Source organism: Dipodomys spectabilis, unplaced genomic scaffold, assembly GCF_019054845.1.
Source record: "Dipodomys spectabilis isolate Male_0828 unplaced genomic scaffold, ASM1905484v1 ptg000148l, whole genome shotgun sequence".
NCBI classification, from domain to species: domain Eukaryota; kingdom Metazoa; phylum Chordata; class Mammalia; order Rodentia; family Heteromyidae; genus Dipodomys; species Dipodomys spectabilis.
In genome coordinates, this window is record NW_024870825.1 from 288,960 (window position 1) to 433,138 (window position 144,179).

The window sequence follows — 144,179 nt, forward strand, 5'->3', positions numbered from 1 at the left end:
AATACCAAGCTGTTTTGATTACTATGGCTTTATAGTAGAGTTTGAAATTTGGTATTGATATTCCTCCAGCAGTATTCTTTCCGTTGAGGAGTGTTTTTGCTATTCGGGGTCTTTTATTGTTCCATATGAATTTTTGGATTGCCTCTTCTATTTCCTTGAAGAATGAGGGTGGAATTTTGATAGGTATTGCGTTGAATTTGTAGATAGCCTTGGGCAGTATTGCCATTTTCACGATGTTAATCTTTCCAATCCAGGAGCATGGGAGGTTTTGCCATTTTTTAAGTTCTGTGTTGATTTCCTTTTTCAAGATTTTAAAGTTTTCATCATAGAGGTCCTTCACTTCTTTAGTTAAGTTAATTCCTAGGTATTTTATTTTTTGTGAGGCTATTACAAATGGAGTTGCTTTCCTAATTTCAGCCACACTTTTCTCATTGTTGGCATACAGAAAAGCCATTGATTTTTGGGGGTTAATTTTATAACCTGCTACTTTGCCAAAGTTTTGAATCAGCTTGAGTAATTTGGGAGTGGAGTCTATGGGATTCTTTAAATACAAGATCATGTCATCTGCAAAGAGGGAGAGTTTTATTTCTTCTTTCCCTATTTGGATCCCCTTTATGTCTGCATCTTGTCTTATTGCTGTAGCTAGGCATTCTAATACTAGATTGAAGAGAAGTGGAGAGAGTGGGCATCCTTGTCTTGTTCCTGAGTTAAGAGGAAATGGCTTTAGTTTTTCACCATTGAGTATAATGCTGGCTGTAGGTTTGTCATATACAGCCTTTATTGTATTGAGGAATGTTCCATGGATTCCTAATTTTTCCAAAACCTTCATCATAAAGGGGTGTTGGATCTTGTCAAATGCTTTTTCTGCGTCTATTGAGATAACCATGTGGTTCTTATTCTTGCTCCTGTTGATGTGATGAATAATATTAATTGATTTGCGTATATTGAACCAGCTTTGCATCCCTGAAATGAATCCTGTTTGATCGTGGTGTATGATTTTTTGGATGAATTGTTGAAGTCGATTGGCCAAAATTTTGTTGAGAAGTTTCGCATCAATGTTCATCAAAGAAATGGGTCTATAGTTCTCTTTCTTTGATGAGTCCCTACCTGGTTTTGGGATGAGGGTTATGATGGCTTCATAGAATGTGTTCGGTAGTGAGCTTTCTCTTTCAATTTCATTGAAGAGTTGGAGGAGAATTGGTGTGAGCTCTGCTTTGAAGGCCTTGTAAAATTCCGCTGTAAAACCATCTGGTCCTGGACTTTTCTTAGCTGGGAGGTCTCTTATTGCTGTTTCTATTTCAATGCTTGATATGGGCCTGTTAAGATAGTTTACCTCATCTTGGTTTAGTTTTGGCATGTCAATATTTGCTAGGAAGAGGTCCATTTCTGTCAAGTTCTCAAACTTATTAGCATAAAGTTTTGAGAAGTATTCCCTTATAATGTTCTGAATCTTGCTTGTTTCCGTGGTGATGTTTCCATTCTCATCTCTGAGTTTATTAATTTGGGTGTGTTCTCTTCTTTTTCTGATAAGATTTGCTAAGGGTCTGTCAATTTTGTTAAGTTTTTCGAAGAACCAACTCTTTGTTTTGTTGATTCTTTCTATAGTTTTTTTGGATTCTAATTCATTTAATTCTGATTTAATTTTGATTATTTCTTTCCGTCTACTGGATTGGGGTTTATCTTGCTGCTCTTTTTCAAGGAGGTTTAGATGTGTCATTAAATTGTTAGTTTCAGATCTCTCCAATTTGTTGATGTAGGAGCTCAGAGCTATAAACTTGCCTCTGAGTACTGCCTTTGCTGTGTCCCAGAGGAGCTGGTATTTTGTGTGTTCATTTATGTTGAATAGCATGAACATTTGAATTTCCTTTCTAATCTCTTCCATGACCCACTCATGATTCAGCAGTGTGTTGTTCAGCCTCCATGTGATACCGGACTTTCTTTGGTGGCTTTTGGTGTTGAGTTCTATCTTTATTCCCTTGTGGTCAGAGAGAATGCAAGGTATAACTTCAATGTTTCTGAATTTAGACAAGTTTGCTTTGTGGCCTAAAATGTGGTCTATTTTAGAAAACGTTCCATGTGCTGCTGAGAAAAACGTGTATTCTGATGCTGCTGGGTGAAATGTTCGGTAAATGTCTGTTAAGTCTAGTTGATCTATGCAGCTGTTTAGATCTGCGGTTTCTCTGTTGAGTTTTTGCCGAGTTGATCTATCTAGTGGGGAGAGTGGTGTGTTAAAATCCCCAACGATTAATGTCTTTGGATCTATATGGGATTTGAGGGAAAGTAGTGTTTCTTTGATAAATTTGGGTGCTCCATTGTTTGGCGAATAGATATTTAGAATTGTAATATCCTCCTGAAGGAGAGATCCTTTAATTAGTATGTAGCGACCTTCTTTATCTCTTTTCATGAATTTTAATTTGAAGTCTATTTTATCTGATATTAGGATTGCAACTCCCGCCTGTTTATGCGGTCCGTTTGCTTGGTAGATTTTGTTCCAGCCTTTAACATTGAAAATGTGTTTGTTTTTATGGGCAAGATGTGACTCCTGCAGGCAGCAGATAGAAGGGTCTTGTTTTTTAATCCAACTAGACAGTCTATGTCGCTTAATTGGAGAGTTCAGTCCGTTAACATTAAGAGATAGGACTGAGAGGTATTTGGGAGTTCCTGCCATGTTATCTACCTTCTTGGGGGCTGCGAAAACTGGGTTCTTCCTATGGTTCTTGGATTCTCAGTTTGGGTGCAGTTTCTTGGCCTTTATTGCGGTCTTGTTGGTTTTCTATGTGTAGGACATCTTTAAGAATCTTTTGTAGGGCTGGTTTGGTGGAGATGTATTGTTTCAATTTTTCTTTGCTATGGAAGGTTTTTATTTGGCCTTCAGTTATGAAGGAGAGTTTAGCTGGGTACAGTATTCTTGGTTGATAGTTGTTTGTTTTTAGGGCATGGCATACATCATTCCAGGCTCTTCTTGCTTTGATTGTCTCTGCTGAGAAATCTGAGGTGATTCTAATTGGTTTCCCTTTATAAGTGATTACCCTTTTCTCCCTGACAGCTTTAAGGATCTTTTCCTTGTTCTGAGTTGATCCTGTGTGGATTATAATGTGACGGTGGGATGTCCTATTCTGGTCTGGTCTATTTGGGGTTCTAAAGGCTTCTTGTATCTGGACAGGCCTATCTTTTTGCATGTTTGGGAAGTTCTCTGCTAGGATCCTGTTAAACAGATTTCCTAGACCATTAACTTCTGTTTCTAGGTGTTCCTCTACACCCATTATCCTTAGATTAGGCCTTCTGATGGTGTCTTCCAGGTGTTGGATAGATCTATCATATTTCTTGGACTTGTCTTGGATGGTTGTATGTTCTTTCTCTATAATATCTAGGCTGTCTTCAATCCCTGAGATTCGATCTTCTGCATGGTCTAACCTGCTGTCAAGACTCTCTACTTTGTTTTTTATCTCTTTTCCTTCTAGTTGGTCAGCTTTGATGGCTTCAAGTTCTTTGTTGAAGCTCTGTTTTAGGTCTTGTATGAATTTCTTTACTTCCTTAATTTGGTGTTCAGTGTTTGTCCTCAAATCACTTAGTTGATTGGTTATGGTTTCTTTGGGCTCCCATTCCTTCTGTTGGGTTCCATTCAGCATTCCCTTTGTGGTCTCCCTGACTTCCTTCAGCTCTTTGTTAATGGATTCCATGAATGCCTTTAGTGATCTTTGTGTGTTCTCTACCTGGTCTCTCAATTCCTGTATTACTCTTTGATTAGCTTCCTCCCGTTCGTGGGATTCCTGCAGATCTCTTTGAGTGTTCTCAGCCTGCTCACGCCATTCCTCCCTTTCTCTTTGAGTATTCTCAAGTTGTTCACGCAAATCCTGTATCAGTTTTTGAGTAGCTTCCTCACGCTTATGATATTCCTGTATAAACTTCTGGGATGCCTCCTCTCTCTCCCTATCACGCTCATACAGAGTCCTTTGTACGTTGTCAAACTTTTCATTTATCATGTTTGCCACCAGTGTTTGTAGAGCTGTTTGGGAACTCTCCTCTGGATTATTCATTATCTGTTCTAACCCCTGATTATCAGGATTGGGAATTGAGATACCCGAATTTGCCATTTTTCTTGTGTTTTTCCGGCTTACTCTGCCCATTTGAGATGAAGATAGCACCAGTTTTGTGCTAGAACACTATCTTAAGGCAACCATCAACCAAAGTTTGCATTTGTACAGTCAATAGTCTACAGATACAATCTAGTTCAACAGATACATCTATTCGACATCAAACAACTATATGTTAAAGAACTTCGAACCGCAGAGAAGAATTTGGAAAGCCAGAAATTATTAGGGTTAGGAAGAGATGTGGGTAAAAAATAGGAATAGATTGGTGTGGGGAGGCACAGGGAGAGTTAACTATGTCCTAATCACAATGCAGGAAATAGGTTGGGTAGGATGTAAGTAGAGAGAGAGAGAAAAAGAATAAGGGAAAGGGGAATGAAAAGAGACCAGAAAAAAAATAGAAACGTAAAAATTAATGTTATTTTAGAGATTAAAAGACCATCTATTTATAGAGGAATATGAATATGTTGAGAGAAAGGGAGGGACATAGAGGAGATGAGAAAAACTTTAAAAAAATGCTTAAAATATTGTATAGGTATAAAGTACTGCTATTAGTGAATTTAAGTCTCAGAGGTTTTGAATTGAGTAATAAGTTTGTGGATTAAGTGTGTACACAATGGGGGATAGGGTCTACTGGTTAACTACGGGTTTATCTGAGGATGTGCAGGACAAGAGTTAAGTCACATAAAGATGAACAAAGAGGAAAAGATGGAAAGGATAGGAAAGTGAGAAGAAAAGATCAGAAGTTCAGTAGAGCTAGAAAAAAAAACAAAAAGATAATTAAGAATGAAAGAAAAAGAGAAAGAAGACAAGAAAAGAAAAGAAAACACACATTCACGTATTCCTAAAATAAAAATTATAAGAGGAGAAAAAAAAAAGTTAATGGAAAACAATTATTTTTTCAGAAGAGGCAAAAATTAAAGATTAATAAAAGTTTTAGAAAAGCAAAAAAAAAATTTTATATATATATAAGGTAACAAAAAATGAAAAAAAACAAAACAAGAAAAAGAAAAAAAGAAAAGAAGAAGAAGAAATAAAAAAGTTCTTTGATTTTTTTTTTTTTTTTTTTTTGGGAGGGGTGGGAAGTGTCCTGTATCTCCCTTTTGTCTGTAACCAGAGTCTGGTTGGAGTCTCTGGTCAGCTTGAGGTCCTGTGGCTTGATTGGTTTCTTAAGTCAGTTTGTTGGAACAGGCAGGAAAATGCTCTGCTTTACCCAAGATTTTGAGATCCCCCTCCCAGGTTAGTTTACTGGGAGGGTGATCTGCTTTGAGAATCACAAAAGAGGGGGATGCAGTGATGAGGCTAGGTTCTGGGTAGAGTTGAGGCCTTTCAACGAACAGTAGCTTTTCCCTGGGGCTATTTTGTGAAAAAAAACTCACAGCACCCAGCCTGGAGCCATTCTCAGGGTTTCTGTTTTTCAATTGATTGTGGTGGCTGCTAGAGGGAGGGGCAGCCTCTGGCTCTGGCCACCCAGCGAGGAGAGCCACTCCAGTGGCTGGTGCCTGAGCTGGGCGACCCCTCCCTGGATGGAACTGAGTCTGTGAGGTCACCTTGCCGCCAAGTTCCTGTGACCTGCCAAATGACTAGCTCTATTCCAAGGCCTGAGCTGGAGCTAGCCGCTCCTCCGAGCTTTGTCGGTATCCAAGATGGAGATCACCGGTGCTGGGGGGGGAGGGGTGGCCTTCCCTCCTCTGCTCCCAGAGGAGTGAGGAAGTGGGGCTTCTACTCACGCGGAGTCTTGGATCTCGGGTCGTCTCTGGTCTGCAAAGTGCAGGATGAAGTTGTCCGCTCCTTGTCGGTTCTTGCTGGTGTTGAGTAGAATCCGCTCGTCCGCTGCGTCTGGCTCCTTCGTCCCGGACTGCGTCTCAGGTATGCCTCCGCGGCGGTGGTCGCCGCTGCGACCCTGCCGCCGCAGCGGCAGCTGCTCAGATGTGTCTGCTTGGCTTCCCCTCTCTTGACTAACTCTCTGTCCTGTGATGGCACACTTGGTGTGATTCTCTGGCTTGGGACTGTTCACTGGAACTCTGAAACTGTTTTCTATGCAAGAGCTTGTTCAGATTCCAGCTTCTCCTCCGCCATCTTCCCGGAACTCCGGGGCTTTGTTTTTAAATCACTTCCTAGTGCCTCCCATATTAGCCACATTTTATGTACCTTGTGTGACATACACTCAGATTATACGTAGGATCCTGTGTGTGTGTGTGTGTGTGTGTGTGTGTGTGTGTATGTGTTGGTACTGTAGCTAGAAATCAAGGCCTTTTGCTCTCACTTTTTTTGTTGTTGTTCAAGGCTAGCACTCTACTACTTGAGCCATACCTCCACTTCTAGCTTTTTGGAGATAAGAGTCTTGGCTTTTTCTACCAGGGCTGGCTTCAAACTGCGATCCTCAGATCTCACCCTTGCGAGCAGCTAGGGTGAATGCCTGGCCATATTCAATACTGTATCAAGTTGTAGACAGCAGGCTCCAGTGTAGGACACCTATTCCCAGTTTGATTTTTACCAGCACAGTGAACTTATACCCAGACTGGCTGATGTTTTGCTCATCTGCAAATCATGGGAGCCAGTGCTGCAGGGTTACCTGAAGGTCAAGCAAGGAGACGTGCTCACACTCCTCCCAGGTTGGAGCTTGCTGCTCACAGTGGTCTCTGGCTTCACCTTCCACAGCGGGGCTGCACTGCACTGCACTGTGTCTGTGGATATGCTAATCACCTTTCCTCCCTCGGCTTCCAGTCCACTCATAACGTCAGCAATTGCCTGCAAGGAGCACAGGTCAGAGTTCACAAATGCACCAGGAAGCAGGCGAAAGGGCATAGGAGAATGGACAAGGCTTTTTTTTTTCTTTTCATAACAAGTCCTTGTTGGCTAGGTGGCAAGCAAACAGGCACTCCCTTCCCACCCCATGTCCCAGTGGGCTCTTGGCCCGCGCCACACCAAGCTACACCTCCAGCCCCAGAAACAGGCACTTTGACCCACTCCAAGTGGGAATGAGACTTAGTAAAAACAATCTGGGCTAGGCACCAATGGCTCACACCTGTAATCTTTGCTATGCAGTAGGCTGAGATCTGAGGATCACGGTTAGAAACCAGGCAGGAAAGTCCTGAGACTTTCATCTCCAACCATCTACCAAAAACAAAGACTTGGCACTGTGGCTTAGGTGGAAGAGTGCTATAGCCTTGAGCAGAAAAGCTCAGAGACAGTGCCCAGGCCCTGTTAAAAGTCCCAGGACCAGAATACACACACACACTTGGGACAACTTGCTAACCAACTGTAAATCAACACATCAATCTTATTTTGCATTAAATAATAGAAAATAAAAAGTAAAGCTGGAGCCAGGTACAGTGGTTCACATCTGTAACCCTACCTACTCAGGAGGCTGAGATCTGAGGATCACAATTTGAAGCCAGACCATACAGAAAAGTTTATGAGACCCATCTCCACTTAGCCACCAAAAAACTAGAAGTAGAAGTATGGTTCAAGTAGTAGAGTACCAGACTTGAGTTAAAAAGCTAAAGGACAGCACCCAGGTCCTGAGTTCAAACCCTGGTACCAATACACACACACACACACACACACACACACACACACACACACGCACGCACGCACGCACGCACGCACACAATTAAATAAAAAAACCACGTTTATATTTATACCACAATTTACATAGATAAAGTAGGAGAAGATAACTAGTAAATGACCATCAGAAGCTATCTTAAGTGAGGGGAAGTTTCTCCTTTGTATTTTCCTGTGTAACAAGTCTGAATTTGCCTATAAGAATTTAATATTACTACTATTGTGTTTGCAAAAAATGAAATCTGTTCATAGCAGAGGATGGCTAGCTAGGTACATCTGGCAGTGCTCCATGCCCTTGCCCGGTTCCACTGTGTAAAGTCGGCCTCGGAGCCAGGAGGGCACTGCCCCTGCCCGCCCCGCCAGCCCTCCCGGCCCCTGCCAGCCCCACTCACTTGCCACGTGCTGACCTGGCAGCCCTACCAGCTGTGTGGCAGCAGGTTCCCGGTGGCTGCTCAGCTGGAACTCCTCAGGACAAACAGGCCTCTGGCTGCGACGACCTCTGAAGATGACCCTCATTGACAGAAACCTCAAAATGTGGAGGAAATAGCTGGTGGCCCACGCCCATCACCCTTGTTACTTAGGAGATCTCTGATCTCTGGAGGGTCACAGGTTGAAGCTAGCCTAATCAGAAGAGTCCTTAAGACTCTTATCTACAATTAGTCAGAAATCCAAAATGGAGCTGTGGCTCAAGTGATAGAGCATCAATCTTGAGTGAAAAAGCTAAGGGAAATCATCACGGCCAGGAGTACAAGACCCATGACAAGCAAAGTGGGAAAATAATGTTGAGGAAAATACCATGCCGCATCACTCCTCAGGCCTTCTGGATCTCGCAGGAGCTGGACCTGGGGCACTGCGAAGGGACCCTGCAGGTGCAGCTGCCTCCTGCAACCTGACCCCAAAAGTGTTTAGAACTTTTGCTCCACTGGCTATGTCAAGTTGGCCCTAGCCCCCTCTATCACCTTGGCGCTTCCTCTGTGGAAAACCAGAACGTCTCATTTCTTTCATGCAAGATGCCTGCCCATGGCAAAGGCAGATCCTGATAAGCCTGGAGAAGGGGGCAGGGGAACCAGTCTCTCGTCTCTGACACTTCCTAGTTATGTGGCGTTAGCCTATGGCTTCACTTCTCTGAGTCTAGCTTTCCCTATTTATAAAACATGGAAACAAGCATAGCTGCATCATAGGGTTGAATATGACATTGTTGTTTGGTGCTGGTATTGGGACTAGAACTCAGGGACTTGTGCTCTTACCTGGCCTTTTTGTTCAAGACTCTATCATTTGAGCCACCTTCACTTACAGCTTTTTGCTTATTAATTGTAGATAAGAGTCTCACAGACTTTCCTGCCCTGGCTGGCTTTAAACTGTAATCCTTAGATCTCAGCCTCCTGAGTAGCTAGGATTACAGGTGTAAGCCGCCAGTGCCTGGCACCTTGAAGATGTTAGTGCTCTGTCTCACATCAAGGAATGCCCAGGGACTGCTACTTATGTATTGATCCTCATGTCCTGTCACTCTCCAAATGGTGGTGACTGAGAGCCTGGACTTCTAGGACTGGGAGTAGATTGATGGTAAGGCACTTGTCTATCACATGCCTAAGGCCCTTGGTTCAAGTCCAGGAATACAAAAAAAATACTAACCTGGTTGTGGTGGTGCACACTTATAATTCACCACTTGGAGGCTGAGGCAGGAAGATGATGAATTCTACACTACTCTACCTGTTCGCTTATAAGGCATGTGAGTTGTAACAACCATCTTCAGTCCCTCCCCGAGCATTCCGAGGGAGAACGGGGCTCCCAACCCAGGCGTCTGCATCTCTTCCTGTGGCACGAATGCTCCTGCCCTCATCCACCTCCTTCTCACTCTTCTGGAGTCTTTCCCGGCCCAGGCCTCTCATTAGTCCAATTAATAAGCTGTTGCTGTCATTGTGGTTCAGTCCCTGTGCATAGACCTGGTGCTGGGGACGCAATGGGGAGGGGCTACCCTATCTGCCAGGGTGGGGACACAGGGACCAGGGCTGGCAGCAGAAACCTCCTGGCTCAGGTCTCCTGGGACCTCATCAGGATGGTCAGCAAGAGCTTCATTAGACTAAGCAAGAGCCTGTCCATTTGGCAGGACACCAGGGTCCTGCTCAGGGACAGGATGGCTCAGGATCAGAGATAACGGCCAGCCTTAGGCTCTGGCCTGGTTCCATGTTCAGGTCGAGCCTTCAGCTCCCTTGAGAGCATGCAGGCAGGCACGCATGCACGTATACAAGCTAGTTCCCTGGGCTTTCAGTCAGCCAAAGTGTTTGTGGGTGCATTCCTGTCCTTGAAGGCTGGCGAGCAAGGCGAGGTCACAGAGCCCAGAAACGCACGAGTGCTCCTGCTGATTGCTGAGAAAAAATGAACTCGGAGGTTCCCAAGAGCCTAGAAAGCCATCACAGGTCTGAGGGCCTTCCCTCCCATCCCAGAGAGGGGGAACAAGAGAGCCATGCATCAGCAAGAGTGAGGCCTTTCCTTTTTGTCTGCTGACACCTGACTCCTATCTGCTTCCTGCCAACTACCTAGAATTATGAGCTTCTGTGCTGGCAGCAGCCCCAAAGAGAACGTGAAAGAAGAAGGCCAAGTTGTTTCATTGCTGTTGGGGTTCTGTGTGTGTGTGTGTGTGTGTGTGTGTGTGTGTGTGTGTGTGTGTGTGTGTGTATGTGTGTGTTGCGCACTTGGGCTAATTCCCTAGGGCCTCCTATACTTGCTTGACATTTTTGCTCAAGGCTGACACTCTACCACCTTAGCCACAGCTCCACTACTAGATTTTTGACAGCTCATTGGAGATAAGTCTCATAGACTTTCCTGCTTGGGATGGCTTCAAATCTCGATCCTCAGATCTCAGCCTCCTGAATAGTGAGAGATAGGAGTGTGAGACCCTTGGACCTGGCCTTATCATGAAGTTTTGTTCTTCTCGGAGGCCTATCTGCCAATATTGATTTCTTTCCTTATTGAGACAACCTACAGCACATTCCTTTTCTCTCTCCCCCTTTCTTTTCTTCCGCATCTCAATCTCATTTCCCCTCTCTCTCCACAAAGGCCACAGTAGTTTTGAACTTGATGTTGACAATTCTGCGCATGTTTTCACTGCCTAGTATTTGTTTTTGCAAACTTTGAACTTTGTGTACTTTGGACACAATGTACCTATTTTTGGCAGTTTCCCTTTTCCATTAAACATTGAGATTTATGTTTGGTGCTTCTCTTGATGAACATTAGGCTGCTTCGGATTCCCTCCCTTCCTCCCTCCTTCCTTCCACCTTCCTTCTTTCCCAGGATTGTTTTGGCACTTTATGGTATTGATGTATTTTTTATTTTAGTATATTAAGATTTTATCAAGCAAACATCGAAGCTCAGAGTGTTAGCTTTGAGATAACTTATGAAGAGAAATAGTTTCTTGTCTTAGAGTTTTACCTTTCAGTCTATGGTGGGATAGTACCCCTGTGTTGGGTCTGTGGTAGCACTCCACAGCAGGAGTGCTTGGGGGCACACACTTGCTCCTCTCCTTGCCCCAGTGATTTGTAGAGCCCAAGCCCCATCTACCAATAGTGCTGACAGCTGGTGACTGAGTGAGCACTGAGGACATTCCAGATCCAAACTACAGACTTTACATTTCTTCTGAGAAACTACAAACTACAGAGTTTAGGTTTCTTATTTTTCTTATGCTGGGTATGGGACTTGAACTCAGGGCATGGGTGCTATACCTGAGATTTTTGTTCTCAAGGATGGTGTTGTACAGTCTGAGGCACTCCTCCACTCAGCCTTTTGGTGGTTAATTGGAGATAAGAGTCTCAGACTGTCTCCTGCTCTGGTTGGCTTAAAACCTCTTCATTCACATCTCAGCCTCTTGAGTAGCTGGGGGTCCAGGCATCAGCCCCTTGGGCCTGGCTGTGTGTTCACACTGTGGCACTGTGTGGTGCTGGGCAGGGTTGGATCAGCACTTTCCCATGGTTCTCCCTCTCTGAGTCATGGCTACACATACCTCTGGTTTAATGGAGATTGGGGTGTTGTCACGTACAGTGTTCTAAGGAGCAGAGCTCGGTTCTTGGGACGCAGAGGCTGGGACCGGGAACTCGCCATGCTCTTCCTGCATGCTCGCTTTGCACACGGGGGTTTTCTTCGGAGTACAGTGTGAGTTGGAAGTCCTCTTAAAGTTTAAGTGAGACTCTCGGGCTCCCCGCCGGCCACGGTCCTCGGAGCCAGGACCTAGCACAGGCTGTTCTCTTCCTGTTACAGTCCTGCTCGTGACCCGGGCGGCCTGGGCCTCCCGCCTGGGCCTCCCTGCTGCCCCAGCCTCCCACCTGGGCCTTCCCACTGCCTCGGCCTCCCGCCTGGGCCTCCCCGCTGCCCCAGCCTCCCACCTGGGCCTCCCTGCTGCCCCGGCCTCCCCGCTGCCCGGGCGGGGCTGGAGTCGAACACCCCCCTGCACAATACACAGGTGCTCTATGAGAAGTCGTAGTGTACTGCAGGAGAGTGAGCCGCTGCTGCGGCTTTAGGTCTTCCGTGCTGCTCCAGGATGAGGCGAGGTATGAGGTGTAAGTTGAGGTGTGAGGCGGGTCCACATGGCTCCGCCATGACGTGTAAGGTGAGGTGTGAGGTGTGCGTTGAGGTATAAAATATCAGGTGTGAGTCATGAGGTGTGAGTTGAGGTGTGAGTCAAGGTGTGAGGTGTGAGTCATGAGGTGTGAGCTGTCAGGTGAGCTGAGGTGCGAAATGAGGTGTGAGTTGAGGTGTGAGGTATGAGTCAAGGTATGAGTCGAGGTGAGGTGTGAGTTGAGGTGAGGTGTGAGGCAGCTCACACATCTTGGGCGTGAGGCGTGAGGAGGATCTGACGTGCGCAGGGAAGCAACGCCCCCGGCAGGGCGGGGAGGCAAATTTGAACTCTCTCCTTCCACAAAAGGCGGGTGCTGGGCGCTCGGTGCTGCCCGCAGCCGGAGGGAAGAGGCATCTGCCCTATGGTTCCGCAGTCCCCGTCCTCCCCGGGGGCCCTGCAAACTGTGGCCGAGAGCAGCTGCGGGCTGGAAGCTCGGAAGGCGCCGCCGCCAAGCCCCTTCCTCGAGGCGCCCAGGGGACACAGTGCGGCCCGCAGCTCAAGGCCCGCAGCCCGCCAAGCGCCGCCCGCCTCGCTGGTTTTCCTCCCGAGAGGCCACGGCGCCCCCCGGCGGCGGCAGCGCCGCACGGCCCCGCCTAGCGCCAAGTCCCGGGCTCCAGAGTCAAGCAGAGGAGTTTGGCCCTGGCTTTCCCCCCCCCTTCGAGGGCGGGACCCGATGCCGCCCCGCCTCAGCCTCCGCCCCGCCCCCGCAGCGTTCCTCGCGCAATCTCGTCAGGGGCGCTGATTGGCTGGCGCTCTGCGTGAGGGCGCTGCGTCGCGGGGCGGGGCGCGCGCGCGGCGTCCGTGGGGCCTGAGTGAGTCCCGGTGGCCCCCCCTTCACTCGCCGCCGCGCCTCGCCCGCCTCCCGCCTTCCACCCGAGCGTCTGGGCCTTAGGGTCAGCGGCCGCCTGGCTTCCGGCGGAGCTGCCCGGGGGAAGGCAGCGCCGCCCGGCGGCACTCCGTGTGGGGAAGATGGCGCCGGGGCCCCCGGGCGTCGGTGCGGAGACGCTCCCCTCGCGGCTCCTGCTCCTCGCCCAGGCGCTGCTCCTGCTGCCCGCCGCCCGCGCTGGGCCCTGCCCCGCGCCCTGCGCCTGCCGCCCGCCGCTGCTGGACTGCAGCCGCCGGAGGCCGCCCGCGGCCGGCTGGGGTGCGCTGGCGGGCGCGCTGCCCCCCGGCGCTGCCGGCCTGTGAGTAACGGGAAGCTGGACGGGGGCGGGGGGGGGGAGCGGGGAGCGGGACGGGAGGAGGGGGGACGGAGAGTGGGACGGGGGGGCGGGGAGGGGCGGGGACGGGAGGGGAGAAGACTGGGGGGGACGGAAGGGGGGGCGGTAATGTGTCCTCTCTGGTCAGGACGGAACTGGCCTGAGGGCATGGTTCTCCGCCGGAGGTCGCTGTCCACACGCTGCTGGTTCATTGTTGGGTACTGGGCGAGAGCCCATGTCAGAGCTCCTGGGAACTTTGGTGAAGACCGAGCCTGGTTTCCTGGACCCAGGAGCTTCAGATCGGGCAGTGGCTTGGGTTATCTCCACATGTCTTTTTGAGGTACCAGCACCGTTCTTTCTTTGGGGTGCCCGTCCTGTCAACGCAATGACAGCCTCTCTAGTCTGTTGTTGGTGGGTGTGTGTTCTGCTGCCATCTGGGGTACCCAGCGTCGTGAACGTGGACCCTGAGACTCCTCACCAGATTGGGACATCTCTGTGAGTAGCATTCATAAGCTGATTCAGAAACCACAATAAGAAAGGAATTATTTCCAGAATCACTGAGGCTTTGATAATTCCTAGTGCCTTTCCACGTAGTGAGGACAGAAAATCCCTCTCTTGTGTTTACAGTGTGAGCACCAGCATGGTGGCTGGGTGAACCTGTGCCCAGTCTTCCTGGACCAGGTCAGGTCAGGCAGTGCTGTGGAGTGCTCCTTGCTCTGAGTCAGCCCAGTCCACCTGGACCAGGTCAGGCAGTGCTGTGGAGTGCTCCTTGTTCTGAGTCAGCCCAGTCTGTCTGGACCAGGTCAGGTCAGGCAGTGCTCTGGAGTGCTCCTTGCTCTGAGTCAGCCCAGTCTGTCTGGACCAGGTCAGGTCAGGCAGTGCTCTGGAGTGCTCCTTGCTCTGAGTCAGCCCAGTACACCTGGACCAGGTCAAGCAGTGCTGTGGAGTGCACCTTGCTCTGAGCCCAGTCTGTCTGGACCAGGTCAGGTCAGGCAGTGCTGTAGAGTGCTCCTTGCTCTGAGTCAGCTCAGTGCCTGGACCAGGTCAGGTCAGGCAGTGCTGTGGAGTGCTCCTTGTTCTGAGTCAGCTCAGTGTGCCTGGACCAGGTCAGGTCAGGCAGTGCTGTGGAGGGTACCTTGCTTTGTGTCAGCCCATTCCACCTGGACCAGGTCAGGCAGTGCTGTGGAGTGCTTCTTGCTCTGAGTCAGCCCCAGTCTGTCTGGACCAGGTCAGGTCAGGCCATGCTGTGTAGCGCTCCTTGCTGAGTCAGCCCATAGGGTTGTTAAATACTTGGAACTATGGGAACTCCCAGCAACCAACACACAGTTAGTTACTTTTCTGCCACTAACTGAGCAACGTGTTTATTAATTGACTTGTAATAGAGTCATCTCTGAAAAAAAGTCACCACTGAAAAGAATATCTTAGGGTGTAATTAAAATTTGTTTCATTGGAAATAAAATATAAATAGAAGATCTGTATTGTAGAGGTTAGGAAATATTGACATATTTACAAAGAGATTAGCATAGCTAGGAAAGGAAGCTATCTCACATTCATTGAAAAGCTAAGTATTGTAGAAAATATAGAATTCAGTGTCATAGTTTCTGCTGTTTTATAACATGTGTCTGGTTCTCAGATTACAAAATGCGTATCCTTGTGCACTGAGTGTAGTCTGACATACATGTAGCATAGTATCTCAGTTTTACATTCTTGAAACAGCTACCTGGTGATAACCGAATAAGTCTGGCTCAGGTCTGAATACAAATTGGCTTCTTGTAAATGTGATTGAAAGACATTTGGCTTACTTTTTAAACTAGCTTCACCGGGGATGGGATGTAACTCAGTGTTAATCTACTGAAGATGTCCAGGCCCTGGATTTGATTCCCAGCACTGAAAAGGAAAAAGAAGAAAAGACCCTCCACTGGTCATAAGACAGTGATTTGAAATGATTTTATATGAGATGCATTTATTTTGTGTTTCATTTTTGTTTAACCAAACAAATTATCCAGAGCAAGTGATACTCAGAAATTTTGCTTCCTTCTTGAAACAAGGTCTTGTAACGGGGCTGGCCTCTGACTCACTGTCTTTCTGCTTCAGGCTCTTGAGACCTGGAATTAGAGAATGGCCTAGCTCAACATGGAGACATTTTAACCATCTGATAGTGAAATTAACATTTTCAGCTGAAATGAAATGCTTTGGAGGATGTTCTGGTATGGACATGTAACAAACAGAAGTGCTGGGAGCAGAGGCTGAAATGGTGACAAGACTCCCTCACCAAGCACTCACACAGATGGAAGTTTATTATGAGCTGGACAACTTACAAATACTGAAAGATAGGATTATGTTGTCTTAAATTGAGACATGAGATATTATTTAGCAATTACTTTCCACTCTAAAACCACCAAGTATGTGTAGGTTCTTTTTTGTAATTTTGCATTTTAAACACGTGATACACTGTATAATCAAACTCGTTTGTTCAAACTTAAGCTCATTGAAATTATTGTCAACAAAATTTGTTAATCCTTCTTTTCAGTGCTACAGTTGAAACATGGGGCTTTTTTGCATGTGAAACAACCATTATATCACAGAGCCCAGCTCTGTTTATTTCAAACCTATTTAGATACTTACTGTCATTTTGCTCCTCTCCATGAGAAACTCCAAAATACTATTTGGTCATTCAGAACCTAAATGGCCCCCCTTGAATGAGAGCTCTGCATTATGTTGTTCTAATTCTGCATGGCATTGGAGACCCAAGAGTATTAGTCAGTATTTTGCTTTTTAATTTTGTGGTTCCAAGGATTGAACTCGGACCTTGTGCTTGCCAGGCTACTGGCTAGTCGTGTAGCCTTTTTCTGTTTTCCAGATAGGGTCTTGCTGTATGCCTGGCGTGGCCTGGCCTGCAGCCCTACTAGTGTTTACTCTTTCTGTTGTCTGTTTTATGGGGTTTGGCCAATGGATACTGACACATACCCATGTGTATAGTTTACAGGTTTATTCCACTGTCCTAAAAATCCATGATTTCTCCAGAGCAGTGGCTTATGCCTATAATACTAGGTACTTGGGAAGTGGAGATTGGGAGGATTACTGTTCAAAACCAACCTGGCAAATGTTAGACACCATCTCATCTGGATGTACTTGCTGGTTTGTGCCTGCTATCTCAGCCCCTTGGCCAGCATAAATGCAATTTATTGTTCAAGCCATTTGGGGCAAAATATTTTCAAAAATAGTTAAAACATGGCCCAAGTGGTAGAACACCAATCCAGCCAGCATGAGGCCCTGAGTTCAAATCCCTGTATTACAAGAAAAGTCCTCTGTGTCTAACCTACACCCCCTCCCCAATCCCTGGCAACCACTGATCTTCTCTACTGCCCACATTTAGCTCTGCCTTTCTCAGAACGCTGTGGGTGTGACTGTGATGTGTCCCCGGCTCAGAGCGCTGCGTGGTGGGACTGTGACATGTCTGCAGCTCAGAACGCTGTGTGGTGTAACTATGACTTGTCCCTAGCTCAGAATTCTGTGTGGGTAACTGTGACGTGTTCCCGGCTCAGAACGCTGTGTGGTGTGACTGTGACATGTCCCCGGCTCAGAGCTCTGCATGGTGTGATTGTGACGTGTCCCTGGCTTAGAATGCTGTGTGGTGTGACTGTGATGTGTCCCCAGCTCAGAGCACTATGTGGTACAACTGTGACGTGTCCCCGGCTCAGAATGTCATGCGGAGTGACTGTGACATGTTCCCAGCTCAGAATGCTGTGTGGTATGACTGTGATGTGTTCCCAGCTCAGTACGCTGTGAGGTGTGACTGTGACATGTCCCCGGCTCAGAGCTCTGCATGGTGTGACTGTGACATGTCCCCGGCTCAGAGCGCTGTGTGGTGTGACTGTGATATGTCCCCAGCTCAGAGCGCTGCGTGGTGTGACTGTGACGTGTCTCCAGCTCAGAACGCTGTGTGGTATGACTGTGATGTGTCCCTGGCTCAGAGTGCTGCGTGGTGTGACTGTGACGTTTCTCTAGCGTTTCAGTTGATTCCCAGTTCAGTGGTAGGACATAGGTGGATGGGCTCTAGGTCCTGACTGTATCTTGGGTTCTCTCCCCCATCTCTTTGTCCTTCCAGACCTTTATCTTGTAGTACAAGTTAGTTTCCCCAGAGGGGTTTCTTCAAGAGGTTTCCCCACTTTTATACAAGGAATCCCAGTCCACTGCCTCTTGTCTCTCTCCCCTCCCTCTTCCATCTTATTGTTCTGTTTTTATTGACTGAATTCATCCTCACTGTTAACTCTCCCCCTTACTGGGGTCAGCCCTTCCACAACACATCTGAGCCTGGTGTGTGTGTGTGTGTGTGTGTGTGTGTGTGTGTGTGTGTGTGTGTGTGTGTGTGTGTGTGTGTGTGTGTGTGTGTGTGTGTGTGTGTGTGTGTGTGTGTGTGTGTGTGTGTGTGTGTGTGTGTGTGTGTGTGTGTGTTCCCTTGGTACTGGGTTTTCTTGGTCTTGTTCACCGTGTAGCCCAGGCTGCCTGTCTTCCTGCCTCCATATCCTAAGTGCTAGTACTACAAGCCTGTACCACTGTGCCCGTTAACTTGTTTCACCAAATAAAAATGTTAGAAGTCCTTTTCCCAAACATTTCTTGTCATATTCATTTCATGATAGTATCAAAAAATTAAGAATCATGACTAATTAGAATTAGGACAATCCTGTGTGTTTAAAAATGTCACTAGTCTTGTAGTCTCTTTTTGTTTTCCAGATAGGGTCTTGCTCTATGCCTGAGCTGGCCTCGACTGCAGCCCTCTGGGCATTTACTTGTGATCTTGTCCTTATTTTCATTTCACTATAGACTGCTGATAACTTAGGGATTTGGAACCATGAGTCCTAGATTAGTTGCAGTGTATTACATGTGTAGTTTCTGTGTTGTAGTCTTCACACTCTTAGAACGTTAACATTCACTGAGTAACTCTGGGGAAGTCCTTCCAGTCACGAATGACTTTTGAACTTCACCTCTGGCTGTCTCAGGCTGTCAGTGACATTGACAGGACACCTTCATTGTTCACATGGGGAAAGATGCTGTGATAAAGCAAAAACTGTACAACTTTGCCTATATTTTCTATTTCCTTCTCTATTAAACTTTCTGTTGCTGTGACATAGATGTGACAGGAGTAACTTGTGGTTGGAAGGATTTACTTTCTATTTTCTGGCAGTATTGGGGTTTAGACTAAGAGCCTCAAGCTTGCTTGCCTTTTCAACTTGCTTACAGCTCGTGCTCTGCCAACTGAGCCATGCCTCCAGCCCTGCTATGTCTGGTTAATTGGAGATGAGAATTTCACAGACCTTTCTCTCTGTGCTGGCTTAGAATCATAAGCCTTTGAATCTTAGCCTCTTGAGTATTGTAGTTGTGAGCCACCAGCACCTAGTGAAGGCATTTTGCTCATGGTTTCAGAGGTTTCAATCCATTGTAGTAAGGTGAATGTGGAACAGGGTGGCTCACTTCTTGATGGCTAGGAAGCAGAGAGGAGAAGGAGGAGGTGAAGGGGAGGGATAAGGAAGGGGAGGGAGGGAAGGAGGAAGAAAGTAGGGATAGAGAAAGAATGGTTGGGCCCCTACCCTAAGGGCTAGTACTTCCCACATTCAGGAAAGGGCTTAGTGCCTTGGTTATTCTCTGGGAACACTGACACACCCACCAATGTCCTCAGTCCAGTCAGATTGACAAGACTAACCATCATACCCTTCCCAAAGGGACAGGATACTTGCAGTATCCTTCCCTATACATGTAATGCTAGTGAACACTGAAATATTCTTTGGAAAGCATTCTTAGTTTTAGAATGGTAATATAGAGTGGGGCTTGATTTGAAGACCTTTTACAAAACAGTGAATTTCTGGGCATGGTGTCAGGAGCCTGTAATCTCAGCTACTTGGGAGGTGAAGATAAAGGAAGATAAAAGCAGGAGAACTGGGGAATGGCTCAGGCAGTAGGACACTTGCCTAGCAAGGGCACGGAGCCCTAAGTTCAGTCCCTAATACTTCACGGCAAAGACACGTTCCTTTAAAGCTAGTAGGATTTTAGTGCCGAGTATCTAACCTAGGTCCTTATATATTACCACAGTCCTTGCCCAGTGAAATGCATGCCAGTCTACCAGTCTACCAGTATGGCTTGTTACATTTACCTTGGATTTCATTGTTTAAATCTTGTTTTAGAAAACAAAAACCTTACCCGGTGTATACCCGCATACAGCTTACCAGGTGAGATCAGGTACGGGATTTTCTTCTTGTGGCATGTGTTCGTGTTCAAAGGTTGGGGAATTTGGAGCATTTTGTTTTTTGAGGTAAGGGATGTTGGACCTCTATTTAAAAATCTTCCCTGGTGATATTCATGTGCAGCAGTAGTAAGGAACCACAGTAAATAGCTGGTGTGATTCACCATGCACTTATTGTGTGAGTCTTGTGTGAATCTTGGGCTCAGCCCTGAGCCTCTCTCCAACCCCAGTGTTGTTGTTTCTTGAACGTTATTTTAGAAGATTGGTGTGCTTTGCTCAATTCTTTAAGGTTCTTTTATACTTTGGAGAACCGATACATGTGCGCACACACGGCTCAGTGTCCTAATTATGCTTTGTTGTATAAATATTTCCATTTTTCAGTATACAACATATCTAATCAACATAAGTCATTAAATATACTAAGATAGTCTTGTGGATTCCTAGTGCTTGAAAATGCATTTTTTTCACCCTAGGTCCAAGCCATTTTATATGCTTTATTCTTTTAATTTCTAGCCTAATGAAAAACTGGAGAAAAGATCACACCATCTTAGCCAAAAGATAGAGAAGTAGTTGTCTTAATCACATTATGTTAAGAGCTTAGCAGCAGGTTTGTTGTTGTTGTTGTTGTTGTTGTTGTTGTTGTTGTTGTTGTTTGTGGGTCATAGGGCTTGAAGTCTGGGCCTGGGCGCTGTCCCTGCTCTTCAGCTCAAGGTGAGTGCTCTACCTCTTGAGCCACAGCACCACTTCTGGTTTTATATTGGTTTATTGGAGATCAGAGTCTCACAGACTTTTCTGCCAGGGCTGGCTTTGAACCTCGATACTCAGATGTTAACCTCCCGAGTAGCTAGGATTACAGGCGTGAGCCACTGGCACCCGGCAGCAGTAGTATTTTTAAGGAGTGCTTTGAGGCCCTAGTGGATGGTGTTTTCAGTAGCAGTGCTCATGTAGCTTGCTTAAGCCCTGCATTCAGTCCCCAGCACTGTGAAGAAAACAGACTTGGAGTTAATACTTTCACCATATTTTCTTTCATGATTCATTTATTCTATATTCCAATTGTGAAAAATGTTAGAGTGTGTAAATGATGCAAATAAGGAAATTTAAGTAGTTTTACCTCATCAATATTATTTTGAACTCAGCATTTATACTTGTAGGTGAGTGCGGTACTACTTAAGCTACACTTCTAGCTCTGGTGTGTGTTCTTTACTTTTGCTTGTATTGCCCTTTTCCAGTCTAGAAGTAAGACTATATTATTTTTCACAACTGCCAGAACAGCTAGTGGTAATAAACAGCTTTACAGCTATACCATAAACAGTACAACACTGGTGAAGTGTGATATAAATACATATATAGCAAAACACTCCTTGTTTCTTTTACATATTTTGTATTTTTTTACATGTGTATGTATAGTAATGTATATATTTCCAAATCACTTTGATAACTAACTTGCTTCTGTAATCAAAACCCTGATAGGTTGTAACAGGAGCAGCATAGCTAACTGTGAGCCTAAGTGTGCTGGTATGAGGAGATACTAAACTTGGTGCCAGATTAAACTATGGAAAATCTTGGATTGCTTTTTTTTTTTTTCCTGTTGGTTGTGGGGCTTGAACTCTGGGCCCAGGTGCTATCCCTCAGCTCTTCAGCTCAAGGCTAGCGCTCTGCCACTTGAGCTACAGTGCCACTTCTGGTTTTCTGGTGGTTTATTGGGGATAAGAGTCTCACGGCCTTTCCTGCCCGGGCTGGCTTTGAACCGTGATCCTCAGATCTCAGCCTCCTGAGTAGCTAGTATTACAGGCGGAAGCCACCAGCCTACATCGCTTTTAAAAAAAAATTTTAACTTTAAATTTTATTGTCAAGGGTGATGTACATAGGAGTTACAGTTACATAGTAGGTAGTGAGTACATTTCTTGTCAAACATTGATACCCCCTCTCGTTCCCCCCCCCCCCCCAGTCAAGTTGTACAGATCATTTTCAACATATTGTCTTGTGAGAATACTGTTGTATTGGTTCCCCCTTTGTCCTTTCTCTAATTCAAGTAAACATATGAACAGCATCTTGGATCACCTTAATAATGAGAAATTCAGCGTATGCTTGGCTTTGTAAATAGACCTCTGCCAACATTGAAAATAATAAGATACATTATTTTAATGTCCATCTGCTTCTAAAAATCTTTATAATAACAGTTCTAGATAGTTTGTGTAGTAACCCTAAATAGTTGATACAAAGAAAAGTATTCACTAAGATGGAAAATGTCATATTCTGTATATTTCCACATATAAGCTATGGCATTTGTTCTATTATTTCCAAACCTTTTTTTTTTTACACAAGGACTCACTGTGTAGTCCAGCAACCCTAGAACTCATTGTGCTGTAGTGTTGTGCTGTAATGTAGCAAGCCTAGAATTTATATTGTAGTCCAGCAAGCCTAGAACTCGTATGCTGTAGTCCAGCAAGCCTAGATCATTGTGCTGTAGTCCAGCAAGCCTAGAACTCACTGTAGTCCAGCAAACCTAGTACTCATTGTGCTGTAGTGCAGCAAGCCTAGAACTCGTTGTACTATAGTGCAGCAAACCTAGAACTCATTGTGCTGTAGTGCAGCAAGCCTAGAACTCGTTGTACTATAGTGCAGCAAACCTAGAACTCATTGTGCTGTAGTGCAGCAAGCCTAGAACTCGTTGTACTATAGTGCAGCAAACCTAGAACTCATTGTGCTGTAGTGCAGCAAGCCTAAAACTCAATGTGCTGTAGTCCAGCAAGCCTAGAACTCATGTGTTGCACAGATTGGCTTCAAACTAATGATCCTCCTGCCTCAGTCTCCCAAGCGCTAAGGTTAGTATTTTGTCCTATCCTTCTATTTTAAAAAGGAAGGAGAGGCAAATACTAAAAATGTGGATGGGAGATAGGGGACTGTTCAAGTGGTTGAGTGCCTGCCTCAACTGATTTCAAGCTTAAATACTACCAAAAAACAACAATGACAGAAGAAGTCAGGCAGCGGTGGCTCACACCTGAAATCCTAATTACTCAGAAAGCTGAGACCTGGAGGATCAAGATTTGAGCCATCCTGAACTCCAACTACTCAGCAAGAAGCTGGACTTGGAGGCCTGGCTCAGGTGGTAGAGTGTAAGCAAACCAACCAGAGCAAGTACAAGGCCCTGAGGGCGGGCCTTGGAACTGGCAAATTTTTAAAAAGGAAAGATGAAAGGGTTATTTTCTATGGTTTGGTACTGCTGGTCACTAAAAGTTTAGCTCTGTTGATTTGAGATTGGAGCGGTGAGACGCAGGCCTGTAATTGTAGAACTCAGGAAGACTGTGGATCATGAGTTTGAGGTCAGCCTGGACTACACAGTGAAATGCTGCATCAAAAACCAATACAACACTGAAACAAAAGTATTACAAAAAAGAAAGTGGCATTTATTTCTGCCTAAATCTAGTGTATTTGCATTTTCTACCTAATAAAATATAAATTACTGAGAGGAAGAGCAATGACCATGTAGGCTCTGGCCACTGTGATAGCCCCAATTGGTCATTTTATGGTATTATTCTGGAACATTGTATGAGAAGAATCCTTCTTCCTTCCCTTTTTTTGTTTTGTTTTGTTTGTTTTGTTTTGTCTTCTATTGTAAAGCAGTACTAGATTGAACTCAGGGCTCTAGCCCTGTGGGAGGAATATTAATCTGAGAAAAATAAATGAGAATCTTATTTCCCAGTACATAGTGGTAGATTTTTTTTTTAATGGTATGTTTAGTTCTAAATAACCTATCGTACTAAACTATTGTAGTGGTGGTACAGAGTTACTAAAGGTAGTCAGGTCACAAGTTCCAGGGGTTTTTTCGTGTGTTTGTGTTTTGTTTTGTTTTTTTGCCAGCCGTGTTGTTTGAATTTGGCTCTGGTGCTGACTGTTCCTACTATTTGAGCCACAGCGCCACTTCCAGCTTTTTTTCTGAGTCGTTTATTGGAGATAAGAGTCTCACAGACTTTTCTGCCCAGGTTGGCTTGGAACCAAGATCCTCAGATCTCAGCCTCCTGAGCAGCTAGGATGACCGGTGTGAGCCCTGGGTGCAGGCTCCAGTTAATTTTATACTAGGAAGTGGATTAAACCTGCAAGCAGTAGATAAGTGCCCAGAAAAGGAGGTGGTGCCAGACCCCATCCAACTTCAAATCCTGTATTACATTCTGTGCTTATCATCTTATTTGTGTTTTAACTTTTTTTGATCAGTCATGGGGCTTGAACTCAGGGTCTGGGTGCTGTCCCTGAGCTCTTCAGCTCAAGGCGAGCACTCTACCACTTGAGCCACACCGCCACTCGTGGTTAATTGCAGGTAAGAGTCTCACAGATGTTCCTGCCCAGACTGGCTTTGAACTGTGATCCTCAGATCTCAGCCTCCTGAGTAGCTAGGATGACAGGTGTGAATCACTGGAGCCCAGTTCTTTTAACTCTTAGAGCAGTCCATTAAGGCTAGTACTGATATTCTCATTTCACAGTGAAAGGGACTGAAATACCCAATAAATTAAGTAACTTGCCCAAGATTCCTAACCTGAGCATGGAAAGCTCAGATTCTTTAATGTAGTTATAGAATTCTTCACATTTTGTTGCTACATCACAGAATGAAATATTATTGTATTTTCAATCATTAAAAAACTAAGGAAACAAAATGGGTGAAAAAGCATGCCGCTAATTCTTTTATATATTTATTTTTAGTGCTGGTCCTGGGGCTTGAACTTGGGTTGGGCTCTTTCCTTGAGGTTTTTTGTTTGTTTTGTTTTGTTTTTGTTTTTGCTCAGGGCTAGCTCTCTATCATTTGAGCCAGTTCCACTTAGGGCTTTTTGCTGGTTTATTGGAGGTCAGAGTTTCAGACTTTGCTGCTCTCATGGCTTTGAACTGCAATCCTTAGATCTCAGCCTTCTGATTAGCTACAAATACAGGCCAACTGGCTCCTGACATGTCTCTAATTCTTGAAATGAGTGCTTCCATCTTCCAGCCACCTCCAGTGTTTTGGATTCATAGAAAGGGTACTGTGAATGTAAACAAGTACAAATAAAGGAGAGAAAGTTTAATTTGAAATAGCATAATGCTTCATGCTACCATAGAATCTTTTTTATCCTGCATATTTACCCAATACGTCCAGTTATCTTTAGCTTAACCATAAAGCAAAAAGGAACCATTTATTTGTAGAGGAGACTCAATCTCATTTACTCCTTATTCAGACAGTGCTAATAGGCACTGGGTTTCTGAGCCTGACACAATTTCAGGGTGTGTGTGTGTGGTGGGGCGGGGGGCAAGGGGGGGTAAGTAGGCCATTACAGGCAGGAAGGCTAACAGTTCTAAAATGTGGGAGAGCTTTTAGTGCAAAGCTGTTAGTGGCAAAAGAAGAGCCAATCTATCAAACAAACAGTATTTTAAGAGTTGTTTTCAAAGTTTTGTGCTTAGTTCATTATACCTCAGGAATACTCAGATCATGCATGTTAAATCACAGCACGGTAATGGATTAGAGTAGTAACCCTGAAGATTATTTTCAAAACTAAATTGTCCTAGGTATATTCTGATAAGACAGGAGTTAGTCACAAAAGATAGAATTATGCTAGATAAGGAAGTGAAGGATGTCATACCCCAAATATTAGATTTTGGGGTGTGTTACTAGAGATTGAACCTAAGGTCTCATGCATGCCAGGCAAGTACTGTATCATTGAGCTACACCTCTAGCCTTGTAAATTTTTTTATACAGGTTGTCTTGAACTTTGATCCTCCTTCAGTCTTTTGCAGAGGTGGGATTACTAAGTGGTAACCAGTAATTATTTGGCTACTTGTGTTTTCTTATCTTTAACTTTTGTAAAGATTCCTTTTATCAAAGGCTTTATTATTGAAGTTGTTTGTCATTTAAATACTTCAGTGGGCAGAATAAAAGCCTGCCTGTCCCCTGGACTTCTTTGCAGTTAGGTGCAGAACTTGGGTTCCTCCCCATAGTGTATACTCTATAAATAATTTACACTCCATGGTACTACATAAGTACATTAATGGCACCTCTGGCTCCACATGATATTCAGAACTTCAATAATTCATCATTTGTTACAGCTGCATCCTCAGCCTAAGTGGAGGTAGACTTTACAGCATGGTGATATAAGGCCTTCTCTGAGACCTTTACCATCCAGTCGTGTCCATTAACACTTAGAGATTCATAGCGTTAGAAAATAAAGAAAAGGTACCACTATAAGGTAAGTAAGTACCTCTCAACAGCAGAGGAAGACTAATTTTGTCATCTGCTTAGGTAAACTAAATGGAATTAATGCTTGGACATAATAAAAACAAGAGAGGCTTCTGAATGTTTTGTTGGGTGTAGATTTTTGGCTGTTCCTAGGTGCTGTCTCTGAGCTGCTTTTTGCACAAAGCTAGGGCTTTACCATTTGAGCTCCATTTCAGGCTTTTTGGGTAGTTTAGTGGAGATAAATGTCCATAGGCTTTCCTGTCTGAGCTGGCTTTGAACTGTGGTCCTCGCATCTCAGCCTCCTCAGTCAATAAGATTATAGGCCTGAGTTACCAGTGCCTGCTTGTTTTGTTTTGTTGGGGTTTTTTTGGTGACAGCGTCTTACTGTATAGCCTAAGCCAGCCTCTTCACTCAAGTGCTGGAGTCACAAGTATGTAGGTGAAGAGCGGCTCCAAGTTTTAAAAACCGATACAAACTTTTTTCCCCAGTGTGTGTAAAGGAGTGGTTCCCTTGGGGCCTTGTGCAGGCCCACAATGTTCTGCCTCTGCATTGTACCCTCAGCGTATCCAGTGGGTTTTCTGTTTGATATTGGAAATCTTCACATTTTCATTTTCTTCTGTTTTTAGAGTACTTTTAGGAAAAGAAATGTGGTGTCTGCATGTAGTCCCAGCTGTTCAGAAGGCTGAGGCAGAAAGTTTTTGTTTTTTGTTTTTTTTGTTTTATTGGTTGTGGGGCTTGAACTCTGGGCCTGGGCGCTGTGCCTCAGCTCTTCAACTCAAGGCTAGAGCTCTACCACTTGAGCTGCAACACCACTTCCGGTTTTCTGCTGGTTCATTGGAGATAAGAATTTCATAGACTTTACTGCCCGAGCTGGCTTTGAACCGCGATCCTCAGATCTCAACCTCCTGAATAGTTAGGATTACAGGTGTGAGCCACCAGCTCCGGGAAGTGGCGCTGTAGCTCAAGTGGTAGAGCACTAGCCTTGAGCTGAAGAGCTGAGGGACAGTGCTCAGGCCCAGAGTTCAAGCCCCACGACCGACAAAAAAAAGAAAAACACCGGCTGAAAGATTTGAGTACTCAAGTTCAAGACCAGTCTGGATAACATGATGAGACACATATCTCAAGGGGGAAAAGAAACAAGAAAGTCATGAGTATGGAAAATGAAAGCATGTGTGTACTCCTGTAAGCGCACATGTCATGCGATTCACTTCCAAAATGAAACAAAAATATAGAAGTTTGCCAGGTGCCAGGTGGCTCACACCTGTATTCGTAGCTACTAAAATCTGAGATCTGAGGATCACAGTTCAAAGCCAGACTGGGCAGGAAAGTCCTTGAGACTCTTACCTTCAGTTAACCACCAAAAAGTCTAGATGGAACTGTGACTCATAGAGCACTAATCTTGAGCAAAAAAGCTAAGAGACAGCACCTGTGCCTGAGTTCAAGTGCCAGATTCAGTGCACACACATTAATTTATACATTTCCAGTGAACAGAAAAAAACAAGTTTCTGTTGAGTTTCTTGAATTTTGGAATAATTACAGGTAGATGTTGTTTTTAGGGAAAAAGAAAAAGATTACTGGTAGATGATGTTTGAAGTCCTACCACTCAGCATAGTGAATTTCACATCGTCTATCATATTTCCAGTAAATTGGTCTGGTGATCATGTAATCTGGTTAGACACCTACTTTTTCAGGCATCTCTACTGCTGTATGCTGGAAGCTTTCTGTGGTAGTACAGTGTTGGGATTATATTCAGTTGACTAGTGATGTCTCTTCATCTCATCCTGGTAGGCTGGTTCAGAAGGTTCTGTGGGGTTGTGAGCTTGAGCCGTTTGCCACAGCCTGTGTGTCTTTATTTATTTATTTATTTAGGGTCCAGTGGTGGGGCCTGAACTCTGGGCCTGAGTGCTGTCCCTCAGCTCTTCAGCTCAAGGCTAGTGCTCTACCACTTGAGCCACAGCACCACTTCCGGCTTTTTTTTTTTCTTTTTGCTTATTTGGTGCTGAGGAATCAAACCCAGGGCCTCAGGCATGTAAGGCAAGCGCTCTACCACTGAGCCACCTTCCCAGCCTCAGCCTGTGTGTCTTTAAAACTCGAGGCTCAGCCGTCATAGCTGCATCAAACTACCCTTTCCTCCAGAGGAGAGATTCTGTTGTTTTCACTAATGCTGGCTACAAAGTTGTTCATACCATGTGTCTTGTCAATAGAGCTTATTTTATTGCTTTAATACTAATTATCTGGTTGTGGTTATCAGTGTTGAGCGATGCCCACAGGAAAGAACTCTGTGAGGGTCACACTTGTAGGATTTAGGGAAGGTGTTCTGAGGCCTCTTAGATTAATGTGAACACCCCCACTCTAGGAGGAGGGGATGTTACAGTGTTCATAGCCACAGGATGTAGAATTACAGCATACCATGTCAAGCCTGCTGCCCAGCTGCTTATTTGTCATGGGAAATCTGTGACTTCAAGTAGAACAGTTGCTGTTTTTTTTTTTTTTCCCCGTGGTGGTACCTAGGCTTGAACTCAGCCTTCTGCTCTTGCTCTGCTTTTCCATTCTTAGCTGGTACTCTACTACTTGAATCACAACTTCAGTTCACCTTTTTGCTGGTTAATTGGAGGTAGAGTCTCATGGACTTTATTGACTTCAAACTTTGATCCTTAGAACTTAGCCTTCTGAGTAGGCAGGCCTAAAAACAGCAACAAAACTATATTCACTTGATTGAAATCAGGAGTTTGTTGTTTAGTAGCAAATATAAATTGGATTAAAGCATCTAAATATAAGATTTTTGTTGTTGATGCTGAGTAATTGAACCCAACACACTTTTTTTTTCTTTTTCTTCTTTCTTTGTCAGTTCTGAGGTTTGAACTCAGGGCCTGGGTATTGTCCCTGAGCTCTTACACTCAAGGCTATCACTACCACTTTGAGCTATAACACCACTTCCAGTTTTATGGTGGTTAATTGGAAATAAGAGTCTCACAGACTTTTCTTGCCCAGGCTGGCTTTGAACTATGATCCTCAGATCTCAGCCTCCTGAGTATCTAGGATTACAGACGTGAGCCACCAGTGCCTAGTGGCACATTCTTTATTGCTGGGTAACACTCCCAGCCTAAATACACTTTCATTAATTTTTTTCCAGTGCTGGAGATTGAGCCCAGGGCCTCATGCTTGCTAGGCAAGTACACTACCATTTGAGCTGTGCCCCACTACGTGGAATGAATTAATATCTTTAAATTTTTTATTATTATTAAGGTGATGTATATGTCAGGTAATGAGTACATTTCTTTTTGGACAATGTCACCCCTTCACTGTCTCCCATTTTAATGTAGGGCCTACTGAGTACTGAATTCATATCCTTACCTGTTTCCCAACACAGACCTTCATTCTGATACTTCATGCCAGATACCTTGTAATGAAAGTCCTAGAACAGTTGTGGGAAAGCAATGGCATAACATCACCTTAGTTACTCCATGGTGTTAATTAAGCCCTAAATGAAAGTGATGCATGGGCTGGGAAGGTGGCTCAGTGGTAGAGTGCTTGCCTTGCATGCATGAGGCCCTGGGTTCCATTCCTCAGCACCACTTAAGTAAAAAGAAAAAAGCCGGAAGTGGCACTGTGGCTCAAGTGGTAGAGCACTAGCCTTGAGCTGAAGAGCTGAGGGACAGCGCCCAGGCCCAGAGTTCAGGCCCCATGACCGGACCCCCCCCCCAAAAAAAAAAAAAGATAAATAAAAGTGACGCAGTTTACAGATGGGCAGGCATACATCTAGCTGAGAGCAAATTGCTGTGCTGTGATTCAGACATCAAAACAGCTTGTGTCTTTGGTGCCTGTGGCTGCACAGGGAGCTACATTAGTCTAAGATGTGTCTCCACTGTGTGCCTTCTGCTAGCCATATTGTATAGCATGTGTGGGTTGGGTTCTCCCTCAGCTTATAGGTGCCAGGAACCAGGTGAATTCCATGACCTACTTGGGTGAAATATCCTTGCTGGAGGTGAGGTGGCATTAGCATTTTGAACTTATGGCTTCCTGACTTGCGGTTGTGTGACTTTGGATTGACAAGCTACTGATCTCTGCATGTTTCTTAAAGTGAAGATTATAAAAGCATTTGCCTTACAAAGTAGTTGTGTGAATTAAGCTAGTTAATTATAATGTGAGAAGAAGACTGCATGTTACTTAATAAATGTTATTCACCTGTGGTCATCATTACCATAATTTGAGATGAGAGGAATTTCCCTCTCGTGAATCTAGATAGTTATTTTTAGGGTAACCACATCCCTGTAGTCAGATCCTTTCTCTTTTTTCCACCAATACTCTAACTCAGTACCTGACACTTTTTGCTCATTAGCTGGTGCTCTACCACCTGAATCATACCTCCAACCCCTCCAGTTTTTTTATTGAGATAGGTTGGTCTGGAACTTGTATCCTTCTTGGTTCCATTTTCTCTTGAGTGCTGGGATTAAAAGTATGCACTACTATACTAAGCTTCAATTTTTTTTTTTTTTTTTTTTTGTCAGTCATGGGGCCTGAACTCTGGGCCTGGGTGCTGTCTCTCTACCACTTGAGCCACAGTGCCACTTCTGGTTTTCTAGTGGTTAATTGGAGATAAGAATCTCACAGATGTTCCTGCCTGGGCTGGCTTTGAATCTCCATCTTGAGACCCCATCCTCTTGAATAGCTAGGATTACAAGTGTGACCCTCCAGTGCCTGGCTCTTAAACTTTAAAAAAAAAAATTGAACCTTGTTGACGAAAACATAAAAATTAAAAAAATAATGCATGTATTTTGAAACCCAGATAAGTTTTTTATTGTTGTTGGTCGTGGGGCTTGGAGCTGTCCTGGAACTCTTTTACTCAGGGCTAGCTGCTCTACCACTTTGAGCACTGCTTCCAGTTTTTGAATGGTTAATTAGAGATAATAGTCTCAATAGTCTCACAGGGACTTTTCTGCACCGGCTAACTTCTAACTGTGATCCTCAGATCTCAGCCTCCTGAGTTGCCAGTATTTACAGGCATGAGCCGGCTGCCTCCGGTTCCAGATACATTTCTATTCGTAAACATTTCAATCTGTACTACACAAACTCTCTCTCTCTCTCTTTCTCTCTCTTTCCCTCTCTCCCTCTCTCTCTCTCTCTCTCTTTCTCTCTTTCTCTCTCTCTCTCTCTCTCTCTGAGCCACCAGTGCCTGGCACAAGCTCATATTTAATAAGACTTTTATGCCTATTTTAGTTTAGTTGCTTTTTAAAAATTTCTTTCTATTTGTGTAATTAGGGATCAAACCCAGATTCTGGCACATACTAGGGAAGACCTCTCACTAAGCTAAATCACCAGACTATTATTTTTCCTTTAAGTTTGCTCTCAACACTAAATTAGAATGATTTTCTTTCCTTCAGGGATTTGAGTCATAATCGATTGTCTAATTGGAATATCAGCTTGGAGTCACAAACACTGCAGGAAGTGTAAGTTATTTTATGTACTTAATGTTAAATTCTTTGAAGTGATTTAATTATGAATTTGAGTATATTTTATCTAGAGATGCTGTCAAATGAATTTCTTTAATGTAGTTACATAGTTTGTTTTTCATTATTCATTGTTTTAATGTAGTTACATAGTCTGTCTTTCCTTATTCACTGTTAACATTTTCACAGGTTAAAGCATGTTCCCCTCAGTCTCATCCCTTCTATCACTCTCTCTTTCCCTTCCCAAACACTTCCAATGAGTTTCAGTGTTCTACTTTCGTACCTGCTCACAACCTAACTAGTTACTCCTCCACCACTCTGTTTACCCGCTTACCCATGAGGGAAACTGGTTAATTATATTACTTCGAAACCTAAACTGTTGTCTTTGTTTCTTATTATACACTGAAGGTATTGAGTTGGTGACTTCAGGATACAAATTGTATAGAAATATTCTGCTTCTCTGAAACCAGAAATAAAATTTCTTCCCTCTTGGGAATAAGTTTTTTTTTTATTATTTTGTCATAGTTTCAAGCTAATGAAACTGTATGGTATAAACTTTTTAAATGTTGTGATAAATTGTCTAAAATAGTAGCATCATATCTAAAGTTATTTGTAAGAAAGCGAGTATTTGGGTTATTACTTGAGAATGTGGTGGTTGATAGAATCAATTTCCCTCTTGGCTGAGGTTTTTCCTTTAATTAAATGTAATGTATAATTTGGGAAGGAATTTTTCTGTATCTTTTCTCCCCTCTTCCCCACCTCTTTTTATTGTTGTTGTTCCAGTCTTGGGGCTTGAACTGAGGGCCTAGGCACTGTCTGAGCTTATTTTGCTCAAAGCTAGTGCTCTATCACTTGAGCCACACAGCTTTTCTCCTGGCTATTTTTAGAAGTGTATTGGAGGTAGTCTCACAGACTTTCCTGCCTGTGCTGGCTTCAAACCACAGTCTTCAGATCAGCTAGGATTATAGGCATGAGCCGCTGGTGCCTGACATTTTTCTCTTTCTTTTTTTTTTTGGTTGGCCTGGCTTTTGAACTCTGGGCCTGGGCACGGTCCCTCAGCTCTTCAGCTCAAGGCTAGTGCTCTACCACTTGAGCCACAGCACCACTTCTGGTTTTCTCTCAAAGAGTTCCCTGCCTGGGATGGCTTTGAACTGCAATTCTCAGATCTCACCCTCCTGAGTAGCTAGGATTACAGGCGTGAGCCACCAGCACCTGGCATTTCTTTTCTTTTTGAGTCAGTGTCTAACCATATAGTTCCAGCTAGACTTCAGATCCTCCTGCATCAGCCTACAGAATGCTTATTTTATAAAATATTAACAGTAAGCCGGGAGCTGGTGGCTCACACCTGTAATCCTAGCTACTCAAGAGGCTGAGATCTGAGGATTGTGGTTCAAAGCCAACCCAGGCAGGAAAGCCCATGAGACGCTTATCTCCAATTAACAACCAGAAAACCGGAAGTGGCGCTGTGGCTCAAGTGGTATAGTGCTCGCCTTGAGCTGAAGAGGTGAGGGACAGCACCCAGGCCCAGAGTTAAAGCCCCATGACCAACAGAAAAAAAAAAATTAACAGTATCAGTTATTGTGTTGTGATGTTCTCCAGGATGCAACTGTTGATAGACTGCTTTTCTCTTTATACCCTCAGAACTCTGAGTTGTTTTTAATTTTTAAGATTTTGTTTTTAAATTTTGATTTCACACATTGCATATGGGGGGGGGGGGCCCTTAGGACGTTTCCACATGTGGAACCAGTGTGTCCTGATCAGCCTCATCCCCTGCCACTCCCCCTGTTCCACTCCTCCTTTTAAAAGGATAACTTCTTTGAGTCCTGTTGTCCCTGTATTATTTTCTCTCTGGCACCAAATATACTGCTTTTACTTTCTTATAAACTGAATACACAGCTGAAAGAATGGACAGTGAGGAAAGGCCTCCCTGGGGAGATTTGTTGCATGACTTTGTAACTTCAACTCGTTTCTTATAAACCATTTATTTCTGGTTTCTTTTCTGATTTTGAGTTTGTTGGTGATTACAAACCAGGTTAATGAAATGTGACTTAGATTTGTTCCTGAAACCTTTGAAACAGTGTGTTGAAAGGGTAGCTAAGAATAAGCATATCATGCATACCGTAATAAAATTACTCATAGGTTCTGTCTCTGCATGGATGAGTTAATTCCTCCTGTGTTCCTCAGCAGCCTTCTTAACTTTAAATAGCTTTCAAGAGTGTATGTTACAACTACTTGAAGACAATAAAAATGTGTGTGTGTGTGTGTAGAGAGAGAGATCTGGGTGGGCTTAATTATACTTTAAGGACTCAATTTATAAATGCACGTTTTCAGAGAACTTTGCTGATACTAAAATTATTTAATGTGAAATATTTTTAGCCTTCCTAATATTTTAATAACCAGTATTATTAAAACATTTCTTATTAAATTGTATAATTTCTAGATAAATAACATTTTTATCTTAGTCAAACCCCAAGTCATAGACCTTTTCAAATTTGGCTCCTACCTAAATAATATATATTAGGCAGAAACCAGAATTTGAGAGGCAGAAAGCATTTCTTTTATTAAGCTTTTAAGTCTCTTTCTCTTTTCATAGGAAAATGAATTATAATGAACTAACTGAAATTCCATATTTTGGAGAACCAACAACTAATATTACTCTACTTTCATTGTAAGTAATTAAGATTTCAGATCTCTTGTTTAAATTCTGAATAGATACAGGATTTTTTTCTTTGTTTTTTAAAAAGTACCCATTCTGTTGATCAGAGTTACTTAATGACCTGTGGCCTATGGCGAATCACTGGTAACAGCTTTACTATAATATTTGTTTTGTAGAGTTCATAACTTAATCCCACAAATAAATGCAGAGGCATTCCAGTTTTACCCTGCTCTTGAGAGTTTAGACCTCAGTTCCAATATAATATCAGAAATCAAGACATCTTCCTTCCCTCGAATGCAGCTTAAGTACTTGTAAGTAAAATGAGTTTAATTTATTTAAATTTTTTTATTTTTTAAAAGTTTGATTGTGAAGGTGATGTACAGAGGGGTTATAGTAATATAAGTAAGGTAATGAAAAGAAATGTGCTCAGAATTTTAAGTACTTTTTTATTACTCATTGGTACCTAATTTCCCTCAAATGTCTTATTTATTTGTGATTTTGGTATTCGTGTAGTAAACCAGCCCAGGACTGGGTCATTGGATTACTGGTCTCCCACCTTCCTTCCAGAAGAAAGAGTACACTGGTTAGAAAACATTGATAGGCATCCAGAGCAAACTTTGAGGTCCAGTTCTGGATTTTTTTTTTTTTTAAAGAATAGCAGCTTTTCTAATTGGTTTGTGGTGCTGAGGATCGAGCCCAGGGCCTTGCAAATGCTGGGCAAGCACTCTACCTCACCTCCATACTTCCAGCCCTAATCAGCAGTTCTATAAAAGGTAAATAGGAATGATTGAATTATTTAATAAACAGTAACTTGCCCTGTATAATAATGATGATAGTTAGCATTTATGCTAGTGTTTTCTGGTTCATAAAGCCTATTCACTAGTCAGACACCAGTGGCTTATGCCTGTAATCCTAGTTATTCAAGAGGCTGAGACCTGAGGATCACTGTCTAAGCCAGCATGGGCAGGTGAGATTCTTTTCTCTCTACTACCAAAAGCCAAAAGAGGAGCTGAGGCTCAAGGCACCAGCTTTGAGTGAAAAAGCTTAGGCACTGGGTTCAAGCACCAGTACTGGCACACACACACAAAGTAAGTGAAAGAACTTAAAACACAAAGAAAGCCTATTTACACGTAATCCTACATAACAACCTACATAAAGTAGTATCATACTTTTTCAGTTCTGGGGATTGAAGCCAATGCCTTATATATTTTAGGGAAGCACTCTACTACTGAGCCACACTCCCAGACTTGTCATACTAATTTTGTAAATAAAGAAAAAAAGCAATTAACTGATGTGTAAAGTTGTATATAGTAAAGTGATAGAGCCAGAGCTCAATTACAGACTTTGAGCAGCTTTTTAGTAGTGTAAATTTTACCTAAAGCTTTTTCTTTTGTGTTATTTTGTTCATTTTAGGAATCTGAGTAATAATAGAATAACCACTTTGGAGGCTGGTTGCTTTGATAATTTATCAAGTTCCTTATTAGTGGTAAAGTTAAATAGGAACCGGATTAGCATGATTCCACCTAAGATCTTCAAGCTGCCCCACCTCCAGTTCTTGTGAGTAACTAAATAATGGATTGTCAGGAGACAGCTTTTCCTTTCACTTGTCTCTTGCTTCTCACTTATTGTTAGAGCATTTCAGTAAACCAATTTTCTGACTAGAATTGTTTTATTTAAGGGAACTTAAAAGAAACCGGATTAAAATTGTGGAAGGTCTTACATTCCAAGGGCTTGATTCCTTAAGATCTTTGAAAATGCAGCGCAATGGAATTAGCAAACTTAAGGATGGAGCATTTTTTGGTTTGAATAACATGGAAGAACTGTAAGTACTGAACACTAAAATAGAGGGTTATCAGGAATAGAGTCTGCCTGGGACCTTTCAGTGCTAAATGTCTAGAATGGCTGCTTAATTAATACAAAGGTACATTAGTTCTCTATTCTCTGTTGTGAAATAAGTATATGTAAAACTTTTTTTTAGTGATGGAGAGTCAACTTAGGGTTTCACAATGCTAAGCACACACTCTACCACACACTACCTGGTTTTTACATAAAGCTTCCAAATTTTGTTAGCTTATTTATTTATTTATTTAGTACAGTCATGGGGCTTGAACTCTGGGCCTGGGCACTGTCCCCTTCAGCTCAAGATGAGCGCTCACCACTTGAGCCACAGTGTCACTTCCAGCCTTTTCTGTTCATGTGGTGCTGAGGAATTGAACCCAAGGCCTCAGGCATGTGAGGCAAGCACTCTACCACTGAACTACCTTCCCAGCCTGCTAATTGATATTTTTATCATTGTTCTTAGAAACTTCTCATGTAGAGCTTGGTGCTATAATCCTAGTTACTCAGGAGGCTGAGATCTGAAGATCACAATTGGAAGCCAGCCTGGCAGAAAAGTCCATGAGGTTCTTATTTCTAGTTAACCACCAAAAAGCCAGAAGTGGAGCTGTGGCTCAAATGGTAGAGAACTAGCTTTGCACAAAAAAAACTCAGGGACAGCATCCAGGCCCTAGGACGGCACCAAAAAACCAAATCAAGACTTTCAAAAAACTTGTCATATAAAAAGTTTATATCCCGGGCTGGGAAGATGGCTCAGTGGTAGAGCGCTTGCCTTGCATGCCTGAGGCCCTGGGTTCGATTCCTCAGCACCACATAAGCAAAAAGAAAAAAGCCGGAGTGGCGCTGTGGCTCAAGTGGTAGAGCGCTAGCCTTGAGCTGAAGAGCTGAGGGACAGCGCCCAGGCCCAGAGTTCAGGCCCCACGTCCGGACCCCAAAAAAAAAAAAAAAAAAAAAAAAAAAGTTTATATCCCTAATGATTTGACTGGTGAAAACTATCTGAAATTATCTGGAACAGGAATGCTATACCACTTTAGCATGCTGGTTTTGTAGCATTGATACTTTTTCATCTCTAGCAATAAATCTTAAATAGAACTGAATGTGTTACTTGGGTTGATCAAAAGTACATGAGGATTTAAAATTATATTTGCACTGGGCACTGGTGGCTCACGCCTATAATCCCAGCTATTTAGGAGGCTGAGAGCTGAAGATGCAGTTTGAAGCCAGCCTGGGCAGAAAAGTCCATGAGACTCTTATCTCCAATAAACTACTCAGTTAAAAAAAAAAAAAAAAGCCAAAAGTGGCTCTGTGACTCAAATTGTAGAGCACTAGCCTTGAGCACAAAGAGGCTCCAGGACAGCACAGGCCCTCAGTTCAAGCCCCAGGACTAGTAAAAAAATTGATTTTGCTCTCAAAATGCCTTGTTTTTACTTATTTCCATTTTCTAATTTTACAGAGAACTGGAACACAATAACCTTACTGGAGTGAACAAAGGTTGGCTGTATGGCTTGAGAATGTTACAACAGTTATATGTGAGCCAGAATGCTATTGAAAGAATCAGCCCTGACGCATGGGAGTTCTGCCAAAGACTGTCTGAGCTGTACGTGTTGGGTGACATTTCAGTGGAGGGCCTGTTAAGTGTGGGGTGGCATCACTGGAGGTTGTGGACTAGAACAGGTTGAATTAAATAGCTCTCATGGCCATAAAGACATCTAACATCTGTCTTTCCTTGAAGCTTATTGGAAGCTAAACTCCCCATGATGATATAGGAAAAATTGTAAGTTGAGCCAAAATATAGCACCTTATTTACCTTCCATATTTCTTGTTTTTAGAGATTTGTCCTATAACCAGCTGGCCCGTCTTGAAGAGTCTGCCTTTGTGGGTCTGAGCTTACTGGAGAGATTGAATTTGGGAGACAACAGAGTCACTCACATTGCAGACGGTGCATTTAGGTTTCTTTCTAATCTTCAGACACTGTAAGTACATTTTAAAAAACAAGTAAAAGCTGGGTGCCAGTGGCTTATGCCAGTAATCCCTAGCTACTCAGGAGGCTGAGATCTGAGGATTGAGTTTTGAAGCCAGCTCAGGCAGAAAAATCCATGAGACTTATCTCCAATTAACCACCAAAAAAGTCACATGTGGCTCTGTGGCTCAAGTGGTAGAGTGCTATCCTTGAGCAAGGAAGCTTAGGCCCTGAGTTCAAGCCCCAGAACCAAGTACACACACACACTCTCACACACACACTGAAATAAAGCAAATTAAAACCAGTAATCAGTCTTCAGATTTATGTATTCTGCTATTCTCAGCCCTGTGCCACATGGCAAGACTGTTGTGTCTGTTCCATAAGTTTTACACCTATAGTAGGCCGTGAGTATGTACTTGAAGTTAATCATATGAACATTAAAACTGGTTACTGTTACTAGTTTGCTACATGACTATGTTTGTGGTTTTTAGGGAGAGAGAAGGGAAGGGAGTTGAGATCCAACCCAGGGGCTGTGTGTGCCAGGCAAGCATTCTATTTGCTCCCAGACACCAGCATATTATTGCCTTTTCATATTAGTAGGATAAGGTCTGAGGGGTTAATTTGCATGATGTTTGGACCAGAATTAGAACCCAGATCAGTTTTATAGCTTTTTACAGGCATTATTTTCTTTGTTTCTTCATCCATGAAAGAAGAAATGCAGAAACATCCATATGAACATGGTTGTAAAACTAAATTTCAACTCTAAAATCTGGTGGTTCCATAAAAGCCGAATATTTTGTTTTTGATTATGAAGTGGAATTTTAATGAAATGTAGTCCTTTCAAACAGCAAAATAAGAGAAAACAAGATAGTAGATATTGTAGGTTTTATTTTTCTAAGACAGATTCTTGCTGATCTTGAACTCCTGTCTCTCCGCCTCTTGAGTATTGGAATTACAGTCTTGTACAACCATGCTTGGCTAAATTTGCAAATGTGTTTACTGGACAAGCAGTGCTGGTGATACATAATTGCCTTGTGCCTGGTAGGCATGTGGGTTGCCACTGACCTACAACCCTGGTGTGAATTTGTAGGTTCTGATCAGTTCTTTGCTAGGAGACTTTGTGGCCCTCAGAATTGGAATCATACGTGGTTTCAGAAAACTGCTAGGCTTCCAGGTTTGGGACCTAACCATCAATGAGCTGCATAAGTCTTTGTTTTCTGTTTTGTTTGGTGGTGCTAGCGAATGAATCTGGGTCTTTGGACAGTCACTGAAGCCAGAGCTCTCTCTAGTTTTGTCCACAGCCAGGTATCAGTCTGAGTGACTCCCCTCCTCTCCTCTTCTTTCTGTAACATCCTTCAGATTTGGCCTTGAAGACTAAGGTGATTTCTCCTCCCCTTTCCTGTATCAGAACTGAAACTAGATTAGTACAAACTTAGAAACATATTAGATTCAGATTGGCCTTTTGACACTTCTGAGAATGTCAAACAAACAGTTTTACTTTCAGTATATTATCACTTACAGAGTTAAAGTTTAGGAAAGTAATTAAGGAAGTAACCATCTAGTGTCACTGAAGTAGTTAAGGTAGTATAAAGATTAAATCTGACTTATTCTGTGTGGCAGTATTGGAGTTTCACCTGGTTTCATCTACCTCTTGAACCCTACCTCTAGTCTGGAGAGTTGAGCCACTGGTGGTTTCAGTGTTTATTCCTTAGTAAAATGAAATGCTTTGTTAGCTTTTCACTTCAAGTGAAGATGGCTAAGGAAGAGAGAGATCACCTGTAAGTCACATAACTTTATGCTTGCAGGTTTTTTTGTTTTGTTTTTCCAATACCAGAGTTTGAACCTAGTAGGGTCCATGCTTGCTTGGCTGGTGCTTTACCACTTGAGAACCATCCTCTCTAATTAGCCAGTTCCGCTTTATCTGGTTAAGTAGAGAGGATATCTTAAGAACTTTTCTGTCCAAGCTAGCTTTAAACCTTCAAACTTAGATCTCAGCTCCTGAGTAGAAATATAGACCTGAGCTATGGCGTCCAGTTAACTGTGTATGTCTTACAAATCAGTTTTTTGCTTCCTTAGGAAGCTACAAAGATATGTACTGTGTTTGTGTGTGTGTGTGTGTGTGTGTGTGTGTGTATGTGTATGTGTCTGTGTCTGTATGTGTGTGTGTCCTGGGGCTTGAACTCAGGGCCTATGAGCTATCCCTGAGCTTTTTTACTCAAAGCTAACACTCTTAACATTTGAGCCACAGCTCCACTTCTGGCTTTTTGGTAGTTAATTGGAGGTGGACTTTATAGTCTTTGCTGGCTGTGAATCTGGATCCTCACATCTTAGCCTTCTTAGGTATGAGCCACCGGCACCTGGTTCAGTGCTTAGCATGCATTCTTTCTTCCTTAGAGGCATGGAAATGGCTCTTGAACTGCAAAGTTCAGTAATGCTTTTTGTCAGTCATCTTAAGTTTGAGGTCCAGTAGGGAAGCTTGAGTTACCCAGAAATCTCATGATTCTGAAATTGGGTTTGTAAGCAATATTTGCTCTGTCTTCCTTTTTGCAAGTCCCTATTTATAATTTTTTATATGTTCACATAGTTAGCTGCTGTTAGCTAGGAAGATTAATACTATTATCAGATTGCTTAATTTATTTATTAAGGTTAGCTTAATGCTTCTGAGAACATCGTCCTTTGCATGTTTATTACAAATTTTCCTTTAGAAGGCCAGACTGAATCATTATCATCAGTTGTTTTTTATTAGCAAACATGAGCTCTATACAAGGGGATTTCACTGACATTTCCTTGCCAGTATTCAGTCAATCTCACTCTGTCACTTGCCCTTACCCTCTTCCTAGAACAATTTCAGCAGTTTTCCTGGTTCTGTTTTCATGTATAATCTACTTTACCAAAAAGGTAAAGTAGATTGGGCTATTAGCCCAACCCCTCCTTGCTAGTACCTCCCCCACCAATAGAGCCTGTTTTTCTTTCCCTCCCCATCAACTGCCTAAGAATCAACAATTTTTAGTGAGGTTCTTTATGCTGTTTTAATATACAGTTTTAGTTTCTCAGAATTATTCACACAATTATTTACCTTCTGCTTTTATTTTCCCTTTCTTCTCTTAAGTAGTCCCTTAGACTATGTATATTGTGTGTACATCGTGTGTGTGTGTGTGTGTGTGTGTGTGTGTGTGTGTGTGTGTTTTCACGTAATCATTAATAACTGTTAAGAATGTGGGTCAGAATTAGCACAAGCCCCATGGCATTGCCAGTCCAGGGTGTGAGGGTCATATTGATCAACATAACCTGATTTTCTATGACTTTATTTTTAGAGACTTAAGAAACAATGAAATTTCATGGGCCATTGAAGATGCTAGTGAAGCCTTTGCAGGACTCACAAGTCTCACTGAATTGTACGTATTCGTTATACTTGAGTATGTCTGCAAAGATATATTTTCAGGAACCAGTTGTAAATGTGATTAGATTGTGTTTATTTGATACAGTTAGAAAGTCTGAGCCTTATGATCTATCTCCTAAAGGCAGGAGCTTTGTTTTTTTTAATCAATGGTGTGTCATTATTGGTTGTTAGTGGGCTCTTCTTTAAAAAAAAATTGATAAAGCATTCTTACAGACCCTTAAAGAGAGGTTAAGCAGCTAAAATCTTTTCATTCAATTAAAAGAGGTGTACTCATACTGTAGTTAACTAATAGTGTATTGAATTGTGTGATATTGATGAGTATGTGTCTAGTGAAGAATCTCTCATGTAGCACTTTAAATCCTCATAAGAATTTCTCTAAAGTCTCACACTTGTCTGAATTTATTTGATCTCTTGTTAAGAAATGGTTGCCCAACTAGCATAGGCAAACCACAGGTTTATTAGTGGTCACTTTAGTGTCAGTGTGCTTTATCGACTGACATCTTTTTTATTCTAGGCAGGTACTCTACCACTGAAACCATGCCATGCCCAGAGCCTTGTTTTTGTTTCATTACAGTAAGATCCAGACTCTCTCTCAAAAAAAAAAAAAATAAGCTGGACATTGCTAGTTCATGCCTGCAATCCTAGCTATGCAGGAGGCTCAGATCTGAGGGTTGCAGTTCAAAGCCAGCCTGGGCAGGGAAGTCCATGAGACTCTTACCTCCAGTAAACCACTCAGAAAAAAAAAAAAACGGGACTGGTGCTGTGGCTCAAGTGGTAGAGTGTTAGCCTTGAGCAAAAGAATCTCACAAACAGTACCCAGGCCCTGAGTTCAAGGCCCAGGACCGGCAAAAAATAAAAAATTAAAACAGGCCATTGTGGTTTGAAGCCAGTCTGAACAGATAAAAAGTCCCTTGAGACTCTTGTCTCCAATTAACCCACAAAATGTTAGACTGTAGCACATTGGTAGATGACCATCTATATGCATGAAAGCTAAACAAAAGCCAAGGCCTTAGTTCAAGCCCTGGTACTGCACATGTGCGTGAACACATGCATACACACACACACACACACACACAAGCTAGTAAGAACCAATTTAGTAGGAACCAGATCTCATTGAGCACCTAGTTAAGACCAAGCCCTGGTACTGCACATGTGCGTGAACACATGCCTATACACACACACACACACACACACACACAAGCTAGTAAGAACCAATGTAGTAGGAACCAGATCTGATTGAGCATCTAATTAAGACCAAGAAATGGATCTTACTGACATCTTAATAGAAGCCTTTATTCTGGTTTTGCATAGATTCACAAATTCATAGCATTCTTTTTTTTTTTTTTTTTTTTTGTCAGTCATGGGGCCTGAACTCTGGGCCTGGGCACTGTCCCTCAGCTCTTCAGCTCAAGGCTAGAGCTCTACCACTTGAGCCATAGCACCACTTCCGGCTTTTTCTGCTTATGTGGTGCTAAGCAATTGAACCCAGGACTTCATGCATGCAAGACAAGCACTCTACCACTGAGCCACCTTCCCAGCTCCAAATTCATAACATCCTTAAAATGTATATTCTTACTAAACTGTACACATTAAATGTTTGTAATGTTTTATCAATTTCACCCAAGTAAGGCTGTTAAAAAAGACACACACAGCATGAACACTTATTTTTACTTTATAAGTAAATATTTAATGGGTTATATTTTATTTCAGAATCTTACAAGGAAATCAGATTAAGTCAATTACAGAGAAAGCATTTCTTGGCCTTGAGTCCCTTGAACATTTGTAAGTATTTTGCATATATCTGTTGACTGTATAAATCACCTTTGCTGTTAGCAGAGGTTGTTACAAGTATGTAAAGTGTATAACTTAAAATTTTTTTTCTATTTTTAAGTAGTTGTACAAAGAGGTTACAGTTACGTAAGTCAGGTTTATGACAATGTTTCTTGGTTACTGTTACCCCTTCTTTGTTCTACCCTGCATCCCCTCCACCCCAGCTGTCAAGTTACAAGGTTGTTTTTACATAATGTACATTAATGTAATGACGTACTCTTCCTCCACTCATGTCCCCCATTGCCCTCCCCCAAACATGTTTATATAACTTAATTGTAGAAATGGTGACTCATAATTTTTCATTTCTGTCATTTCAGAGATTTGAACAACAATGCTATTATGTCTATCCAAGAAAGTGCTTTTTCTCAGACTCCCTTGAAAGAACTGTAAGTGACTAATGGTGTTTGGGTTGGTTTGGTTTCGTTAAAACATTTTTTTCTATGTTCGTGCTTGTGTTTCCAGTAATGTGTAGTTCAGGCCGAAGGAGAAAAACATGTTATTAATTAGTTATTTTAGTGGAGGAATGTAGTTTAGAAACGTGTCACAAGATATTTTTGTATTATTTTTCCTAGACTTTAATTGTAAGGGTGCAACTTAATGCAATTTAATTTTGTCCCTTTTTTTTTGGCCAATAAGGAAATTATATGAACTCAGTTTAGGCTGAGAAGGTAGCTCAGTGGTAAAGTGCTTGCCTAGCATGCATGAAGCCTTGAGTTTGATTCCTCAGCACCATCTAAACAGAAATATTGAAAAGCTGGTGCTTATGATTGGGAAAGCTTAGAAAGCACCAGATTCAGTTCTTTTTCCCCCTTTGTCCCTATTATCTCAGAAACACATGTCCCCAATTCTTGCCCTTTGTGTGGGTTAAAATGAAGATATTATTAGTTTAGTTTTGTTCTCTAGTTTGTGACTTGGATGACTCAGGACTTTCTGTATAATTATCAAATAATACTTTCAAATTACTAAAATGATCAAAGCTGATAAGTAAAAATAGCATTTCATATCTCTGTGTATGATTTTTTTTTTCTTTTTTGGTGTTGTGCTAGGGGTTGAATTCAGGACCTGAGTGCTGTCCTTAGCTTTTTCTCTCAAGGCTCTTGAGCTACACTTCCATCTCCAGCTTTTTGCTGGTTAATTGGAGATCTTGGTCTCATGGACTTTTCTGCTCAGGCTGACTTCCAGCCACAATTTTCAGAGTTCAGTTTCTTGAGTAGATAGAATTACATGTGTGAGCCATTGGTGCTCAGCTTGTTTCTCAGCTTTTTTCACTCAAGGTGTGCTCTACCACTGGAGCCACACAGCTTTATGTCTGGCTTTTAGCTGGTTAAAGATAAGAGTCACATGGACTTTCCTGCCTGGGCTGGCTTTGAACCTCAATTCTTGTATCTCAGGCTCCTGATTAGCTAGGATTACAGGTGTGATCACTGGGGCCTGACCTTTTTTTTTTTAAGTTTGAAGGTTTTGAGCACTGAGACTTACATACAGTTGAGTAACTATAAGCACTGAGACTTACATACAGTTGAGTAACTATAAAACTTGAAATGTTGTGGAAACCATCATTAAACCAAGGATGGTGACCTCTGCCTATAATCCTAGCTATTTGGGAAGCAGAGATGGAGGACTGAGGCTGGAGGCCAGCCTCGGCATAAAAACGTGTAAGATTCCATCTCTGCCAAGGGCTGGTGTTGTGGCACACTCCTGTTACCCCACTGCAGGGGAAGCACAGTGTCGGGCACAATGACCTGGGCCTGTGGTTCCCAGCCACACAGGACAACACAGGTGGGAGAACCACAGCCAGGGGCCCCACCCAAAAACAAGTCAGAAGGGGCTGGAGGTGTGGGTAAGGGCAGAGTGCAGGCCACAACGTAGTGTTTTCATTTCCAGTTCAATCCCCAGCACCAAACCTCTTCCAAAAAAACTAACTGGAGAAACGTAAGTGTCACAAGATATTTTTGTATTATTTTTCCTAGACTTTAATTGTAAGGGCGCAACTTAATGCAATTTAATTTTGCCCCTTTTTTTTTGGCCAATAAGGAAATTATATGAACTCAGTTTAGGCTGAGAAGGTGGCTCAGTGGTAAAGTGCTTGCCTAGCATGCATGAAGCCCTGAGTTTGATTCCTCAGCACCATCTAAACAGAAAAAGCCGGAGTGGTACTGTAGCTCAAGTGGTAGAGCACTAACCTTGAGCAAAAGAAGCTCAGGGACAGTGCCCAGGTCCTGAGTTCAAGCCCCAGGGCTGGCAAAAACAAAAAACAAAAAAACACAGTTAAGCATAGTTTAGAATAGTTGCTGAAGGAAAATACGTGGTTTCAATCTCTAGAGATTCATTTGGAAATTGTGAAAAAGATTCTTTCCTTGACCAAACTTTAATCAGGCTTTTGAATTCCTGCCTTTTTTTTTTTCTCCCTCAAATCAGCTTTATCTTGTCAAACCAGTTTAACAAGAGTCCTTCCAGTGGGACCATTTGGTTAATTTCAGCTGTTCTTGTGGTGTGATCTGGTTCTTCCTCTACCATTCTCCAAGTGATACTTGATCACTAGCCTGTCTTCAACAAGAATTGTGTTAGGTTGATTATATCTGCTTCCTAGTACTTTGCCATCTACTAACTCTCACATGCCCATTGGCTGACGGTTTAGACCAGTTTAAGGTTGAGATCAGTTTTCTCAGCTCCCTCTTGAAATCCCATTGCAGTGGTCTCTATATGTGAAGAGATCGCCTTAAAATCTGCCTTACCATGCTTTAACAAGTGTCATTGAGTAACTTTTTCTTTAACAGTCATGGTGGTATAAGATTCATCATTGGACCCCCAGACCTCTCACCCAGGACTCCAAAGTATGCACCTTTGAAGACTTTGTCTTCATTCCTGAATGATTGATTGGGGATCCAATGGTGAGTCTGACTGGTAGAACCATAGCCTTGGACAAAAGTCCATTGGAGCTGGTAAGGAGAGATTTTGATTCTGAGTAGTTTCTGAAGCTCCCAGAGTTCTTTTTGCCAAGCTGTGGGAGCCTTCTTTCTGGCATCTCCTTCCTTTGACTTCCTTGGCTAAAAATGTTTCCTGGTCCTCTGTAAGGCCCTCTGCTTTCTCTGTGATCTGAATTTCCTCCTCTTCTATCCACTAACGCTGATTTCTTATTAGAACTTTAATGGCCTCTGTGGAAAGTCTCCCAGCTGTTGGGGAGATTTTATCATTTTCCTCTGACTGGCACATAACAATAACCTTCGCTTCCCGTTGTTACTCCTCCTTCCTCCTCATACTCACCACTTTTCATCCTCCCTTCAGGTCCCTTAGATCCTTTCATGTATCTTGTCCCTCTGCAAATACCTATCTCCAAGTTCTCTGCCTTTCATCCTTTCCCTTGCAAGTGATCTTGCAATCACTTGAAAGGCAGGCCCTCTAACGTAGGCTTTCCTAGGACTCAGAGACCCCTAGAGGCTGGGAAGCAAACACATCCAGAGGAAGTAGTCTGAATACTTTATCTAACCTTAGTGTTCTTGGATGTCTCTTCAGGCTCCATTTTATATATATATATATATATATATCACAGCAAAAGAAATGTGGACCAGGGAAATGTTCCACGATCCCCCAATGTATGCCTTAAATTGTGGGTAGTGTCAGACTGAATATATACAATTTATTTTCTCCTACTATACCCTTGCAGCCTCAAGTAGAAGAGTTAATCCGTCCTTCCACATTCCGTGCTCTGCAGCACTGTTGAATTGAGTAAAATGAGGGTTACTTGAACACAAGCAGGCACTCCTGCAGTAGTTGATCTGATAGCCAGGATGGCCACTAAGTGATATGCCAGTGGACAGCATAGATGGAGGGAGCGCATGAGAGTTTGTCACACTAAGATAGCAACATTCCATGTCATATTTTGAGTTCCATTGCCCGTAGATAACTGAACGGTAAAAAGCAAAAACCATGAATAAAAAGAGGACTAGGATTTTGGAAAATAGGTTGTTTTCTCCATTTTTTGACAGAATTAATTTGGATAAATGATGGCACAAATAGTTTATATTACTGTCTTACTAATGAATATCTAAAGTTTTAGAGTAAAAGTTATAAATTCTCTTACATCTGCTGATATGGTAATGTATATTTGTGTGTGTGTGTATGTGTGTGTGTGTGTGTGTGTGTGTGTGTGTGTGTGTGTGTGTGTGTATGTGTGTGTGTGTGTATTATGAATGTAATACTTTTCTACCTCTATGTGATACTGCCAAATTAACTTACAAAATTCTTTAGAAGCAGTTCTGTTAAAATTATTTTAGAGGGGCTGGGAAGGTGGCTCAGTGGTAGAGCACTTGCCTTGCATGCCTGAGGCCCTGGGTTTGATTCCCCAGCACCACATAAGCAAAAAGAAAAAAGCCGGAAGTGGCGCTATGGCTCAAGTGGTAGAGCGATAGCCTTGAGCTGAAGAGCTGAAGGACAAGCGCCCAGGCCCAGAGTTTAGGCCCCATGACCGGACCCCAAAAAAAAATTATTTTAGAGACAAATGAGCACAAATATAGTTTAAATAATCCCAGATATATAGAAATTACACTATGTAGTGCCTTTCAAATACCTATGACTTGGTTAAGTCTTTCATAAATAAATTGTTGGTTTAATAAAAACAGCATGCCTTCAGAATTGTCAACATTAACTATAATGCAGATATACAATTTTTTTCTGCCTAAATTTACTGGTCAGCCTTATTATTGCTCCTAAATATTTAAGATTATAAAACTAAATCCAGCAGAAGTACAAAACATACCAAAAAAAAAATTCCTTGATGTATGTTAGGTATAACAGGAAAAGAAAACTATATGTTTAACTTTTCAGGTTTCCTTTTTGCGGGGGAGGGAGGTGGGTAGGAGTTCAGCTATGTAAGTCAGGACAGTGCTCAACTCTTGATCCTTTTGCTTCATCCTCCTGTGTTTGGATTTCAGGTGTGTACCTCCAAGTCTGGGTTTGTCAGGTCATTGATTACTTAAGAGTACTGAGTCTTTCCAATATTAAAATAAGTAAGTTGTTTTTACTTTAGTTAAATGGGTTATCATTATCCATAATACTGTTCAGTCAGCTGTGTAAACCTTTAAATCTTCTTAGCAAATTTCCTAAATCAAATTTAATATTGTCTTATTTTTGTTGTGCTGGGGCTTGAACTATGGCCTTGTGCTCTTGCTTGGCTTTTTCTATTCAAGACTGGTGTTCTACCACTTGAGCCAGTTTTTTGCTAGTTAATTGGAGATAAGAGTTCCAGGAGTTTTCTGCCTGGGCTGACTATAAATCTCAATATTGCAGCCTCCTGAGTAGCTAGGATTACAGGCTTAAGTCTTCAGCCCCTACCTTATATTGTACTTACTTCAAGTTAACGTGGAGATTACCCAGCTGACTCATATCAATTTGTCTTTTCTTTTATGGTGTTGGGTCCAAACCCGAGGGCCTGCTTTGCATGTGCTAGGCAAGCCTTCGACCACTGAGCAGCACCCCAGCCCTTGGTTTTCTGAGGCAGTCCTCCTATGTCATAGGAGTGATTCTCTGGCCTTAGCCTTCTGAGTAGCTGGAACTGCAAGTATATGTCATGGGTCCTGGCTTTTCCTGGGAAAAAATTAAGAATTAATTTCTTTAAAAAAAGAGAATTAGTTTCTTACCCTGTAAAAAGATATAACTTAATAGGTTTACTTGGTATATTATGTGGTAAATATTTATGTGATAAACTTAGAAGACAAAGGCTGGAAGATCTTGAGTTTGAGGCCAGCCTGGGCTACTTTCAAAAGTGATGCTAAGCTGGACACCGGTGGCTAACGCCTGTAATCCTAGCTACTTAGAGGCTGAGATCTGAGGATCGCAGTTCAAAGCCAGCTCGGGCAGGAAAGTCCATGAGACTCTTAATTCCAATTAACCACCAGAAAACCAGAAGTTGAGCTGTGACTCAAAGTGGTAAAGTGCAATCTTTTTGAGCAAGAGCTCAGGGACAGTGCCCAGGCCCAGAGTTCAAGTCCACATCTGGCAAAAAAAAAAGATGCTAAATGTTAGGTTATATTTATATTATGTATGATTGCAAGTATTTGAGAAGTTATGTCAAGTTAATAGAAATTTGTCAACTGCTGTTCATGAGAAATCTGTCATGGTGCTACCAGTCATAATTTTGGTATATTGCATACCACAAAGTGACTACTTACCAGGTAAACTCATCAGATCTTTGAACGATGACCATTCTAAGTACTTTGGTATTTGCAATTACTGTTTTAGCCTCATGATTTCTTCAAAGCTTTGCAAACAGTTAACAGTCCCAAAGTACTTCATTTTCAGAGGTTCATGGAATAGACCTGAGTCTGCTCGACTCTAATGAAGGAACTGGTTTAATTATAAAACTGTGAGCTAGGGACCAAGCAGAACAAGAATTAGTCAGTGAGGTTCAATGAACCAGTGAAGGGTAATCACAGCTCTTGGTTTGGAAGAGTCCTGGTTCTTTTCAGATTTAAAGAATTCCTTTCTGGGGCTGGGAAGGTGGCTCAGTGTTAGAGCGCTTGCCTTGCATGCATGAGGCCCTGGGTTGGATTCCTCAGCACCACATAAGCAAAAAGAAAAAAGCCAGAAGTAGCGCTGTGGCTCAAGTGGTAGAGTGCTAGCCTTGAGCTGAATAGCTAAGGGACAGCGTCCAGGCCCAGAGTTCAGGCCCCATGACCAGACCCCCCCCCCCCCCCCAAAAAAAAAAAAAAAGAATTCCTTTCTGTTTTCTCTTAAGCTGTCTGTAACTTACAGTAGTTTAACAAAGTATACCCTTTAGTGACCAAAATTAAACAGTTTCCCCCCTTTCTTAAGTCTTCAGTTACCCAGAAACCTTTTTTTTTTTCATAGCAGTATAGTTGCTTCCATAAATTTACTATTAGGAGTACTATTAGGACACAATGGTTGTATTGCCAAGACTGACTGGAAAGTCATATTTGAGAAGAATGTATAAAATCTGATGCAATCAAATAGTTTTAAGGAACTGAGGTTGACTTTAAGGCACCCTTAAAAACTGATCTGATACCTTATTTTAGGTTTCTTGGCTTTTGCCTGTCAAGTGTTAGTCCCAGAAACTTGAAAGTATTTGGGGACTTTTTATTTTCAGTTTGTTGTACTCTTTGGAAACAAAGTTAATTTTTATTACTTTCAGGAGCTCCCAAGAGTGAAAATACAAGGGAAAATATTGTTTCTTGGTTATAAGACAATCTAGCTTCATTTTCTATGCCTTTGCCTATTTGGGGGCTCCATAAGGATTTCCAAAAATTTACAGTTCTGAAGATGAAGACTGATGGACAGTTCCTGGATTGCCTTCTTAGTCAGGAGAGGCTTCTAAAAGTAACTTCTTTAAAAAGATGGTTTTTTGTAAAATTATTCAAGGCAAATTCAAAAAGATTTCTGGCCCATTACTATTATTACTATACTTAAGTAAATCAAATCTTTTTTTTTCTATTAAACTTTAGAACTAGATGAGGATTTTGATCATGTGAGTTATAATGTTCCCCAAATTATTTTCAATCTCTGCATCTAAGTGGACAGGACATTTAAGAGTCACAGAGAGAAAACACTGATTTTTCAAATGTTTTGTATGCCTATTATAGACCTCAGTATTTCAGTAGTTCTTAGATTAAGTTTAGAACACATTGCGACAGGGCTGAATTGCTTTTAGTATTGATAAGTAATTTGAAAATGATTATGTAGTTTCTGCAACAAAGATCTCTCAGTGCACCAAACTACATTATTAGCTTTTGACCAACTTTTCAGAAGTTAAAACCTCAGAAATTTAAAGGATGATACAACAAATACCTTATGCCCCAGTTAACCAATTATTAGCTATTAGCCTTTGGCCAAATGTGTATTTCCTTTTCTCACCTTTGCTGTGTCCACCACAGGAACATATGTGTATCTCTATATAGTTGGTTTTGTTTTGTTTTGTTGCTGGCCATTTAAAAGTTGTGGACATAAAACTTCACCTTTAAGTATCTCAGTGTGTTTCCTAAGAATGGGCATTTTTCTCTATAACCATATCACCATTATTACACCTAAGGAAATTAAAATCGATAAAATAATAGCTAACATACTGCCTATTCTCAAATTTTTCCAGTCAAAAGAAAGAAATGCCATTTAGATACTTTGTTTCCCGTCAAGAATCATGCAGCTAACCTGGTGCCAGTGGCTCACATGGGTCATACTAGCTACTCAGAAGGCTGAGATCTGAGAATCGCGGTTCAAAGCCAGCCCAGGCAGGAAAGTCCATGAGACTCTTTATCTCCAGTAAATCTCCAGAAAACCAGAAGTAGCCCTGTGGCTCAAGTGGTAGAATGCTTGCCTTGAACTGAAGAGCTGTGAGCAATCAGGCCCAGAGTTCAAGCCCCATGACTAATTTTAAAAAAAGAACCATGCATCTGAGCTGGGCAGTAACACACAACTGGAATTACGAGCAGCATGGGAGCCATAGTGATACCCTATCTTCAACAAACAGACATCCCAACTATGTATTTCATAGTATTTGCTTGTAAGAGTTCTCTAGCCATCCTTAAATAGTTCCCTTACTCCTGTATACCCCTTTTTTGATGTCTTTTGTGACATAAGACATTTTTGAAGAATCAAAGCTAACAGTCTGCGTTGTCTTCTTATGGTTAGATTAACATTTTTGGCAAGAAAAATGTGTGAATGTATAGCAAGGTTTCAGTGCTGAGGAAAGTTACTTCTCCTTTTTTCTTCTCTGCAGTGTTCTGAACACAAGCAGCCTGCTCTGTGATTGTCATTTGAAATGGTTGCTTCCTTGGCTAGTTGACAACAACTTCCACCATTCTGTAAATGTGAGGTGTGCACACCCAGAATGGCTCTCTGGGCAGAACATACTGAAAGTGGACCTGAAAGACTTTGTCTGTGGTTTGTATTTTTATTTTAAAATTTTGTGTATTATAGATTATTTGCTTAGCTTTTTTTTTTTTTTTTTTTGGTGATTTGCACTTGCTAGGCAAAATGTTCTACCTCTTAAGCCTTACCTTTATCCCTCACTTAACTATCTTAATAAAATGTGAAGAGAAAAGTAATGAAAACACCTCAAATATTCTCAGCATCCATGGGTGTTTCTGTATTATAGTTCAAACCATGTATCAGTGATTACTTTTCTTTATGGTCACAGGTTAAATTTTGTATCTTTGACTTAATGCTCTATAAACAGGTTTTTCTCGTGATGATCATTTTAAGCAGGCTGAATGTTGGCCTTTTACTTTCTGAGGATTGCTAACTTTATCATAAGTGCCCAGTAGCAGGAGTCCTGTATCCATAACTATAATTGTATGTGGGTGTGGGTGTGTGGGCACGTGTATATGTGCACACACATGCTGCTACTGGAGTTTGAACTCAGGGTCACGTGCTCTTGCTTCACTTTTCACCCACAGCTATCACTGTTACACCATTTGAGTTACTCCTCCAGTCCAGCATTTTGTTGGTTAATTGGAAATAGACTCTCATGGACTTTTCTGCATGGACTGGCTTTGACCAGAACCTGGTGGGGGTTTTTTGTTTGTTTGTTTTTGGGTCCGGTTGTGGGGCCTGAACTCGGCCTGGGTGCTATCCCTCAGCTCTTCAGCTCAAGGCTAGCGCTCTACCACTTGAGCCACACCACTTCCGGCTATTTTCTTTTTGCTTATATGGTGCTGAGGAATCCAACCCAGGGCCTCATGCATGTAAGGCAAGCGCTCTACCACTGAGCCACCTTCCCAGCCCCATGAAGGGAAAGTTTTTGGGTTTTTTGTTTTGTTTTGTTGGTCATGGAGCTTGAACTCTGGCACTGGGTGCTGTATACACCTGGTGTTTTTTTTTTAGGTTTTAAAAAATTGTTATTATAAAGGTAATATACAGAGGGGTTAGTTTAATAAGTCAAGTAATGAGTACATTTCCTTTTGGACAATGTCTCCCCTTCCCTGCTGTCTAGTTTTTCCCTCTAGTCCTTGTTCACAAGTTCATTTTTAACATAGTATCTACTGAGTACCACTGCTATATTTGTTCACCCTGTGTCCTTCCATTTCTGTGTCTCCCTTACCTCTCCCCCTAAGTCAGATAAACAAACATACAAAACAAAAAGAGGAAAGAAAAACCTCTTGTTTCCATTTCCTGGAATTGCCTGGTGATTTTTTTTAAAGTATTTTTAAAGCTGGGTACTGGTGGCTCATGCATGTAATCCTACCTACTCAGGCAGCTGAGATCTGAGGATCATGGTTTGAAGCCAGCCCAGGCAGGAAAGTCCATTGAGACTCTTTTTTTTTGCTGGCCATGAGGCCTGAACTCTGGACCTGGGCGCTGTTTCTCAGCTCTTCAGCTCAAGGCTAGCACTCTACCACTGGAACCACAGCTCCACTTCCGGCTTTTTCTGTTTATGTGGTGCTGAGGAATGGAACCCAGGGCCTCATGCTTGCAAGGCATGCACTCTACCGCTGAGCTACCTTCCCAGCCCCTCCATTGAGACTCTTACCTTCAGTTATCTACCAAAAAAGCCAGAAGTGGAGTTGTGGCTCATGTGGTAGAGTACTAGCTTTGAGCACATTTTCAAAAAGCTCAGAGACATTGTCAAGGCCCTGAGTTCAAGCCCCAGGACCAACACTTTTATAAAAAAGCATTTTTAGTAGATCTTGAAAAGTGCCACTAGGAATTTTTAAGTACCACCAGTAATGCTGTAATGCACTTGTATAACCATGTACTAATTCGTGTATTTTGTATTTGTTGTTAATATGAAGGAGTTGTAGAGAGCATGTTTTGTAAGACTAGAATGGGAGAGTTTTGGGGGAGGTTATGGGAGTCATGGACAAAGGTGGCTTTTGTTCTAGCACTTAACCTTTTAGGAACATATCTAAACTGCTGATACTTAAATGTCCTTTCAAGTGTAGTGTGTGATGACTGATTCTTAGCTTTATGTAGTACAGTTGTCCCTCAGTATCCACAGAAGGCTGGTTCCAGGACCCTCTATGGATACCAGACCTCACAGATGCTCAGGTTTCTTATATAAAGAATGTTGTATTATAGATAACCCATGTACATTCTCCTGGATACTTAGGTTATGTCTAGGTTGCTTATAATCTCAGTGTAAATGCTATATAAGTAGTTGTTAAACCATGCTGCTTGGGGCTGGAAGGTGGCTCAGTGGTAGAGTGCTCTCCAATTAACTACTCAAAAACCAGAAGTGGTGCTGTGGCCCAAGGATAGAGTGCTAGCCTCAAGCCAAAGAAGCTCAGGACAGCGCCCAGGACCAGAGTTCAAGCCCCATGACCCACTCTACCCACCCACCCCCCCCCCCCCCCAAAAAAAAGCATTCTAAGCAAGACAGCAGTGAGGACAGTAGGGAAAAAAAGCTGCATCTTAAGATTAGGTTCTGCCTCAATGCAGTGTCTTGAAGCAAGCTGTTTGACTTTTCTGGACTTTAAACAAGGGCATTAGACTCTACTTCTAGTATATCTTTCTGCTTCAATATGCTACTCACTATATAAACAGAATTTATAGTTTTACAGTCTTTACAGTTGAACATAAAGCAAAAGTAAGTCCCTGACCTGGCTGCCTGTTGGGGTTTTCTCTCAGATGATTTTCTCAAGCCACAGATAAGAACGCATCCCGAAACCACAGTCGCCCTAAGGGGCGTTAACGTGACGCTGACCTGTGCCGCAGTGAGCAGCAGCGACTCACCCATGTCTGTTATGTGGCGCAAGGACGGTGAGATCCTGTGTGATGCGGACGTGGAGAATTTTGTGCGCTATCAGCAGCAAGCTGGGGAAGCTCTGGAGTACACCAGCGTCTTGCATCTTCTTGGGGTGAACTTCACAGAGGAAGGAAGATACCAGTGCATTGTTACTAATCACTTTGGCTCCAATTACTCTCAGAAAGCTAAACTGACTATAAATGGTAAGGAGTTAGATTGATTTTTTTTTCTTGACTTTAGAAGGGTTTTTCATGTCCAGTTTTTAAATTTCTTGATCAAGAAAATTTTGAGGAAGAATCTTAATGTCTTGACAAAGACTGAGGTGTGATTTTGGGATTTAGCTGATTTACCCTCAAGTAAATGGATCTTTGGTTGAAGGATACAGTCCATTGCCCTAGGAAATGAGTTAATTCCACTTGATCTGTGCTTTTGAAATTTTCAGTTTTCTCTCCAAAACCTGTGAAAACTATGAAATTCATTTCTAATGCTGTTCACAGAGATTCTACTGTCTGAGAATACTTAAGATATTTCTGGGTCCAGTGGTCATTATTATTTTCTCAAATGTAGCTACATAGTCTTTTTTTTCTGTCTGAGACTGGGACTCAAACTTGGTAGCTGACACTTTAACTCATTGGTTGGCACTCCACCACCTAAACCACGTATTCAGTCCCCATAGGATCATTTCTTTTTTTTTGGGGGGGGGGGTCCGGTCGTGGGGCTTGAACTCTGGGCCTGGGCGCTGTCCCTTAGCTCTTCAGCTCAAGGCTAGCAATCTACCACTTGAGCCACAGCACCACTTCCGGATTATTTTCTTTTTGTTTATGTGGTGCTGAGGAATCGAACCCAGGGCCTCATGCATGCAAGGCAAGCGCTCTACCACTGAGCCACCTTCCCAGCCCGAGTACATTTCTTATCAAGCATTGTAGCCTCCTCTGTTTCCCTTCCCATCCCATCCTCCCCCTGCCCCCTACCCAATTCTCCCCCCCCCCCCCCCCCCACCAAAGTAGTAAAGTTCGTTTTTCCACATAACGACTTGTACATCTCATTGTTGCAATGGATCCACCTGTAAGGATCATTTCTTAAATGAGGAGTCTTTTTGCTGAAACCAAAAAATCCTCTTCAAAATTATCTGATTTCTTTTGCCTATCAGATTATATAAATACATTTTAGACTTTGTGCAGCCAAAAGTTATACTTCCATCTTGCTGCTTTGTTTTTGAATGTTTTTAAAGCATAACAAAATTAAAAATATGGAGTTCTCTTGACAACTGTTGCTAGTTTAGAAAGTATTGTTGGGTTCTTAAGTGAGGGAGTATATAGGGAATTTAGGGCCAGGTGCTGGTGGCTCATGCCTGTAATCCTAGCTACTCAGGAGGCTGAAATCTGAGGATCATGGTTCAAAGCCAGCCTGGGCAAGAAAGTCCATGAGACTCTTTATCTCTAATGAATCACCAGAAAACTAAGAGTAGCTCTTTGACTCATAGTGGTAGAGTGCCAGCCTTGGTCAAAAGAGCTCAAGGACAGAGCTTGGGCCCCAAGGTCAAGCCCCACAACCAACATCAACAACAAAAAAGTAAAGCTGTCTTCACTATCAATCCAGAGAGCATGTCTTCGCAATAGAATGGGACGTCACAGTAGTTGCTGTTTTGCCTATTGGATTCCTCTGTCTGTCTGTCTGTCTCTCTTGCCCCCTACCTACTTTCTCTTGATCTTCTTTTTTTTTTCGGAACAGAGATGCCAACTTTTCTGAAGATGCCAATGGATTTAACTATTCGCACTGGTGCCATGGCCAGACTAGAATGTGCTGCCGAGGGACACCCTGCCCCTCAGATCTCCTGGCAGAAGGATGGTGGTACTGACTTCCCTGCAGCCCGAGAAAGACGCATGCACGTCATGCCTGAGGACGATGTTTTCTTCATTGCCAATGTGAAGATAGAAGACATGGGCATCTACAGCTGTATGGCACAGAACATAGCAGGAGGCCTCTCAGCCAATGCCTCGCTGACAGTGTTAGGTGCGTTCCCTGCTCTGTTTGGGCTTTTGAGAACTACTCTTGGGCTTAAAATTAAAACACAGTTTTGAGATTTTGGTTGTGATTCTTACCTTCTTAATTTTGTCATTAACACGATTCTCTCTGCTTTGGAAGTTAGTGAGTCAGATAACTTAAACCTAGGAGATGTTATAGGTCAGTTACAGATCTTTGCCCAGAATTCAGATCTCTTGATCACTTTATCTTTTAAGTCTCCATTTACAAGATTTCTACTTCATTTGTTTTTTTTTTCTATTCAATGAGTTTACTTTTTTTTTTCTGAGAAGTATCCTAATCATTTTACAGTGCTTTGTAGAGAACCTAGGAAAACTATTTTTCCTAGTTAAATAATTTAATATTTAAAAACCTGTCTTCTGATTAGATTTTTCTGTTTCCCCTTCAGTGTGCTTGTCAGAATCTTATGTTCTGTTAAAATGTCTTGTCTTTGCTTTCTTTTCTTTCTTTCTTTCCTTCCAGTTTATTTTTGAGTGGTTAATTGGAGATAAGAGTCTCCTGTCTGCCCTGCTTGGGAACTGTCCTGTCAAGGCTGGCTTCCACCCCAAATCCTCAGATCTCAGCCTCCTGAGTAGCTAGGAGTACAGGCAGGAGACTGGCGCCTAGCCATTTTTTTCAAGCTAAAATATCTTACGTCCTCCCTCCCTGCCTCCCTCCCTCCATCCCTGCCTTCCTCCCTCCCTCCCTGCCTTCCTCCCTCTCTCTCCCTCCCTCCTTCTCTCCCTCCCTTCCTTCCTTCTTTTCTTCCCTCCCTCTCTCCCTCCTTTCCTCCCTCCCTCTCTGCTTGCTTGCTTGCTTGCTTGCTTCTTGTCTCTCTCACTCTTATTAAAATTATTTTCTTGGAACTCATATCCAAGGCAAATTCTGCTTATCGATTCTTTATTTCCCTAGATGCCAGGGGTTTTGCTTTATTATTTTGTTAAAGTTTGTTACTCAAATTGTGGAGGCAGTTTAATTCTAGCCTAGGCTACTTAACAAGATCCTGACTAAAAAAGGACAGCACCATCAAATGTTTGCTAGGAGCACAGCTCAGGTGATAGATCATTTCCCTAGCATGCATAAGGCCTTGGGGAAAAAGGCTTGTTATTTAAAAATGTTACAAAAAATTAAGTCTCTCAAAAACCATTCAAGATTTTAAACATATTCTGTCTATTGCATTTAATATTGTAGTATATAAAGTCTTCATAAAAATACCATGTAGCTACTATCATAGTCATTTTTCTGGTAGATTTTCACATTTCCTTTTTTTTTTTTTTTTGTCGGTCATGGGGCTTGAACTCTGGGCCTGGGCGCTGTCCCTCAGCTCTTCAGCTCAAGGCGAGCGCTCTACCACTTGAGCTACAGCGCCACTTCCGGTTTTCTGGTGGTTTATTGGAGATAGGAGTCTCACGGTCTCTCCTGCCCTGGCTGGCTTTGAACCGCCATCCTCAGATCTCAGCCTCCTGAGTAGCTAGGATTACAGGCGTGAGCCACCAGCGCCCGGCTCACATTTCCTTTTTAAAAATTTATTGAGTTACTAAATTATTGAGACAAGATTTATGGTTTTGTTTTGTTTACACAGTGCTGGGAATCATGAACAAAGCCTTATTTATCTTGGGCAAATGTTGTACCATTAAAATGTACTTGCAGCCCCAGATTTAGATATTTTTTTTGCTTTTTGAGGGAGTGTACTGGGGATTGAACCCAGGATCTCATGCATGCTATGCAAGTATTCTGCTACAGCTCTGAGATCCTCATCCTTTTTCACTTTGGTTTTAGACAGGATCTTGGTTAGTTGTCAAGACTGTTTTAGCCTCATGTGTGTCTGGGATTACAGGTGTGGATATCCAACTCAGATGTAGATTGTGGGGCCTGAACTTTGGGCCTGGGTGCTGTCCCTCAGCTCTTCATTCAGCTCAAGGCTAGTGCTCTACCACTTGAGCCACAATGTCACTTTCGGCTTTTATTCTGCTTGTGTGGTGCTGAGGAATAGAACCCAGGGCCTCATGCATGAGGGGCAAGCACTCTACCACTGAGCCACCTTCCCAGCCCTTTTTTGAGACTTTTTAAAAATGAAATATTAACTCCTAATTGTCCCATGAGTATACAGAACTGCACATACCACCACACCTTCAGCAATGTCATTCAGTAGGATTTCAAGAATAAAGTTGTCTTAAGTTGATTTGTTTTGCTTCCTTCCTTCCTCTTAGAAACACCTTCATTCATTCGTCCTCTGGAGGATAAAACAGTGACCCGAGGTGAGACAGCGGTGTTACAGTGCATAGCTGGAGGGAGCCCGGCCCCTCGCCTCAACTGGACGAAAGACGATGGGCCACTGCTGGTCACCGAACGACACTTCTTTGCCGCGGCCAACCAACTTCTCATCATTGTAGACGCTGGGCAAGAGGACGCTGGGAAATATACCTGCATTATGTCTAACACCCTTGGGACAGAACGCGGCCATATTTACCTAAATGTCATTTCGTCCCTCAATTGTGACTCTTCTCAGAACAGCCTTGGGCATGAAGATGATGGCTGGACCACAGTTGGCATTGTCATCATTGTTGTGGTGTGCTGCGTGGTGGGCACCTCCGTGATCTGGGTCATTGTTATTTACCACATGAGGAGGAAGAACGAAGACTATAGCATCACAAACACAGGTGAGTAGTGCCCAGTGGCCACCTTTGGCTTGAACTGGGGTCCTGTGGTGCAGTGTCTCATGACATCTCAGGGGGTTTCCTGGTAAAATGTTCACTTCCTTGATATGACAGAACCTCTTTGGGGGAGTAATTTTAAAACTTTGCAAACCCCTTCCCTCTCCCAAAAAATGTGTTTATAAATGTGCTATAAATTCATCTTTTTTAGTGCATGTGGTTCAGTCCCATCATACTTTTGCTATAAGGAACAGTGTTCTCCCTAAGATGAGAAGATACCCAGCAAGATAGATTGAGAAAGTGACTGGAGGTCAGGTTTTAGTTTTTCCCTTTTTTGGGGTCAGGGTGGGGGATTCGGCGTGGGGAGGTGTGTGGGTCTGCACATGCTAGGCAAGCATATGCCATGATGCTAAACCCAGCCCTCACTGTACTTCTAAAGTGAAACTTGAAGACAAAGTCTAGTAAAATCTAGTCTTAGAAAAAGTATAAAGAACTATTGGGGTCTCAAGTCTGTACCTTTTCCTGGCCAAATACAAATTTGTAAAATTGTCTTTTTCATGTTGGCTTCAACTGCCTAACTTTGAGACTAAATGATGTCTTTTCCAGAGGAACTCAATCTGCCTGCAGACATTCCCAGCTACTTGTCCTCCCAAGGAACACTGTCGGAACCCCAGGAAGGCTACAGCAGCTCTGAGGCTGGCAGTCACCAGCAGCTCATGCCTCCTGCCAATGGGTTTGTACATAAAAGCACTGACGGTAAGGATTTTCTAGTTCGTTACAGTTTCACCCTATTCCATTGTATTTCTCAGTGTGTACTTTCTCCATTAACCTATGCCAGTATTTTTACAGTGAGAGACCTAGTGAAAAATACCTAGCCTCACGCAAAATAGATGCAAATTTGACTAAAGTCTTAAGAAAACGATATAGTAAGGAGAAGTACATGATTTGTTATAGATTGAATACAGAGCCAAAGCTCCTAAATCTCTCTTAGGGAAGGAAGGGGAGGGTCTAGGAATTATTTTCAAAAATCTCTTCTTTTTTAGGATATAAGCATCCTTAAGATCATATCTAAGGGACATTTAATTCCCCTGCTGATAAGTAGCTATGTAAAGTTTTTTTTTCTTTTTTTTTAAATACTTTTTTATTGTAAAAATACTGTACAGAGAGGTTACAGTTACATGAGTAAGGTAATGAGTACATTTCCTGTCAAGCATTGTTGCCCTGCCTTTGTTTTTCCCCTATTATCCCTTCCCTCCCCAATCTCCCCAACTTCTCCCTCCCCACCACCAAAGTTGTAAAGTTCATTTTCAACATAGTATTAGACTTTTATTTTTTGTGCACAGCTGGTGTTTGAACTCAAGGGTTCTTGTTTTCCTGGAGCTTTTTCACTTAAGGCTGGGATTCTACAACTTGAGCCACACCTCCACTTCTGGCTTTTTGCTGGTTAATTGAGACATTGTCTCTTGGATTTGTGTTACTGGTCTGGCTTCAAACCATGATACTCAGGTCTCAGCCTCTTGAGTATTTTAGGATTATGGGCATAAGCTACTGGTTCTCAGTGGACTAGTTTCTGCTTTAGATTCTTCGTTTCCTACTTACTGGCTGAGTAATTTCAGTCAAGATCTTCAGTCAGTCACCTTCATTGTTCCTCTAGCTACCTTGTGAATTATGTGTAGAATGAGTTAGCACATACAACTGTTCGAACAGTGTCTGGCATAGGGGGAATGTTCACTAAGAGTTATCTTTTGTTTTTTCACATTCTTTATTGTGACTAAGTGATTACATAGTTTCCTAAATTTCACAGTATTGTGGGATAGTGATGCTTAGTTAAAGTCACAAACACATTCTAACTTTCATGTGGCAAATTGTCTATAACATTTATGAGTTCTATGAGCTTTGCAATACAGTTATTTCTTCCACATTGGGTGATACGTACATTTCTTTTGTTTTGCATAGCATCACCTGTTCCCTCTTTCCCACTCGTTCCCTCTGCCATTGAGTTGCTTAGTTCATTTTGATCAAAGTCCAGTACAGATGATGGGTCCTGCTGTTGTATGTTTTTCCCTGATTCCCTCTAGTTCTGTGTCGTCTTCCTGGTTTCCCTCCAGTGTGCACATATATACCATATATGTGATCAGTAGCATGGGGTTATTTAGTAGTGATTCAACCAGATGAGTAAAAGTCCTTTGTTTTTAAGCCTTGTTAATTTTGTAGCATCACCTTACGTTTTGGACTTATCAGGGAGACCATGTGCTGTTTGGCTCTTTGCTCTTCTTAGCTTACCTCACTCAACACGATTTCTTCTAGCTCCATCCATTTCCCTGAAAATGTCATTAAAAATTTTGTCCTTTCTAATGACTGCATAATATTCCATTGTGTATAGATACCACAAGTTTTTGATCCATTCATCTGTGGTGGGACATCTGGGTTGTTTCCATATCCTAGCTATTGTGAACAGTGCTGCAATAAACATGGAGGTACATGTGTCCTTGTATACTGGTTCCTGTTTTTCAGGATTGATGCAAGAAGTAGTATGACTGGGTCATAAGGGAGATCAATACTTAGCTTTCTGAGGACCATCCAGACTGCTTTCCAAAGTGTTCGTATAAGTGTACATTCCCACCAGCAGTGTAATAGGGTTTCTCTTTCTCTGCATCCCCTCCAATATGTGTCGTTGGCTGACTTGAGGATGTGGGCCATTCTTGACTGGGGTAAGGTGGTATCTCAGGGTTGTCTTTATTTGCATTTCCTTTACAACCAGGGATGGTAAACATTTCCTCATGTGTTTCTTTGCCATTTTTATCTCTTCTTCTGAGAAGTCTCTCTGTAGTTCACTTGCCCATTTAGTAATTGGTTTCTTAGGTTTGGTAGGGATTCGTTTCTTGAGTTCCCTGTATATACTGGATATTAACCTCTTGTCTGATATATTGCTGGTAAATATTTTTTCCCAGTTAGTTGGTTGTCTTTCTAGCTTGGTTGCTATAGCTAAACTTTATTTTAAGGTAGTCCCATTTGTCAAGTCTCTCTCCAATTTGTTGTGACCCTGGGACTCTGTTCAGGAAGTTCCTGCCTGTGCCTATAAGTTCAAGTGTCTCTCCTACTGTGTCCTGCAGTAGTTTCAGAGATTCATGTTTGATGTTAAGGTCTTTGATCCGTTTTGAATTGATGTTGGTGCATGGTGATAGACTGGGGTCCACTTTTAGTTTTCTGCACGTGGAGCTATGTAAAATTTAAATAAAACAGAGACCATCAGAGATGTGAAAAATGTTTTCAGTACTATCTCTCACCCTTCCCTGCTTCTCCTGCCTCACATGGGAAGGTCAATTTGATTGCTAACTAGTTCTCTTTCTAGCTTTGTGACCAAGAGCAAGTTACTTAAGACTTTAGTTTGTTCTTTATTTTGGTTTTGTTTTTGAGATAGGGTCTTGCTGTATAGATAGTCCAGCCTCAAACTCTTGACTTGCCTGCCTGCTCCCTCTGAGTGTTGGGATTATAGGCATGTACCACTGTACCTGGCTGGTTTGCTCATTTTAAAACAAAGAAACAATACTCCATTCAGCATTTCCTCCAAGATTGTTACAGATATTTTCAACACATCCTTGTACATCAAATGCAGTACAAATGATTTGCTCTTCAGAGATGTCTTTAGTCTTTTAGCTTTTCAAAGGAAAAGGAAAATATCTGAATTTTAATAGATTATCTTTGAAATCTGTGAGAAATGTTACTCACTATATTGCTCAAGCTGGCTTCAGACTTGCCCTCCTCCTGTCTCAGCCTCCCTAGTACTGGGTTTGTCTCCTGTTTAGAAGTTCTGTTGCTTGATGATGAGTGACTTTTTCTTTAACACAGTCATTCCCTTTTGTTTTCAAGTCACCCACACATCGTCCAGCTGGATTCTTGACTAGGGGTATTTTTAGCAGAGGTGTTGCTTCTTGACTCAAAACATACCACATCTCATGAAGCACATACCACATCTCATGAAGCACAGTCACCACTCTCCATTCTCCGCTTTAGTCTGCTTGGCCAAGCAGATGTCTTATAGCTCAGTGCCAGCCCTGCCTACGGTCTCTTGATCTGAGTTTGGCCCCTCCAAGCTGGACAGAGATGTTTTGCCCTAGTACTTGAGAGCCTGGGCTCTAGAACATCAACCTGAGTATTGTAGCCCTTCCTCTGGCAGTATCTCCTTCAGTCAAGGTATTCCTCTGTCTGGTGGTCATGCCCAGTGTAGAATGAGGGTTGGGCAGCAGTACCAACTTCATAAAGGTATGTGAGGATGGCACAAGTTCATTCACAGCTCATTCACAGTTCCTTGATCCACAGACTTGAACTTCACTGCACTGGTCAGTAAGTGCATAAGAAAACCTGTGTTGACTGGCAACCACAGTCCATAATAGAAACACGTTGTGGTTCTTTCTTATGTGGTCCTCAGGTGTCCCTGGTACCCGGGTAATATGCTCAGATTGTTACGACAACGCCAACATCTATGCAAGGAACCGCGAATACTGTCCCTATTCCTTCGTTGCTGAGGAAGACGTTCTGGACCACTCTCTCTCCAGCCTCATGGTGCAGATGCCCAAGGAGATATTCCTGTCACTTCCTCCCCAAGAGGTCCCTGCCCTGGAGAGCCTGATACCATCCATAGACAGAGAGCAGGCTGCCTTTCCCACCAACCACGAAAGGATGAATGAGAAGAAACTTCCCTCCGTGCAGATGAGCAATGGTAACACAGGCTTTCCTAATTCTTTTGTTTGCTTGCTTTTACTTCTACCTAGGAGATTCCCTCCTTTGTCTGGGAAGTACTCTCATTTGAGAGGAAGCAAGTGAATTGGTATGACTAGAGAAATCACCACTGCTAACTGAACTCACATCTTTGAGTTAGGACATCTTCACCTGTGGGACAAGAATAGCTCTTGTAGAGATGACACTTATCTCCTGTCTTTAAATAATTGAGATTTGAAATGCTCATGACATCATCTGGTCATATTTGGTGAAGTTTTTGACTGAGAAGACTTGGAGATGTTCTCTTCGGTTCCTGTTGTATCTGACCTGTTTGTGCATGTATGCATGAGGACCAAGGCGTGAACTCAGGATCTCCAGTCCTTGTTCAGGTCTCACGGCTCAGTCTGGCATTTTGCTTCTGTGCCACTCTTTTCTGGTTGACTGGAGATGGAGTCTTGAGAGCTTTTCTGCCTGACCTGTCTTCAGAACACTGTCCTCTGGGTCGGACCCTCTCAGTCACTGGGTCACAGGTGTGCCAGTGGCACCTGGCATCGTTTGGCAGGTGTTCTCTTTCTTTTATGAAATATGGTTGGGACTCAGTGGAAGGACAGTTTTGAGGTTGTGACTTATATGAGCCAGGGGAAGAAGTACTGTATATACAAATGGTGGTCACTCAGAGTGTCAGGCCAAGGGTCCTATTGAACTTGTCTTCTGACTGTCGAGGCTTTTTTTTTTTTTTGGTCAGTCCTGGGGCTTGAACTCAGGGCCTGGGTGCTGTCCTTGAGCTTTTGCTCAAGGTTAGCCTTCTACCACTTGAGCCACAGTGCCACTTCTGGCCTTTTCTGTGTATGTGGTACTGAGGAATTGAACCCAGGGCTTCCTGCATGCTAGGCAAGCACTCCACCACTAGGCCACATTCCCAGCCCGACTGTCTAGGCTTTTTTTGGCTGTTATTTCCTGGTATATCAGAGCATGGAAAATAAGCCAGAGGGTAAGAATTACAGGTTTTCAGAGGAAGGTAAAGAGTATGGTGGTACTTAGCAGCAATAAGTGATTAACACAAGACTTAAGATGTGCTCTGTTGTTCTTAAGAGACCAACTTGGAAGAGTTCTAAAGAAAATATAGGTCAGAGAAAAGTACTGCTAGTGAAGTCAGTCTCTTTTTTTAGGTAGATTAGGGCAGTACGAAGGTTTGAACTTGGGAACTTGGGCTTCTTAGGCAAGCACTCTACCACCTGAGCTGTGCTTCCAACCCTTTCTCCAGTGGTTATTTTTGAGGTGGTCTTCCTTCCCACGTGGGTGGCCTTTAAACTTTGAATTAGTGTTGGGCACAGGCACAGGCCCTGTGTCCAGCTGCCCTCTGTGAAGATGGGGTCTTACAGACTTTGCACAGGCTGGCCTGGAGCCATAATCCACCCCGTTGCCGCCTCCCACATGGCTTAGGATGTCCCCACTGTGAGTTGAGGAGGGTTTTTTTCTGCCTGGGCTGGCCTCAAACCACAGTGCTCCCAGACTCAGCCTCCTGAGTAGCCAGGAGTTTAGGCATAAGCCACTAAACCCCGATGAAGTTAACCTCTTTATATTCAGGGTCCATGAAAGCAATTTACCATCATTAAATCCATCTTTCCACTTCCTAGAAGAGTTAAAGACTTAAGAAGAACCAAAGTGGGCTGGGAAGGTGGCTCAGTGGTAGAGCGCTTGTCTTGCATGCATGAGGCCCTGGGTTTGATTCCTCAGCACCACATAAGCAAAAAAAAGAAAAAAGCCGGAAGTGGCGCTGTGGCTCAAGTGGTAGAGCGCTAGCCTTGAGCTGAAGAGCAGAGGGACAGCGCCCAGGCCCAGAGTTCAGGCCCCATGACCAGACCCAAAAAAAAAAAAAGAACCAAAGTATAATGCAACGCTTTCTTGGATGACTTAATTCTCATTCTAGTCTGAAGGAAAGTAGATCAGCAAATAAGAGTAGTTGGGTGATTGTCTCCTCTTTACCTCAGTGCTTTTGCTCTCGCTGTTTAAAGGTGTGGGCTAGGTTTGAGCATTACCTTAGAGCGTGTTTGCATTGCAGTCATGGGCAGGCAGCTCACCCCTGTAATCCCAGCGCTTGGTAGGCAGAGATCAGGATAACTGAAGTTCTAGGCCAGGCAGGCAAAAACTTAGTGAGACTCCATCTCAACACAGTTAAGTCAGACGTGGTGGCACACATCTGTGTCTCAGCTAGACAGGAAGCGTAGGTAAGAGAATTGTGATCCAAGGACCCATTCAGGCAAAAAAATGTGAGATCCTGTATGAAAAATAACTAAAGCAAGCTGGGTGGCAGTGGCTCATGCCTATAATTGTAGCTATTCAGGAAGCTGAGATCTGAGGATCGAGGTTCAAAGCCAGCTCTGGCAGGAAAGTCCATTGAGACTCTTATCTCCAGTTAACCACCAGAAAACCGGAAGTGGCACTGTGGGTCAAGTGGTAGATTTGCTCGCCTTGAGCTGAAGAGCTGAGGGATGGTGCCCAGGCCAAGAGTTCAAGCCCCATGATGGACAAAAAAAAAAAAGCAAAAGAAAGACTAGAGGTGTGGCCAAGTGATTGAGTGCCTGCTGAGTTCATACCCAATACTGCCAAAAAGAAATGCATTCATAATCCCACCCCAGACCTAATGAATCTGAGTCTACATTCTAATAAAACCCTCAAGTTATTCCTGTGCATATCAAGACTTCAAAAACCTACTTACTTTTTACATTGATTTCATTTTTATTTGTGGGTGTTTATTTCTCAGATTAATTAGAGCTATAAAGTTAACATAACTCAGTAAGCAGTCCTTTGGAAAAGAGCTCATCACTCTGGTAAATAAATGAAGATGCATTTTTTTAAAACCAAAGTTCAGATAATCTGATATAATATAGGTGCTTTTTATTTGTTACTAATTGTTTGGTTCTTACATACTAGAATTTAGAAGAAATGATTGTTTATTTACAAAATGTGTATCATGGAATTTTCATGACAATATGTCTCTATAGTCATTTTCTTTTTGTGAAGAGTTCTTAAGTTTCAAAGCAGCAAATCTACTGACTTATAACGAAGAACATGAAATACACATAGTTTCAGGTTAATGGATTTGATAAAGAATGGTTTCAGTTTTTATTTCATTTTATTTTAACTGTGGATAAGATATTTTAAAGTTTGTTTTTGTTTTTAATTGTGGCAGGTGTGCCTTTGATCTCATTGCCGTTAACTCAGGGATATCAGGTGTTATTTCTTTGAAGATTGGGTTAAAAGTCCATTAGCTTTTAGAAAATGAAATCTGAAATCATAATAACCACTGATAATTCTTGTTCTTTGTTCTCAGGAACAGCGCAGCGGCCTCTGTGGAACATAAACAGAGAACTAGGTCTACCTTCTCTCTCCTCCCCTCAGCCTCATCCAAAGGAGGGTCTGGCGGAGAGGGTCCCTGACTGTTCATCCTCCATGCTGGCCCACAGGTTACACGATTTCAGTAGGACTCGAGCCATTCAAGATGGTTGTGAGGGCACTTGAAGCCCTCTCCAGGAAGAGAAGGGTCAGAAACTTTAATTAGTTTTGTATTTACTACCTCTGCGTCCGGAAGGAACCCCAAGGTCAGCGCTGGTCTTACCTTTGTTTCTGACCACACAGTGTAGGTCTGGCCGTTGTGCGGGCTTATTCCTGATGAAGGGAGGGAGTGGCTGGTGGATACATGGATCAAAGAGGAGTATTCGGGCAAATGTGCTTCCTGGTGGCTCCTGGGGTGTGCCCAGGTGTGCATTGCCCACCAGAAAGAGCCCCATTGCTGCTTGTCCCAGTTCTAGAAGGATCCTGAGAAAACACTTCTACTTTGATGTTCTCTTTGCCTTCCGAGAAACAAAAATAACTTGGGAGCCCTCTCGAAGGCGAGTGTGACTGGAATTGTTGAGAGGTTTTAAGCAGACAGTTCAGACAAGGCTTTGATATTCAAGGTCTGCAGCAAGAATCCCAGGTTTGACCAGTTGATACCAGGTCAAAGGTTTTGTATTCCCTATTGCCTAGGGATGCTATTGTAAATATATGTGCATTTATAAATAATTTTTCTATTCATTGGCCTTGTGTGTTAGCTGAGATGTAAATACTTTTGATATGCCAAAACTACCACGTCTAGTTATATTGACATCAGCTTCTCAGATCACAGGTTTTGTAAAACATAATGAGTTCTAAAAACATGCTTGTTGAGAAGTGGTGTCTCTGACCACTTTGTGCATGGCTGATGGTTCACATGTGCCATCATTTTCCAACCTCTGACAAGTGCCTGAACACTCCCTTTCTAGCCTAAAATGTCTTGCTCTTTCCCAGCCTGCAGCCTTGTCCCAGCAGAGTGAGCACAGAAGACCTGTGTGGAGACAGTTCCTTCAGCAAAGGACTTCCCTGACAAGGAAACCAAAGATTCGCTTCCTTTCTGGGTTTCTCCTGTTTCTTGTAGTCTTCTGATGGGCAGACATCTTGGGAAAGGAAGAATGCTCTTAGGAATAGAGGAATGTACAGAAACTCCTACCTGTACTAGAAAGCTTGGGAGTGACCCTTGTGTTGTATAACTGATTGTTTAAGCCACAGAGTTTTTTTTTTGACTTTTGATAGCAAAGAGCTTTATGTAAGCATAGAACTTAACCCTAACGAAGTATAATGGACTAATGTTCTTTCTTTGTGCTTTCCGATTTCCTCACATAGGCTACTGTTAGTTCTGTCCTCTAAATTGAACATTAGTTACTAGACAACTGCAGTCTCTTAGACATAAAGATCTGTTTGTAAGTCTTCATGCATTTTTCAGGATTTAAGTTCTCACAGTTTCTCAGCTTTCTGTCAGAGAGCTTAGCTGGATTTCATACTTACATTTAATCCTGAGGTTTTTCTCCATGTATGTCAGTACTTCTTTGGCTGTTAATACTGCTGCACTCTCTGTGTCATCTTTGAACTGTCAGTTTCTGTCCATTTTTACTTTGAATTTCTTACATATAACAGTTTGCCTATGCCTTTGATCTGGCACATGGCAGGGTGAGTTCTTTTACTTCCTTAGGCCCCATCTTTCTCATTTATGAAATGAAGCATTTTGCTAGATGCTCTAAAGCCCTCTCCAGCTGAAACGTTCTATGAATGTGCAGTTTCCTCCAGAGTCAGAGGATTATGCTACTTTCATAAAAAGCCGCTTTCACCAAGTATATGTTAGCCGAGAATGAGAGTGGTGCTCGCTCTAACTTGAGCCGGATTTATTTCCTCCATAGCAGAAGCCGTGGTCTAAGAAACACTGGCCACTGCTCCCTAGAGCAGCAGGTCCGAGTGTCGGTGGTAGTGGCACACGGCACCATAGCCCTGGAATCAGCTGAGAGGCGGGCCCCTGATGGTGCACTCAGCCCTGCTTGCACATGGTCAGGCAGGTTTTCCTGTGTGCAGAAGGAAGTAGGCGTTCTACCAGACATCACACCCTGGCAGAAAACAGGCTGTGAACCAGTGCTTTAGCACCTGCATCCATCCCTGCTGACAGAGGTCCTCTGGCCAGAGGCGTGTGTGTGCTCCCACATTACATCACCTAGATGGCTAAAACCCCTTCCCAGATAACCCTCACTTGTAGGAATGGCTAGTCGGGAATCAGTTTATATGAGAAGAGCCTACCTCTCTGGTCTTACATTGTTAATAATAATCCTAGAAAAAGGAATTCCTTTTCAAATGTGCATACACATTTGACCAAGGGTACCCTTTACTTAATGGGACTCTGGGGGCTTATTAGTAGTACAACGCTTGCCAGTGCTAAGGTAATCGGGGACATATGCAGAGTAAGGCAAAATGAAATGAAATTAAATACTCGGTTACACTTCAGTACATACATTCTCTTGATTTGTGCACCTCTTATACTGATTTTCCAAGTCTCCCTGTAAGGAGAAAATGCATTTTCATTGGGCTCCACCCCTAACTGGATCTATAGCTAAGCCATTGGCTCTGCACCTGGTGATTTGTAAGTGCTCTGGTACAAACTGATGACCCAAATAAGAAAGGAGTATCCAAACCTCAGTTGCCCCTAACATCCACCTCAGCATGCTTTATATAAGCCTATCTGTGACGCAGCCTTTGTGCCCAAAATGAGTGCCTGCACATTGCCCACCAAGGGAATGCAAAAGAAACAACATTTAAATACATTTGCCTGTGAAAAGGGTGTTGATAGAAGTCTGCTGCGAGGTTATCTTATAGATGACAGGAGTCACCTATCGGGCGGTGAGTATACACTCAATAACTATTAGCTATCAATTACATTGATCTAATAATTGGAGTAATCAACCTTTTGGGAGAAAGGTACAGAAGCTAGATAATTATCTGCTACTAATATCAAAGAGATTTTGTGGCCTATAATCCTATACTCAGGAGGCTGAGGTCTGAGAATCTTAGTTTGAAACCAGCAGGGACAGAAAAGTCCATTGAGACTGTCATCTCCTACTAACTAGTAAAATGCTGGAAGTAGAGGTGTGGCTCAAGTGGTAGAGCACTGGTCTTGACCAAAAAAGCTAAACAAGAGCTCGAGGCCCTGAGTTCAAACCCCAAGACCGGCAGCATAAAAAGACTGACTCGACAAAGAGCTTTGGCCTATGTTCATGACTGAAGACATGAATTTATGGGCTTATTCTTCCAAAGAAATCTAAAATTATTAACATAAATGGCATTACTATAATTTGAAAAAAATTCAAAGCCCGTATTCTATTGTAGCTCTCCCTTTTCTACTGTTTGATATTTTCAGCCTTGTGTTTGCTGATCTATGGGACTAGTTGGGATGGATTATAATTATGGTGTTTATTTTTATACTTAATATTTTACCTCACTGTGATAATATGGCCTTTTCTGGTAATTCTATCCACAGAAATGCCAAACAACGGAACAGATAAAATTGATAGATATCCCCCCACCACTCCCCAGGTGCTGAGTGAGATCGAATTGATAGATATCCCCCCACCACTCCCCAGGTGCTGAGTGTTGAACCCAAGGCTTCTTTGAGGCCAGGCATATGCCGGTCCCTTGAGTTGTGTCCAAAGCTCTAGGTTTGCCGTCATTTTGACTAACATGTCTTCTCACTTTGCTTTTTCCATGCAAAGATTATAGGTATAATTGGGGAAACCATTAGACCTTACAAGGTTGAGCTAAGGATTTTTATTTATTTATTTGGCAACCTGAGAGTAACTTTTTTGATTATGTGGTATTTATTCAACTTTGACAGGTATGCTCTCTACCTTCTACCTAAACTACTTTTTGGGAATGTAATCAAAATCAACAACAGCCTTGATTCTATTTTTCTCTTTTTTGGACAATTTCCTGGTTCACTGACAGAAGTAACAAGTTGTGAATTAAGGAATAGATTATGCACTGGTCATAAAACAACGTCTGAAATCAATACAAGAATCATCTGGAGTTTTTCTGAGAATCTAGATTTGTGGGAGATGAGAAAGAGAAAAGGGTGTGTGTGTGACCTAGGCCTTGTATTTCAAGAGTTAATATCTGGACCCATTGTCGGGATTGTATGTTGCTTCACAGAGGTTCTGATAGCCCAGGTGAAGAAGAAACACTTGACTTGTCTCTGCCTTTTAGGGGTATAAGGAGGAAAGTGATCTTTTACCATCAGGAACAGTTTTGAAACAAATTGACCTGCAGGTCGGTAAGGGCTCTTAGCTACGCATTGCGATCTCTTCATTCATGGGAAGGGTTACTGCCCACCCTCTACTTTCCTTTGGTTCCACTTTTTTCCTTCCTAGAGTATGTCAGTCTGAAAAACCCCAGTATTAACCATGTCCAAAGGGAAGTAGAGGCCAGGCTGTTCAGCTTGTCCCTTCTCTGCATCATCCAGAAGAATGTAGATTATAGGGTGTGTATTCGTCCACTTGTCTGTCTACTGTAATGTCTCAATAAAGCTTACATATGGTCTCCTGTCTTCCTGTGTGAGTTTGCATCCTTTTGAGAGAATCTTCAAAGAGTGGAGCAAACTAAAACTAGAAGAACTGCTCTCTAGTTCTTGCTGAGTGATAGGAGACTTGAGCTGTGACCGGCTGTGCCCTGGACCAAGCGCTGGGACACCACTATGTGTTCTGGATGTCCTTGTAGTGCAGTCTTGGGAGACGCCCAGAAACGAAGGTACTTCATGCTTCATGAGGAGGGAGTCATGGTATTTTTTGCACAGAGATGAGCCCAAAGGCAACATTATTTTAACTTGACAAATGTTGCACTGACACTTGAATGTCCGTATATAACTTTATAACCCTGCCAACTCAGGGGGCTGACCCCTTCACAAAAGCCAATTCTTTGAAGACAGCTCGTAATTCCAGTCTTGTGTCCATCTGCATTTTATTCCTTATGAGCTCCTTTCCATAGACATTATTTTGCTTGAATCACAATAAAAATCTTAGCATTGGTTATAATTTTAATCAGTGTATTTTGTAGTTAAGGAAACTAACTCAGTGTAATTAATACATCTCTGGTGTTAAAGCTTTTGGACAAGTCAGAATTTGAATCCGGATTTCCTAACTGGGACACAGGGGTTTTCTGATACTTTCTAGCTCAGGAATACAGAATGGTTCCAGCGTGAACATTTTAATCAGAAGGCACTTCTCTGTAAGTTAACTTTCTCTAAATTGCTTATGGGAAAATAGGACTGCCATTTGTGTTCTCGTATAAAGTAAAATACAGAACGAAACAAACACTATGGTTTTGTTTTTCATAAAATAAATGAGCATGGAAACCTAAAACTACTGATGATAAAACGCCCAAGTTTGCATAACTAGTAGAGAACCAGGAGCTGAAATTACATCATGACCTCAAACCACAACTTCTTTCTTTAAGGGAAGTGAGATTTTTGTCACATTTTGTCACTAACAAGCTTTTATTTATTTTTTTTGGCTGACTTGTGTTTCCCTCCCCTATCCTCAAAATCATGTTGGTGCCTACTTCAAAATGTTAGTCATATTTCATGGAAAAGGGAATATTTCTGGCTTCTAAAAGAGTTCTTAGAACTTGAATACTCTTGAGAAGTAACATTACTAACACACTCTAAAGAGGTAACTAAGTTGAGCTGGTCTGACTGTTGCCTTCTAAGAAGAGAGGCTTGCACAGCAGACGTGGGGTACAGGGAAGATGGCCGAGCACATGGGCAGGTGGAGAAGGTGGCCCCTGCCAGCCAGACCAGTTCACACAGTACCCAGGACTCCTTGCTTCCAGAACTCTGGGGAGAGGGAGAGTTGAAGCCACCCAGGCTATAGAATGTTTTTGGCAGATCTGGCAAACTAAATCAACAACCCCAGCAGGCTAGTTTTGGTTTTGGTATTTTTTCCCCAGATGTATTGACTTGTGCTGAACCCTGGTGACCCACATCTGTAATCCTACATCTCAGGACCCTGAGCTCTGACAATCACAGTTCAAAGCCAGCCTAGACAGAAAAACTCATGAGACTTCAGGGAACCACCAAAAAAGCCAGAAGTGGAGCTGGCTCAAGCATACCAGTCTTGAGTGAAAAAGCTAGGGGACAGTGCTAGGTCCTGAGTTCAAGCCCTTGTGTCAATACACACAATAAATTGTCTCAGGTTATGCAACTAGCCTGTGTTCAGATTTGTACAGGTCAGGATGGTTGTGCAAATGGTGGAAGGTACTGTGGGTGATTCCGTCTGAGGTCTGAGGAGAGAAGACATGAGCATGCTGCTGGCAGCCTTGCCACTGACCCATCCCTGGGCCTCTAGAATTTCAAAGACATCTGCAACTCTGAGCCAAGCTTGGCCAAAAGCAGGAAGTCCTGGTGTAAACAAGTGTGTCAGGGGCAGAGAAGCAGGCAGGACACTTGAAGCACTCAAGTGAGCTTTTTTTTTCTCCTTTCAAGGAGAAACCAGATTTTGATTCTGTCCATAGAATCCCGAGTGTGAGTAGTTTCATTTTGTCTCTTCTAAAATGCTCCATCAAAGCCACCAAACTCCTCAGTCTTGAAAACACTGGAGACATGGTTACGGTTGGCAGTGGTAGACTAGCTTGAGTTACTTATTTTTTGGAGCCAGTTCCTGAGATGCGTTGAGCATGTATGTTCTCTGTGTGAGTGGCTCGTGTGAGGAAGAAGCTCTTCCTGGCGTGGGTCATTGCTGCTCACTGGATCTGTTCTTCATGCATGGAACAGGGTATCTCAGCAATGACACAGATGCACTGAATAAATAAAATTCACCTTGAATTTAACTCGTGTGATGTTGAGAACTGTGGCAAGGAGGGGGGTGGTACTGGAGCTTGAACTCAGGGACTGATCCCGATATCCTTTAGCTCTACCATCTGAGCCACAGCTTAAGCTTTTTGCTGGTTAAGAGCCTAGGATTTGTCTTAATCCCCAGATCTCAGCCTCCTGAGTTGCTAGGATTACAAGCATGAGCCACAGGTGCCAGCAATGTTAAGAACTTTTTTTTTTTCCTGCCGGTTGTGGGACCTGAACTCTGGGCCTGGGCGCTATCCCTCAGCTCTTCAGCTCAAGGTAAGCTCTGTACCACTTGAGCCACAGCGCCACTTCCAATTTTTTCTGTATGTGGTGCTGAGGAATCGAACCCAGGGCCTCATGCATGCAAGGCAAGCACTCTACCACTGAGCTACCTTCCCAGCCCTGTTGAGAACTTTTGACTCCTAGAGAGAGACCCACATAATAAATTGCCGGTCTGAGGGAAGGCCAGGCATGTTGGCTGAAGGCTGTCTTTGGGCCTGTTCCTCCAGCAGTACCGGCTTGCTTCCACCACTAGAAGCCTTGGTCTCCTGTTTCTCCTGCAAAATGTATGGTTCCCCAGATCCAGAGGACCTCAGTGCCCAGAGAGGTAAGGAGAAATTTGAAGGTGCCATCACATCTTACTTCTGCCTTAGGCTGCCGTGAATTAGGAACTGTTCTCAGAGTGTGTTCATTACTTCCCTCTGTCCAGGATAGGGGTTTTCCAAGAGAGATGGCTGCTTTGTCTCTTCAATGTATGTAATTAGAGTTTGATATGATGTGAGACTTCTTGGTGAAATGGTCCCAGAATGGTCAAAGGATTTAAGAACAGCATAGAATTTTTTTTTTAGAAGCTCTTGACAGCAAGGTGTGGCTTTTGGAATATCTGTTTCCTTTATTTCCCCATGAAACAGATGTTTTCCTCTTAGTTTATCCTTCCCCACTCCCAGCATCCAGTAAAAGAAGCAGCTCAATTCCTCCTACCCCAATTTTCCATCCATGTGAGGGTCACCTGGAGAGGTGGGGCTGCCAGCCTTCCGCAGACAGCTGGTCAGGTAAGGATAGGCAGTTCCTTGTGGCCAGCTGGGGCCCGCATTATTTTATGTCTTTTGTGTTGTGTTGGCACTGGAGCTTGAACTCAAGGCTTTGTGCTCTTGCTTAATCCTTTCCATTCAAGGCTGGTGCTCAGCCTCACAGTAGCCAGGACTACAGCACCCGGCATTATAGTGGTTAACTCCCAGGAAAGACTTCATCAAGAAAATAATTCAAATGGTTATTCCTTTTTTTTACATTTACTGTTATTATAAAGGTGATTACACGGAGCTGGGAAGGTGGCTCAGTGGTAGAGCGCTTGCCTTGCATGCATGAGGCCCTGGGTTCGATTCCTCAGCACCACATAAGCAAAAAAAAGAAGCCGGAAGTGGCGCTGTGGCTCAAGTGGTAGAGCGCTAGCCTTGAGCTGAAGAGCAGAGGGACAGCGCTCAGGCCCAGAGTTCAGGCCCCACAACTGGACCCAAAAAAAATAAAAAAATATAAAGGTGATTACAGAGGGATTGCAATCACGAGTCAGGTAGTGAGTACATTTCCTTTTGTACAGTGTCCTCCCTCCCATCCCTCCTATTCCCCCCCCCCCCCCCGCCCCTTGTGAATTACATAGTTCACTTTCATCAGTTTCCAGTGAGCTCCCTGAAGGGTTACCTGGTTGTGTGCCTTTATAAGCCCTGCAAATCCTTAGCTTGGGGGTCTCCTCCTAGGCTCCACTATGTTGGAGTGTAGGACGAGGCCCGAGCTGCAGCCCATCTAAATAAAATCTGGATCTTGCTTTTGCATTTCGGATCATCTGACTCTCGGTGGTCTTGGTGGGGTCCTGCGACTTGGCACAACTTATTAGTGGGGGCTCATCCTGGATCCCCCCAAAGACCCCAGAGACCTCAGACTCCGAAGGTAAGAAAACAACGCTGTCAATTGTCTTTGTTAATTTGTCTTGTACTGTTGTTCGTCTGTCTGTTTTACTTTCATTTTCCTTTGTGAGGATGGCCGCCCCAATTGGTATTGTGTAAAGGGTTGTCGAAGCAGACGCACTTGCACCACAACCCTAGAGGAACTGGGAGACGTCCCAGATTCTCTTGTGTGTGTGTGGGGGGGGGGTCCTTGGAACCCCACCGTGAGAATTGTGGGGCGTGGGTCGGTTCGGTGTTGGGGCAGAACTGACCAAAAGGCCTCCTAACCGAGGCCCAACTCACCCACTGTGGGTCCGCTCCTTCTGCTTACAGGAGTCAGCAGACCAATTCAGGAGATCTCCACTTCATAAGCTTTTTTTTTCAAAAGTAAGCAATTTTTTTTTTTTTGGTCCGGTCGTGGGGCCTGAACTCTGGGCCTGGACTCTGTCCCTCAGCTCTTCAGCTCAAGGCTAGCGCTCTACCACTTGAGCCACAGCACCACTTCCAGCCTTCTTTTTGCTTATGTGGTGCTGAGGAATCGAACCCAGGGCCTCACGCATGCAAGGCAAACGCTCTACCACTGAGCCACCTCCATACTCCCCTTCCCAGGTTCCTTCTGCAGAGCCTGAGAATGATCAAGAGGAGGAGGGAGCTATAGAACCAGCAGCCGAACCCTCAGCACCTGCTCTTAAAAGTTTCTGAGGGGCCAGTCACTCTACGACACCATGGGATCAACCGCCTTCTAATGCAGCTGTTTTTCCCTTACACGCCATAGGTCCTGTGGATGCGGATGATCAACAGCAATTCCAATATTGGCCATTTTCTACCAGTGATCTATATAATTGGCGCACCTAAAATGCCCCCTTTTCTGAGAAACCCCAGGATTTAATTAGTTTGCTTGAAACTATTTATTGACCAGCCCACTTGGGATGATTGTAGTCAGCTTTTGCAGGTCCTTTTTACCACTGAAGAGAGAGACCATATCCAAAAGGCGGCCCGGAAACATATCCCTGGCCCCACAGAAACGCCCATCACAGATCCTGCCCTGATCACTGCCTATTTTCCCAAGACCCGACCAACATGGTACTACAATATGGCTGAAGGTAGGGAGTGACTCCTTGTCTATCACCAGGCTCTGCTGGCAGGTCTCAAGGTGGCGGCTCGCCGACCTACTAATATGGCCAGTTTATGATGTTAGGGAGGAAGTGAAAATCTGGCAGCATATCTTGAGCAGCTCATGGAAGCTTTTAGTCAATATACTCTGTATGATCTTGAGATCCAGGAGTCAGCTCAGATGATTATGTTTGCCTATATAAATCAAGCTGCACCAGACATAAAGCAGAAGTTGCGGGCTCTAGACAGACTTGGTGAAAAAAAGTCTATTCGGGATCTAGTAGCTACGGTGGAAAAGGCTTAGAAAAGATAGAGACAGAGGAGCAAAGTCAGGAAAGGAAGGACAGAGAACATGAAATTGAGCGTGAAAAGAGAGACTGGGCCAAGGATCCACATGCTCTAGAGGGGGTGCTAAAACAATTGCCCAACCAGTGGATGAGCAATGCCTACATGGTCCATTACCAGACCTTGTTTATTAACCCCGTGAGGATCAGCTTTTGCATACCTATAGCATTAAACCCAGCTACTCTGCTGCTGGATCCGGATCTGGAAGTGCCCCTGATGACTGTGAACAGATCCTGGCCCAAGTATAGTCTCAGGCCAGACTTGTTGGACTTGCCACTATCACATGCAGAGCATACCTTGTTCACAGATGGCAGCAGTTTCATTCAAGATGGAAAAAGGTACGCAGGCGCAGCAGGCACCACGAACACTGAGATAGTGTGGGCAGAAGCACTCCCCCAGGGAACATCTGCACAAAGAGCAGAACTAGTGGCACTAACAAAAGCCCTACAGATGGGAAAAGGGAAGAGACTAAACATTTACATGGACCGTCGGTATGCTTTTGCCACCGTGCATGTCCATGGAGCCATTTACCAAGAGAGGGGGCTGCTGACAGCTGAGGGAAAGGCTATTAAAAACAAACAAGAAATTTTTAAGCCTCATCCGGGCCTTATGGGAACCAGCAAATATTTCCATTATGCACTGTCCTGGCCATCAAAAGGTAACTGATTCAATAACCAAAGAAATATTTCCATTATGCACTGCCCTGGCCATCAAAAGGTAACTGATTCAATAACCAAAGAAAACAACTTGGCCAATCAGGCAGCTAAGGAGGCGGCCCTCCAGCCCAGAGCAGAAGTACTGACTCTAGTAGACCCAGGGCCACGAGCTTTGCCTCCTGAGCCTCAGTACTCCCAAGATGACTTGGAGTGGATAAAGAAAATTCCCATGGCCTATAAACCCCCAGGCAGAGAAGAAAGTAAAGACTGGTGGAAAACTGGTGAGGGGAAACTTATCTTGCCACAAAGATTGGACAAGGAGATTCTTAAGAAAATCCATTAGGCCTCTCACATCAGAACCCGAAAAATGCAGGACTTGCTCCGACACTCAGAAGTAAAAATTAGGCAAGGAAATCAACTCATTGAGGACATTGTTAAAAATTGTAAAGTCTCCAATTAAAAAAAAAATGTGAAGTCTGTCAGCTCATCAGTGCCCCCAAACAACCGGAGCTCGCCTCCGTGGAGATAGGCCAGGTGTGTAGTGGGAAGTAGACTTCACAGAAATTAAAACTGGAAAATTTGGATATAAATATTTGCTAGTTTTTGTAGACACCTTTTCAGGATGGGTTGAAGCTTACCCAACAAAGCATGAGACCTCGAACGTCGTGGCTAAGAAGATCCTGGAAGAAATCCTACCCAGGTATGGCTTCCCATCCACCATTGGGTCAGACAACGGACCTGCCTTCATCTCAAAAGTAAGTCAGGGAATAGCTGCAGCACTGAGGACGGATTGGAAATTGCACTGTGCTTATAGACCCCAGAGTTCAGGGCAGGTAGAAAGAAGGATGAATCAGACTCTAAAAGAGATCTTAACTAAATTGGCTTTGGAGACTGGCACAGTCTAGGTATCGCTCCTTCCTTTTGCCCTGTTTAGAGTAAGAAATTCACCCTATCAGCTTGGCTTTACTCCTCTTGAAATAATGCATGGACACCCTCCACCTATTATCCCTAACCTTCAGACTTGATTGCTTGCTGATTTGAGTGATACTAAATTTCTATGTAAACTTGACTATCTACAGCTTGTCCACAAAAGTGTGGACTTAGAGCTTAGAGCATTATATGATTCTGCTTCTATTCCTACCCTCCATTCGTTTAAACCAGGGGACTGGGTATTTGTTCGAAGGCACAACTTGAGATCTCTGGAACCATGGTGGAAGGGACCTGTAGCTACTGGCTACACCCACTGCCCTTAAGGTGGATGGCATTGCTGCTTGGATCCACTGCTCCCAAGCCAGACCGGCTGACCCCTTTGCCCTGGAAGACTGTGGGGAAACATGGGAAGTCTCCAAGCATCCTACCCAACCACTCCGCGTATGCCTCAAGAAAAGAAAAATGGACTGATTGTTATTGGTATTGTTTATGGCTAAGGTCAGAGAGGGACTAGAAAAGAAAAGAACCCATTCAAGATCAAGAGGTGTTGGAGTTTAGTTTGGGGCTGGAGCCACAAGATTGTGTCTCAGGACCATAAGTCAAGAGGGGGAATGAAGGGTTACCTGGTTGTGTGCCTTTATAAACGCTGCAAATCCTTGTCTCAGGGCTCTCCTCCTAGGCTCCGCTGTGTTGGAGTGTAGGACAAGGCCCAAGCTGCAGCCCGTCTAAATAAAATATTGCTTTTGCATTTCAGAACGTCTGACTCTCGGTGGTCTTCTTGGTGGGGTCCTGCGACTTGGGCACAACACTCTCCTGCTGCAATTTTTACCCTTTTCCCTTGAGATCGCCACCCTCATGAAGATACACGCAGGAATATACCTTACATAAGACAGAATCATCAAAAACTAAAAATTGAAGAACAAAAGAGAGTTCTTGTATGGGATGCATGGGATTTTTAGCAGTCAAAGAGACTGACTGAACTCACTGGTTAAAAAGGAAGGTAAGAAGCCAGGCACTAGTGGCTCACACCTGTAACTGGAGCTACTCAGAAGGCTGAGATCTGAGGATCATGGTTCAAAGCCAGCCTGGACAGAAAGGTACTTGTAAGGCTCTTCTCTCCAATTAACTACTCAAAAACCAGAAGTGGAGCTATGGTTCAAAGTGGTAGAGTGCTAGCCTGAACAAAAAGCTCAAGGATAGCGCCCAGAGGCCCTGAGTTCAAGCCCCACAACAACCACAAAAAGGCAATGAAATAGACAACAAAATCAGGAGAAATTTTTTTTTTTTTTTGGTCCGGTCATGGGGCCTGAACTCTGGGCCTGGGCGCTGTCCCTCAACTTTTCAGCTCAAGGCTAGCATTCTACCACTTGAGCCACAGCGCCACTTCTGGCTTTTTTTTTCTTTTTTGCTTATGTGGGGCTGAGGAATCGAACCCAGGGCCTCGAGCATGCAAGGCAAGCGCTCTACCACTGAGCCACCTTCCCAGCCCCAGGAGAAATATTTTTCTTTGAGGAAATTTCCACCCTCACTCTATAACTAACACTCTATAACTTTACTCTTGAATGAGGATCATCTAGTCTTACAAACTCCTCTTACAGTGTAGTTCAATGATTGTGTAAGAATTTGTGTAACAATCTGGCAAACTGAATTTCTTCTTTCTATGTTGGCTTCCAGAAGAGGGAAGATGGCATTGTGACAATTGCAAGTGTGCAGATGAATGCTTGGGTTTGTGTCATGGCTAGTCTTGTGACCAGCAGATTGCTGAATGTCTTCTAACCTGTTTCCTTCTCTGCTAGAAAGTATTGATCATCTTCACTTTACAAGATGACCCTCAGTACCAACACGCTTCGTTTCTATTGGAGAAAAGCAAACACTTGAGCTAGTATAAACATAACTTATTTTGGGGACCAATACAGGAAATGGCAAATTCACACGGCCTGGGCCCTGTGGTGAATCAGTGGACAGCACTTCATCCCTGAGAATTGGGTCAGGGTCTGGGTCTGGGTTGTGGGTCTGGGTCTGGGACTGGGTCTGGGTCAGGGTCGGGGTTCTGGGTGTGGGTCTGGGTGTGGGAATGGGACTGGATCTGGGTCTGGGGTCTGGGTTTTGGTCGGGATCTGTGTATAGGGTCTGAATCTGGGTCTGGGTCTGGGTCTGGGACTGGGTCTATGCTTGGGGTCTGGGATCGGGGTCTGGATCAGGGACTGGGTCTGGGTCTGGGTCTAGATTCTGGGTCTGGGACTGGGTCTGTACCTGGGGTCTGGGGCTGGGCCTGGGACTGGGTCTGGGTCTGGGCTCTGGGACCTGGGGTCTGGGGTCTGGGTCTGAGTCTGAGTCTGAGTGTGGGACTGGTTCTGGGTCTGGGACTGCGTCTGGGTCTGGCTCTGGCTCTGAGTCTGGGTCTGGGACATTGTCTGGGACTGGATCTGGACCTGGATCTGGGTCTAGGGTCTGGGGTCTGGGCCTAGGGTCTGGGGTCTGAGTCTGGGAATGGGTCTGGATTTGGGTCTGGGTCTAGGTCTGAGGTCTGAGATCTGGTTCTGGGATGGGGTCTGGGTCTGGGACTGGGGTCTGGGTCTGGGGTCTGGGGTTTGGGGCCTGAGTCTGGAGTCTGGCATCTGGGGTCTGAGTCTGGGACTGGGACTGGGTCTGGGTCTGGGACTGGGACTGGGTCTGGGTCTGGGTCTGGGTCTGGGAATGAGTCTGGGTTCTGGGTCTCGATGTAGGTCTGGGTTTTGATCTGGGGTCTGGGTGTGGGGTTTGGGTCTGGGTCTGGGTCTGGGACTGGGACTAGGTCTGGGGTCTAGGATCTGGGTCTGGGACTGGGTCTGAGTCTGGGGTTTGGAGTCTAGATCTGAGACTGGTTCTAGGTCTGGGTCTGGGTCTGGGGTCTGGGACTGGGTCTGGAGTGTGAGACTAGGTCTGGTTCTGGGTCTGGCTCTGGGTCATTGTCTGGTGTGTGGGATGTGGTCTGGGGTTAGGGTCTGGGTCTGGGTTTTGGGATCTGGGGTCTGAGTCTTGCACTGGGTCTAGGTCTGGGTCTGAGTAGTGGTCTGGGGTCTGGGCCTGCGTCTGGGTCTGGCTCTGGCTCTGAATCTGAGTCTAGGACATTGTCTGGGACTGGGTCTGGGTCTGGGTTTGGGACTGGGTCTGGGCCTGGATCTGGGGTCTTGATATGGGTCTGGGTCTGGGTCTGAGGACTAGGTCTGAGTCTGGGAATGTGTCTGGGTCTCGGTGTAGTTCTTGGTCTAGGACTGGGTCTGGATCTGGGTCTAGGGTCTGGGGTCTGGGGTCTGGGTCTGGGGATGGGGTTGGGGCTGGGGCTGAGGGCTGGGGTCTGAGTTTGGGACTGCGTCTGGGTCTGGATCTGGGTCTGGGGTCTGAGTCTGAGTCTGGGTCTGGGGTCTGGGACTGGGTCTGGGTATAGTTCTGGGTCTAGGACTGGGTCTAGGTCTGGGTCTGGGTCTAGGATTGGGTCTGGGTCTGAGACTGGAGTCTGAGTCTGGGATTGGTACTGGGATTGGGTCTGGGTCTGGAGTCTGGGCCTGGGTCTGGGAATGAGTCTGAGTTCTGGGTCTGCATGTAGGTCTGGGTTTTGGTCTGGGGTCTGGGTGTGGGTTTGGGTCTGGGACAGGGTCTGGGTCTGGGACTGAGTCTAGGTCTGGGGTCTAGGCTCTGGGTCTGGGACTGGGTCTGAGTCTGGGGTCTTGGGTCTGGGTCTGGGACTGGTTCTAGGTCTGGGGCCTGGGGTCTGTAGTTCTTGATCTAGGACTGGGTCTAGGTCTGGGTCTGGGTCTAGGGTTGGGGTCTGGGTCTGGGACTGGTGTCTGGGGTCTGGGACTGCAGTCTGGGGTCTGGGAATGGGGCTGGGGCTGGGGCTGGGAACTTGGGTCTGAATCTGGGACTGCATCTGGGCCTGGATCTGGGGTTTGGGGTCTGGGTCTGGGTCTGGGGTCTGGGATCTGGAACTTGGTCTGGGTCTAGTTCTGGGTCTAGTTCTGGGTCTAGGACTGGATCTAGGTCTGGGTCTGGGTTGTGGTCTGGGGTCTGAACTGGTCTGGGTCTGGGTCAGGGACAGTGTCTGGGTCTGGGACACTGTGTCTGGGTCTGGGTCTGGGTCTGAGGACTAGGTCTGAGTCTGGGAATGGGTCTGGGTCTGGGTGTAGTTCTTGGTCTAGGACTGGGTCTGGGTCTGGGATAGTGTGGGTCTGGGACACTGTCTGGGTCTGGGACTGGGTCTGAGGTCTGGGTCTGGGAATGGGTCTGGGTCTGAGACTTGGGTCTGGGGTATGGGAATGGGGCAGGGCCTGGAGTTGGGGGCTGGGGTCTGAGTCTGGGACTGCGTCTGGGTCTGGATCTGGTCTGGGAATGGGTCTGGGTCTGGGACTGGGGTCTGTGGTCTGTAGTCTGGGAATGGGGCTGGTGCCTGGGGCTGGGGGCTGAGGTCTGAGTCTGGGACTGTCTCTGGGTCTGGATCTGGGTCTGTGGTCTGGGTCTGGGATCTGGGGCTGGACCTGTCTTGGTCTAGTTCTGGGTCTAGTTATGGGTTTAGGACTGGGTTTAGGTCTGGTTCTGGGTCTAGGACTGGGTCTGGGTCTGGGACTGGGTTTGGGGTCTGGGTCTGGGATTTGGGGTGTGGGGTGTGGGTCTGAGTCTGAGTCTGGGACTGGTTCTGGGTCTGGGACTGGGACTGGGTCTGGATCTATGACTGGGGTCTGGGTCTGGGAATGCATCTGATCTGGTTCTGGGGGTCTGGGGTCTGGGAATGGAGCTGGGACGGGGGTCTGGGGTCTGGGTCTGGAACTGAGTCTGAGTCTAGTACTGGGTCTAGGACTGGGTCAAGGTCTGGGTCTGGGTCTAGGACTGGCTCTGGGTCTGGACCTGGGTCTAGGTCTAGGGTCTGGGGTCTGGGTCTAGGGTCTGGGGTCTGGGACTGGGTCTGGATCTGGGTCTGGGTCTCAGTGTGGGGTCTGAAGTCTGGTTCTGGGACTGGGTCTGGGACTGGGGTCTGGGCTCTGGGTCTGGACCCGGGGTTTGGGGTCTGGGGTCTGAGTCTGGGTCTGAGTCTGGGAATGAGTCTGGGTTCTGGGTCTGGGTGTAGTTCTTGTTCTGGACTGGGTCTGGGTCTGGGGTCTGAGTCTGGGTCTGGATCTGGGAATGAGTCTGGGTTCTGGGTCTCGATGTAGGTCTGGGTTTTGGTCTGGGGTCTGGGTGTGGGTTTGGGTCTGGGTCTGGGACTGGATCTGGGACTGGGTCTGGGTCTGAGGACTAGGTTTGAGTCTGGGAATGGGTCTGGGACTGGGTGTAGTTATTGGTCTAGGACTGGGTCTGGGTCTGGGTCTGGGTCTGGGTCTGGGACTGGCTCTGGATCTGGGTCTGGGGTCTGGGGCTGCGTCTGAGTCTGGGACTGGGTCTGGGCCTGGGTCTAATTCTGGGTCTAGGACTGGGTCTGGGTCTAGGACTGGGTCTGGGTCTTGGACAGTGTCTGGGTCTGGGACACTGTCTGGGTCTGGGACCGTGTCTGGGTCTGGGTCAGGGTCTGGGTCTGGGGTCTGGGGCTGCATCTGAGTCTGGGACTGGGTCTGGGCCTGGGTCTAATTCTGGGTCTAGGACTGGGTCTAGGACTGGGTCTGGGTCTAGGACTGGGTCTGGGTCTTGGACAGTGTCTGGGTCTGGGACACTGTCTGGGTCTGGGACCGTGTCTGGGTCTGGGTCAGGGTCTGGGTCTGGGGTCTGGGGCTGCATCTGAGTCTGGGACTGGGTCTGGGTCTGGGGTCTGTGTCTGGGACTGGATCTGGACTTTGGTCTGTGTCTAGGGTCTGGGGTCTGGATCTGGGACTGGGTCTGAGTCTGGGAATGGGTCTGGGTCTGGGTGTAGTTCTTGGTCTAGGACTGGCTCAGGGTCTGGGTCAAAGGTCTGAGGTCTGGGTCTAGGACTGGGTCTGGGTCTGGGGTCTGGGGCTGCGTCTGAATCTGGGAATGGGTCTGGGTCTGGGTCTAGTTCTTGGTTTAGGACTGGATCTGGGTCTGAATCTGGGTCTAGGACTGGTTCTGTGGTCTGAGGTCTGGGGTCTGGGACGGAGTCTGAGTCTGGGACTGGGGTCTGGGTCTGGGTGTAGGGTCTGGGGTCTTGGTTTGGGAATGGGACTGGGTCTGGGAATGGGCCTTGGGCTGGGGCTGGGGGCTGGGGTCTGAATCTGGGACTGCATCTGGGTCTGGATCAGGTTCTGGGGTCTGGGTCTGGGGTCTGGGGTCGGGGACTGGACCTGGCTCTAGTTCTGGGTCTAAGACTGGGTCTAGGTCTAGGTCTGGGTCTAGGACTGGGTCTGGGTCTGGGACTGGGTCTGGGTCTGGGTCTGGGATGTGGAGTTTGGGTCTGGGTCTGAGGACTAGGTCTGAGTCTAGGAATGGGTCTGGGTCTGGGTATAGTTCTTGTTCAGGACTGGGTTTAGGTCTGGGAACCGGTCTGGGTATGGGCCTGGGTCTAAGGTCTGGGGTCTGGGAATGGGGCTGGGGCTGGGGCTGGTGTCTGGGGTCTGATTCAGCGACTGCATCTGGGTCTGGATCTGGGTCTGGGGTCTGGGTTTGGGTCTGGGAATGGGTCCGGGTCTGGGAAGGGGCTGGGGCTGGGGGCTGAGTCTGCGACTGCTTCTGGGTCTGGATCTGGGTCTGGGATCTGGGGTCTGGGTCTTTCTGGTTCTAGTTCTGGGTCTAGTTCTGGGTCTAAGACTGGGTCTAGGTCTGGATCTGGGTCTAGGACTGGGTCTGAGTCTGGGACTGGGTTTGGGGTCTTGGTCTGGTGTCTGGGGTCAGGGGTCTGGGTCTGAGTCTGAGTCTGGGACTAGTTCTGGGTCTGGGACTGGGTCTGGATCTGTGACTGGGGTCTGGGTCTGGGAAGGCATCTGGTTCTGGGGTCTGGGAATGGGGCTGGGGCTGGGGTCTGGGGTCTGGGTCTGGGACTGGGTCTGGGTCTAGGGTCTGGGGTCTGGTTCTGGGACTGGGTCTGGATCTGGGTCTGGGCCTCGGTCTGGGGTCTGAGGTCTGGGTCTGAGGAGTAGGTCTGAGTCTGGGACTGGGGTCTGGGGCCTGAGTCTGGGGTCTGGGGTCTGAGTCTGGGTCTGGGACTGGGATTGGGACTGGGTCTGGGTCTGGGAAGGGTATGGGACCGGGTCTGGGTCTGGGGTCTGAGTCTGGGTCTGGCCCTGGTTCTGGGATTGAGTCTGGGTTCTGGGTCTGGATGTAGGTCTGGGTTTTGGTCTGGGGTCTGGGTGTGGGTTTGGGTCTGGGACTGGGTCTGGGTCTGGGACTGAGACTAGGTCTGGGGTCTAGGATCTGGGTCTGGGACAGGGTCTGAGTCTGGGGTCTTGGGTCTGGTCTGGGACTGGTTCTAGATCTGGGTCTGGATTTGGGGTCTGGAACTGGATCTGGAGTGTGAGACTGGGTCTGGGTCTGCGTCTGGCTCTGGGTCGTGGTCTGGGTGTGAGATATGGTCTTGGGTCTGGGTCTGGCGTCTGGGGTCTGGGGTCTGAGTCTCAGACGGGGTCTAGGTCTGGGCCTGGGTTGTGGTCTGGGGTCTGGGACTGGGACACTGAGTCTGGGACTGGCTCTGGCTCTGGGTCTGGGTCTGGGTCTGGGTCTGGGTCTGGGTCTGGGACTAGGTCTTGGCCTGGATCTGGGGTCTGGATTCTGGGTCTGGGTCTGAGGACTAGGTCTGAGTCTGGGAATGGGTCTGGGTCTGGGTTGTAGTTCTTGGTCTAGGACTGGGGTCTGGTTCTGGGACAGGGTCTGGGTCTGGGTCTAGCGTCGGGTTTGGGTCTAGGGCTGGGGTCTGGGATCTGGGACTGGGGTCTGGGGTCTGGGAATGGGGCTGGGGCTGGGGCTGGGGGCTGGGGTCTGAATCTGGGACTGCATCTGGGTCTGGATCTGGTTCTGAGGTCGGGGTCTGGGTCTGGGGCCTGGTGTCTGGGGTCGGTGACTAGGCCTGGGTCTAGTTCTGGGTCTAGGACTGGGTCTAGGTCTGAGTCTGGGTCTGGGAATGGATCTAAGACTGCGTCTGGGTCTGGGAATGGGTCTGGGTCTGGGATTAGGGTCTGGGATCTGGGAATGGGGCTAGGGATGGGGCTGGTGGCTGGGGTGTGATATGGGGATTGCGTCTGGGTCTGGATCTGGGTCTGGGGTCTGGGTCTGGGTCTGGGAATGGGTCTGGGTCAGGGACTGGGGTCTGGGAAGAGGCTGGGGCTGGGGTCTGAGTCTGGGACTGCTTCTTGGTCTGTATCTGGGTCTGGGATCTGGGGTCTGGGACTGTCTGGTTCTAGTTCTGGGTCTAGGACTGGGTCTAGATCTGGATCTGGGTCTAGGACTGGGTCTGGGTCTGGGACTAGGTTTGGGGTCTTGGTCTGGTGTCTGGGGTCTGGGTCTGAGTCTGAGTCTGGGACTGGTTCTGGACTGGGTCTGGATCTGTGACTGGGGTCTAGGTCTGGGAATGCATCTGGGTCTGGGTCTGGGGGTCTGGGGTCTGGAAATGGGGCTGTGTCTGGGGTCTGGGGTCTGGGTCTGGAACTGGGTCTGGGTCTAGGACTGGGTCTAGGTCTGGTTCTGGGTCTGGACCTAGGTCTGGGTCTAGAGTCTGTGGTCTGGGTCTAGGGTTGGGGGTCTGGTTCTGGGACTGGGTCTAGGTCTGGGACTGGGTTCTGGGGTCTGGGAAGGGGCTGGGGCTGGGGGCTGGTTCTGGGACTGGGTCTGGATCTGGGCCCGGGATCTGGTTCCTGAGTCTGGGGGCTGGGGGCTGAGTCTGGGTCTGGGTCTGGGACTGGGACTGGGTCTGTGTCAGGGTCTGGGTCTGGGACTGGGACTGGGACTGGGTTTGAGTCTGGGGTATGAGTCTGGGTCTCGGTCTGGGAATGAGTCTGTGTTCTGCATCTGGATGTAGGTCTGGGTTTTGGTCTGGGGTCTGGGTGTGGGTTTGGGTCTGGGACTGAGTCTGGGTCTGGGACTGGGACTAGGTCTGGGGTCTAGGATCTGGGTCTGGGACAGGGTCTGAGACTGGTTCTAGGTCTGGGTCTGGGTCTGGAGTCTGGGACTGGGTCTGGAGTGTGAGACTGGGTCTGGGTCTGGGTCTGGCTCTGGCTCGTGGTGTGGGTGTGGGATATGGTCTGGGGTCTGGGTCTGGGTCTGGCTTCTGAGGTCTGGGGTCTGAGTCTCGGACTGGGTCTAGATCTGGGTCTGGGTTGTGGTCTGGGGTCTGGGACTGATTCTTGCTCTGGATCTGGCTCTGGCTCTGGCTCTGGGTCTGGGACTCTGGGACACTAGGACTTGGTCTAGGTCTGGGTCTGGAACTGGGTCTGGACCTGGATCGGGGGTTTGGGGTCTGGGGTCTGGGACTGGGGTCTGGGGTTTGGAACTGGGTCTGGCTCTGGCTCTGGGTCTAGGACAGTGTCTAGGTTTGGGACACTGGGTCTGGGACTGGGTCTAGGTCTGGGTCTGGGTCTGGGAGTGGGTCTGGGTCTGGGACTGGGGTCTGGGGTCTGGGAAGGGGCTAGGGCTGGGGGCTGGGAGCTGAGTCTGCGACTGTTTCTGGGTCTGGATCTGGGTCTGAGATCTGGGGTCTGGGGTCTGGGGTCTGGGTCTGTCTGGTTCTAGTTCTGGGTCTATTTCTGGGTCTAGGACTGGGTCTAGGTCTGGGTCTGGGTCTAGGACTGGGTCTGGGTCTGAGACTGGGTTTAGGGTCTTAGTCTGGGGGGTCTGGGTCTGAGTCTGAGTCTGGGACTGGATCTGGGTCTGGAACTGGGTCTGGATCTGTGACTGGGGTCTTGGGTCTGGGAAGGCATCTGGTTCTGGGGGAATGGGGCTGGGTCTGGGGTCTGGGTCTGGGACTAGGTCTGGGACTGGGTCTGGGTCTGGGTCTAGGACTGGGTCTAGGTCTGGGTCTGGGTCTAGGACTGGGTCTGGGTCTGGGTCTGGACCTGAGTCTGGGTCTAGAGTCTGTGTTCTGGGTCTAGGGTCGGGGGTCTGGTTCTGGGACTGGGTCTGGATCTGGGTCTGGGTCTCGGTCTGGGTTCTGAGGTCTGGTTCTGGGACTGGGTCTGGGTCTGGACCTGAGTCTGGGTCTAGAGTCTGTGTTCTAGGTCTAGGGTCGGGGGTCTGGTTCTGGGACTGGGGTCTGGGTCTGGGCCCGGGGTCTGGTTCCTGAGTCTGGGGTCTGGGTCTGGGACTAGTACTGGGACTGGGTTGGGGTCTGGGTCGGGGTTCTCTGTCTGGACTGGATCTGGACCTAGGTCTGGGTCTAGTGTCTAGGGTCTGGGTCTAACGTCTGGGGTCTGGGTCTGGGACTGGGTCTGGACCTGGGTCTGGGCCTCGGTCTGGGGTCTGAGGTCTGGTTCTGGGACTGAGTCTGAGTCTGGGTCTGGGGTCTGGGTCTGGGCCTGGGGTCTGGGACCTGAGTCTGGGTCTGGGTCTTGGTCTGGGACTGGGACAGGTTCTGGGTCTGGGTCTGGGTCTGGGACTGGTACTAGGACTGGGTTTGTGTCTGAGGTCTGAGTCTGGGTCTGGGTCTGGGAATGAGTCTGGATTCTGAGTCTGGATGTAGGTCTGGGTTTTGGTCTGGGATCTGGGTGTGGGTTTGGGTCTAGGACTGGGTCTGGGTCAGGGACTGGGTCTAGGTCTGGGACAGTGTCTGGGTCTGGGTCTAGGTCTGGGTCTGGGACTAGGTTTGGGTCTGGGTCTGGTTCTGGGACTGGATCTGGGCCTGGATCTGTGGTCTGGGGTCTGGGTCTGGGACTGCGTCTAGGGTCTGGGTCTGGGTCTGGGTCTGGGGTCTGGGGTCTGGAACTGGGTCTGGGTCTAGTTCTGGTTCTAGGACTGGTTCTACTTCTGGGTCTGATTCTAGGACTGGGTCTGGGTCTGGGGTCTGGGGTCTGGGGCTGTGTCTGAGTCTGAGTCTGGGACTGGGTCTTGGCTGGATCTGGGGTCTGGGTTCTGGGTCTGGGTCTGAGGACTAGGTCTGAGTCTGGGAACGGGTCTGGGTCTGGGTGTAGTTCTTGGTCTGGGACTGGGTCTGGGTATGGGACTGGGTCTGGGTCTGGGTCTAGGGTCTGGGGTCTGGGGTCTGGGTCTGGGGTCCGGGTCTGGGAATGGTTCTGGGTCTGGGACTAGGGTTTTGGGTCTGGGAATGGGGCTGGGTCTGGGTCTGGGGGACTGGGGTCCTAGCCTGGAACTTCATCTGGATCTGGATCTGGGTCTCAGGTCTGGGTTTCTGTTGGGTCTTCGTCTGTCCCATGAAAGACGGACAGGGTCCGAGGAAACCTAAGTGCGGTGCTAGCCTGTTCCCCAGCCTCCCTCAGCCCGGGAGACAATCAGACACAGCGGGGAGCCAAATCCAGCAGGTAGAAAACTCTTTTATTAACAGAGAACAGCCCTTTTTAAAGCCAAAAAGGGTGGGTGGCATGGCAAGGGAGGAAGAGGAACCAATCACTGTCAAGGTCACACCCTATCATACACCTAAGCCTCCAGGGGCTGGTTAGGCACTGATCCTAAGGCAAATTAGGCTCTGCCCACTTTACTCTCTCCCAGTGCCATTTTTGCTGCCCATGTGCTCTACAGTAAATTGGGCTCTGCCCACTCAACTGCCTCTCAGTGCCATCTTTGCTGCCCATGTGCTCTGCAGGTCTGGGCCTGGGTCTGAGTCTGGGGTCTGGGTCTGCGTCTGAGTCTGGGACTGGGTCTGGGCCTGGGTCTAGTTCTTGGTCTAGGACTAGACCTGGGTCTGGGTCTGGTTCTAGGACTGGGTCTACTTCTGGGTCTGATTCTAGGACTGGGTCTGGGTCTGGTTCTGGGACTTGGCTGGTGCTGGGTCTGGGACTGGGTCTGGGTCTGGGTCTGGGACTGGGTCTGGGTCTGGGTCTAGGGTCTGGGGTCTGGGTCTGGGACTAGGGTCTGGGGTATAGAAATGGGTCTGGGTCTGGGACTGGGGGCTGGGGTCCTAGGCTGGAACTGCATCTGGGTCTGGATCTGGGTCTGGATCTGGGTCTGGGGTCTGGGGTGTGGGTCTGGGTCTGGGTCTAGTTCTCGGTCTAGGACTGGGTCTAGGTCTGGGTCTGGGTCTGGGACTGGGTCTGAGTCTGGGGTCTGGGGCTGCATCTGAGTCTGGGACTGGGTTTGGGCCTGGGTCTAGTTCTTGGTCTAGGGCTGGATCTGTGTCTGGGTCTGGGTCGAGGGCTGTGGCTGGGTCTGGGTCTGGGGTCTGTGTCTGGGACTGGATCTGGACCTTGGTCTGTGTCTAGGGTCTGTGTCTGGGACTGGAACTGGGTCTGGGTCTGGGACTGTGGTCTGGGGTCTGGGTTCTGGGTCTGGATCTGACGTCTGGGGCCTGGGGGTCTGAGTATCGGACTGGATCTAGGTCTGGGTCTGGGTTGTGGTCTGGGGTCTAGGACTGGGTCTAGGTCTGGGTCTGGGTCTGGGTCTGGGTCTGGGACACTGGGTCTGGGACTGGGTCTGGGTCTGGGTCTGGGACTAGGTCTTGGCCTGGATCTGGGGTCTGGGTTCTGGGTCTGGGACAGGGTCTGGGTCTGGGTCTAGGGTCGGGGTTTGGGTCTGGGGCTGGGGTCTGGGGTCTGGGACTGGGGTCTGGGGTCTGGGAATGGGGCTGGGGCTGGGTTCTGAATCTGGGACTGCATCTGGGTCTGGATCTGGTTCTGAGGTCTGGGTCTGGGGTCTGGGGTCTGGGGTCAGTGACTGGGGCCTGGGTCTAGTTCTGGGTCTAGGACTGGGTCTAGGTCTGGGTGTGGGTCTAGGACTGGGTCTGGGTCTGGGACAGGGTCTGGGTCTGGGACTGGGTCTGGGAATGGGTCTGAGTCTAGGGTCTGAGGTCTGAGAATGGGGCTAGGGCTGGGGCTGGTGGCTGGGGTCTGATATGGGGATTGCATCTGGGTCTGGATCTGGGTCTCAGGTCTGGGTCTAGGTCTGGGACTGGGTCTGGGACTGAAGTGCCCAGTTTTTGGATGCCCCCTCACAGACCACCAGAGACCACGATCAATGCAAATAGTAAAGAGTCGTTTATTGCAAGCTCGAGCTTGGTCCTCCGCGCACTTGGTAACCAGTGACACTAAGAAGCCCCGAGCATAGAATCAGCACAGTTTTTATAGTATTAAACAAGTTCACAAGTTCAGGGAGTCTCCACACAAGCAAGTTCACAAATTCAGGGGGTTTAAGTCCACCTCGACTGCACTTCCCTTTTTCTGATGGAACACTTAGGCAACTGCTCTGTTCCTTAAGGGTGGGCAGGGTTGGTGGCAACCTGCGGTTTTTCTGAGAACTGTTTTTCTCTTTGGGGGTTACTCTGAGGGCAGCACAGCTCTCTTTAGGGGTTTGATCTTAAAATGGAGTTACTTTAGCTCTTCAGGACTAGGTCTCAGTCTGGGTCTGGGTCTGGGTCTCGACTTGGTCTGGGTCTGAGTCTGGATCTCGGTCTTGGACTGGGTCTGGGTCTGGGACTGGGTCTGGCATTTGGGTCTGGTTCTGCATCTGGGACTGGATCTGGGTCTGGGTATATAGGGTCTGAGTTTGGGACTGGGTCTGGGTCTGGGACTGGGTCTGGGTCTGGAACTGGGTCTGGGACTGGATCTGGGTCTGGGTCTGGGTCTGAAACTGGGTCTGGGTCTGGGATCTGGGTATGAATCTGGGACTGGGTCTGGGTCTGGATCTGGAACTGGGTCTGGGTCTGGGACTAAGTCTGGGTCTGGGTCTGGGCCTTGGACTGGGTATGGGAATGGGTCGGGGTCTGGGGTCACAGTCTGGGACTGTGTCTGTGTCTGGGTCTGGTTCTGTGTCTGGGACTTGGTCTAGGTCTGGAACTGGGTCTGGTGTCTGGGGTCTGGGTCTGGGTCTGTTTCTGGTACTGGGTCTGGCTCTGGGACTGGGTATGGGTCTGGGTCTAGGTCTGGGGTCTGGGGTCAGAGTCTGGGCCTGGGTCTGGGTCTGGGACTAGGTCTGGGTCTGAGTTTGGGTTTGCATCTGGGACTAGTTCTGTGTCTGGGTCTGGGTTCTGAGTCTGGGACTGGGTCTGGCTCTGGGTCTGTGTCTGCATCTGCATCTGGGTCTGGGTCTGCATCTAGGACTGGTTCTGTGTCTGAGAGCAGGTCTGGGTCTGGTTCTGGGTATTGGACTAGGTCTGGGAATGGGTCTGGGACTGGGTCTGGGACTGAGTCTGGGACTGGGCCGGGTCTAAGGTCTGGGTCTGGGTCTCGGATTGGGGTCTGGGCCTGGGTCTGGGTCTGGGACTGGGACTGGCTCTGGGATCTGGGTCTGGGACTGGGTCTGGGACTGGGGTCTGGTCCTGGGTCTGGGACTGGGTCTGGTTCTAGGTCTGCGTATTGGGCTGCGTCTGGGGAATGGGTCTGGTTCTGGGTCTGGCATCTGGGGTCTGGCGTCTGAGGTCTGGGACTGGGTCTAGGACTGGGTCTGAGACTGGGTCTGAGTCTGGGTCTGACTCGGACTGGGTTTGGGACTGGATCTGGGTCTGGGAGAGGGTCTAGGTCTACCACTTAAGGTACAACTCCACTGCTGGCATCTGTTGGTTAATTAGAACGTTAATTTGCTGAGAGTTTCATGGACTTTCCTGCCCAGACTGGCTTTGAATCATGATTCCAGATCTCGGCCTCTTGAGCAGCTAGGGTTACAGGCATGAGCCACCGGTCCTGGCATATAGTTTTTAATGTAAAGCTCGAGTTTGAAAATGCTTACCCAAAAGACCACTAGAGACCATCACCAATGTAAAAGCAAAGGAGTCATTATTGCAAGCTCGACTTTGTCCACCTCACATTTGCAGCATCCACCCCACATTTGCAGCAGCCGATGACGCTGAGAGGCCCAGAGCCCAGGGTTACAATACTTTTTATACACTTGTTTTAGGGAGGGCAGGGGCTTTGCATACATCATAACATCTTGTAACAAATCACTACATACCACGGGAAAATCATAAAACAACTCTATAGTATGATTGGCACACTACAAAGTGGGAAAAGATCAGAAACAAGTTGTTGGTTAAATCAAGAGGTGTGATATACTTTAAATTGGTTGGCTAAAAAAAAAAAAAAAATTGGTTGGCTTGCGCCACAGGGGTGTCTCAAGAGGATAGGTGCTAAACTTCAGGGTTTCTAGTTTAGATAATGGTCACCAGCCCCTAGGAGGGGCTGTTCTTGAATTTCAGGTATCTCAACATCCTGCCTTAAGCAAACACCATCTTTGGGACAACCTGCCTTAAGCAAACACCATCTGTGGGACATCCTGCCTTAAGCAAACACCATCTGTGGGACCAAGAATTGTTTGTGCAAGGTTTCCTGTTGTAATTCCTAGCATTGGGGCTGAAATGGGTCAAGGGTTAAGTTGCAGAACTAAGATGGGGTTTCAAGTAAAGTGGTGTTGCTTAGGTTTCTCGTTTAATAGATTCAAACACTACTCCAGCTTTCACAAGGCTCCCAGGCCTTCTTCTAAAGGGAGCCCTTGTTTGCATTCTTGTTCTGAAGAGGGCCGAGCAGCTGCTGTGTGCAAAGGAAGATGTGTGGGACCTTTTTAGCATCCTGTGCACCACTGGCAGCTGCCCCTGAGCAGCAAATTTGGGTGCTTGGGCACCCAAAATTAGTTCATACATCTCATTCTCTAGTTGGAAGCTCAGTAAGCAGAACAGCAGCATGCTGCACTATCTGCCTCACAAAGGAAAAAAACAGAAAAACCTTTGGGGGAGGCATTTAAAAAGAAATCTTTTGTATTTGACTTTATTTAATATACCCTGTTATGGGGAGGGGGGTGTGGTGCTGAAGACTCTCACTACATTTAGCTTAGATTTTCCTCAGCAAAAATGGTTTGTTACCCATTCGTCTCAGTCAACATCCTCCTCAGTGCCTTTCTAGACTGTCCAGGTCCCTTTCAGTAAACGATCCAGAATGTGCTCAGCATGGGGTAGCTGATTTCAGAAAGGCCACCACCACTGAGCTCCCCCCAAAAGGAGACCTGTCCAAGCTCACAAGAGCCTGAAATTTGAGGTGGGAGAATAGGAGGAAGGTTGGGTGTATGGTGCCAGCCCAGACTAGAAAGCTCTAGATTTTTAGAATATGAGACATTGATACTGCATTAATTCCAAACTGTGGAGGAATCTAGTTCCGCTGAGAAACAGATGTCAGCCCACAGACATCAGCAACCCTCAGGAGGGCTGATGAGGAAGCAGGGGTGAGGCTTTTCTCCCAAGGTCACACACATTTTACTGCCCTACGACTTTCAGTGTGAAGATGGCTGTTTCCTACCTAGAGGCAGAAGAAACTGGTCTGAGACACTTCAGCTCAGAGAATGGAGGTGGCTAGCATCATCCTGGGCCTCCGTTTCTCAGGGATGCCCCTAGGAAACCCAGCGTCTCCCGTTTCACACACGGAAGGCAGGCTTAGCCTTTGTCTCTGTTGATGCTGGACTCCAAGGCTGCAGAGATAGAGTGGGCTGGAAGGCAGCATGGGACTGGTAGTGCGGCAGCCAGCATGGGAGTGGCTGCTGGAGTGAGCCCGGGGCCTCAAGTTGGCCCTGCAGTGCCTGGCATCCATGCACAAGCCAGCACCTGGCTGGGTGCTCAGCTAGGCCCACGAGGCCTTCAAGGACAGCAAATGGAGGTCAGACCTGCCTCACCCTCCCCTCTCTGCTGGGTCCCTTCATTCTCCTCCCCCACTTTTCCCCTCCCTCCTCCCTTTTCTTCTCTCCTGCTCTCTCCCCATCCCAAGATTCCCAGGGCAGAAGAATGGGTTGCAGCCAGTGCATTAGTGCAAGTAGACTTCTGCTTGTCTGTGGTGACTAGCAAGTCACCAGCTCCTCAGACACATACTGGATGTAACACTGTGGCTGAACAAGGGTATGGCACTGTGGCTCAAGTGGTAGAGTGCCAGCCTTGAGCTGAAGAGCTGAGGGACAGCATCCAGGCCCTGAGTTCAAGCCCCATGACCGACCAAAAAACATTTTGTCTAGAAAAGCTGAATGAAGGCCTGGTAGGTGTTGAAGTTGGGCTCTGGGTGGTGTGGGCTCCGGGTTCCCAGGCCTCTGGGTCGGTGGTGTGGTTTTCCAGTCAGAATATACCATGCAGACACAACGAGGAACTTCATCACATCAAGGCTTGTGTTGACAAAAACCTTGTTTTTCCTGATCCAGTGTCCCTGGTGCTGGGGGGAGAGCGGTCCCAGCTGGTTTTTACCTGTTCACCTCATTCTGATTCGTGAGTTTTGTTTAAATGTGCTTAATTGAGGTAGGTTAGGAATCTGGAGTGAGAATGCATAGGTTCATATCCTACCTCTACCACTGCTAGCTGTCTGCCTTGAGTGGGTCTTCCTCCTCCTCCACCTCTCCTTCTTCTCCTCCTCCTCCATCTCCTCCTCCTCCTCCTCCTCCTTCTCCTCCTCCTCCTTCTTTTCTTTTTCTCCTTCCTCCTCCTTCCTCCTCCTTCCTCTTCCTCCTTCCTCTTCCTCCTCCTTCCTCCTCCTTCCTCTTCCTCCTTCCTCTTCCTCCTCCTTCTCCTCCCTCCTTCCACCTCCTCCCTCTTCCTCCTTCTCCTCTTTTTTGGGTTCCAGAGACTTGAAGCGCCTAAAAAGACCACCAGAGACCAAAGATCAATGCAAGCGGCAATGAGTCGTTTATTGACGAGCTCGAGCACGGACCCCTCTGTGCACTGATGTCCGAGTGCAGAGAGCGGCCCCTAGCACAGGGTTACAGCACTTTTTATATGTTCTTTGGTAGGGGTAAGGCCTCAATATGTATTGGCAACGAATCAATACACCACGTGGGAAACTTAAATCATAATTCTAGCAGATGATTGGCACAGTACAAAGCGGGAAAAAGGCTGGGGCTAATAATTGGTCAGCCTAGCAAGATATTGTGCTCTAAACTAATTAGACAGTACTTCTAGGGTAATTTAGGAGAAGTGGTTGCCAGATGGCCACTATCTCTGACCCTGACCTGGGGGAAGTGGTTGCCAGGCAGCAACTATCTCCGATCCTAGGCCCAGAGAAAGTGGTCTGGAATGTGTCAGGTACTTTGTCAGGTACTCCCTGCCAGAGGGTTGTTAATTTCAGCTCCAGATCCAGGAGTGTCAGGGGCTCAAGGGGTAGAATAGCAGCTGCACTCTTCAAGGTTTAGCAAGCATGTGTACAGAAGCAGAAAGGCAAGTTAAAGAAAGTACAAAATGGCAAATACCGGTCTAATACAAAATGGCAAATACAGGTTTATCTGGTTATATATATATCTCACGCTTCTCAGTACTAGGGATTGAGCCTAGTGCCAGGAAGCTGAACCTTCGCTCTTTAGCTCAAGGCTGTCACTCTCTTGTGCCACATTTCTACTTCTGGCTTTTTAATGGTTAAGTGGAAATGAGACTCTCACAGACAGCTCTGCTTGGGCTCACTTGGAACTTCAGTCCTCAGACCTCAGCATCCTGAGCAGCTAGGATCACAGGCACCTGGCTTTGAGCGAGTCTTAACCTTTTTGGCCTCTGTTTCTCAAACTTTTGAATGATAATGTAATTATAAAAGTATTTAAATCCAAATACTATTGTGAGGATTCTGGAAGTTAATATATAGAAAAACAATTAGAGCTATACCTCCCAATCAGAAGAGGGCAGGAATGTTCAGCCAGTCCTTTTTATTTTGTTATTATCAGTAAGGTATCATCAGCCATTCTGGAGATGGTTCATGAGCACCAGCTGCTGAACTGCATGCTCACCTCTCCAGTGGCCTACTTCCCTGTCCTGGACTCGAAAGCTCGTTTGTGTTCATCTGATGGGAGAACTTTCACGATTTTATAGAATTCCCTCCAGTTAGCTGCCACACTCAGTCTTTTCTCAGTGGCCATTTTCTTGAAATCTAAAGAAGAGAGGAAGAGTTTTCAAAAGTGGCTTCAGGGGGGACCAAGATGGCGACGGGGCAGTAGGGAAATGCCATAGCTCTCTCCAAGCAAAAAGAGAGTTCGAGTTCCAACACTTAATTTCCCCAAGAGACCAACAACAACAAAAAGACGAACACCCAAAGGGTAAACAAAGGAGGAGGCTACAATGCTTGGTAAGAAATGTATGCATTTTCCTGCCCATGTAATTGTAACCCCTCTGTACAGTATGTTCTCAAATAAAATAAAATAAAATTAAAAAAAACAAAAACAAAAACAAAACAAAAAAAAAATAAAAAATAAAAACTCATTACACTGAAGTAAAAATTTATAACATTTTTCTTTTATCCTTTTTAATTTAATTTAATTTTGTTGTAAAGGTACTGCACAGAAGGGTTACAGTTATGTAAGCAGGGTAATGAGAACATTTCTTGTCAAATATTGTTACCCATTCCTTCATCTCCTACTATCCCTTCACCCAACCCACCCAGACTGAAGTTATAAAGTTCACTTCTAAAAAAAAAAAAAAAAAAAAAAAAAAAAGACGAACACCCAGAGAAAAATAGGAGATGGGGAAAAAAAAAACCAAAAAAGAAAGAAGAGGAAGAATTTCAGAACAGAGAAGCGCTAAGACCCCTCCCCCAACCTTTACTGGCTGCGGGGCAACGCACACTAAAGCCGCGGCCAGCCCAGCCCAGTGGGGGCTGCTGGAGTCCCCAGAGACACAGGAGGTCATCTGCAGATCACCCCTGCAGAAGATGCCTGGGGTACCATGTCGGATCTGCTGATCGTGACGAACAGAGAAACCTCCGAGCCGGGAGTCTGCACAAAGATCCCACCCCCACTCCTCACTCTCCTAGCAGAGAGGCTCCAGGAGAGGCTCCATCCTGCCAAAGCCACTCAGTGGGAACCCCAGAACTACATGGGTCACCCACAGAACACCAGAGCAGAAGACCTGCAAGGTACTGGTGCTGATTCAGAGAGGGCAAACAGAGACAAACCCCAGTGCTCAGAACCTGCACAGAGACCCCTCCCCCACCCCTTGGCTGGAGGCCAGAGGCTCACCCACGGCGCCAACCCAAACAGCATCAGCAGAGGCAGAGACAGAGGAGAAAAACACAGAGCCACCACTGCCCCACCCAGCCCACAACCATCTCAACTGAACTCTGACTGCAGCAGCAACCGCAACCTATATCACACAGAAACAACAACTAGCTCCATGGTGAGTACCCCACAGGAGACAGTGTATCCCTCAAGGGAGACCAGAGCTGGTGGGAACCCCAGACCCTGACCCAGACCAGACCCCCCTACCCCAACACTTGGACCACAGGACCCACTAAAACTGGGAACTGTTCGAGAGCTCCACCAGCACGTGGAGCACACCCAGCCAGCCAGCCTAGAGCAAGAGCGCCCCTGGAAGGGAGTTTAAGCACCCAAGCCAGGAACAGCACCCCTGGGTCACAACAGCCAACAGTGAAAGAAACTTGAACTGTGTACTCCAGGCTGTGTAACCCAGGTGGGATACACAGCAGCATAGGTCCAACTGGCATGCCCCAGGCAGGGGACCAGGACCAGGCCTGGGGATCCAGTGCCTGAGCAACACAACCAACTCCTCCCAACTGAAGTCAGAAGCTGAGCATACACCTCAGCAGAGGGGGGAAAACAGGGAACTGCACCTCCTGGGAATCATGCCTGTGGCAGCAAAAGACCTGGGTGTCCAGGGCAAGAGAACCAGAAGCCCAAACCCCACCAGAACCCAACCCATATATCCCAGACCAGGAATTGGACAACTCAGGCCGCCAGTACCTGATAATAGTCAGGAGCTCAGGCTGGTAAGGTGGCTCAGTGGTAGAGTGCTTGTCTTGTGTGCATGAGGCCCTCGATCAGATTCCTCAGCACCACATAAGCAGAAAGGGCCAGAAGTGGTGCTGTGGCTTAAGGGTATGGCACAAGCCTTGAGCTGAAGAGCTGAGGGACAGTGCCCAGGCCCACAGTTCAGACCAACAACTGGCAAAAAAAATTAAAAATTAATATATATATATGTATATATATATGTATATATATATGTATATGTATATATATATATATATATATATATATATATATATACATATATATATATCAGGAGCCCATCGCAGACTCCAGCAACTGGGAGAGTACATCAAGCACATTCAATCTCGCCAAAAGTACCTGTAGGAGTAAACAGGAGCAGTCTAGGCTGCTCAACCCTTCTAAAGGTGGGAACTACTGGTGATCTACAGCAGAGAGCCAGAACCCTACGTGAGGCAGACCAGCAGCTGGAGGTCAGCCCAACAAAACCAAGACCAGGTACAGACTCTCTCCACCAGCACAGAAACAGCAACCAAGCAAAGACAGACACCTATTGACCAAAACAAAATTTCAGATTAGTCCTCAATAATCCCTGAATCCCCATGTGAAAATCACAGAGAAAAATTACAAGGTTTATCAACATCCAGGATACCCCCAGCTACCCCCCAAAACTAGCAGCCACCCAGGGTAGAGCCCCAGTGGGAGCAAAGCAGTAATGGAAGACAAAAGCTACATCCAAGAGATTCTGGAGGTAATGTCTCAAGAATTAAAGTGAGAAATAGACCAGAAATTTAAAGAACACAGAGACGAAATATCGAAAGAGATGCACGGCATCAAAGAGGAGGTGCATGCAAAAATAGAGGCAGTACACACCTCACTAAGAGGTGAAATTAGTACAAAAATAGAGGCAGTACACACCTCACTAAGAGGTGAGATTAGTACTTTGAGAACCAACATTAAATCCATAAATGAATCCATTTCCCCCATGCAAACCACAATGGAAGCCCTAGTTAACAGAGTGAATGAAATGGAATGTAGAGTGTCAGATACAGAAGACAGAATACACCAACTGGACAAAAAAAATCACAGATATGGAAAAATCACTCAAATTATGCCAAAGGGAAATTCAAGAACAAGCAGATAGAGCCAAGAAATTTAACCTTCATATAATTGGAGTGGACAAAGGTGAGGAATATCAAAGCAAGGGAATGCAACACTTATTCAACAAGATTATAAGTGAAATTTTCCCCTATCTTAAAAAAGATCATCTTACCTACATAACAAAAGCATATAGAACACCTAACATGCAGGATCCCAGGAGAAACACTTCTAGACACATTGTGGTAAAAATAATAAATCTGAATAATAAGGAAACAATCTTGCATGCAGCAAAAATTAAGGAGCTATAGACTACAATGGGAAAAAAATTAGAATCACTGCAGATCTTTCCACACAAACACTGAATGCAAGAAAAGCCTGGGAAAGTACCATACAATCCCTGAGAACCAATAACTGCCAACCCAGACTGATATATCTGGCAAAGCTAGCATTCACATTCAATGGAGAACTGAAAATTTTTAATAGTTAAAAAAAACTAAATGAATACATAAACATTAAGCCAGCATTACAAAGAATACTAAGAGGGGGAACACAACCTGAAGAAAGCAACCAGGAATGGGGACCCGCACCAGACAGGCATTAATAGAAGCCTAACTGAGCAAGCACAGGAGGAAAGGAAAGAAGAAAAACTTCGGAAAACAGGGAATGACAGGGACCACAATGCATCTCTCTATACTATCTCTTAATATTAAGGGTCTTAATTCACCAATCAAAAGAAAAAGAACTGCAGGTTGGATCAGAAAACATGACCCATCCATCTGTTGCCTTCAGGAGACCCACCTCTCAGACAAACATACAAACAAATTCAGAGTGAAGGGTTGGAAAAGGATCTACCAATCAAATGCCCCCAGTAAGAAAGCAGGAGTAGCAATCCTGATATCTGACAAAATAAATTTTGCATTAAAATCAATACAAAAAGACAAGGAAAGACACTACATATTAATACAGGGAACAATCCAAGAGGAGGATAATACCATTATCAACTTATATTCCCCAAACATTGGCACACCCAAATATGTTAAGCAAATACTCTCAAACTTACAGAATAAAATAGATCCCAGTACGATAATACTAGGAGACTTTAACACCCCACTCTCACCAAAGGACAAGTCTACCAACCAGAGGATTGGCAAAGAAGCTACCGAATTAAGTGAGGCCATACTTCAAGTGGAACTAACTGACATCTACTGAGTTTTTCACCCTAAAACAACACAGTACACATTCTTCTCAGCAGCTCATGGAACTTTCTCCAAAATAGACCATATCATAGTTCATGCAAGGAACTTAAGCAAATACAAGGGCATTGACATAATCCCCTGTATCCTATCCGACCACAGTGGAATCAAGCTAGTTCTCAATAACAAAGCATATCACAGAAACTACTCAAATACATGGAAATTGAACAGCGCACTTCTACACAACACCTGGGTAACAGAAGAAATTAAAAAGTTCCTACAATTCAATGAAAATGAAGATACATCACAAAGAAACTTGTGGGAAACAGCAAAAGCTGTCCTGAAGGGCAAATTTATTGCCCTCAGTGCCCACATCAAGAAAATACAGACAGACCAAGTAAATAAGCTCATGTTGCAATTAAAACAGCTAGAAAAATATGAAAAAAAATGGAACCTAAAGTTACTAGACGGAGCCAGATAGTCAAACTAAGAGTAGAAATTAATTAAATAGAGAATAGGAAAATCATAGGTAAAATTAATAAAAACAAAAAGCTGGTTCTTTGAAAAAATAACTAAAATTGACAGACCTTTGGCAAGATTAATTAAGAAGAGAGGAAACCCAACTTAGTAGGATCAGGGATGCCACAGGAAAAATCACAACAAGAACCCAAGATATTCAAAGAATTATAAAGGACTGTTTTCAAAAGTTATACTCTCTAAAGAAAGAAAGCCTGGCAGAAATGGATGCATTTCCAGAGAAATCAAGTTGCCCAAACTGAACAAAGAAGTAAATAAACTAAATAAGCCAATATCTTACAACGAGATACAGGAAGCAATCAGAAGCCTTCCAACAAGTAAAAGCCCAGGACCAGATGGATTCACAACAGAATTATATAAGACCTTTAAAGAAGAACTAATACCCATACTCCTCAAGCTTTTCAGAGAAACAGAGAAGGAGGGAGCTATCCCAAACTCATTTTACGATGCCAATATCACACTCATCTTTAAACCAGGCAAAGACCCAACCAAAAAGAGAATGACAGACCGATTTCCTTGATGAACACAGATACAAAGATCCAGAAATACATTTAAAAAAATCATACACTAGGGGGTAGGGGGGAGGGGGGGATGGGAAGGGATGGGAAGGGGAAACAAAGGAGGAGGCAAAAATGCTCGATAAGAAATGTACTCATTATCTTGCCCATGTAATTGTAACCCCTCTGTATGGTATTTTCACAATAAAAAATAAAATAAAATAAAGAAAAAGAAAAAAAATCATACACTACGACCAGGTAGGCTTCATCCCAGAGATTCAGGGATGGTTTAACATACGTAAATCAATAAATGTTATCCAACACATCAACAGAACCAAGGTCAAGAATCACATGCTTATCTCCACAGATGCAGAAAAGGCTTTTGATAAGATACAACATTCATTCATCTTAAAAAGCTCTGGAGAGGGCTGGGAAGGTGGCTCAGTGGCAGAGCGCTTGCCTTGCATGCCTGAGGCCCTGGGTTCGATTCCTCAGCACCACTAAGCAAAAAGAAAAAAAAGCAGGAAGTGGCGCTGTGGCTCAAGTGGTAGAGTGCTAGCCTTGAACTGAAGAGCTGAGGGACAGCGCCCAGGCCCAGAGTTCAGGCCCACAACCGGACCCAAAAATAAAAAAAATAAAAAGCTCTGGAGAAAATATAAGTAGAAGAAACATTCCTTAAAACAATAAAAGCCATATACGACAGACCAATAGCCAATATTATACTTAATGGGGGAAAACTACAACCAATTCTCCTAAAATCAGGAACAAGGCAAGGATGCCCACTGTCTCCATTCCTCTTTCATACAGTCCTGGAACCAGGGCAATAAGGCAAGAAAAAGACACTAAAGGGATCCGCATAGGGAAAGAAGAAGTTAAACTATCCCTTTTTGCAGATGACATGATACTATACGTTCATGATCCCAAAAACTCCATCCCCAATCTCTTAGAAATTATAAACCACTTGGGCAAAGTAGCAGGATACAAAATCAACCCACAAAAACCAGTCACCTTCCTGTACACTGACAATGTACAAGCAAAGAGGGAAATAAAGGAAGCGACCCCATTCAAAATAACCTCCCCCAAAATAAAATATTTAGGAATTAACCTAACCAAAGATGTAAAAGAACTATTTAAAGAAAACTATAAAAAGTTAAAGAAAGAAATTACAGAAGACACTAGGAAATGGAAAGACCTTCCATGCTCTTGGATAGGCAGACAATATAGTGAAAATGGCAATACTGCCAAAATTAATATACAAATTCAATGCGATTCCTATTAAAATCCCAATGACATACATTTCTGAAATACAGAAAACAGTCCAAAACCTAGAATAGCCAAAACAATTCTAAGAAAAAAAGACAACATGGGAGGGATCTCGATGCCGAACTTCAAACTCTACTATAGAGTCATCATAACAAAGACAGCATGGTACTGGCACAAAAACAGACCCGAAGACCAATAGAATAGAATAGAATAGAAGATCCAGAAATAAAACCACATACCTACAGTCAGCTGATATTTTACAAAGAAGCCAAAAATATACAGTGGAAGAAATATAGCCTCTTCAACCACTGGTGCTGGGAAAACTGGGCTACCACATGCAGAAGACTAAAAGTGACCCCAGCCTATCTCCATGCACCAACATCAACTCAAAATGGATTAAAGACCTTAACATCAAACCTGAATCTCTGAAACTACTGCAGGACACAGTAGGAGAGACACTTGAACTTATAGGCACAGGCAGGAACTTCCTGAACAGAGTCCCAGGGTCACAACAAATCAGAGAGAGACTCGACAAATGGGACTACCTTAAAATAAAAAGCTAGAAAGACAACCAACTAATTGGGAAATAATATTTACCAGCAGTATATCAGACAAGGGGTTAATCTCCAGTATATACAGGGAACTCAAGAAACGAATCCCTACCAAACCTAAGAAACCAATTACTAAATGGGCAAGCGAACTAAAGAGAGACTTCTCAGAAGAAGAGATAAAAATGGCAAAGAAACACATGAGGAAATGTTCACCATCCCTGGTTGTGAAGGAAATGCAAATAAAGACAACCCTGAGATACCACCTTACCCCAGTCAGAATGGCCCACATCCTCAAGTCAGCCAATGCCAAATGTTGGAGGGGATGCAGAGAAAGAGAAACCCTATTACACTGCTGGTGGGAATGTACACTTATACAAACACTTTGGAAAGCAGTCTGGAGGGTCCTCAGAAAGCTAAATATTGACCTCCCTTATGACCCAGTCATACTACTTCAAGGCATCTATCCTGAACAACAGGAACCAGTAAACAGGACACATGCACCTCCATGTTTATTGCAGCACTGTTCACAATAGCTAGGATATGGAAACAACCCAGATGTCCCACCACAGATGAATGGATCCAAAAATTGTGGTATCTATATACAATGGAATATTATGCCACCATTAGAAACGACAAAATAATGGCATTTTCAGGGAAATGGATGGAGCTAGAAGAAATCATGTTATTCTAGGTAAGCCAAGAACAAAGAGACAAATGGCACATGGTCTCCCTGATAAGTGGATGTTAAATCCAAAATGTTAGGTAATACGACAAAATTAACAGGACTTAAGAAACAAAGGACTTCCACTCATCTGGTCGAATCACTAAAATAACCCCCATGCTACTGATCGCATGTATGGTATATATGTGCACACCGGAAGGAAACCAGGAAGATGACACAGAACTAGAGGGAATCAGGGGAAAACATACAACAGCAGGACCCATCAACTGCACTGGACATTGACCAAAATGAACTAAGCAACTCAATGGCAGCGATGGGAGGGAGGGAACAAGTGGGAAAGAGGGAACAGCTGATGCTCTGCAAAACAAAAGAAATGTACATATCACCCAATGTGGAAGAAATAACTGTATTGTAAAGCTCATAGAACTCATAAATGTTATAGACCATGATAGACAATTTGTCCTATGAAAGTTAGAATGTGTTTGTGACTTTAACTAAGCTTCACTATCCCACAATACTGTGAAATTTGGGAAATGATGTAACCACTTAATCACAATAAAAATTTTGAAAAAAAAAAGTGGCTTCAGTTCCCTGTAATCCCCACTTGGGAGGCAGAAGCAAGAGGACACGTGCCAAGGCCACCAAGACACAGCCATGAGACCCCATCTGAAAAGCAAAGGCGCGAGGGCTCAGGTGACAGGGCTGGGCCAGGGCACAGGGGACGGGGCTCAAAGAACAGGGCTTGGGACAGGGCTCAGGGGATGGGGCACAGGGGATGGGACACAGGGGACCGGCACAGGGGGTGACCATAGGGGACAAGGCTCAGGGGACAGGGCTAGGGATGGGGCACAGAGGATAGGGCACAGGAGAAGGGGCATGGGGGACAGGGCACAGGGGACAAGGCATGGGGGATGGGGCACAGGGGATGGGACATGGGGGACAGGGCATGGGGGAGGGGACATGAGATGGGAACAGGGGATGTGGCACAGGGGACAGGACACGGGGTGGGGCACAGGGGACAGGCACAGGGGATGGAACACAGGACGGGCACAGGGGACGGGGCACAGGGGATGGGACACAGGGGATGGGGCACAGGCCGCTCCAGGCCCAGGCACAGGGGATGGCCACAAGAGGAAGCCTCACTAGAGAGAAATATTCTGCAATTTTTATTAGAGAGAGAGAAGGAAAAAAGGAAGGAAGGAGGAAGGAAGAAAGGAAGAAAGAAGGGAGGAGGGAAGGAGGAAAGGAGGGAAGTGAAGGAGGGAGGGAGGGAGGGTCCCCTCAGCCAGAAGGTGAATTTGTTCCTCAGAGCAGCCGAGTCTTTCCATCCACCGCAGACTAAGTGGACCGGAAGGTGAGCACAGACAGACATTAACGTGGAGAGTCATAGCCAAAGAGCTGACAGCATGGCAGGAAGTCCCTGCAGAGGAGGAGTGGGAACAGCACGGCCACCCGGGCTGAGAGGGAGCTGAGAGCAGCCCTGTGCAGGCCTGGGCCATCCTGGGCCGTCCTCCTGCCTCGCTCATCCGACACGCACACACTGGCTTGAGTGTCGAGGGAAAGGCTGCAGGCCAAGTTGCACCTGGAATACCGAGCTCAAGAAGGCAAGACGTTACATCATGCGCTTAAACACTTACACGCACATCTAGGATACATCGTGTGTGCGTCCGCCTTGGGTTTCCGGAAGCGGAGCACTTACTGAGGGCTGCAGAAAAGCCTCCCTGCTCTCTGTGTGCTGGGAAAGGGCCTCTCGTGCACTCGCTTCAGGTCGGCACAGGTGATAGCAGAGAAGACAGCAGTCTGGGACAGCCAGGCCTAGGTCCTGGGAAGTTTGAGGAATCCCTGGGACACACCCACACCTCCATTTCCACAGGAGGAAAAGGAACACAGAGTACAGAGATCACAGACTTGGGGTCCATGTCCATAGACGTCTTCATCTTGTTTGCAATTGCTAAGTTTTATGTTATCGTCTAAATGACTAAAACGCTGAAATCATCTTGCTTTTCATTTCAATGGTCCTTCTGTTCCTACAGGGTTTTGGTGTTTGTTCATAGTAGGAAAAGACAACACAGGTACCTCAGCCTGAGTCGGCTTTGACTAGCTGAGTCACCTCCTTTTTCTGGGAGAGGACAGGAAAGAGTAACCCCAAAATGTTGATGTCTAAATGTGAAATCCAGTGTTGGTTGAGGAAGAGTGGAGGGAGATCAAGGACCTTTGACCAAGACAAGAGGCCTAGGAAAGCAGGAAGAAACGCAGAAGACAATGGTGTGTGTGTGTGTGTGTGTGTGTGTGTGTATGTGTGTGTTTACATGCACATATGTGCACACAAGTGCAAGTGTACTGGAGCCTGAACTCTCCTGTAGCTTTTTCCAGCAAAGCTGGTGCTTTACCACTTGAGCCACACTTTTACTTGTGGCTTTTTGCTGGCTAACTGGAAATAAGTCTGCCTGGGAAACTGTCTGCCTAGGCTGGCTTCGAATCTCAATCCTCAAACCTCAGCCATCGGTGCCAAGAAGATCACTTTTCGTGACGTCAAACACATTTCTGTGGTTATTAGCTTGGTTAAATTATGTTTTAAAAATGTTCTCCAGGGTTGGGAAGTTGGCTCAGTGGTAGAGCGCTTGCCTTGCATGCCTGAGGCCCTGGGTTCGATTCCGCAGCACCACATAAGCAAAAAGAAAAAAGCCGGAAGTGGCGCTGTGGCTCAAGTGGTAGGGCACTAGCCTTGAGCTGAAGAGCTGAGGGACAGTGCTCAGGCCCAGAGTTCAGGCCCCACAACTGGACCAAAAAAATAAATAAATAAATAAAATAAAATAAAAAAATAAAAAATGTTCTCCAAGGGACAATCAGAGAAGTTCAGTCACTTTCCTGAACCTCAGCCCCGTCTATGGGAGACTAGAGCCAATGTTGGAAAAAGCCACCGAGGGAGAAGGGGGAGACGTCACAAATTCTTTGAAATCTTGAGTTGGAAAGTAGCTCGCTCAAGCAAGTGGCACGCTGCCCAGGAGCTCAATCACCTGAGCTATTTTCTTCAAATAACCCGCATGACATTCCTTTTGAAAATAAACAACGTCAGGCCTCTCAGAATCCCTGGTAGGCAAGAGAGAGAAACGCAGCAGCTAGTGGTAGGGTGAAGATGTCAAATTCATGAACAGAAAATTGAAGAACAGAGGGCATCTGAGCCTCGTGCTGTTGCTGAGCCCTGCTGTAATGAAGTGCTGTGGATAAGCATCAGAATTACATGCAAAGCAGGGACCGGCCTGCCATGGAGGGCCCCACCGTCAAACCAAACCCAGCATTCTACTGTTGAACTCGGCCAGCCTCAGTCCCTGACAGACAGATACATCCTCTTACCACGTAAACCCTGGTGGATTGTTCTGGAGACTCCCCACTTCTTAAAAAGAGGTTCAATATGATATACCAAGATTTAGTTTTAATCAGCGTGGCTCTTGGTATCCCTAGATTAATATTGTTACAGGGCCAAGTGCTCCAACAACATGATAAAAGAAAATCACCATTTGCTGGGTTCCAGTAGCTCAAGCCTAAAACCTTAGCTATTCTGAAGTGCAGATCTGAGGATCTGCCAGACAAGGCAGACAAATCTTAGAGTCTTTTATATCCAATTAGCCCAAAGTAGAGCTGTGGCTCCAGAGGTAACACCAGCCTTAAGCAAAAGGCCAAGGGAGAGCTCAAAGTCCTGAGTTCAAGCACTAATTCCAACACACACATGTGCACACACATACTCACACGTATGCACACATGTGAATACATGCACACACGCACACAGGATTCCACACAAGTATGCATACACACATGAAAACACATGTACCCACATTCGTACACATGCAAACAATGCACACAAGTGCGCACACTCCTTCACACACTCATGCACACAAGCACACACTCCTTGCTGGAGTGGAGCACATGCTGCCCCTCCTCCACACACTGCTTGCCTGCCCCTGCGGTCACTCTCCCTGCCCAGGCCAGCCACTGATGGTGTCCACCTGCAGTGGAGGACAGGCTTCCGTAGCTGTCTGGTACGAGGCCCAGGCCAGGGTCAGCACGCACAAAAACACTGACCAGTGCCCTGATGCAACCCACAGCCTGAAGGACTCGAACTGTGGCCAGGATGGGTGAGGAGGGGACAGGATGGGGGGACAGGATGGTGGAGGAGGGATGGTTGAGGGCCCGGCCGGGACTCCTGCAATGAGGGCACATGCAAGTCCTCCCGTGTGCAACCCTGGCCTCACCTTCCGGAGACCCAGGGGTCACTGAGTGGGGGAGATCCGGGAGTCACCAAGTGGGGCTGGCGTGGGCAGAGGACTGAGACCTGAGTCTCCAACAGACAAGCAAAAGCCAGATATGGTGCTGTGGCTCAACAGGCAGAGCACCAGCCTTAAACAAAAAATATAGGGTGGGCTGGGAAGTTGGCTCAGTGGTAGAGCGCTTGCCTTGCAAGCTGTGGCCCTGGGTTCGATTCCTCAGCACCATATAAGCAAAAAGAAAAAAGCCGGAAGTGGCGCTGTGGCTCAAGTGGTAGAGCGCTAGCCTTGAGCTGAAGAGCTGAGGGACAGCGCCCAGGCCCAGAGTTCAGGCCCCACAACCGGACCCAAAAAAAAAAAAAAAAAAAAAAAATATATATATATATATATATATGTATATATATATATATATATATATAGGGACAGCGCGAAGCCCCGAGTTCGAGCTCAGGACTGTCACGAACATGTGGTGGGGTCAAGGCTTAGCTCGGGGTCGCACCTCACATCTGTTCCCTGTCCGCCCTTTTCCTCAACTTCCCCAGTGGCCTGTGCCTTCATCTCCACGAGGACCCTGTCATCCATGTGAGGACCCCATCACGTATATGAGGACCCTGTCATCTGTGTGAAGACCCTATCATCCATGTGAGGATCCCTTCATGTGTGTGGGAAAACCCCGTCATGTGTGTGAGGACCCTATCATGTGTGTGAGGACCCTGTTGTGTGTGTGAGGATCCTGTCATGTGTGTGAGGACCCTGTTGTGTGTGTGAGGATCCTGTCATGTGTGTAAGGACCACATCACATGTGTGTGAGAACTCCATTATGTGTCTGAGGACCCTGTCATGTATATGAGGACCTCATCATGTGTATGTGAGAACCCCATCACCTGTGTGAGGAACCCCCCATTGTGTGTGTGAGGACCCTGTCATCTGTGTGAAGACCCTATCATCCACATGAGGATCACATTGTATGTGTGAGGATCCCATTGTGTGTGTGAGGACCCTGTTGTGTGTGTGAGGACCCTGTCATCTGTGTGAGGACCCTGTTGTGTGTGTGAGGATCCTGTCATGTGTGTGAAAACCCTGTCCTCTCTGTGAGGACCCCATCATGCATGTGAGGACACTATCATATGTCTGAGGACTCTGTCATGTGTGTGAGGACCCTGTCACATGTGTGTGTGTGTAAGGACCCCGTCATGTGTGTGAAGACACTGATGTGTGTGTGAGGACCCTGTCATGTATGTGAGGACCCCATCATGTATGTAAGGACCCTGTTGTGTGTGTGAGGACCCTGTCATGTGTGTGAGGACCCCACCAGTGTGTGTGAGGACCCCGCCAGTGTGTGTGAGGACCCTATCCTCTGTATGAGGACCCCATTATGTGTGTGAAGACCCTGTCACCTGTGTGAGGATCCTGTCACCTGTGTGAGGATCCTATCCTCTGTGTGAGGACCCTGTCATATGTGTGAGGACCCCATCATGTATGTAAGGACCCTGTCATGTGTGTGAGAACCCTGTCATGTGTGTGAGAACCCCATCTGTATGTGAGGACCCTGTCATGTGTGTGAGGACCCTGTCATGTGTGTGAGGACCCTGTCATGTGTGTGAAGAACCTGTCATCTGTGTGAGGATCCTGTCACCTGTGTGAGGATCCTATTCTCTGTGTGAGGACCCTGTTGTGTGTGTGAGGACCCCGTCCTGTGTGTGAGGACACCATCTTTAGTTCTGTGCAGGCAGGCTGGCAGTCTCCCCGCACCCTGGGAAACCTGGACTGGTGTGAGTCCGGTGATGGGCACCCCGATTACACCCTGTGAGTTTACCCTGGTGCTATGTGGGCACCCACTAGAGGGTGCAGGGGGAGAGCAGTGGGTGGTTGGGAGGTCTCCCGGGCACCCAGGACAGAGGCAGACAGGGAGAGGAATCCAGCGGCTCACGCCTGTAATCCTAGCTACTCAGGAGGCTGAGATCTGAGGACTAAGGTTTGAAGCCAGCCCAGGCAACCAAATCCAAGGGAATCTTATCTCCAATTAACCACAAAAAAGCCAGAAGTTGAGGTATAGTTGAAGTGGTAGTGCCCCAGCCTGGAGGAAAAAGCTAAATGAGAATGTCCTGAGCTCGAGCCCTAGTACTGCTACACACACCACAAAGAGACAGCAGGTCTCCAGATTTGCCCATTCTCAGAGTCTCAGCACCATCATGATGGTGACACACCACACTTCCTTTGTGTGCTGCGTCCTCAGCTGGACCAAAGAGCCAAGAACACTATTGTTCCACACCTGCAGTTCCCGTCCACGTGCAGCCACCCTAAGAGGCACCTCCCCCCCACCCCCCTGCCCCAAGGCCAGGTTCAAAACAAAATGGAGCTTACACTGCCTTCACAGAAGGAGTCAAGCCTTGCCCTTTGAGATAACGTCACAGAAAACCACAGAGGGCAGGGTGGGCACTGGGCAGGGGCCAGGCACAAGGCAAGGGTGGGGCACAGGGGAGGGGCACAAGAGCCCTGCTCAGCCTCCCCTTTCGGGGAGCACTGGGCTTGAAATCTGCAAAACGGAGATGCCAGGAAGGGGCAAATCCTCCCATCCGCTGGGCTCCTTTCCTCCCACCCTTGAACAACCAAGATGATTCTCAACAAAAGTAATTTTCTGCTTCTCTGGTTCAATTTCGTTTATCTTTTTAAAAGCAATTAGTCCCCCCAAGAGTTCCTTTCTGCTCGACTAATTGTGTCTTAGTTCAGGAGTTAAGTGCCTCTCTGTCCATTTAGACAACTACAATAAGATCTAGTTAAAAGTGCCTATTTTAGGTGAAGGGTAAACAAAGGAGGAGGCTGCAATGCTTGGTAAGAAATGTATGCATTATCTTGCCCATGTAATTGTAACCCCTCTGTACAGTATGCTCTCAAATAAAATAAAATTAAATTAAATTAAAAAAAAAAAGCTAAAAAAAAAAGTGCCTATTTTTAGTCTCTCTGCTTTGTAAATATTTAAACTATCAGGGAAGGAGGGGGATTATTTTTATCTCAAGGTATTCCTGCATACAGTGTATTCCGATGAATTAATCAGCAGGTACACTGGAAACTAGTACACAAGAGAAGACTCAAATATGCACTGAGAAAAATTCCACTGCATACTTGAAACTAGTCTCAAAAACACCACAGAGCTTGTAGTTTTCCTTTGTAAACCAATATGACTTGCTTACCTGAGCCTGTGTGAGACAAACTGACCCCTAGACATTGATCCAACGGGCATAACTCCTTACAGAAGACTAGAGTTACGAAAACCAGCCGGTCAGAGAAGGCTGATTGAGAGAGAGCTGACCAACTTCAGAACTCAAATCATGTCGGGTTTATGTGCCATTAAGATCGTGAATGGCAAGAGGAAGGACTAGAGAGGAGAAATTTTTACTCCCATCCCTTTGGACTTTTTATCCAGTCCTTTTCCTTGTCTTTCCTTCCTTTTTCTTCCTTATTTCCTTTTTCTCTTCCTTACTTTTTTTTCCCCTTCAGTATTAAAGTTTGAACTGAGAGCCTGAACTGCTAAGCAGGCACTCTGCCACTCGATCCATGCCTTCAGCCTTTTATGGTATTTTTAATTTTCAGATAAGTTCTCAAGTTTATACTCATTCCAGAATGGACCTCAGTCCTTCAATGTATGCTTTTTTTTTTAATAGCTAGGATAACAAGTGTGCACCATCATGCTCAATTTGGGGGGGGGGGAGGTGTCATGGGGTTTGAACTCGGGGCCTGGGCGCTGTCCCTGAACTCTTTTCTACCACTTTGAGCCACAGCACCACTTCTGGTCTGATGGTTAATTGAAGAGTTTCATGGACTTCCTGCCTTATGGCTTTGAACTGTGGTCCTCAGATCTCAGCCTCCTGAGTAGCTGGAATGACAGGCGTGAGCCACCAGCACCCAGCTCCCTGGAATTTTATCACTCCTTTTTCCAGACTCTGGATAACAGAGGAGGGAAAAACTCAAGGCACACTACAGCTTCTCACTCTAATCTGTTTGACCTCAGCTACTATGGGCACATTCCCACGCTGGGAGACTTAATGAACTTCAAGTTGGGGCTTGGGAGCACTCTTGCCTCCTGGAGCTGAGTTCTGTGTGTCTTTCCAGGTGTCTTTGGTAAACAGAAAGACAGAAACCTTGAGGTTCAGGAAGCAAAGAACCATTTTATTAGATCTGGAACTTCCAGCATCAAAACCTCATTACAGAAATCACAAAGCACTCAGAAGAGGCACTCTCCTCAGGACTCCTCTGGAACTTTCCATGGGTTGGCCAGGGCAGGAGGCCCCAGGGATGGGACATGTGGACAGAAAGAAGAGCAGTGAGGTGACACTGAGCAACAAGGAGAGGACATGAGTGACCACAGGGCCCTGACACAAGCAAGGTGTGCGCCTCACAGGAGGTGCTGACTTGGGCCGTGGTTCCAGAAGTCAGCCAAATTAGCAAGCCACTGGTAGCCTAGGTCTAAAGTTGAATCAGGAGCGGGTGGGCTGGCGGCTGTCTTGCTCAGTTCCACAGTGCTGTATCTGATTGGTCCAGAGCATGATGGAGCCCCTGACCATTCACCCGATGATAGTGAGAAATAAAAAGGAACCACCGTGACCCACCCAGCGGGTTCTGACCTGAGCGGGGCCCACCCTTCAAATAGCCAGCGCCAGGCCTGGCTTGACCTCGCTTGCTTGCTCCCAGACCCCAGCACACACCACCTCTCAGCCACATTCGCTCCTTTAACACAGCCTTAAGGTCTTCGGGTCCCACGTGAGTACCCAGGAAAGCAAATCATTTGAAGAGAGCAGTTGTATTAACAAGGAGCAGGAAAAGTGTGTACCAGTCACAACTGTAGACACAGCCATGAGCTGGGAAAGAAATCCGTGTGTGTGTGTGTGTGTGTGTGTGTGTGTGTGTGTGTGTGTTCACACGTGCGCATGCCTGCACAGGAGCAGCTGCTGCCCAACTACAGGAGCAGTGCAGAGCCAGGGGTTTGCACCCAGGGTGACCTGAACCTTCTTCTGCCTTCTCAGAAAGCGGAGGGCTCTGGGCAGCAGGACTGCAGTGTACTCCTTCTTCATTTCTGCAGCAGAGGGAGCTTCAATGCATAAATATGCATGTGAGGATGGCAGGCTTTTCTTAGAATCTGGGTAGGAGAGAGAAAGGGGCAGCAAGATCCTGCAAAAAGCCAGCCTGGAGGAGGCGCTGTGCAAACCTGTACATTGCCTGGCAAGAAGAAGTGAATTAGGGAACTGGCCATGGCCTTGGGAGTCTTGGAGAATACACTGGACCCTTCTGCTAATGAGCTTGGAGAACCCAGAACATTTTATTTTATTTATTTATTTATTTATTTTGCAAGTCCTGGGGCCTGAACTCAGGGCCTGGATGCTGTCCCTCAGCTCTTCAGCTCAAGGCTCGCACTCTACCACTTGAGCCACAGCACCACTTCTGGCTTTTTCTGTGTATGTGATACTGAGAAATCGAACCCACAGCTTCATGCATGCGAGGCGAGCACTCTACCACTGAGCCACACTCCAGTCCAACCCAAAACATTTCATTCTAAGATGAGCTTTGACAGAAAGCGGCTTTCTGAAGCTGGGGCCCCGGTGCCCTGGGCACAGGCACGCTGGCAGCACAGCTGTTCATCTGTTTCTATCATATTGGATCTCTTCACATCTCCAGATGGAATGAATTGCTGGACCTCAGTCACTGGGGGACCCTGGTCTGCAGCTTACAAGGGGCAGCCCCACGCATAGCCACACTCAGCCACAGCACCTCTGCTTATTTCAAAGACCCCCATTCCTGAATCCAGAATTGGTGCTGTGGCCTAAGTGGCAGAGCACCCACCTTGAGCAAAAGAGCTCAGAGACAGCGCCCAGATCTGAGTTCACCCAACGACTAACAAAAAAGGAAAGAAAAAAAAAAAAAGAAAAAGCTTGTATATAATCAAGCCATTTCATAAAGAATAGGCTTTCTTTTTTTAAATAAGTTCTTTATTGTGAAAATACTGTACAGAGGGGTTACAGGTACATGAGCAAGATAGCGAGTTCATTTCCTATGGAGCATTGTTGCCTCCTCCTTTGTTTTACCCCTATCCTTCCTTCCCCCCACCTCCCGCTTTCTCAATGGGAAGCAGGCTGTGGAGCTGGATGAAGATAGTAGTCCAGCAATTCCTTCGAGCCCTACCAAGTTCAAGGAGCACGCCGAAGAACTTTCTCCTGCTCTTTCCTGAGTCACCACAGACCATCCTCCCCTGTGCCCGCATCCCCGCTCTGCATTCAGATCTGGTATCCGTGGCCAAGCATTGCACCCCTTAAAATCATTATGCTCTGGCTTTCGGAGCCATTAGGTAGAAAAAGTAATTACAGGCAGACTATCGAGACAAACTCCTAATTCCTTTATGGCTTCATCCATCAGAATAAAGGCTCTCTAGGTAAGAATTCAAATGTGGTTGGAGGAGAAACCATCCTTTGTCTAACAGACAGCCCTCCCTCTGCCAGGCAGAATTAACGATGACAAGTGACAGTGGGCAGCAGACACTGGCCGGGCAGATTGACCTCCCCTGGGGACTGCCATTTCTGCGGTCTTGGCCTCCGTTCAGCGGTGGAGCCAGCTGTGGTAGCTTTGTGTTTTGGAGAAAATGAGCAGAGAGGGCCTCGTCCACCAGTCGTGGAGCCCAGCATCCCAATGGCTGTCCCCTCCCACCCCTAGCTTTTCATCCATCATAGCCACTCAGCCATATGACTCTGCGGAGAACCACTTCAGGTGAAGTAATGTATGGCCTTAATACTGTTAGCTGTGCGGCATCTTTTATTATAATTAGGCAGAAGCAGAATGAAATTTTAGAGAGGAAATGTGTGTGTTTGAGACACACACACACATACATATATATATATGATGCTATATATATGTTCCAATTATATATGTATCAGTTGGAGTTCTTTTTAATTTTATTGGTTTTGGGCTTGAATTCAGGGCCTGAGCACTGTCCCTGAGCCTCTTTGTGCTCAAGGCTAGCACTTTACCATTTAAGCTACAGCACCACTTCCAGTTTATTTTTGAGTGATTAATTGAAGATAAGAGTCTCCTGTCTGTCCTGCTGGGGGAATATCCTGTCAAGGCTGGCTTCCACCCCAAATCCTCAGATCTCAGCTTCCTGAATAGCTAGGATTACAGGTGGGAGCTACCGGCACCCAGCCGTTTTTTTCAATATAAAATATCTTAAGCACTGATCTCTTCCTTCTTTCCTTTCTTCTTTCCTTCCTTCCTTCCTTCTTCCTTTCCTTCTGTGTCTTTCATCTTTCTTTCTTTATTCTGGTACAAAGACTGGAATTCAGACTGGAATTCAGTAATTGGGAATTGTCCCTTAGCTTTTTTATGCTCAAGGCTGGCACTTGAGCCACAGCTCCACTACAGAACTTTGCTGGATTGTTGGAGATAAGGATCTGTGGATTTCTACTTGGGCTGGCTTTGAATTGCCATCTTCAGATCTCAGTCTCCTGAGTAACTGGGATTGTAAACATGAGCCACCAGAAGCCAGAAACTTCCACTACATTCTCCTATCTATTTAACAACATCTCACACCAAACTGACATTTGAGCAAAGCTATATTTTGCTGGGAAGGCCCTAGAGAACTCCAATGTGCTCTCTCTCTCTCTCTCTCTCTCTCTCTCTCTCTCTCTCCCTCTCTCTCTCTCTCCCTCTCCCTCTCCCTCTCCCTCCCTCGCTCTCCTTCACTTTGAAACTTTGTGGCCAAATTATCCAGAGATGGAGAATACATGCTGTGATTTTTTTCCTTTAAATTAATAAATTTATTCTTATTCCAATGGAGACAAATGATTTCCTTTGTTTTTGTCAACAATAAAAAATACTAAAAATGGTAAGAAGTTTATTTCCCCCTCCATCATCCACTCTCCATCATCTCCCCTCCATCATCTCCCCTCCCATCACCTCCCATCATCTCCCCCTCTATCATGTCCCCACCCATCATCTCCCCACCTTTCATCTCCCCTCCATCTACCCCCTCCATCATCTCCCCCTCCATATCTCCCCACCCATCATCTTTGCCTCCATCATCTCCCCTCCCATCACCTCCCCACCCCATCATCTTCCATCATCTCCCCCTCCATCATCTTCCCAGGCCTCATCTCCCCCTCCATCATCTCCTCCTCCATCATCTTCCCCTCCGTCATCTCCCCACCCATCATCTCCCCACCCATCATCTTCCCCTCCATCATCTCTCCTCCCATCACCTCCCCACCCCATCATCTCCCCCTCCATCATCTCCCCACCCCTCATCTCCCCCTCCAACATCTTCCCCTCCATCATTTCCCCCTCCCCTCATCCCTTCCCATAATCTCCCCTCCATCATCTCCTCCCATCATCTCCCCCTCCAGCATTGAGGAACCTAAGAGCAACTCCATTTCACTTAAGACCCCCATCTCAGTTCTGCAACTTAACCCTTGACCCACTTCAGCCCCAATGCTAGGAATTAGGATAGCAAGCCTTGCACAAACAATTCTCGGAACTACAGATGGTGTTTTCTCAAGACAGTATGTCAAGGTATCTGAAATTCCAGAACTGCCTCTCCTGGGGTCTGGTGACCATTATCTAAACCAGACACCCTGCAGTTTAGCACCTATCCTCTTGAGACTCCCCTGGGGTGCAAGCCAACCAGTTTAAAGTGTGTCAGCCCCCTTGATCTAACCAACAACTTGTTTCTGGTCCTTTCCCACTTTGTAGTGCACCAATCATACTATTGAGTTGTTTTATGATTTTCCCGCGGTTTGTAGTCATTTGTTACAAGAAGTCATGATGTATGCAAAGCCCCTGCCTTCCCTAAAAAATGTATAAAAAGTGCTGGAGGGGTTCCGGGAAGATGGCAGAGGAGAAGCTGGAATCTGAACAAGCTCTCGCATAGAAAGCAGTTTTAGAGTTCCAGTGAACAGTCCTAAGCCAGAGAATCACACCAAGTGTGCCATCACAGGACAGAGAGTTAGGCAAGAGAGGGGAAGCCAAGGCAAGGAGACTCATCTGAGCGCTTGCCAGCAGCCGCCGCGGCTGCGGCAGGGTCGCAGCGACAGAGTCACAGCAGCGACCACAGGGCACCCAAACCTGAGCCACAGTGAGTCCGGAACGAAGGAGCCAGACGCAGCGGGCGAGCGGATTCTACTCAACACCAGCAAGAACCGACAAGGAGCGGACATCTTCATCCTGCAGTTTGCAGACCAGAGACGACGCGGGATCCAAGACTCGGCATGAGTAGAAGCCTGACGTCCTCACTCCTTCACAGGGAGCAGAGGAGGGAAGGCCACCCCTCCCCCCCACAGCACCAGTGATCTCCATCTTGGATACCGACAAAGCTCGGAGGAGCTGCTAAATCCAACTCAGGCCTTGGAATAAAACGAGTCATTTAGCAGGTCACAAGAACTTAACGGCGAAGTGACCTGCCAGACTCAGCTCTATCCAGGGAAAAGTCACCCAGCTCAGGCGCCAGCCATAGGAGTGGCTATCCCCACTGGGTAACCAGAACCAGAGGCTGCCCCTCCCTCTAGCAGCCTCCACAATCAATTGAAAAACAGAAACCCTGAGAATGGCTCCAGGCTGGGCTCTGTGAGTTTTTCACAAAATAGCCCCAGGGAAAAGCTGCTGTTTGTTGAAAGGCCTCAACTCTACCCAGAACTTAGCCACATCACTGCATCCCCCTCTTTTGTGATTCTCAAAGCAGATCACCCTCCCAGTAAACTAACCTGGGAGGGGGATCTCAAAATCTTGGGTAAAGCAGAGCATTTTTCTGCCTGTTTGAACAAACTGACTTAAGAAACCAATCAAGCCACAGGACCTCAAGCAGACCAGAGACTCCAACAAGAGGCTGGTTACAGACACAAGGGAGATACAGGATTCTTCCCACCGCACCCAAAAAAATAAAAAAAAAAAAAATCAAAGAACTTTTTTTTTTTCTTCTTCTTTTTTTTTTTTTTTTTTTTGGTACCTTATATATATAAAATTTTTTTTTCTTTTCTAAAACTTTTATTAATCTTTAATTTTTGCCTTTTTTGAAAAAAAATTGTTTTCCAGTAACTTTTTTTTTTCCTCTTATAATTTTTATTTTAGGAATACATGAATGTGCGTTTTCCTTTCTTTTCTTGTCTTCTCTTTTTCTTTCTTTTTTAATTATCTTTTTGTTTTTTGTTTAACTCTACTGAACTTCTGATCTTTTTTTCTCCCTTTCTTATCCTTTTCACCTTTTCCTCTCTTTTGTTCTTCTTTATGTGACTTAACTCTTGTCCTGCACATCCTCAGATAAACCCGTATTTAACTAGTAGACCCTATCCCCCATTGTGTACACACTTAATCCACAAATTTATTACTTAATTCAAAACCTCTGAGACTTAAATTCCTTAATAGCAGTACTACCTCTTTATACCTATATAATATTTTAAGCATTTTTTTGTTTTTCACATCTCCTCTATGTCCCTCCCCTTCTCTCAATATATTCACATTCCTCTCTAAATAGATTGTAAAAGACAATCTTTTAATCTCCATAATAATAGTAATTTTTACGTTTCTATTTTTTTCTGGTCTCTTTTCATTTCCCTTTCCCTTTCTTCTTTTTCTCTCTCTCTCTACTTGCATCCTACCCAACCTATTTCCTGCATTGAGATTAAGACATAGTTGACTCTCCCTGTGCCCCCACCCACCAATCTATTCCTATTCTTTACCCACATCTCTCCCTAACCCTAATAGTTTCTGGTTTTCCAAATTCTTCTCTGCGGTTTGAAGCCCATTAACATATAGTTGTTTGATGTTGAATGGATGTATCTGTTGAACTAGATTGTATCTGTAGACTATTGACTATACAAATGCAAACTTTGGTTGATGGTTGCCTTAAGATAGTGTTCTAGCACAAAACTGGTGCTATTTTCATCTCAAATGGGCAGAGTAAGCCAGAAAAACACAAGAAAAATGGCAAATCCAGGTATCTCAATTCCCAATCTTGATAATCAGGGGACAGAACAGATAATGAATAATCCAGAGGAGAGTTCCCAAATAGCTCTACAAACACTGCTGGCAAACATGATAAATGAAAAGTTTGCCAACTTACAAAGGACTCTGTATGAGCGTGATAGGGAGAGAGAGGAGGCATCCCAAAAGTGTATACAGGAATATCATAAGCGTGAGGAAGCTACTCAAAAACTGATACAGGACTTGTGTGAGCAACTTGAGAATACTCAAAGAGAACTGCAGGAATCCCACGAACGAGAGGAAGCTAATCAAAGAGTAATACAGGAATTGAGAGAGCAGGTAGAGAATACACAAAGATCACTAAAGGCATTCATGGAATCCATTAACAAAGAGCTGAAGGAAGTCAGGGAAACCACAAAGGGAATGCTGAATGGAACCCAACAGAAGGAATGGGAGTCCAAAGAAACCATAACCAATCAACTAAGTGATTTCAGAACAAACACTGAACATCAAATTAAGGAAGTAAAGAAATTCATACAAGACCTAAAACAGAGCTTCAACAAAGAATTTGAAGCCATCAAAGCCGACCAAATGGAAGGAAAAGAGATAAAAAACAAAGTAGAGAGTCTTGACAGCAGGTTAGACCATGCAGAAGATCGAATCTCAGGAATTGAAGACAGCCTAGATATTATAGAGAAAGAACATACAACCATTCAAGACAAGTCCAAGAAATATGATAGATCTATCCAACACTTGGAAGACACCATCAGAAGGCCTAATCTAAGGATAATGGGTGTAGAGGAGCACCTACAAACAGAAGATAATGGTCTAGGAAATTTGTTTAACAGGATCCTAGCAGAGAACTTCCCAAACATACAAAAAGATAGGCCTATTCAGATACAAGAAGCTTTTAGAACCCCAAATAGACCAGACCAGAATAGGACATCCCACCGTCACATTATAATCCACACAGGATCAACTCAGACCAAGGAAAAGATCCTTAAAGCTGTCAAGGAGAAAAGGTTAATCACCTATAAAGGGAAACCAATTAGAATCACCTCAGATTTCTCAGCAGAGACAATCAAAGCAAGAAGAGCCTGGAATGATGTATGCCACGCCCTAAAAACAAACAACTATCAACCAAGAATACTGTAACCAGCTAAACTCTCCTTCATAACTGAAGGCCAAATAAAAACCTTCCATAGCAAAGAAAAATTGAAACAATACATCTCCACCAAACCAGCCCTACAAAAGCTTCTTAAAGATGACCTACACATAGAAAACCAACAAGACCACAATAAAGGCCAAGAAACTGCACCCAAACTGAGAATCCAAAAACCATAGGAAGAACCCAGTTTTTGCAGCCCCCAAGAAGGTGGATAACATGGCAGGAACTCCCAAATACCTCTCAGTCCTATCTCTTAACGTTAACGGACTGAACTCTCCAATTAAGCGACATAGACTGTCTAGTTGGATTAAAAAACAAGACCCTTCTATCTGCTGCCTGCAGGAGTCACATCTTGCCCGTGAAAACAAACACATTTTCAATGTTAAAGGCTGGAACAAAATCTACCAAGCAAACGGCCCCCATAAACAGGCGGGAGTTGCAATCCTAATATCAGATAAAATAGACTTCAAATTAAAATTCGTGAGAAGAGATAAAGAAGGTCACTACATACTAATTAAGGGATCTCTCCTTCAGGAGGATATTACAATTCTAAATATCTATTCACCAAACAATGGAGCACCCAAATTTATCAAAGAAACACTACTTTCCCTCAAATCCCATATAGATCCAAAGACATTAATTGTTGGGGATTTTAACACACCACTCTCCCCACTAGATAGATCAACTCGGCAAAAACTCAACAGAGAAACCGCAGATCAAAACAGTTGCATAGATCAACTAGACTTAACAGACATCTACCGAACATTTCACCCAGCAGTATCAGAATACACGTTTTTCTCAGCAGCACATGGAACATTTTCTAAAATAGACCACATTTTAGGCCACAAAGCAAACTTGTCTAAATTCAGAAACATTGAAGTTATACCTTGCATTCTCTCTGACCACAAGGGAATAAAATTAGAACTCAACACCAAAAGCCACCAAAGAAAGTCCGGTATCACATGGAGACTGAACAACACACTGCTGAATCATGAGTGGGTCATGGAAGAGATTAGAAAGGAAATTCAAATGTTCATGCTATTCAACAAAAATGAACACACAAATTACCAGCTCCTCTGGGACACAGCAAAGGCAGTACTCAGAGGCAAGTTTATAGCTCTGAGTTCCTACATCAACAAATTGTAGAGATCTGAAACTAACAATTTAATGACACATCTAAACCTCCTTGAAAAAGAGCAGCAAGATAAACCCCAATCCAGTAGATGGAAAGAAATAATTAAAATTAAATCAGAATTAAATGAATTAGAATCCAAAAAAACTATAGAAAGAATCAACAAAACAAAGAGTTGGTTCTTCGAAAAACTTAACAAAATTGACAGACCCTTAGCAAATCTTATCAGAAAAAGAAGAGAACACACCTAAATTAATAAACTCAGAGATGAGAATGGAAACATCACCACAGAAACAACCAAGATTCAGAACATTATAAGGGAATACTTCTCAAAACTTTATGCTAATAAGTTTGAGAACTTGACAGAAATGGACCTTTTCCTAGCAAATATTGACATGCCAAAACTAAACCAAGATGAGTTAAACTATCTTAACAGGCCCATATCAAGCATTGAAATAGAAACAGCAATAAGAGACCTCCCAGCTAAGAAAAGTCCAGGACCAGATGGTTTTACAGCGGAATTTTACAAGGCCTTCAAAGCACAGCTCATACCAATACTCCTCCAACTCTTCAATGAAATTGAAAGAGAAAGCTCACTACCGAACACATTCTATGAAGCCATCATAACCCTCATCCCAAAACCAGGCAGGGACTCATCAAAGAAAGAGAACTATAGACCCATTTCGTTGATGAACATTGATGCAAAACTTCTCAACAAAATTTTGGCCAATCAACTTCAACAATTCATCCAAAAAATCATACACCACGATCAAACAGGATTCATTTCAGGGATGCAAAGCTGGTTCAATATATGCAAATCAATTAATATTATTCATCACATCAACAGGAGCAAGAATAAGAACCACATGGTTACCTCAATAGATGCAGAAAAAGCATTCGACAAGATCCAACACTCCTTTATGATGAAGGTTTTGGAAAAATTAGGAATCCACGGAACATTCCTCAATACAATAAAGGCTGTATATGACAAACCTACAGCCAGCATTATACTCAATGGTGAAAAACTAAAGCCATTTCCTCTTAACTCAGGAACAAGACAAGGATGCCCACTCTCTCCACTTCTCTTCAATCTAGTATTAGAATGCCTAGCTACAGCAATAAGACAAGACGCGGACATAAAGGGGATCCAAATAGGGAAAGAAGAAATAAAACTCTCCCTCTTTGCAGATGACATGATCTTGTATTTAAAGAATCCCATAGACTCCACTCCCAAATTACTCAAGCTGATTCAAAACTTTGGCAAAGTAGCAGGTTATAAAATTAACCCCCAAAAATCAATGGCTTTTCTGTATGCCAACAATGAGAAAAGTGTGGCTGAAATTAGGAAAGCAACTCCATTTGTAATAGCCCCACAAAAAATAAAATACCTAGGAATTAACTTAACCAAAGAAGTGAAGGACTTCTATGATGAAAACTTTAAAATCTTGAAAAAGGAAATCAACACAGAACTTAAAAAATGGCAAAACCTCCCATGCTCCTGGATTGGAAAGATTAACATCGTGAAAATGGCAATACTTCCCAAGGCTATCTACAAATTCAACGCAATACCTATCCAAATTCCAACCTCATTCTTCAAGGAAATAGAAGAGGCAATCCAAAAATTCATATGGAACAATAAAAGACCCCGAATAGCAAAAACGCTCCTCAACGGAAAGAACACTGCTGGAGGAATATCAATACCAAATTTCAAACTCTACTATAAAGCCATAGTAATCAAAACAGCTTGGTATTGGCATAAGAACAGACCTCAGGACCAATGGAATAGAATTGAAAACTCAGAAATGAACCTACAGACCCATAGCCATCTAATCTTCGATAAGGGAGCTAAAACAATAGAATGGAAGAAAGACAGCCTCTTCAGTAAATGGTGCTGGCAAAATTGGTTAACTACATGTAGAAAACTAAAGCTAGATCCTTATATTTCACCCTGCACCAGAATCAACTCCAAATGGATCAAAGACCTTGAAGTCAAAGCAGACACTCTGAAAACATTACAGGATGGAATAGGAGAAACCCTAGGTCTCCTTGGCTCAGGCCGAAATTTTCTGAATAGAGACCCGGAAACACAACAAATCAAGGAAAGGTTGGACAAATGGGATTGCATGAAGTTGCAGAGCTTCTGCAGGGCAAATGACATAGCTAGCAAGATCAATAGAAAGCCCATGGATTGGGAGAAGATCTTGACTAGCCATACAACGGACAAGGGTCTCATATCTAAAATATACTTGGAACTCAAAAAATTAAACCCCCCAAGTGGGCGAAAGACTTAAAGAGAAGCTTCTCTGAAGAAGAAAGAAGGATGGCCAATAGACACATGAAGAAATGTTCAACATCCCTAGCCATAAAAGAAATGCAAATCAAAACAACATTGAGATATCACCTCACTCCAGTTAGAACGGCAAAAATCAAGAACTCTAACAACAACAGATGCTGGAGGGGATGTGGACAGAAAGGAACCTTACTTCATTGTTGGTGGGAATGTAAACTTGTTCAACCACTTTGGAAAGCAGTATGGAGGTTCCTCAAAAGACTTCACATAGAGCTCCCCTATGACCCAGCAATCCCACTTTTGGGCATTTACCCTAATGTTTACAAACAAGACCACACTAAAGCTACCAGCACAACTATGTTTATTGCAGCATTATTTACCATAGCTAAGATATGGAACCAACCCAGATGCCCCTCAGTAGATGAATGGATCAAGAAGATGTGGTATATATACACAATGGAATTCTATGCCTCCATCAGAAAGAATGACATTTCCCCATTTGTTAGGAAATGGAAAAACTTGGAAAAAATTATATTAAGTGAAGTAAGCCAGGCCCAAAGAAACGTAGGTCCCATGGTTTCCCTTATTTGTAATATCTAGTATATGTATGAGTCAAGCGGAAAAGGTCAGATAATGTGATGTCAGGAAAATGAACCCTTAGATGTGTATTTTAATGTTTTTTTTTCTTTCATGCATGTGTTTCTAACACATTTATAAGATTATCTCTTTGTTGCTTTGTATGTCCCTCCTCCACAGTATAACCCCTGCTTTCACTATATTTGATGTCAGTATAACTTGTGGAGGAGATGGGGAAAAACCAGTTGTTTAAGGATACAGGTGGACCTGTTGCAACAATGAGAAGTACAAGTTGTCATGTCCAAAACGAGCTTTGCAATGTTGGTGCGGGGGGGGGGGGGGGGGGAAGGAGAAGGATTGGGATTAGGGGGGGAGGGGGGAGGCTGGGAAGGGATGTGAAGGATAAACAAAGGAGGAGGCTGCAATGCTTGGTAAGAAATGTATGCATTATCCTGCCCATGTAACTGTAACTCCTCTGTACAGTATGTTCACAAATAAAATTAAATTAAATTAAAAAAAAAAAATTAAACCCCCCAACAACAAATCCTCAAAGAAACAACTGCCCAATAAATAAGTGGGCGAAAGACTTAAAGAGAAATTTCTCTGAAGAAGAAAGAAGGATGGCCAATAGACACATGAAGAAATGTTCAACATCCCTAGCCATAAAAGAAATGCAAATCAAAACAACATTGAGATATCACCTCACTCCAGTTAGAACGGCAAAAATCAAGAACTGTAACAACAACAGATGCTGGAGGGGATGTGGACAGAAAGGAACCTTACTTCATTGTTGGTGGGAATGTAAACTTGTTCAACCACTTTGGAAAGCAGTATGGAGGTTCCTCAAAAGACTTCACATAGAATTCCCCTATGACCCAGCAATCCCACTTCTGGGCATTTACCCAAATGTTTACAAACAAGACCACACTAAAGCTACCAGCACAACTATGTTTATTGCAGCATTATTTACCATAGCTAAGATATGGAACCAACCCAGATGCCCCTCAGTAGATGAATGGATCAAGAAAATGTGGTATATATACACAATGGAATTCTATGTCTCCATCAGAAAGAATGACATTGCCCCATTTGTTAGGAAATGGAAAAACTTGGAAAAAATTATATTAAGTGAAGTAAGCCAGGCCCAAAGAAACATAGGTCCCATGGTTTCACTTATTTGCAATATCTAGTATATGTACGAGTCAAGCAGAAATGGTCAGATAATGTGATGTCAGGAAAATGAACCCTTAGATATGTATCTTAATGTTTTTTTCTTTCATGCATGTGTTTCTGACGCATTTATAAGATTATTTCTTTGTTGCTTTGCATGTCCCTCCCCACAGTATAACCCCTGCTCTCACTATATTTGATGTCAGTATAACTTGTGGAGGAGATGGGGAAAAACGAGTTGTTTAAGGATACAGGTGGATCTGTTGCAACAATGAGAAGTATAAGTTGTCATGTCCAAAACGAGCTTTACAACGTCGGTGCGGGGGGGGGGGGGGGCGGGGGGGGGAAGGGGGGGAAGGAGAAGGATTGGGATTGGTGGGGAGAGGGGGGAGGCTGGGAAGGGATGTGAAGGGTAAACAAAGGAGGAGGCTGCAATGCTTGGTAAGAAATATACGCATTATCCTGCCCATGTAATTGTAACCCCTCTCTACAGTATGTTCACAAATAAAATAAAATTAAAAAAAAAAATAAAAAGTGCTGTAACCCTGGGCTCGGGGCCTCTTAGCATCATGGGCTGCTGTCATGTACGCAGGGGGACCAAGCTCGAGCTTGCAATAAAGACTCCTTTGCTTTTACATTGGTGACGGTCTCTGATGGTCTTTTGGGTAAGGATTTCTGAATTTGGCTTTACAGCATCTCCCCACCCCATCAGCTCCCCCTCCATCATCTCCCTACCCTATCATCTCCCCTCCCCAGATGCAGCATTAGTGTGTTGGGAAAGCTCCTTGTTGAAGCTAAGCTACCCTTGTTTTCCCTGAGCAAGTTTATGGACAAAATGCTTTGTTAACTCTTAGCTTTGCCCTGTATTTCTTAAAAGAAAGCTTTTAACTGAGGGTATTTTTAATCATGTCTGCGTCTTCAAAGCACTTCACAGCATTAACTAATTAAACCTCAGCTGCACACAAGTGTCAGCTCTTTCTTCCAGCTAGCCCATAGTTCTCTCCAATATACCCAGTCTCGAGAAAATGTGTTATCTCTTCTCAAAACGTTGTCAAGCCATCTGCTCTCTGGCTTCAGATCTCTAGGCCACCCCTCTCTCTCTCCCTTGTCCAGCTGAAAGGTTCCCCTGGCCCAGGTCTGCCCTCAAGGTAGCTCCGTACCACTTCCTCCTAACTCCACAGATGAGGCCCCACCTGCCCCAAACTGCACTGTGCAGCTGCTTGTGATTTGTGTTTTCTGGCCCCACTGGCTAACTCTAACACACCGCCCTCTTCCTCAGTTGGAATCTTCCAGCTGCTGCCGACCCTGGTGCTCCAAGTGGCAGTGCACACACACCCCTCCTGGACCAGAACACACCCGTGCTTTCCACCTTTGTACTCAAATTCAGGACGTTTCTCTTTGTCATTCCTCTTCCTCTCTGCTTAACAAATGGCCATGCCCCAAGGTCCAAACCGGTTCCGGCCTCAACTTCCTTATTCCCCAGCCTGGCTGGTTAACCATTCACAAAGACTGGGTTATCTCACCTTTCCAGTGGCTGGGGTGTGCTTGGGAACCACAACTTCATCTCTCTTTGGCCCAGCACCACACCAAGTGCCCACAGCTAAAGCCAAGCAACAGGCCTCATCCTGGGAGCCACGAGGCCAACAAGGCTCTGAAGGCATTCACAATATGCTAACAAATGATGATGATCAGATAGAAATGCCTTGGTAAACCACATCTCAAAGGTCTGGGAGTACAGAGAAAGGCTCTGGCAGCTGGGCAGCTGGTGAGGCCTCGCTGAACCCACCTCCAGCTCAAGAGAAGCAGACAGGTAGACCAAGGCTGTGGAGAGTAGGAACACCAGGTTCAAAGGCCCAAGGGCAGGTAGGCAGCTTGGAGGGAAAGACCCAAGGAAGGAGCTGGGGAAAGCAGACAGAATCTAAACCTGTGCCAGAAGAAAACGAAAGAGGAGCTGGTCTCCAAGGCAGACAGGAAGTCATGGGGGGGGGGGGAGGTGTAAGCAAAGAAGCAGTATGGTCAGACATATTTGAGAACATTAACTGGAGTCAGAGTAGAAAGGCTATGATTAGAGAAGTTTAAGGGTGAGACACCAAGAGATCTTTGAAGGTCTGGACGAAAACTGAGATAATGGGAATGGAAAAATCTGTTGAGTTATGTTTGGAGGAGAATAAATAATTGAACCTGAACTTGGTATGCAATGAGATATGGTAAGAGAGAGAGAGAGGAGAAACAGGATGTCTCTTACCTTGAGAGAGAGAGAGAAAGAGAATCCAAGAGAGAGAGAGACAGACAGACAGACAGACAGACAGAAAGAGAGAGAGTCTCCTCAGCCAGGTAGAAAATAGAGGCAAATGCCATCGTTTCTACTTCTTTGGTGGGGTGAGGAGTGAGAGTGGGCAGAAGTGGTGAACGGAATGAGGTAAATATCTCCAGTGTCACCTCAGTGCCCGGCCAAGGCTGACTTCTTCACAGAGGTGTTTGTGGAATAAGCGTGCAGCTCAGCATGCAGCAGTTCTTGAGTTGACATCTGTCATCCCTGCAGGGACCTGGTTTTCAGGGTGAGGAACAAGGTCTGAGCTGGAGCTTCTCATGCTGTGAATGGCGCCCGGCCCAGCAGGATGGTGGGCAGCACGCTGGGTGCACAGGTGCATATCAGCTCTGACGGACAGGACTGGAGGGCAGTGTGGTCCTGGAGGGGACACCGATTGAGTCCTGGGCACCCGGCCTGTGAGGTTTCTCCCAGTAACACTGAAAACAATGGATTTTAGGCCGGAACACTGGCTTCCCACATGAATTGTCAGCAAGGCATGACTATTTGGTTTGCTTGTTTTTCTATGACATGAATATGAAATTTACCTGAGACATCATAACCTAGGACGTATAAACCTCTTCAGAACTCTCTTATACGTAAAATCTTCAACCAATTCCAGAAGATGAGGGGCGGGGCAAGGCCAGGGGAAAGGGTGTAAAGAAGAGAGAGGAAAACAGAAACCTTGAGAGTGACGTAAGGAACGACCCAGCCTCACCCTGATGATTGCAGGCTTTGTGAGTCAGCGGAGAGGAGTCTGCCTGGGGCCTGGAAGTTAAACATTACTGGACATGTTTCCATGGCCCAGCACAAGGCCAATGATTTCTTTGGCGTTCTCAATGCTTCCTGGCTGCCAGGCACTCCCAGCACGTCCAAGTTAATAGGAAATTGGCAAGCCAGGAGTATTTCATGCCTGCATAACTCTAGTTAAAGCCATGGCTCTGGGCAATATTTATAAGAGGGGTAGACAATGTTTGCATAGGGCTAACAAATGCTCTTTAAAAGAGGAGCATGCACGTCCCCAGCTTAATTGCTTTTTCTGCTACTAGACTCTAATTGGCACTGCGAAGGAAGCTCCAGGCCGTCTCCACACATGGCAGTGGCCGTCAGCGTGACTGTGCATTTTCCTTCTGAGACTCAGAAAGGAAACCACGAGCGTGTGCTGAGTACAGCTGGTGCTCGGCGCCTCCCGTCGCACTAACCACACGCACGAGAAGTAGTTTATCCGAATGTTTTGCTTCTGAAGATTACAAGGTTTCTTCCCCGTACTTCTCTTAAAATCAGAATTAGGGTCCAGAGCACAGTGTCATCTCCTAGCATCTTCCCCTTTATTACTGATGAAAAGTCCGATGAGGGATGTACAGTTAGCATGCAAGTGACTTAAGCAAAGATGAAACATACTAGTCTTTGTAAATGGACTGTCCAGGAGCAGGCCTGGCTTCAGGCACGGCTGGATCCAGAGACCAGATCACATCCACCTCCCGTGTTGTGTTTTCTAACCCACCCCTACCTCAGCCCAGAATCTAAGGGCCTGTGGCAGAAGACAGCAGCTCCAGCCTGGCCTCTGGAAGGGCAGAGGGACTTGGGTGCCAGGAGTCTTCTGGCACTTCATTACCTATGATGAGGTCACGTGCCTCTCAGACCTATGCAGACCCGAGGGAAGGCGCTGTGGGAGCGAGGTGCAGTGCCGCAGGAAGGCAGGGAAACCTGGAGAGCCACACAGGGCTTGCTATTTTGTGTAACATTAAAAAAAAAAATTTAATGCAGGGCCTTGTATTTTCACTTGCCTTTTCTGCTCAAGGGTGGTGCTCTACCATGTGAGCCACGCTTCCATTTCCAGCTTTCTGCTGGTTAACTGGAGGTATCAGGCTGGCTTTGAACTGTGACCCTCAGATCTCAGCCTCCTGAGTAGCTAGGATGACAGGCGTGAGCCACCAGCTACTTTAAAATAGCCTCTAGGGCTGGGAAGGTGGCTCAGTGGTAGAGCGCTTGCCTTGCATGCATGAGGCCCTGGGTTCGATTCCTTAGCACCACATAAGCAAAAAGAAAAAAGACGGAAGTGGCACTGTGGCTCAAGTGGTAGAGCACTAGCCTTGAGCTGAACTGCTGAGGGAAGCGCCCAGGCCCAGAGTTCAGGCCCCATGACTGGACCCCCCCCCCAAAAAAAATAGCCTCTAAAAAGTGGCTAAAATATTTCCCCAATCTCAAAGAGAAATACTCAAAAGAAGGAGAAGTTAGTTTGCAGCTGAATCGAGTCAAAGCATTCTTTGTTTGGGAGTCTCCCTCTGTTTTCCTTTGTCCTCCTGGTTACCTATTCTGAGTTCAAATCTATGCAGTGCCCTCTCCAGAACAGAGCATTTAGTGTATATTTCTTGTGACGAGTGTTTCTGTGTACACCTCTGCCTCTCTCACACAACCCTGATCAATTCGATGTCACCTGATTTAAGAACTCAACCCCTTGCAATCTGCTTTGCAGTTGTATTGTTCCTTGGTCTGGGAACATGGAGAATGTGAAAGAAAGAAAGAAGTCAAATGTTTTCACCATGAAGAAATGATAAGTAGTTGAAGAGACAGAAATGTTTATCCTGATGTAGACATGATATATGTATTCATGTCTCAAAAGCCCTTACATGGTTCTCTACGTTTGTTTTATAGATCTGCTATGTTTTATGCAGGGACGAGGGGTTTCTACGGCTGTGTCAGCAGGCAGGACTGGGGTGCAGCTCTCCTGTCAGAGCCTGCCAGCTCAAGCCCTGAGTTCAAAACCCAGTACTGTTCCCTCAAAAAAAATATATAGTTGATGATGAGGGTGATTGCTTCCTAATGTGGCTCTGGAGCCAGTCTCAGCATAACTGGTGCCTTGGCCTGGCTCCAAGTGTGTGTAGGCAAGATCGACTGCATCCTTAGCTCTCAGGCAATGCACGTCCCTTCTGCTTCTGGGTGAAGAAATCACTGAGCCCAGCCCACCTGAGCAGAGATGCAAATAACCGGCACCCCGCACTAAACAGACCGAGAGCAGGACAGGGTGCTGGAACTGTGATCCAAGAGCAGAGACCAGAGAGCAGAGACGGAGTGCTGGAACTATGATCCAAGAGCAGGGACTGGAGAGCAGAGATGGGGTGTTGGAACTGTGTGTGATCCAAGAGCAGAGATAGGGTGCTGGAACTGTGATCCCAGAGCAGAGACGGGGTGCTGGAACTATGATCCAAGAACAGGGACCAGAGAGTAGAGATGGGGTGCTGGAACTATGATCCAAGAGCAGGGACTGGAGAGCAGAGATGGAGTGCTGCAACTGTGTGTGATCCAAGAGCAGAGATAGGGTGCTGGAACTGTGATCCCAGAACAGAGAGCAGAGAGCAGTGACGGGGTGCTGGAACTGTAATCCAAGAGCAGAGATGGGGTACTGGAACTGTGATCTGAGAGCAGGGTTGGCCCAAGGGTACAGATGACAATCAGAATGTAGTAAGGACTGACAGACGTTGTTCTGGAATTAAGTCAATTCCTCATACACATTAAAAACAATGCCATCGCAGCACAAAAAATTTCTGTCCCAATATCTCCGTGTTCTTTTCCCAGCGCCCGACCTGCCCCTCCAGGAAGCCTGGCCTCCTTTCTGCATTCTCCATTATCCAGATCTTTATTTGCTTATTCATTCATTCATTCATTTATTTTGTGCTGGATTTCAGGTGTGAGCCAAGGTCATTTTCCAGAGTTTAATTAAGATTGATTTTTTTTTGTCAGTCATGGGGCTTGAATTCAGGGCCCAGACATGTCCCTGAGCTTCTTTTGCTCAAGGAGAGCACTCTACCACTTGAGCCACAGCACCACTCCAGTTTTTTGGGTGGTTCATTGGAGATAAGAGACTCATGGACTTTCCTGAGCAGCCTGGCTTTGAACCACAATCCTCAGATCTCAGCCTCCTAAGTAGCTAGGATGACAGGCGTGAGCCACCAGCACCCAACTGCAAATTGAGGATGATGGGAAACAACAAAGAACTGTGACATTATGTATATGTATATGTGTGTGCGCACACACACATGCACATTTGTTTGTAAGTTGTGGAGCTTGAACTCAGGACATGGGTGCTGTGGCTGAGCTCTTGCTCAAGGCCAGTGCTCTGTCACTTAAGCCACAGCTCCACTTGTGGCTTTTTCTGTGGTTAATGGGAGATAAGAGTCTCAGAGACTTTTCTGCCTGGGCTGGTTTTGAACTGTGATCTCCCTGAGTAGCTAGGATGCCAGGTGTGAGCCACCGGCACCCGGTTTGTGCATTATATTTTTTAAATATACAGGTTTAGTTTAAAAAGGGAAAAAATCAAACAGACCCTAACCAGATTTTAAGTAAGATTTTTTTCAAATCATGATGAGGCTGTATTTTCCAGCAAAGAAAAACTACTAAATAATAACACATGCCAGACAACGGTCCCTGCCTGTGCATGTGGGGAGATGAATGTAGCAGAAGAGAAAGCCATGTTTAGGTAATTCTGAAGAACAAGTATGCCACTGGTATTCAGGGGCACATGATTTGTGTAGCATGTAAATTGCATAGAGTTGTAACATGGAAAGCACAATTGCTGACTGGTGCTCACATACGGCTATTTCTAAGGACTAAAATCCAACTGGAAGATTTACTTTCCATTACTGAGAGCAAAAAATAGGTTAGGGTCTGTTTGTGCTAAATCAGTTGTCTAATTGCAATTTAAAAAATATGCAGCCAGGTGCCGGTGGCTCATGCCAGTCAGCCTAACTCAGAAACTCATTCTCAGTGTGCACAGCAGAGGCCATTTGGCTAACAATAACGGTGGAGTATTTAGAAGCTGGTATTTCCAGTCTGAATTCATACACATGTATGCACATAGGTCACGTCAAAGTAAATGGAAGTCTGTTCTCAAATCTTCAACACAGTGCAATAAGACAAGGTTCAACTTACTCAGTAGGTTGAACTGAGTGAATGCAGAAAAGCTCTACTCACCAATATCCACGTTGTAGGAACAAGAAGCAGGTGTTCCCAGGAAGCATGTAACGTTATATTCAGATGAGTGCCTCATCTGAATGCTTTCAACCGCTGCAGACCTGGGCAACTCCAACTGTTGGGCAGCTCAAACTGACTTGCTTTGCCACACTTCAAGTATGTAGAAGAAACCATGTAGGATTCAGAAGTAGATATTTCCACGGAGCACCTGGAGGCCAACCGAGTCTAAGAATCTGGAATTCTTCCTAAGAAGCATTGAAAGCAGTGAAATGCTATTAGGTTGCAATAGCACAGAAACTCATTCTCAGTGTGCCCAGTAGATGTTATTCAGCTAACAAGAAGGATGAGGTATTTAGAAAGCTTATATTTCCAGTAGCGTCCACATATATGGACATAGGTCACGTCAAAGTAAACAGAAGTCTTGTTCTCAAATCTTCAACACAGTACAATAAGGCAAGGTTCAACTTACTCCTCGGGTTGAAGTGAGTGAAGGGGTAAAAGCTCCAATCACCAGTACACAGGTTGTAGGAATGAGAAGCAGATAGTCCCAGTCAGCTGTTATCATCCTACGGGAACAAGCAAAACTGAATGCCACGTCTGAATGCTTGCAACTGCTGCAAAGCTCTGCAGGTGCAATTGTTCAGCAATTCAAACTGAGTAACTTTGCCAAACTTCAAGTGTGTAGGAGAAACCACGTAGGATTTAGAAACAGATATTAACCGGGAACACCTGTGGGCTACCAGCTGCAAGAATCTGGAATTCTTCCTAAGAAGCCTTGAAAGCAGTGAAATGCTGTTATGTTGCAATGGCTCAGAACCTCATTCTGAGAGTGCCCGGCAGAGGTCATTTGGCTAACAACAACCGTGCAATATTTAGAGGCTGATATTTCCAGTGAACAACTATATGAGTGTATGGCCATAGGTCGCATCCAAGACAACAGAAGTCTGGTTCTCAAATCTTCAACACAGTGCAATAAGGCAAGGTTCAACTTAATCCACAGGTTGAACTGAGTGAATGCAGAAAAGCTCTACTCACCAATACCCACGGTGTAGGAACAAGCGGTTATTCACACTAAGCATGTATTGTCCTATGGGGAAAGCAAACCTGAGTGCCTCATCTGAATGTTTTCAACTTCTGTAGACCTAGGCAACCCCATTTATTCAGCAACTTAAACTGACTTGTTGTGCCAAACTTCAAGTGTGTAGAAAAAAACCATATAGGATTCCAAAACAGATATTTCTGGAGCATTTCTGGGCCTGCCTGGTCCAAGAATGTGGAATTCTTCCAAGAAGCATTGAAAGCAGTGAAATGCTGTTATGTTGCGATGGTTCAGAAACTCATACTCAGTGTGCCCGGCAGAGGTCTTTTGGTTAACAATGAGCATGTAATATTTAGTAGCTGATATTTCCAGTCTGTGTTCATACACATGTATGGACATAGGTGGCGTCAAAAAAACAAAACAAAACAAATTCTTGTTCTCAAATCTTCAACACACTGCAATAAGGTGAGGTTCAACTTATTCTGCAGGTTGAACTGAGTACATACAGAAAAGCTCTACTCACCAATACCCACGTTGTAAGAATGAGAAGTAGATATTCCTAATAAGCATGTATGATCCTGTGGGGAAAAGCAAACCTGAGTGCCTAGTCTGAATGCTTTCAACCACTTCAGACCTTGGCTACTCAAACTGGCTTGCTTTGCCAAACTTCAAGGGTGTAGAAGAAACCATGTAGGATTCCAAAGCAGATATCTCCATGGAGAACTGTGGGCCTACCTGGTCCAAGAATCTGGAATTCTTCCTAAGAAGCATAGAAAGCAGTGAAATGCTCTTATGTTGCTGTGGCTCAGAAACTCATTCTCAGTGTGCACGACAGAGGCCATTCAGCTTAACAACAACGGTGGAGTATTTAGAAGCTGATAGTTCCAGTCGGTGTCCATAAACATGTATGGACATAGGTTGCATCAAAGAAATGCAAGGTTCTTCTCAACTCTTCAAAAAAGTGCAATAAGGTAAGGTTCAACTTACTCTGCAGGTTGCACTGAGTGAAGGCCTAAAAGCACTGTGCACCCATACCCACGTTGCAGGAACAAGAAGCAGATATTCCCAATAAGTATGTATCGTCCTATGGGGAAAGGCAAACCTGAATGTCTCCTCTGAATGCTTTTAACCACTGCAGATCTGGGCAATTCCAATTGTTGGGCAACTCAAACTGACTTGCTTTGCCAAACTTCAAGCATGTAGAAGCATGTAGGATTCAGAAGCAGATATTCCCATGGAGCACCTGTGGGCCTACCGGGTCCAAGAATCTGGAATTCAAAAAGCATTGAAGCAATGCAATGCTGTAATGTTGCAATGGCCCAGAAATGCATTCTGAGTATGCCTGGAAGAGATCATTTGGCTAACAACAATGGTGGAGTATTTAGAAGCTGATATTTCCAATCCGCCTTCATGCACGTGTGTACATAGGTTGCGTCAAAGAAATGGAAGTCTTGTTCTCACATCTTCTGCACAGTGCAATAAGGTAAGGTTCAACTTACTCTGCAGGTTGCACTTAGTGAATGCAGAAAAGCTCTACTCACCAATACCCACGGTGTAGGAATGAGAAGTGGATATTCCCACTAAGCATGTATCGTGCTATGAGGAAAAACAAACCTGAGTGCCTCGTCTGAATGCTCTCAACCTCTGCAGACCTAGGCAACTCCAATTGTTGGGCAACTCAAACTGACTTGCTTTGCCAAATTTCAAGTGTGTAGAAGAAACCACGTAGGATTCCGAAGCAAATATTTCCATGGAGCACCTGTGGGCCTACCGGGTCCAAGAATCTGGAATTCTTCCCTAAGAAGCATTGAAAGCAGTGAAATGCTGTTAGGTTGCGATGGCTCAGAAACTCATTCTCACTGTACCCGGCAAAGGTCATTTATCTAACAAGGGTGGAGGATTTAGAAGCTGATATTTACAGTATGCGTCCATACACATACCCACATATTTGAGTGGGTACAGATGTATCAACTTCAGCTGATATTACTTGGGGTCACCAGTAAAGCACCCAGGATAGCAATATCATGGTAGAGCATATGAGTCCAGAACTTGGAATAAAAGTCTGTGAGCATTTTATTTCTGCAGAAAAATAAATGCAAACGGTATGTTAGCCTAAGTATGGATATAGATTAGTCTGAGTTTAAATGTACCAATATACCAGTTTCGCAATCTTGGGTAAATTACTACCTCTCTTTAAGCCACAATTTCCTATTTTGGACATGGGACCCAATGAGATTACAGTGAGAGAGTGTTCATAAAATGTTTTTGGGGTTTGCATTTTTAAATTTATTATAACTACCTTTAATTGACTTGCTTATATAGTGTAAATTTGCACCAGGTTGTGAAGAGCAAAGCAGATGAGGATGAAGTGTCCTGCCTTAAATCTCTCGGGTACTTGATGTTATTCCTTACACTCCAAAATCTGTGAAGTCAAAGTTGGGCAAGAGTGCAGTTCTAAAACTTTTCTCTTTGGAGCATTTCTCTTTTTAGCATTTTTCAATAGCACAGGGATTCTGGAAAGATGAAAGAATAAAATATAGAGAAACCACAACAGTCCTTTTCAGCTGGCTTATTGTTAGTCCTTTTGACCTATGATGACAAATTACCAGACACTGCATTGGTTATAAACAACAAATTTATTTCTTCATTCTGGAGCCTGGAGGTCCAAAATTGCAATGTCAGCATAGCCAGGATCTTTTTTCTGAGTGATGTGCTGTATTAAAAATCAGGAGTGAAATCTCTATGGTTTTATTTAAATCCCATTCATGAAGGCTTGCCTCCATGACTTAATTACCATCCACATACACAGAAAGGCCCACTTCTGTAACATTACATTTGAGACAGGATTTCAACATGTGAAATTGGATGAAGGGTATAAATAAATGTATTGTACTTATACATTCATGTTTTCCCCCATAAGATTGTGGATCTAAGAACAGTAAGATCCAGACATTGAATGATCTCAAAGCTGACCTCTGAGCCATTCTATGGATTCTGGAGTATTATATTGATCTGGCTTATTCAATTCTCTGCCTTCACTACAAGATTATTTGGAGAATACATAAGATAATTACACTAAGTGAGTAGTTATTTGGAGAATTATTTCATATTATTTACTTTTAATTTTTTTGGTGTACTTGAGTTCGAATTCAGAGGCTTGCATTTGCCAGGCAGGCACCTTACCACTTGAATCATGCCACATCCAGCAATTTTTGCTTTGGTTGTTTCTGAGATAGAGTCTTGCATTTGTTTATTCCTAGGGTACCTGGATATAAACTTCCTAGTTGTATGTCCAACGTAGGTAGGATGACAGCCACACATTGGTACACCCAGCTTTTATTAATTGAGATGGAGATCTCTTCTATATTTTCCAGCTTGACCTTGAACTCCCACTATCCACATTTCCATTTTCATAGTAGTTAGGATTATAGGTATAAACCACCTCATTTGGCTTCTATTATTTATGTTTATGAAAAGTCTGAAAGTATAAGAAAATCCTCTAGAGTTTACTAACCATATCGATTTTAGGTGATACACTCTTATGTTTATTCTGTCACAAACTGTGTTTTTCATTCTGTTTTGTATAGAGATATTGCACATCAAGAATAAACATATTTGGGGCTGGGAAGGTGGCTCAGTGGTAGAGTGCTTGCCTTGCATGCCTGAGGCCCTGGGTTCGATTCCTCAGCACCACATAAGCAAAGAGAAAAAAGCCAGAAGTGACGCTGTGGCTCAAGTGGTAGAGCGCTAGCCTTGAGCTGAAGAGCTGAGGGACAGCACCCAGGCCCAGAGTTCAGGCCCCACGACTGGACCCCCCCCCAAAAAAAAGAATAAACATATTTATTACTAATGCCAATTCAAACAACTGTGATGATCTAATTTCTATGCTTGGCTTTATGTTTCCTGGAAAAAGATCCTGAGTACATAGGCCAAAAATTTGGTAGTCCTAACAAAAATCTGCTTCCAGTATGATCAGCAGTTTGCAAATGGGGATTCCATGCCTATAGAGGAGACAGGTCACAGGGGGATTCCCTGCTGTGACCCTAAAATAATTCTGTCCTGCTCAAAATAGCAGAATGGTAAAAAATTGTCAAAATTGTTATACGGGAACTTTCTTCACCTGATAAAGAGTACTGCATTAGAATGAAAGAATTCCCAGTTGCTCAGAAATCAGGCAAAGATGTCATCCATTTCTATTCAACCACATAGCAGGCATTTTTGCTAATATAATTAAGAAAAATACAAAGCTTTTATTCATAATATACAAAGAACTCTTAAACTCATGAATAAGACAATAAATAACCCAATTAAGAAGATACCGAGAGAAGGCAAATAATAATTTAAAGAAAAATGCATAAAGAACTTCAGAATTCATGGAATTCTTGTTTTAAGTTCTATGCATAACACTTTACAAAAAGTATAGTCTTTAATTCTAAAAAACACCAATATTTTAACTTTTTACAGAAAAAAGCAACATATGACAAGTCTAAGAAACATATCCAATGTCACCCAGCTAGCAGAAGAGTTTTAGATATTAGTACAGTCACGGGGTTTGCAAATCATGAATTGAATTTGAGCCATGGATTCCGGTTTTTGCCCAGTCTCAATTGTCATTTACACATCAGGCTTCAGAAACACACCAACTCTCCTCTTGCCTAGAATTCAATATTTTGAAAATGAAAACATTCTCCCAACCTTAGATGATGAGATAGTAACACCATCAAATGACACAGAACACATATTTGCATTGTTGGGATTTATCCAACAACTACTGAATAGCTTCTATAAAAATCTATGAAACAGCTGGGCGCTGGTGGCTCACGCCTGTAATCCTAGCTACTCAGGGGGCTGAGATCTGAGGATAATGGTTCAAAGCCAGCCCAGGCAGGAAAGTCCGTGAGACTCTTATCTCCAATAAACCACTAGAAAACCAGAAGTGGTGCTGTGGCTCAAGCAGTAGTGCACTCGCCTTGAGCTGAAGAGCACAGGGACAGCGCCCAAACCCAGAGTTCAAGCCCCATGACTGACAAAAAATAAAAATAAAAAAATCTATGAAACAATTTTCTTATAGCTTTTATAAAAATCTCAACAATAATTTTATTGGCTTAACACCTTGCTTAAAAGTATATCCCAAATACCAACCGAATTTACCCTAATTTTTAAAATTGATATAAAATCAACTCAATCCTGTTCTTTTAAGAAATAAATCCTCTTTATGAGCTCCTCACCTCCTGACACATAGCTATTAAATGCAATTCCTCTCATTTTCAGCTCATTCAACTAAGTTTTACAGAGTTGTTCTGTTACAAAACTGGTTGCAAAGACTTTCCCTTGATTTCCCCAAATGATGGTAGTCATTTGTATAAATGACCTCTCAAAACTTTTAAGGCAATTGAAGAAGGAAATTATAGCAGAAAATTGCATACAAAATATCTTGAAAATTGTATCAAGAATCTTTTTCCTTTTTCTTGTCTCTTTTTCTTAGTAGAAGAGACTGAACTCAGGGCCTCAAACTTGCTGGGTAATTGCTCTTGATCTATACCCCTAGCACTTTGTTTAGCTTTAGTTTGCTTTTCAGATAGTCTCATATTAACTGTCAAGACTGGCCTCAAACCATGGTCTCCCTACTTCTGCCTCTCTTATCAACATGTGGCACCCATTTGTTTTAAATATTGAAGTCCCATTATTATATGTTAACCATACCAACAGCAAACCTCCTATACCTTCCTGTGTCTAGCTCATATGTAGTTAGAATTATAGGCATGTACCAATATATCAAGTTGAATTTTTCTAAAAAGAAATAATCAGTAGCTCTGCTAACAAGGAATTATTCACTAACTTCTCTTCAGTCTCCAGTTCTCTGCCTCTGGAACCTTCTTTCTCATTTTTCTCCTCACTGAACCCTTCAGTTTTGTTCATGCTTTCAAAATACTCCTTTTTAGTATATATTCTTCATGCTTCACATTCCATAGTGATTTTCCTTACCAAAAATACTTGTCTCAGCCAAGAGAGGTGACCCACGCCTAAAATCCTAGGCACTCAGAAGGCTGAGATGTGAAGATTTTGGTTGGAAGCCAGCCAAGTATTTTCTATCTAAAAGGAAACTGGGTGCCACCTAGTAACATATAAAACATTATTTTATATTTGATATAATAATATCTTACAAATTTAAAGTTATTCATTTGCTAACCTTAATAGAAACAAGGAATTAAACATGAATTTCTCTCATGAAACCCAAGTCAGCATCTTAGGCAATCTATTTATAAAAAATAAAACTTATTCTGGGTGCCTGGGGCTCACCCTATAATTCTTAGCTACTCAAGAGACTGATGGTTCAGAACCAGAACAGGGAGACAAAATCTGGGAGATCTTTACCTACAATTAACCAGCAAAAAGCTAGTACTGGAGGTATGTCTTAAGTGGTAGAGCACCAGTTGTAAGCAAAGCAAAATGGGAAAGCAAGAATAAAAGCCCCTAAGTTCAAACACCAGTATTGGCACACAAATAAATATATAAAATATAAAAATAAGCTGGTCCCCAGTGGCCCACACCTATAATCCTAGCCACTAAGGAGGCTGAGATCTGAGGAAAGTGCTTGAGACTCTTATTTCCAATTAACCACCAGAAAACCGGAAGTGGCACTGTGGCTCAAGTGGTAGAGCACTCATCTTGAGCTGAAGAGCTTAGGGACAGCTTCCAGGCCCAGAGTTCAAGCCCCATGACTGACCAAAAATAAAAAAATTTGAAATATATTGACAATGGAGTTTTTCAGCTATACATAGCAATGAAATTATGTCATTGATGGGAAAATGGACAAAACTAGAAAACATTGTATTAAGCAAAAAATAATTATGCTGAGAAAGTAAAATATTACATGTTCTTGCTTGTATGCAGTACCTAGCCATAAAAATGAAAGAAAGCCAGGCGCCAGTGGCTCACGCCTGTAATCCTAGCTACTCAGGAGGCTGAGATCTGAGGATAATGGTTCAAAGCCAGCCTGGACAAAGTCCGTGAGACTTTTATCTCCAATAAACCACTAGAAAACTGGAAGTGGCGCTGTGGCTCAAGTGGTAGAGCGCTTGCCTTGAGCTGAAGAGCTGAGGGATAGCACCCAAACCCAAAGTTCAAGCCCCATGACCAACCAAAAAAAAAAAATGAAAGACAGAAATATAAAACAGGTTCTGTTTGAGGATGGGTACTACTGGAAGGGGAGAGGATAAAAATATTATTAAAAGAGTATCCTCTTCTACCTATTTAATGCATATTTTATGTGTGTAAGAAGAGAATAAAACCTGTTGAAATTGTTTCAAGAGGGAAGAAAAGAGAGAAAGTGATAGAGGGGATGAATTTTGATAGAGTTATATAGTATGCATGTATAGCAGTGAAAAAATCTATCTACCTACTAATACAGACAAATACAAAGTAAAAAAAATTATGAAAAGCAGCAGTGATACCAAAATATTTAAACATTTAAAAGTTTGTATCAAGCATTGAAAGAATTCTCCAAAAAACAAAATTTCTATAGTAAAATTACTTTTTCCCATTGTTAAAAATAATGAGCTATACTGTGGACTAGTGGCTCACAGCTGTAATCTTAGCTACTCAGGAGGATCACAGTTCAGAGCCTGCCTAGGCAGGAAAGTCCATGAGACTTTTATGTCCAATTAACTACTAAAAACCTAGAAGTGGTAGAGTACTCACCTTGAGCAAAAAAGCTAAGAGACAGCAGTCAGGCCTTGAGTTCAGCCCTACTACTGGCTAAATAAATTACTACAATTTTTAGAAGATAATGAGGTGATAAGGAATATAAGCAGCATTACTGAACATGAATGCTGTAAGATGTGATTATAATAGATTGATTCAACATGGCAGAATCCTTAGAAAATAACACCTATGATAAAATGACACGACATCTTGATTGATGTACCCCCTTTCAACATTCTCTGTTTTCTGTCCTCCCTCCCCCGAATACTAGGATTTAAACTCAGAGCTTTGTGCTTATTAGGCAAGCATAAACCTCCTGCCCTTTTTGCTGCTTAGATTATTTTCTCAGATAGGGTCTCTCTGTCTCTCTCTCTCTTGAATTTTAGGCCTATTTTATTTCCATTACAGCATTTGAAGAAGTCTTGTGAGAAATAAATGACGATGCTCCCTATGTCTGATTTCTTGGAACAGAAAGAATCTTGGCTCTTCCTGGGAAGAGGCTCTAAGCAGCAGCTGCTGTGATTCTGACAATAACACTTCATCCAACACTTCACCCAAGGTGGGGCCAAGACTTCTCGCCCTTGTAGGTCACCCCAGGTCTACTGGCCGAGATCCAGACAGGAGATGATGACTGTCAGGTTGCTGATGAGGAGTGCTCTTGTGGCCCCACCCCCCACCCCCCACTACCACTACCCATGTCCACAGATCACAGCCAGATACTTGGGGACTCTGAGAA

At 44.9% G+C, this 144,179-nt stretch overlaps 1 protein-coding gene across 2 annotated transcripts; it reads left to right on the top strand.

Moving 5' to 3' along the window:
- The first annotated feature begins 13,253 nt into the window (after positions 1-13,253).
- Lrig2 (leucine rich repeats and immunoglobulin like domains 2) lies at positions 13,254-68,193 on the top strand. 2 transcript variants are annotated; one of them, XM_042692281.1, is made up of 18 exons: positions 13,254-13,451; positions 31,282-31,347; positions 33,941-34,015; positions 34,180-34,314; positions 35,417-35,560; positions 35,682-35,825; positions 37,293-37,436; positions 37,669-37,812; positions 41,114-41,194; positions 42,910-42,981; positions 43,347-43,415; positions 51,755-51,918; positions 54,604-54,924; positions 56,453-56,734; positions 58,954-59,403; positions 60,004-60,153; positions 63,827-64,117; positions 67,451-68,193. In XM_042692281.1, the coding sequence occupies exons 3-18, from the start codon at positions 33,945-33,947 to the stop codon at positions 67,636-67,638; spliced, it is 2,850 nt and encodes a 949-aa protein (XP_042548215.1). In that variant the 5' UTR covers positions 13,254-13,451; positions 31,282-31,347; positions 33,941-33,944; the 3' UTR covers positions 67,639-68,193. The 2 variants fall into 2 exon arrangements, with proteins under 2 accessions (XP_042548215.1, XP_042548216.1); XM_042692282.1 differs by lacking the exons at positions 63,827-64,117; positions 67,451-68,193 and adding an exon at positions 59,609-59,707 and having other exon boundaries at positions 13,435-13,451; positions 60,004-60,074.
- Positions 68,194-144,179: the final 75,986 nt, after the last annotated feature.

Coding starts and splice junctions, on each gene's coding strand:
- Lrig2 (XM_042692281.1), top strand. CDS start 33,945: ATGAATTATAATGAACTAACTGAAATTCCATATTTTGGAGAACCAACA. Junction 54,925..56,452: donor AGCTAAACTGACTATAAATG/GTAAGGAGTTAG, acceptor TTTTCGGAACAG/AGATGCCAACTTTTCTGAAG. Junction 60,154..63,826: donor TGTACATAAAAGCACTGACG/GTAAGGATTTTC, acceptor TGTGGTCCTCAG/GTGTCCCTGGTACCCGGGTA.